General features: G+C 42.9%; 1 protein-coding gene across 1 annotated transcript; it reads right to left on the bottom strand.

Annotated features, from left to right (window-relative positions):
- Positions 1-28,948: 28,948 nt before the first annotated feature.
- LOC134409362 (androgen receptor-like) lies at positions 28,949-131,664 on the bottom strand. The gene is made up of 5 exons (XM_063142075.1): positions 130,490-131,664; positions 88,880-89,031; positions 84,498-84,614; positions 71,370-71,657; positions 28,949-29,097 (listed from the first exon to the last, which is right to left on the bottom strand). Exons 1-5 carry the CDS (start codon positions 131,662-131,664, stop codon positions 28,949-28,951), a joined length of 1,881 nt encoding a protein of 626 aa, XP_062998145.1.
- Positions 131,665-132,944: the final 1,280 nt, after the last annotated feature.

Here is a 132,944-nt window from a genome sequence, read left to right as displayed (position 1 = left end):
GGGATGCTGTTAGGAACAGCAAATGCTTTTTCCGCAGGGTGAGTTATTGTGTTGTCTGCACGCAGCGGTTTTTCCACAGGGTGGGTTATCGTGTGTCTTTAACAACAGCAAGTTTAATAGATCACAGAAGTTCAATAACATTTTGCAATAACTAATAGTGTTGCAGAAAATGACACTTCCCAAATAGACAATAACTGATAACGTTGCAGGAAATGATACTTCCTAAATTGGATAATCATCTATAACTGAGATCTATAGGAATACCTGATGAAGACATCATCTGGATGAAACGGAGATACGCCAAGGTTCTGTAAACATGACTGTTGATAAAGAGATTAACTGTCAAAGTGGTTGTTAAATAGACCAGCATAACTGATACAGTGGTTTTGAAACTCTGACGGATTGTGTACATACATAAAGCAATTGGCGCAATTGTACTTGTATTTCAATTATAAATTTGGCAACTTAGGGGTCCAGTACTATTTTGCAGGTTACACTAGGAGTGTTTATACAGATGTCATTATTAAGGGCCTTATCCTTTCTGTTTTGTTGGGCTAATATACTTAACACCAATTTCAAGTAATTTCCTGGGGCGATGAAACTCCGGGTATATTCAGATTTATTTCCTGGTTGCTTTGCCTTAAGCTAATCGTCAGGGAATTAATTCAGTGTTGTCTGAAGGATTCACATTTTGGATCCTTTTCCTCCTTACGTGACTAGAGATAGGAACACATTGCTGAGGTTTTGATGAGGTTTTTATTGTGGTTTTTAAACATTTAAAGTCTTTAGCGTTTCTTTTATCATGTATTTGATGGTTTTAATTTTTGAGACGATTGGGAGGTATACAAATATAAGACAGAAAGAAAGAAGATACCTTGAGAAATGCACTCAGTTCAGCCCAAGATGCACAACCCTTTGGCTCATCTTGATATCCAGCTTCATCACACCAAGGTTATACTGTGCAATCACTGCGAATTGCGTGCAAAGGACTCTGAAGTTTTCCAGTTTATAATCTCCTTTGGCTGTGAAGTACTCCCATGCATCCTGCTTTAATTGTGCTATAAAGCCAAAAGAATCGTCCTATTTTGCTACCTGTTTAGGAGCGAATTATTTGTTGTTTTCCGAGCGGCCACTGGGGGCGCAGGAGCAGGATTTGATACCCTTAAGCTTCAAATTAAACAAATGCTTAGATCTACGTAAGTTTTAAAGATAAATACATCAAAATTGGCACAGTAATAGATATTAAGGAGAGCTTTAAGCATACCAAATTTGAAACAGATTGGGTCATCCGTTGATTTTTTTTAATGATTTTTTAACATTTCCCTCCTTAAACCCATTTCCTGGTATGCAAAGGATCTAGCCGCCTGGTAGCAACAACAACGGCGACAGCTCAGTGTACAATTGTGGTGTTCTAATCATTCAAGGGAAACAGGTATGTGGGATGAAGCTCATATTCTTAGTAGGAACATACAACAGAAACTGAATTGTTGATGTGCATTTTAAAGAGAAGTTGGAAACCTGCTAGAAAAGATGGCATTTTATGCAATTTTACAAATATTCAGAAGGCAGAATTAGGTACATTTCTGAATTGCTTAAGGGAAAATTCAAAGTGGCCTAAAATAACACTGTAAAAAGTGATAGTGAGGGTGCATGCATGCATGTTCTCCTGGAGCTTCTGAAACCACAAGAGTCTCTGCTTACTTGCAGGAAATTAAAAATGTACCAGTTACAAAGTAAAACTATTTATAAAACCTACTTAAGGAATTGTGGTGTTCTAATCATAGAATAGTAGAGTTGGAAGGGGTCTATAAGGGCATCTAGTCCAACCCCCTGCTCAATGCAGGAATCCGCCTTAAAGCATCTCTGGCAGATGGCTGTCCAGCATCTTGAAGGAGTCCCTGAAGTCCCTAAGTCATACTCCCAGGTTGTAGTACTAGGTCTCTTACTGTGTTAACACTGCTGGGACCATTCAAAAAGCGAATTCTTGCTTTCCCCCACCTTTTCTTCTTTTATGGAAAGGCAGAAGGTGGCACTGTTGAGCTTTCTGAATGTCCAATAGCATTATTTGCTCTGCTAGGAGTAATTCTTTGTTTCGGTTTTGTTTTTTCCTTCCTGTTCAGGAGTCGCAACTGAAGGTGTGTATTGAACTGTTGGCAGCAACATCCAGGTTCAGAAGCTATTCAAGGCCTTCTTTGTTAAGAAACATTCATTGATAGTTGGTTTTGCTTCCTAAGGGAAAGCGTACCAAGGAGAAGTGGACTTAATAGTGAGGTAACCCCTTCAAGGCAGCTTTACAAATTAAAACATGTACAGTTAAAACAGATACAGATAATACAAAAATTAAAAAGTTATTAAACATACAATATTCAAACATTTAAAAACATTTTAAATACTTTAAAAAAAAAAAAAAAAACCACAACCCAATTAATCTGCTTGGGACTTCATGTCCTCCATGACAACTGTGAGGCTGTCTCAGTTTTCATCGGCCCAATACATAGGGCAGGGTATACCCTTGACATGGTCTTTGCCTCAGGGTATGAGGGGGGTGGTCTGGATATTGGGGGGATGGAAATTACCCCGCTGTCATGGTCAGACCACTTCCTGGTGAAATTTGGTCTCACGGTGCCAGACCTTCTCTGCAGAGGTGGGGGACCCATTATTATTATTATTATTATTATTATTATTATTATTATTATTATTATTATTATTATTATTTCCTGCCTTTTCCCCAATACTGGGACTCAAGAGAGGCTTTACAAATTAAAACATGCACAGTTAAAACAGATAAGAGATATATAAAAATTAAAAAATAATTAAACACACTACAATATTAAAACATTTAAAATGCGAATAATTTAAATAAATCCAATATATAAACAGCGCATAAACAGAGGTCCAGACTACAGAAAAGTTTTAGCCTGCCTGCAGAAATATACCAGGGAGGGAGCCAATCTAGTTTCCATGGGAAGGGAGTTCCAGAGCCCTGGGGCAGCCACTGAGAAGACCCTCTCCTGCATTCCTACCAGGTGTGCCTGTGATGGTGGTGAGAACAAGAGGAGGGCCTCTCCTGAAGGTCTCAGAGTATGGGCAGGCTCAAAAGGGAGAATATGGCGGTGGGAGCATGGCGGACCCCCAGCCCTGCCATGTGGGTAGGGTGATAGGGCCAGTGGCGGGGATGAGATAAAAGCGGAGCTGTCAAGCGTGTCCTCCCCCTGGCCCCTGCCCCTGCCCCTGCCCCTCCCCCTCCCCCTCCCATCACTGGAATCATGTGAAGTGAGAGGAGTGAATATGGCTGAAGGAAACAGAAATACCAGATTAGTCAAGATTCTGGCTGGGTAGAATTCAGAGGCCATGAATGAAACATGGGGAGATTTGAGATACAGTGATTGAAGGCAGATGGGGCTGGCTATGTGGCTACCCTGCAGTCAGAAGAACACTTTCAGGTGTTAGATTTTTACTTGTAGAAATAAATTGATAAGCTCATAGGTTCTGAAGAAGAGCAAAGGAAACTTTGAAGCTGAAGTTGAAACATTTCACTTGCAAGCCATTTTGCTGAGCCCCCGAATTACAGTCTGTATAATTTAAACTGTTACCTAATAACATAACTGGGAAATTATATAAGGAAATTTGGAGTATGCATTTTCAGTCTGAGTATGTGCAAAGGGATAATTTTAATTTTACAAGCTTGGGAACAGAGAAGGGAAATATGAGTATATAGCCAGAAAGAAAGGGAGTTTGGTAAAGATTACATTGTTGGGAAAGGGTCCAACAATGGGCCCAATGTTGGAAAGAGTCCAACATTTAATTTTAACGCAAATTTTCATTGATTCAAATCTAAGTAAAGAGTGTCACACTGCAGCAGAAACAGTGATTTATTTCCTGAATTTTTTTATAGTGCAGTTATTAATGCACATGTGCGCACATACGCACATTCAAGGCTATGGATTATAGATAAGGCAAGCTATAAATTTTGTCTGTGGAGCTCCGCAGATTCATAGAACAAAAGGAACGAGGCAGCAGAGAAGGATGCGAGCGGGGAACTGAACAGCTCTCCTCTCTCTCACGCGTTTGTTTTCATTTTAAAAGCTGTATCTGCTCATTCCCCATATAGGAAGAAAAGCAGCCTCTTTTTCACTATTTGCAGTAGAGCCAGAAATGGATAACATGGATCCAAGCCAGACAGTTTACAGAATTCAGACCAGCCTCTAACTTAAGGGCAGCTCCAGAGACACACTTGGGAATGCCAAATAACATCCTAAGGAAAGATGACTGAATGCCTTCATAGGAGTATTTGGAACACAGGAACCAGATCGGTGCCCATAGAGAATCTGTGGGATGATTTTGGCCTTGAAGTCCTGGACAGCTGCTGGGAGGAATTTCCCACCCCTTGTAAAAAAGAAGCGAGTAATTGCACCCGCATGTTGTTCAGGTTTAATCTTAGAATGCTTCCTCTGCTCTCTCCAAGAAAAGGTTTCATTAAACCATATGCCCAGGTATTTATAGGAGCTCACTTGCTCAATCCTGGAGTTCCCCATGAGGCAGGAAGATCTGATCTTACGTTTGGAAAAAACCAATACCTTAGATTTTGTGTAACTGATTGAAAGGTTTTCTGTACAATAGCCACACAGCAATCTCTTGAGGCCCACCCTAGTCTGGAAAATCAGAACAGCATCATCTGCATACAAAAGAAGACTTTGGTATTCTTCATCTTGGGTGGATGGGATGGTAATGGCTGCAATGCATGGGGTAGGTCTGCCAGATACAAGTTAAAAAGAACAGGAGTGAGCACACAGCCTTGTCTTACCCCACAGGATGCAGCGATCTCCTGTGTGAAATGACCTTGTGGGCTGCAATGGACCTGAGCAGTGTTGTTGTTGTAGTAAAGGGATTGGATCAAAAACAGGACTCTTTTGTCAACAGAAAGCTGTTCCAGTTTGTTACAGAGATGTGGGCAGGATATAGAATCAAATGCAGACTTTAAATCAACAAAGGCTGCAAAAGGTTTGCCACCTTTAGGGTCAGAGTATCTATAAGTCAGATGAGCCAGGACCAAACAGTAGTCGAGGGTTGAATGACCAGGTTTAAAGCCAATCTGCTCTTTGCTCAGTAGGTCATGCTCATTGATCCATGCCTTTAGTCTGAGACCTAAATAACTAGCATAGACCTTCCCCACTATCGATAGCAGACAAATAGGGTGAAAGTTAAATGGGGCAACTTTAGGGCCTTTTTATGGATTGGAATTCTGAAGGATTTCAGCCAAGCTGCTGGGATAATGCCTGATTGGTTTATTAGGGAAAATAGGGAGGCCAGCAGTGGGGCCCACCAGCTGATGTTACTTTGAGTCAGCTCTGAAGGGATACCATCAGGGCCAGGAGACTTGTTGGGCTTTAGCTGGTGAAGTAAGTCCTCCACGGTAGCAGAGTCAACCAGGGGCCATTCAGGAGCAGCAGGAGATAGGCAGGGAGTGGGTATTTGAGTTACTACTATCACTGAAAACAATATAAAAATGATTTCCCCAGATATTAGCTGAAATATGGCTCCCTGGACTGCCACATCTATTGCTTAAAGCACCTGATACTAGCTGCCAGAAAGTTTTGCAGCTACGAGTTATGGATGCAGCTATCAACATTTGCCAGGATTCATGGGCTGCTTCATTCTTTTCGCGCTGTAACAATTTCTTATTTTCTCTCCTAAGCACAAAGTATGAATGTGGGAGTTGGCAATCATTGTTTGTGGGATATGAAGAATAAGCTGTTTGAATACAGCTCTGGAGATTTATGCACTCCTGATCGAATCATTTATTTCTACTGGTTCTTGGGCATGTCATTGTGCTGACAGAGTTTTGTAGGGAGGAGCACAAGATCTGTATAACTTCTTCAAAAGCTGAGATGCCCTGTCTAGGAGGAGTGGTCGTGGAGGCTGAATCTATAACATTCAGTAGATGGGGGTGGGGTGGGGGGATGGATTAACCTGCTGAAAACCTGGCCAGTTTTATAAGACCATTTGATCCTGTTAGAATTTACTGTAAGAGAGCCAGGAGAAGGACAGGGGTGAGTGTACAGTTTTGAAGAGCTTAGGTTGTCAAGAGAAAGCTCCAGTGGGAGGTGGTCACTGTCAGAGTGTACTGCAACTCTTAAGTTACACCCCCAAGATTTAAGCTGAGGCTGGACTAAAATATAGTCCACTATGCTTGCTCCCCTAGAAGAGATATATGTAAATTCACCCCAGGCATCGTCAGCTCTAGTGCCATTCAGAATACAAAAGTCATTTCTGGAAACAAACTGGAGCAGACAGACCCAAGCAGAATTAAATTTATTTATTTATTTATTTATTTATTTATTTATTACATTTATATACCGCCCCATAGCCAAAGCTCTCTGGGCGGTTTACAAAAGTTAAAAAACAGTGGACATTAATTGACAAAAGTGTCTTTGGAGTTGCCTTGGCCAGCTCTGAATTTGTCGTTGCCCAATGTGTATAGATCACCTCACCTGGAGATATTCGGGAGATGGGTTCCAGTTCTTGCGTTGAAGTCACCCGCAATTATAGGATAGGTTGAGTAAAATTTAGCTGACTGCTTTAGAAAATATCCTTCAGCTTTAAGCCAGCTAGCCTGAACAGTCTCTTTGCAAGTCATTGGTGGGAAATAGACATTGAATAAAAGCAAAGTCAGCCCAGCATCCCCTAACTCCAAGGCCAGAGCCAGTACGGACGAGCAGTGATTGGGGAGTTCTCTTGTCTTGGTGTCAAGGGAGGAAGACACCAGGATACTTAAACCTTGTCTGGCAGCGCCCTTGCCTTTACTTGGCAATGCAGAGAGACAATAGGACACAAACCCATTTACATGGATATGGTCATCACACCAGGTCTCCTGGAGCATGACCACATCAAAGCTGTTGAGGTAAGTTAGGAGGTCAGGGTCTCTGCATTTAGATTTCCAGCCAGCAATGTTCCAGGAGAGGATTTTTAGTGGGCTGTTGGCATGCCCCAGGCAGAGTCAATCTAGTTCAACTATAGTGTCCGTGCTTCCCTTCTGATCTCCCAGAACATAGTAGTTGGATGAAAAAACATAGGAATTGAGGAGTGGTGGAATTTGCCTGGAAGAATTCTTGGTCTTAGGTGAACCAGTCTCATGATCGTCCAGGGATTGCATGACAATACAGTCCGGTGTGTTATAGCTGAAGCATTTCTGCTTTACAGGAGAGAATCCTGCTGCAGTAGGAGTGTTTCCAGATGGAACAGACAGGAGCCCACATGTTTCATGGTTAAGGGAGACAGTGTGTTGGCCCAGATTTGGTGGATGTTTGACTGTAATCTTGGGATTTAGGGCTGGAGGGCCCTTGAGGTTGAGGTTTCTCTGATTATTGTCCAAGGAGCTTTCTACACAAGTTGTGCACCCCATCTTAGCCCAGATATTTCGCTCCTCTTTTGATGTATCAGAGATGGGATGACAGTTGTTATGTGAATTGAGCTCAGAACCCTGTTGGTGGCTGTTCAATAATAGTGCTGTCAGAACTAAGAGTCTGGATAGAATCACGTTCTGGTCTTTTGCAGGGAGGGCTCCAAAAGTCTCAATCAGTGATATCTCCTCTGAGAGAAGGGCATTAGGAGGGGCATTAATGTTGATTGTTAGAGGATTCTCAGCAGCTGGAGATTTATGGGGCATTCCTTGATTTAGACTAGCTTTGAATGACTGAGATGGGGGATTTGAGAGAAGAATCTGAGGGCATGCTGAGATCAATTAGGTCTCCAACAGGAGGTTCTCTGCTAGGTGCATTGACAAGGCTTGTTCCTCTTCTCAGACCTCATACGTGGAAAGCTGGGACGGTGTTAACAAAGTGTCTCTATTTACAATTACATCCTTGTTGAGTAGTACCTCTCTGGCACTTAGGATTTTTGAAGCTATGTCCCAGGAATCAAAGGTTACAATAGCACGAGCATTAGTATAGTTACAGAAAAATATTCGATCGTTTGGATGGAGCCAGAGTCAATCTGAATCTCTGAGTGATCAGAGGTGAACTGCATGAAATGTTTTATGCGTTCCGTCTGTGTCAACAAACGCTTAGGCTTAGGATAGTTGGAAAAGGCCAGGTTCTGCTTCATTAGTTGTAGCTGCCAGGAACTGTTTGCCAGAGGAGAAATTACCTTGTGATCTTGCACAGGGGGCATCATGGACGTAGAGTTCCCCTTGGCCGAGAGCTGTGGTAGTGACTGAGGATCCTGAAGATAGACAGGTGTTTTTGGTGTTAGAGTGGGCACACCCAGCATTAGGCTCAGTTGGTTCCGTTTTTTCTCCAATCCTTGCATGGCGGACTGTGCTCACTGAATGATTGAAACTTGAATAGCTGGACTTCATGAGCAAACTGCCATCTTGGCCCTGTGGGGAAGAAGAAGGACTGAGGGGACAGGAGCAGGCAGAAGTAACATCGGGGCCTGCTCCTGCTGGACTCTTCCCCCCCCCCCACAGGGCAAACTGCCATCTTGGCCCTGTGGGGAAGAAGAAGGACCGAGGGGACAGGAGCAGGCAGAAGTAACATCGGGGCCTGCTCCTGCTGGACTCTTCCCCCCCACACACAGGGCAAACTGCCATCTTGGCCCTGTGGGGAAGAAGAAGGACCGAGGGGACAGGAGCAGGCAGAAGTAACATCGGGGCCTGCTCCTGCTGGACTCTTCCCCCCCCCCACAGGGCAAACTGCCGTCTTGGCCCTGTGGGGAAGAAGAAAGACCGAGGGGACAGGAGCAGGCAGAAGTAACATCGGGGCCTGCTTCTGCTGGACTGACTCACTCACTCTCTCTCTCTCTCTCTCTCTCTCTCTCTTTCTTTCTCTCTCCTCCCTCCCTCCCTCCTTGACTCCTTTTCCTTGTGTGTCATGTCTTTATTAGATTGTAAGCCTGAGGGCAGGGACTGTCTTTTTTGCCAAGTGTAAGCCGCTCCGAGAGCCTTTTTTGGCTGAGGAGCGGGGTATAAGTATGATAAATAAATAAATGAATAAATAAAATAATCGCACCCTCCAAGTTCTTAGCTAGGGAATGAAATTGCATTTTAAGTGGTTTCTCAGTGTTTGCTGAGGATTTTTTTGCTTTCTTATTCCTTTTTGCATTGAGTTGTAGCCTTGGCGAATTTGTATCTATGTGTCTTGTTGCTCAGCAGTGTGATTTTGTCCTTTTTGTCCTAATCCCTCCTGCACAGGTTTTTTTCCAACCTTCCTGTTTGAGGACACGTGGGTAGGGGATTTGTCTGTGCAGTCATCATTTAACTTAAGACTTGTTGCCAGATGCCCACATGTGTTTCTCGTTGTGCGAGGATACTCCCCCGCCTCTTAAATTAACTAGCACAAAGTTCAGTAAGGTGGACAAACGTTCCTAAAATGTCTTTATCTGAGATAAGTCATCTGACCAGCAGGTAAAAAGGCTCCTAAGCAGATCTTGCTGGTAGGAAAACAGCTGTTTTTCAAAACGAGAATCCTCAGACATATTGATGGCATTTGAAGGGCAGATGGCAGCTTGCTCTGCTGAAGCATCACCATTCCTGTTTGCAGAGTTACTTGGGAGAGTCAGAATGTTAGTATTTTTAGGACTGAGGCCTTAGCTAGACCAGCCTTTATCCCGGGGCGAACCCCGGGATCGTCCCTGTGCGTCCAGTTGATGCACAGGGGATCCCGGGATCAGGGAGGGATCATATCTCCCTGGCCCCAGGATACAGCCCTACACTTTGGGCCTGCTTTTTCCATCCCAGGACCGCGGAAAGTGTGGCCCATTGCCATGGCTTGAGCCGACTCTGCTCAAGGAGCGCTACGCCCATCGGGAGTAGGGTGGGGGAGCGGGGAAATGACATTATTTTTTTAAAAAAACCTACGTCTGCGCACAAGCGTTCGTGGGCTCCTCTTCCTGAGGTTGTCGCACCTTGCGTGTAACAGGGGCAACATGTCGTGTTAATTCCAATGCGAGGTCTCCCCCCCTCTGCCCCGGACTTTAAGGTAGGTCTAGCTAAGGCCTCAGTCCGTTGCTCTCTGGGCAGTGAGGTGAAATTCCTGGGCCGAAAAGGGCGTCCTCTGCGGAGGCCAGTTCTACAGCTAGACTGTCTCTATCACCCGCCTGAATTCCCGGGTCCATAGTCATCAGTAGGCATTTTGGATCCAGAGACCAGTCTAGAACACCTTCAAACCCTTCAATAGCTGGGCTTGACTTATAGTCTGGCTCTGCTTGTTCCTCAGCAGATGAGCAGAAAAAATCAGTAATTTTAAATTGTTTGTGGGCCTTAGCAAAGGACATAACATCTTCAGTCACGGGCTTCAAGCCCAGCTGTTTGTATCCTCTGGTGAAAACCAGAACGCAAGCGAGAAAAGGTGATGATAAAAAGTCACTGTAACAGAACAGTTATATTTAAAAATATCATTTGAGGTTTTGTTGAGCAGGACAGTCAACTAGGATTTAAGAATAATAATAAAATAAAACGAGTAAGAATACTAAAATACTTTTAATCAAAAATGTCCAGGGGAGTCTTCCTGTAACGTCACCATGGGCCAAGGAAAGTAGGTGGCAAAAAACTGCTCCCAAGTGTATGGGCTCGGATACCACGTTCGGACTTAGCCACCTGGAGTTGCAACTGTTTCAGATTTGCTGCTTGCATTTGTTTTCCAAACTGTTCTGCTGGCTCTTGCCAAGTCAGGACAACAATGCAGACAACATTGATAAGCTGATAACACAGCAGCAAACAAAGCTTCAGAAGAGGTTGTTTGTGCAGACTTTATACTGTTAGTTTTACCCTACCCTGTGCCTGCTTACCCTACCCTGTACCTGTTTGCATTCTCTTCCCCTCCTTATGGTTTTACTAGGATTTTATTAGATTGTAAGCCTATGCGGCAGAGTCTTGCTATTTACTGTTTTACTCTGTACAGCACCATGTACATTGATGGTGCTATATAAATAAATAAATAAATAAATAAATAATAATAATAATAATAATAATAATAATAATAATAATAATAATTGTCCTTTAAAGTCTTGCTGGACCAGTTTAGGTTCAGTTTTACATCAGCATGGAGTTGTTGTGCAGTTAAATAGCTGTTTGATTCTTAACTTCTCTGCTTTCTTTGTGCTTCTGCAGTAAAAGAGAAATAAAATAAACAACTTATTAGAGTAGCGAGGCAGAACTGAGGCTATGGCCTTAGCTAGACCTAAGGTTTATCCCAGGTTCATCCCTGCCTGCTCCCGGGAAATCCTGTGTGTCATTTACATGAACAGGGATGAGCCCAGGACGAGCCCAGGATAAACCTTAGGTCTAGCTAAGGCCTAAGACTTACTGTTTGGTGTTCAGTATTTACAGCAGCTTCAGATAGTGAAGTATTCAGAAGCTGAAAGTTAAGCATTGTTACAGAGCTTGAACAAGCTGCAGCTCGTGATGCTGGAAACGGATGGATTACCAATCTTGGCGGAATTGAGGCATAGAATGAGACTATGGCCATAATAAATTTTGAATTGAATTGAATACTATGCATGTTTAGCCAGAAAAAAAGTCCTACAATGCTGGGAGTTGTAGGATTGTGCCCTTAAAGAGCTTAAAATGATTTATTTGGTGTCACATGTAATTTGGCTCCTTGTGAAATAGATCATTTAAAAATAAAAGTGTGCTGCTATTGTTGTTGTACGTGTAACACAAGAGTTCAAGACCCCAATTCTGTTAAAGGGGAACTTGGAGTGCAAAATGACTGGGGAGCAATAATACAGGTCACCTCTTCTGCTCAGGAGCGGCGTTTTCTGCAACCACAGTGCGTGTGGGCATCTGTTTTAAAAAGAAACATTGGCCATTGCAGAGGAAAACACACCCTGTTTCCACACAGGTGTATGGAAGAAATTAAACTGGATTAGCTCATTATCTTCTGAGATCGCCATTTGTTTATTTGTCTCTCTGTTTGAAGTTCTTTCCTGCTGTTCCTCCGTCAAAAAGTCTCCCAGAGTGGCTCACCTGTCATCCATTAAGCAAGACAGCTCCTGCCCAGAGGCACACAAGGCACACAATGAAAAAGAAATGGGGGGGAGGGAGGGAGGGAGGCTGTGGGGGTGATTAATCCTTTTCGTAGAGCTGGTAGAACTGCCCTCAGCAAAGCCTGCCGCCATGGCTGGTGCTGGTGACAGCTGAGCCATCGTGAAGAACACAGAATGGCCCTAGGAAGCCCAGCATCTGGTGCTGGCCATTCTACTGAGAGTCCTTCTTGGAGTGTCTGTTTTCCATCTCACGGCCCTCTAGGCCAGTGTGATCCTCAAGTGCAGCAGGCAGAAGACACTGTCCAGTTCAGCGGTGCAACCAGGGCTGGAGCTTCGGGCCAGGATCCAGGCACCCCCAGCCCAGCTCCCCACCACCACCACGATGACCTCCCTTGGAGTGGCAGCTGATTTATTTTATTTATTTATTTAAAACATTTCTTAGCCTCCTTTCACAGCAGAAGCCAACTCCATTGTGTTCCTGCAGTGGTGATGGTGCTGTGGTTTAAGTGAGCTTAACGTGCAAAACTGCACCTAGTCAAGAGTATTTTGCTTTCCAGGCAGCTGGATTGCTTCAAAGCAAAGTGCGGGCATTGATGGGGGTTGCAGTTATTATTATTATTATTATTATTTATTTATTTATTTATATAGCACCATCAATGTACATGGTGCTGTACAGAGTAAAACAGTAAATAGCAAGACCCTGCCCCATAGGCTTAGTTGCTTCCATCTTCTTTTCCTGTGAATGCTTCTGGGCTACACATGGAGCGAGAGACTTAGGCAATGAAGATGGCAGGTAACTGCAGATGAAAGACGGAGCTTGGCCCTTTTTTTGTGGTTCTCAAGGCAATTTCTTACAGTCGCTGACCCCTTGACTAGGCGGTGAGGTTCCTGGTTCAAGCTGTGGAGGCCCTGAGAAGTTCCTCTTTCTGCTCTCACCCTCACTCTCACGCACGTTTTCTCTCTTTTTCTCCTCTTCCTTGTAGTGTGTGTGAACACAGCCGGGAGAACCTGATGTCTCCGTCCAACATGGGGGTGATCTTCATCCTCATGCGAGCTCAGGACGCGGTTGCAACCATGATGAACATTAAGTTCCAGAACATCGTGGTAGAAATCCTCACTGAACTCTTTGACAAGGTACGGCAGCTCCAGAGAGACAATGGGGCACCTTTTCTCAATCTCCTCTGCAGCAGAGTTTGCCAGGGTGAGCCAGAACATAAATAAGATTAGGGGAAGGCCAATAAATCCTGGCTAGATGAGCTGCTGTGGAATGGGTTCTGGAGCCAGAGGCAAGACAAGCTGCAGCCAGGCAGGGAAGAGGCCAGCAAACAGACAAATCTGGAAAGGGATCCAGGTGAAGCAGCGGCCATGAGGCAGGAGTGCAGTGTGGGAGAGCCCACAACCTCCCTAAGTCACTGGTTCCATTGTCGTACTACTCTAATAGTCAGGAAGTTTTTCCTGATGTCCAGCCAGAATCTGACTTCCTGTAACTTGAGCCCGTTATTCCGTGTCCTGCACTCTGGGATGATTCCTCTGTGTGACAACCTTTTAAATATTTGAAGAGTGCTATCATGTCTCCCCTCAATCTTCTCTTCTCCAGGCTAAACATGCTCAGTTCTTTCAGTCTCTCTTCAAGAGAGCTTTGTTTCCAGACCCCTGATCATCCTGGTTGCCCTCCACTGAACACGGTCCAGCTTGTCTGCGTCCTTCTTGAATTGTGGCACCCAGAACTGGACGCAATACTCTAGATGAGGCCTAACCAGGGCCAAATAGAGAGGAACCAGTACCTCATTTATGCCAAAATACAACATTTACTCTATCTAGGAGATTACTTTGTATGTTTTTTGCATGGTATTTTTTTAATATTAGAAAATATGTGATGATGTGCTTATCTGATGGAGTGTTGTTCCATATACAGTCGTGTGAAAAAGGAAGTACACCCTCTTGGAATTGTATGATTTTACATATCAGGACATAATAACAATCATCTGTTCTTTAGCAGGTCTAAAAATTAGGTAAATACAACCTCAGATGAACAACAACACATGACATATTACACCGTGTCATGATTTATTTAACAGAAATAAAGCCAAAATGGAGAAGCCATGTGTGAAAAAGTAAGTACACCTTATGATTCAAGAGCTTGTAGAACCACCTTTAGCAGCAATAACTTGAAGTAATCATTTTCTGTATGACTTTATCAGTCTCTCACATCGTTGTGGAGGAATTTTGGCCCACTCTTCTTTACAACTTCAGTTCATTGAGGTTTGAGGGCATTTGTTTATGCACAGCTCTCTTAAGGTCTCACCACAGCATTTCAATCGGGTTGAGGTCTGGACTTTGACTGGGCCATTGCAACACCTTGATTCCTTTCTTTTTCAGCCATTCTGTTGTAGATTTGCTGGTGTGCTTGGGATCATTGTCCTGTTGCATGACCCAATTTCGTCCAAGCTTTAGCTGTCGGACAGATGGCCTCACATTTGACTCTAGAATACTTTGGTATACAGAGGAGTTCACGGTCGACTCAATGACTGCAAGGTTCCCAGGTCCTGTGGCTGTAAAACAAGCCCAAATCATCATCCCTCCACCACCGTGCTTGACAGTTGGTGTGGGGTGTTTGTGCTGATATGCTGTGTTTGGTTTTCGCCAAACGTGGCGCTGTGCATTATGGCCAAACATCTCCACTTCGGTCTCATCTGTCCAAAGGACATCGTTCCAGAAGTCTTGTGGTTTGTTCAGGTGCAACTTTGCAAACCTAAGCCGTGCTGCCACATTCTTTTTAGAGAGAAGAGGCTTTCTCCTGGCAACCCTTCCAAACAAACCATACTTGTTCAGTCTTTTTCTAATTGTACTGTTATGAACTTTAACATTTAACATGCTCACTGAGGCCTGTAGAGTCTGAGATGTAACCCTTGGGTTTTTTTGCAATTTCTCTGAGCATTGCACGGTCTGACCTTGGGGTGATTTTGCTGGGACGTCCTCTCCTGGGAAGATTGGCAACAGTCTTGAATGTTTTCCACTTTTGAATCATCTTGCTCACTGTAGAATGATGGACTTTAAATAGTTTTGAAATGGCCTTATAACCCCTCCCAGACTGATGGGCAGCAGCAATTGCTTCTCTAAGATAATTGCTGATGTCTTTCCTCCTTTGCATTTTGTTAACACACACCTGAATGTTCCAGACCAGCAAACTAAAAAAACTTTGGCTTTTATAGAGGTGGTCATACTTGCTGATGATCAATTAATCACGGGCATTTGATTAGCAGCACCTGTCTGCTACTTAGCATCTTAATTCCTATGGAAGCAGTAAGGGTGTACTTACTTTTTCACACATGGCTTCTCCACTTTGGCTTTATTTCTGTTAAATAAATCATGACACGGTGTAATATGTCATGTGTTGTTGTTCATCTGAGGTTGTATTTACCTAATTTTTAGACCTGCTAAGGAACAGATGATATTATGTCGATATGTAAAATCATACAGTCCCAAGAGGGTGTACTTTCTTTTTCACATGACTGTATGTTCTCTATAATATTTGTAGTTCTTCTCCCTAAATAATACTATAAAGGGCCCTTGAACTTTCCAGAAGTGCAGGCATGGAGGGATTAATTTTTGTATGATGGAAAGGAAATGTTCCTGCTTGTTTATAGAGAGTAAAGTTTCGTGATTTGAGAAGTGAGCAAATTGCAAAGGTCAGGTAGTTAAATTCGTACATTACATGAGATCTCCCAGATGGGTACACAGAATAATTTGCTCCTGTGATATTCTGGATGGCATTTCCTGGAGATGGGGTGAATCCAGGTGCTGTGGTTGCTTGCCAGTCCCTGACTCCCAGGATCTAGCCAACACAACAGTAAATGAAGCCAATCAAGTATCAAGCAAATGAAACAATATATGATACGTTGAGCCTTATTTATAATGCTTGATGTCAGAGCAATATTTACTTATTTTCGCTAACGTTCTGTATTGACATAGAAAAGAAGTCTTTAACTCAAAGGGTTGGATGCAGACTTAGTTATACGTTGAATAGGCCCATTGAAATCAATGGGATTTCAGTTAGTTCACCACAAAGTGATTGCTAGAAAGCCATTTATTTTTAAGACATTTTATTTATTTATTTTCATTTATATACCGCCCCATAGCTGAAGCTCTCTGGGCAGTTTACAAAAGATAAAAACAGTAAACATTAAAAAGTATACAAAATTTAAAAATCATCAGAAACATAAAAACAACAGTATAAAAACAACAGTATCCATTTAAAAACAAACTTAACGTTGTTAAATGCTGTTAAATGCCTGGGAGAAAAGTCTTGACCTGGCGCCTGAAAGATAAGTGTTTAGAGGTTGGATTAACATATTTCAGTGCAGATTTAACTTTAACCAGACAGTTTTAAAATATTTTTTGAATTTTTTTTTTAAAAAACTAAAGATACGGTTTAAAGGACTCCCAACTTCGATCTGTTTTTTTTTTTTTAAGGCACTGGTTTTTATCCACCCCAAGAATTGCCCTGTTAATATTTCCTCTTCTTCCTCCTCTTCCTCCCAGTGTGTGGCCCTGCCGCCTGCTTTTCTTGACAGGACACCATATCTGTCTCGGGGATGGGTGGGCAGTTTCAGCTATTCCTCTGAAAGCTGCTCAGCAACAGGAGATGAGACCAGAAGCCTAACTTGTCCCATCTGGTTCAGAGCAAGTGAGGTAACCCCTTGCTCAGAAATGGGCAATTTCTTTAGCTCTGTGAGCAAGCAGGGCTGGGCAGAGGGGGGCCAGTGGGGCCAGTTGGCATGGGCTTATGATTTTGAGGGGGCCTACTCTGAGTTCACCTGGGCAAAGTTGCTTGATTTTCTTGTTGTTGATTACCTGCTGCTGCCAGGTAAGGCCCCCCCTCCCCTGTCACCACTTACCTGCCTCCGTCGTGGTATGGCAGCGGCTTCAACTGAGGCCCAGGCCTCAAACAGGAAGACCAGGCCGCAGGTGGTCTGAGGCCTGGGCCTCAGTTGAAGCCGCCGCCGGACTGCGAAAGAGGCAGGTAAGCCCCCCTCCTCTCCTGCCCCCTTACCTGGCTCTGCTACCGTCACTGCATGGACTGCGGCGGTGCCAGGTAAGCCCCCCTCCCACCACACTTACCTTTTTTTCGGAGCTCCGGATCGAGGTGAAGGATCCGCTTGGTCTCGATCCGCTCGGTCTCGATCCGCAGCTACCCTGACCCGATCCATCTCCGCCTTTGTTGGAGGCGAATCAGGCCGCTCCGCTATCAGTTCTAAGAACTGAAGCAAAGCGGAGCCCAGCCCTAGTTAAATATAGGATTTTTAAAAAATGTACTTGTGGCATTACCCCACAATTGTGTATTTTGGATATATCTAGTTGAGTATGTCTGGTGAGTATGGAATGTTAGAACTGAGTGGGTGTGGTTTGTGATGTAATAGGTATAGTGGGGGAAGGAGTATATAAAGAGTGACTGAGGGGAGGAGAGTGATGTAACTGTATGTTATTGTTGGGAGTAGAGATAGGAATCGTTTGTGGAGTGAGAGATTAATTGCTAGGGATTTAGGATTGGTGTGGAGAGAGAGAGAGAGAGAGAGAGAGAGAGAGAGAGAGGTGGTTGGTGTGTGTGAGGAGTTTGGACTGGGCAGGATTGGGAGCATTATATTTTCATTTAAAGCTTTTAACGTGACAATAAACTTATTATTTTGTTAGCTACCAATTACCACTTGTCAGCTTGGCATTATTTACCTGCCCCACAGTTATCAAACACTCACACCAGAATATACCCACTGTACATTTAAAAACAGATCCTCTATTAAACCTGTTTCCCTCATAGCTAGGGGGAAGGATTTATTTAACCCTCTCTCAGGTTTTCAGGTGGTGGTGCTTGGCCTGAGAAGGGTTTATGCAGCGGGCCTAGTATAGGTGTAACGTCGCAGTACTGTGGGTATATTCTAGTGTGGGTGTTTGATAACTGTGAGGCAGGTAAATAATGCCAAGCTGACACGCAATTGGTAGCTAACAAAATAATAATAAGTTTATTGTAATATTAAAGGCTTCAAATGAAAATATAATGCTTCCAATTCTGCCTAATCTGAACTCCCCACTCACCAATCACCTCTCTCTCTCTCTCTCTCTCTCTCTCCCCACACCAATCCTAAATCCCTAGCAATTAATCTCCTCTCACTCCCCAAACAATTCCCACACAACAACTCAACACACACCGCCACTACCCCCAACAAAACCAACCACCACGAAGAAGATCCTCTTATCCCAGGAGCTTTTGTTGAGGGACTTTGTCATAATCTTTTGGAAGTTCAAATGTACAATGATGGGACTCCAAAAGAATTCCATAAGATTGGTGATGCAAGTCATCTCTCTGCAGAAGCTCCGTTGATTCTTTCTCAACCAAGCTTGTATTTAGTACTAAATCTGAGGGCTCTTAAATTCTATTTCCATGATCCTAGATGTGTTCTTATCAGAATTACATATTATACTATCCTCACCTTTTCAGTAGAAGTTGCTTTTTGCTAGCCAATCATGACAAGTGCTCCTTATTTGTTCAACAGGTGCATGCTCTAGAGAAGGTTATAGATACCTTCTTTTTGTACACACTGAGTTGGATTCAGACTTAAGTTATGCTTTTGTCTCATTGATTTCAATGGGGGGCAATGCATGATTAACATACTCAAGATCCAACGCATTAGGTGGGTGGGGTGTACTACTACAGATAGTCAAAATCAAGTGAAATCCTAAATTAGCAGGGAGTGTATGCTGCTTTAATATAGTCTTGCTACACAGCACAAAGTTTGGTAGATTTAGTGTAGTAGCTTTTAATAATTTATTTTTTAAATAATACATTTTGACCCATAGACCTTCCTCTCCAATTTGTTTTGATATAATTGGCATGATGTGTATTTTGTAACAATTGCTGATAATTGTTCATCCTTCTTAAACAATCTTTTTTAAAAAAAAAATTAACAGTGTTCCCATTATTATCTCTCTTCTTTGCTCGTGGTGTTTTTTTCTAGATGAACATGATGGGCTTTGCCAAGCCATGCTCTCTTTTACTGATTCAGAAATTTCCTGACTATTGAACATCTTGTATGACTGCTTTGTGGGTGTTGGTGTGGATGTATTTTGGTAGGCCTAGTTTCTGAAGTTTTTCTGTAAAAAATAAAATTAAAAAATTATGTGACTGTTGACTAATGAATAATTGTAACTTTTTCCTGCTGCCACAGTTCTTTAATTTCCATATCCAGTGGTGTATATTTCCCTCTCTTTTCCTCTTCCTTTTCTGCAACGTTTTTGTTATTAGGAATTGCTATGTCAATGAAGTAGTTGTGTTTTCTTTTTTGTTTAGTAACTGTTATGTCTGCTTGATTGCAAAGTATCATCTTGTCCCAGAATTAGAGTGACCATATGGAAAAGAGGACAGGGCTCCTGTATCTTTAACAGTTGCACAGAAAAGGGAATTTCTGTGGTTATCATTTGTATGCATGTAGCACCTGGTGAAATTCCCTCTTCATCACAACAGCTCAAGCTGCAGGAGCTATTCTAGTATGACCAGATACAAAAGAGGGCAAGGCTCCTCCAGCTTTAACTGTTGTGATGAAGAGGGAATTTCACCAGGTGTGGCTATGTGCTGTGAAATCAGACATGTGACCAAGGTCATGTTCAGGTGGGCATGCCCTGCTAGGGGCTGGACAAGTTGGTAGGTATGCCCCTTTGAGGGCCGGACATGTTGGTGGGCACGCCCCCTTGGGGGCTGGACATGTTGGTGGGCACGCCTCCTTGGGGGCTGGACATGTTGGTGGGCACGCCTCCTTGGGGGCTGGACATGTTGGTGGGCACGCCCCCCTTGGGGGCTGGACATGTTGGTGGGCACGCCCCCTTGGGGGCTGGACATGTTGGTGGGCACGCCTCCTTGGGGTGGCCATTTTGTCCTCCTTTTTAGTTTCCAAAATATGGTCAGCCTAATCTCCTGCTCCTTCTTGCCTTCTTTCCATCACAAAATAGACCCCTTTAAATTTGATTTGTTTTTTTGAAACTGAATGTGCTGCGATCTCCTGCTCTATGCAGGAAAAGCAGCACGATAACAAGGGCCACTGAATGGGCCATGTGGTCTTTGTTTACTTCCTCTTTCTTTCTTTCTTCCCCTGTGTAAAGAAAGAGGAAGTATCGGTGGACAGAAAAAGACAGTAAGGAAAGCCCACATTTCTAATGAAATTCTTGAGTATACATTAGCTCTGGTAGGTCAATTTGCTTTCTTATTATTGTAAAAACAATAATCAGAATTCCTTCTCCTTTTTCTTTGACTGAGGTACCTATAATTGTTTTTCTATGCACATTTCGAGTGTACTGGCCACTGATGAAGACCGAGTGTTGAAATGCGTTAGGCCCAAGTTGCTTCTGATCATCATCTCGAGGAAATGAGTGTGTGGGCTATTTTATCTGTGCCCACCCTATTTTGCTGTAAGCATCTTCTGTTATCAATTAAGTCTTCTGTAGCAATATGATCCAATCTGTAACTGAAAATATATTGAGTAACACTTGCCCAACCAACAAGAAGTATTGACACATTAGTCAGAGTGTGAGCCTCCTAGCGAAGACAGGAAGGGTGTTACAAGGAACAGATGTTCCTGGATTGCAATACCCATTGTAAGAAATGAAGGGGTTAATTGAACTCTAAGCTGCCCTTTGTGTTTTCTGCAGACCCTGCAAGAGGAAGTAGCTGACTCACACATTCCAGAGAGATGTGGAATGGCAAGGAAGGGGGATGGGACTAGAAGGTATCCTGTTTAGAAATGTATCCCACTCCTCTCACACAGGTTGTGTAAATGTATCCCACTCCTCTCACACAGGTTGTGTAAAATGTATTCCACTCCCCTTTTTCCTTGTGTATCCCACCCCCTTCATCCCACCCCCTTCATTCCACTCCCCTTTTTCCATTGTCAGCTGACCCTATGTGAATAAAAGTGGTGTGCAAGCTCCGATCAGGGTCCGACCCTGTTCGAGTCGCACCTCAGTATACTGATACGTGGTGTCCTCTGCAGTGTTTTTCTATGCTCGTCTTTCGTACCTAAGGTCAGGGACAAGAACCTGCCATATTTCTAACAATTTCTGGTGCCGTGGACTCGGATCCGTCCCTGAGTGGGCTGCGGTAGTCCAAAGCTGCGAAGGCACGGTGGAAGAGAAGTCGCGACCGGCTGAGTTCAGCTGTCTCTCCAACGTGGGACCGCGCTTTGGAGCTCCGTAGAACCCGCTGGTCGGAGACGGGCTAGGTTCGAGCCACTGCAGACGCGCCTAAAGGGTCGGCCGAGGGAACGGAAGGAGTGCACCGAGACCCGGTGAGTGTGATCTGTGAAACGCCAGACACATAGAGGGAGGGCAGGGTCTGCTTGTGTGGAGTTGATTGAAGGACACTAAGGAGACCTTCCGAGCAGGGTCCGACGGTCCGAGCGAGTGTGGAGCTCTTAGCCGCGGTTCTCTGATTGCAAGCTGAAAGGCGGATCAGGGCCGGCGAGGAGCAAAGCGATTGGCAAGAGTGTTTGGGAGCAGACCCTAGGACCCCGTCACAATGGGTGGTGCACAGTCCCGTTCAGGAGGGGCAATGCCCCTAGGATGTTGTTTAAAGAATTTTAAGGCTTTTTGTGGTGATTATGGTGTTAAGATGAAGAGGGATAGGTTGCAGCACTTATGTGAAAAAGAATGGCCTGTTCTCTGTCCTTCTTGGCCAAAAGGGGGTTCTTTCTCCCCGGCACTTGTTAGCGCTGTTCATGTTATAGTGACAGACGCAGGGAGACTAGATCAATTTCCCTATATCGATTCCTTGGCAGACTGTGGTCACCTCTAAGCCACCACCCAAATGGGTGTTTGCCTGCAACCCTGTCATGGTGATCCGTAGAATAAAACCTCAAGAAGAATCATTGAAACATTTGTGTTTCAGCAAGGGGAAGATGATGATCTTGTGCCTCCTCCATATACCATGCCCACGGCCCCACAGCAACCGCGTCAGGAGAGTGAATCTGAATTGGAGACTGAGTCTGAAACGGGTGCATCTGGCACATCCAGCGCCGTCCCGTCTCCAGATCAACCTCCCGCTAGTGGAACAAAGAGAAAGAAAGGCAGGAAAAAGAAACAGATGAAGAAACAGATGTTTCCTCTTCGTCAATTGCCCCCTAGAGAAGACGGCACAGCAATCTTTATGTATGTCGCCTTCACCACCAGTGACTTGTATAATTGGAAACATCAGAACCCGCCCGTTAGCCAAAATCCAGCACCCTGGATATCGCTGTTTGAATCTCTCGCTAGTACCCACTGCCCCACATGGCATGACTCCCAAATGCTCCTTAATTCTTGCCTGCCGGAGATTAAGTCCACGATATTGGCAAGAGCAAGAGTGCAGTTTCTGTCCGGGAAGCCTGGGGCCACTGAAAATGAAATTACAGCTGCCCTCCCTACACAAGACCCTGGTTGGGACGTGAATAGTGATGCAGGAAGAGAAAGGCACCAGAGATATTTTTCTCTGCTACTAGAAGGAATGCGAAAGTCAGCCAGGAAAGCCCCAAATCTCAGTAAGGCCCTTGATATCAGGCAGGAGAGAATGAGACTCCAGCTGCCTTTTTGGAAAGGCTGAAGACAGGGTTCGAAGAAGAATATGGACCTTGATATGAGCCTACCAGAGAATTTGCATTTAATGACTATGCAATTTATCGGGCAGGCTGCCCCAGATATTCGGAGAAAGCTCCAAAAGACTCCGGGAGCTCTGAGATTGCCCCTGCTGGCCTTACTAGAGATAGCAAGGGGGGTGTTTGAGAGAAGAGATGAAGAAGAAGAAAGGGTGAAAGAAAAGAGAACTGTGAAGATGATAGCAGCATTTTAGAAGGAAGGAGAGGGGCAGAAGAAGGGACCAGGTGAATTGTGAAGCCAGACCTTGAGATGTTTGTAGATGGATCCAGCTTTGTTAAAGATGGACAGAGATATACCGGATGTGCTGTAATCATGATTAAACCCGTTCGAAAGTACCTGGAGAAATTGCCCAGTAAATATTCAGCTCAAGCAGCTGAGTTAGTGGCATTAATGAGAGCCCTTGAACTTGGAAAGGGGCAAGAAGTGAACATTTATACAGACAGTTTGTATGCATTTGGGGTTTGCCACACCCATGCTAGACTTTGATCCACTCGGGGGTTTGTGTCTTCAAATGGACAGCCTGTACAACACCAGAGTTTGCTAGAACAACTGCTTTTGGCTGTCAAGCTTCCAGAAAAAGTCTCCATAGTGCATGTGCGGGCACACGAGAAGAGCACTGATCCATACCTTCGAAAAGGAAACCAGCTAGCAGATGAGGCAGCGCAAAAGGCCGCTAGAAAAACAGCTGACCGTGACGGACCTCCCAGATAGAAGAATTTGTATCCCAGAGGCCTTAGTACACCCCCTTGCTGTAATGATTCATGCCCAGTTGGGGCACCCGGGAATGACAGCCCTGATTGAATATGTTAAAGGGCAAATGTTTTGCCCAGGGATCACCATGGCAGCGAAGCGGGTCACCCAGAGTTGTCAAGTATGTCAGAAGGCTGGACCTTCTGCAAAAGAAGTGCCACCAAGTGGTCAGCCGCTTGCATATTACCCTTTCCAACGAGTGCAAATTGATTTTGCTGAGCTCCCGCCCTCCAAGGGATATAAATATCTTATGGTTATTGTTTGCCAGCTTACGGGGTGGGTAGAAGCGTTTCCTTGTAAAAACTGTACAGCTCGCATTGTAGTTGTTAAACTACAATGAGATTGTCCCCAGGTATAGAGTACCTGAATGTTTAGAGAGTGACTTAAGGTCTCATTTTACTTCAAAAGTAACACAGGCTTTTGCACAAGCTTTGCAAATTGAGTGGAAGCTGCATGCACCCTGGAGGCCTCAGGCCTCAGGGCAGGTTGAGAGAATGAATAGGACTCTGAAGAGCACGTTGCAAAAATTACAAATAGAACTTCAGATGTCTTGGGTAGAGGCGTTACCAATAGCCCTGACAAAAGCTCGAATCATGCCCAGAAAGGGGGTGGGGGTGTCTCCCTTTGAGATGCTTTTTGGATTTCCTCCCCGGATCACCAAACCCAGCATGTCATCAGTTACATGGGAAGTGGGAGATCAGCAGTTGAGAGAACACTTAACTGGCTTGCAGTCCTGTCTTTCACAGCTTCGAGAATATGCAGTGACGACCCAGACACTTCCCTTGGACGCCCCCTTGCATCAATACAAGCCAGGAGACCGAGTGTGGCTGAAGAAGTGGAATAAAGTGACTTTGGGGGAGTCTTGGGAAGGGCCATATGTGGTTGGACTGGTGACGCATGCCTGTGTAAAATTGCTGGGATCAGCTAAATGGACACATTGTTGTAGATTAAAACCATACATCCCTGAGGACACCAACGTAGGTCCCCCTGCCGCAGTACCGGGAGCCGACAGGGGTCCCACACAAGAAGCCAGCAAAGAAAAGACATATACTTCAAAGCACCTTGGGAGGGCTAAGCTTAAAATCTACACTCACGGACAATAGTACACAAGAGAATATTTGCACTCATACTTTTTATACTATTGGTGCTTCTCACAGCTATATTTGGGGAGTTCGCAATTGTAGAATCATGAGAGTGTGGGCAAAAATTATGTTGTTCCTTACCATTCTTTCCCAGGTATATGCTCTTGAGTATGAAGAAAAACATCTATGAGAGAAAAATGCATATTTTCAGGATATTAAGCAGTTGTCAAAAACCCTAAATGTATCTGATTGTTGGATGTGTCTGCGTGTTCCACCGGGAGGGGGGGGAGTAAAAGATTGGTAGTGCATGCTATCCCCTTTAATTATTCATCATAGGTCACAGTCAAAAGAAGGCTTCGTAATCGAAGGGAAGTTAACTCTCCCTTAATATTTAATTGAGGGACGGAGGTTGCTAGAAGAATAATTCCAGGAGTGGGAGTTGCCTTTAATTATAGAGACTTACACCTATTATCCAATTGGACGGAGAGTTTGTTCAATGATACAATTTCTAGTATTAAAATGTTGGCCAAGGAACAAAGTGAAATTAGGAATGTGGCCTTACAAAATCGCCAAGCCCTCGATTTTATTTTAGCCGCGAAAGGAGGTGTGTGTGTTTTGATCAAGTCCCATTGTTGTATGTATATTTCTGATTATGCACCAAGTATTGACCGCACTATCCATCATATGGAGACGCTGATTCAAGAAAGCCCTTGGAAGAATGAGGGAAGTGATTCTATCTTTTCTTGGCTATGGTCATGGTTGCCTGATATTAGATGGCTTCGCAGTCTGGTTCCCATAGTGCTCATGGTGTTATTATTGTTTCTTTTATTGCCATGCTGTATTCCCTGCCTTACTGTTTTGATTCGTAATGTGTCTGAGTCAGTCACTCAAAAGCAAATAAGAGTTACCTACATGGCCCTAAGCCAGCAAGATCGAGACTTGAGAGAAGAATACACTACAATACCCCGTGAGAGTAAAAGAAATAAGTGAGACTTCACATCATTTTAAAGAGGAAGTGAGTCTCAAAGGGGGGATTGTAAGAAATGAAGGGGTTAATTGAACTCTAAGCTGCCCTTTGTGTTTTCTGCAGACCCTGCAAGAGGAAGTAGCTGACTCACACATTCCAGAGAGATGTGGAATGGCAGGGAAGGGGGATGGGACTAGAAGGTATCCTGTTTAGAAATGTATCCCACTCCTCTCACACAGGTTTTGTAAATGTATCCCACTCCTCTCACACAGGTTGTGTAAATGTATTCCACTCCCCTTTTTCCTTGTGTATCCCACCCCCTTCATCCCACCCCCTTCATTCCACTCCCCTTTTTCCATCGTCAGCTGACCCTATGTGAATAAAAGTGGTGTGCAAGCTCCGATCAGGGTCCGACCCTGTTCGAGTCGCACCTCAGTATACTGATACGTGGTGTCCTCTGCAGTGTTTTTCTACGCTCGTCTTTCGTACCTAAGGTCAGGGACAAGAACCTGCCATATTTCTAACACCCATCAACGTCTTGTTTTTCCTATCCTTAGAACTCTGCACATGCATACCAATCCTTGCCTATCATTAGTTAGAAAAGCTTACCTATTACTGTATTATGATTGGTTTATTATATGAGGAAGTTCTGCCGATGTTTCTGAGAATGTTACCTTATAAGTACGTTAGCTTTGCCTGAAAGTAGTGGGAAGTCCTTCAGATCCTATAGAGGTCGCCACCTCGCAGTGCTGCAGGACTGCTCATAATAAACTTTCTAAAATGAGAGTTTTGGGCCGCCACTCAGTGAATCCCAATTAGAGGAAACCTGCCTTTTCAGAGTTCCTCCACACTTCAAGCACTTTTTTTTAAAGTAACATCCTTTGAATCTGTATTTTAAGTGCTTAGTGTTTATTGTTCTATATGTATATTAAAATTTGTGTAATTTCTGCATCCTTAACTTAGGGTGACCCTATGAAAAGGAGGACAGGGCTCCTGTACCTTTAACAGTTGTATTGAAAAGGAAATTTCAGCAGGTGTCATTTGTATATATGGAGAACCTGGTGAAATTCCCTCTTCATCACAACAGTTAAAGGCGCAGGCGCTACACTAGGGTGACTAGATTTAAAAGAGGGCATTTTATTATTATTTAGTATTTTATTGCTTTTAGCATCCAAGGAAGCTGTTCAAGTTCTTAGGTTGGTAGTGGGCTAGAAGAAGCTGCATTGCCCTTGAAGACTCAGGAGGGAAGATTCAATCTGAACCTGAGTGCCCATGTTTTGGCGATGCTTTACGCCTCCTACTGTGTTATACAAACCAATTTTGGCAGCAAACTGCTGACTGCATTTCTGCTGCTTCCTGTGCTGCCAAATTCTGGCAGTAGCTGAGGTGAGGTGCCTGGGCAGGTCCATAGATGGAAATTGGCTCTGGAATCCCTGGCAGTTGAACATGGCTGATCTAAAGCCAAGGAAGCTGTTCAAGTTCTTATGTTAGTAGTGGGCTAGAAGAGGCTGCATTGCCTTTGACGACTCAGGAGGAAAGATTCAACCTGAACCTGGGTGCCCATGTTTTCATGGTGGCCAGGAGTTAAGGACAGAGCACCAATTGTGCCTATCCTTGGAAATGTTGGATCTAGCCATGGAGACACCTGCCTTAATTACATCTACGGTTTGGACTACTGTAACACACTCTACTTGGGGCTGCCTGGGAAGAGTGTTCAGAAATTGCAGTTAGTTCAGAATGCTGAAGCCAGTTATACGGAACACGTGACTCCCATGTTCAAAGGATTTGACTCGCTGCTGGTCTGTATCTGGGAACAATTCAAAGTGCTCCTTGTGACGTGCAAAGTAGGGTGACCCTATGAAAAGGAGGACAGGGCTCCTGTATCTTTAACAGTTGCATAGAAAAAGGAAATTTCAGCAGGTGTCATTCGTATATATGGAGAACATTCCCTCTTCATCACAACAGTTAAAGTGCAGGAGCTATACTAGAATGACCAGATTTAAAAGAGCACAGGGCACCTGCAGCTTTAACTGTTGTGACGAAGAGGAAATTTCTCCAGGTTCCCCATATATACAAATGACACCTGCTGAAATTCCCTTTTCAATACAACTGTTAAAGATACAGGAGCCCTGTCCTCCTTTTCATATGGTCACCCTAGCGCAAAGCCCGACATGACTTGGGAGGAGGCTATCTGAAAGACCGTTTTCTCCCACAAGAGCCTGCCTGGCTCTTATGGGAGAGTCCTCAGGAGATGCCCTTCTTCTGTTCCACCGACATCTGATGTGCATTTGGTGGGAACTTGAGAGGAGGCCCTCTTGGTAGCTGCTCCCAGGTTTTGGAACACCTTGCCGAGGAGATCCAGCTAGCCCCTCGATGGTGACCTTCTGCTGGCAAGCAAATACATTTCTACTGAGAGGACTTCGGTCCATAAGCTGACTTGAATATATGCGTCGGTTGGATTTTAGTGGTTTTTAAAAAGCTGCTTGGTTTTTATGTTTTTTACTTTGTATTTTACTGTTTTACTGTATCTCTAGTTAAAGGATTTCCAAAAGCAGAGCTGGGAAATTTCTGCCTGAGAGTCACTACTGGTCAGAATTGCCAGTGCTGGGCTAGATAGATCAATAGTCCAACTTGGTACAAAAAAGTTTCACATAGACATGTTACTCACTCAAGGGCTGTAACATCTAGTGGTATGTGCAATCAGGAGAGCTTTCATCATATTGCATCACACTTCCCCTTCTCTCCCTTTAAAGCTCTGGGTCATGAAGCTATAAATCAAGAAGTGGCAGGATGTACATCAAATGTTTATTTATTTATTTTAAACATTTATATCCTGCCCTATATCAATAAGATCTCAGGGCGGCATACAGATAAAAGTAAACAACATAAAAACAGTAAATATACACAGCTAAAAACAAATTAAAGCATAAACAATTTAAAACAATATATAATTTAAAAGCAGTAAAACTATTAAAACAGTTATAACAATGTGCCTAATGTTCATAGTCACATGTGTGAACTAGCCATTAGCCATGGTGGTGAAAGAACTGCATAGAATCACACAGTTGTAGAGCTGCAAGGCTCCTAAGATGTCATCTAGTCCAATGCCTACCACACAATGCAAGACCTACAATATGGAATGTAATTACAGATGACTGTCCAGCCTCTGCTAACAGCCAATCAACACTCAAGGAAGTCTATTCCACTGTTTAAAAGGTTTTACCATTAGGAAGTTTCTCCTCATATTTAGCTGAAACCTGCTTCCCTGAAATTTCCACCCATTGGTTTTAGTCCTATTCTGCCCAGTTGCACATTATGCTGAGAAACAGGATCAGGCCTCCCATCTAAATGAAAAGACTGAGAACACAATCTTTCATTCAGTGTTCAGCTAAAGCAAATACCTACACATTATCCAACCCATCTTTTTCAGCCTCAGTCCCATCACATGCCATCTAATGTGAAAGAAGCAGGGAGCTGTAACGAAAACCAGAACTTACTCAATGAAGAACAAGTCTGGAGCAAAGTAAAGCATCCAGGAGTTCACACTGGTGATTGATCTCCATCTCATTGTGAAAATCATGAGGCCCTTCCAGGAGTACTGAATTATTGCCACTTGGTCATCCACATGCAGGTTACAGAAACCTAGAGGGAAACAGGCACACACAGAAAAGTTGAAACCAGGTTAGATGCAAAGCATTTCACTGTTTCTCTCAAACTAAAGTATCTGCGTGTTTTTGGCCTGGGATCCAGGCATCTCCAGCTGGGAGCAACCTGCAAATCAGACTGACCTCTTGAATCTCAGCAACCCCTTTGTAAATTCTTTATACCCTGTATCACTTTTAATCTGGGCACTGAGATTGAGTGACACACAGAAGGACACACACACACAGAGATGGGGAGATGTGGAGGAAGAGGAAGAGAGAGAAGTGAAGATAATTCTTTGCTTCCACCAGAGAGGAAAACAGGTTGAACACAGTATGAAACACAGTTTTGTTAACTAGATCTATTATTATTACTACTACATATGCTAATTTTCTATTTCTATTGCAGCACCCAGCAAGAACCACAATTCACATAATCTGCTATTTTGAGCATCCTCTTGTGAATTTTACTCAGTATGAGGAGCTGATGGTCCTAAGTCCAGAATCGCCAAGTAGGACACTGGCTGAACAGGGAGCAACAAGCTTGCTTTGCTCAGGGGGAATGAGAGGCAGAGGCTTATGTCATTTGATGTTACCCAGCTTGAAGTACGTCACAAGCAAGACACACACCTTCGGATTGCCTCCGAAACCCAAATTCACTGCCTATAAAACTGTTTTTGTAATCTCACAAGTTACTCCCCTAGATGCTGTTGTCTCCTTCATTGAAGATTTTGTCGTTCTCTTAACTGTTAAATGAGCTTTTATCCAACATTTTAAAAATGTTAAAAAGTATTTAGTTCATAATTACAGCTGCTCAGTTTACGCTTCTGTTTCTTGTCACAGAAGCTGTCAATTTTACAAAGTGAGATCAAATCATGCGTTCTGTTGCTCTAAGTGTCTTTTGCAATTGTCTTCTTAGCATTTCAGCTGTGCCGTACATGCTAAGTAAAGCTGAAATGAATGACCACTGAAAACAGAAATTTGCCGATTACCAAATGCCAAGTCTCTGCTCACAAACTATCATGGTTCACTTTTGGAGAATCATTTTCTATCCTCAGTCCCTGAAAATACTCAGCAACTCAGTATTGGTTAGTAGGGAAACATAAGCAGGTCAGTTTAAGCTGGGGCTGCATGAAGAGTGTTTATATTGGAAAAGGACCCAAATGCGATTTGGTACAAGGAAATACATGTACAAAATGTACATTTTATTCATTTTCCCCACCAGTATCCCAAGTTATAATTAAATCTTTTATCTTCTCCCTAACCTTGTTGTTACCTTTCTTCAGTAGCTTTTAAATAATGCTCATGAACAATTATTTAGTTTCCGACAAGTATTCAACTAGCGTCACCTCTGTGATTAATATTTTCATCACAATCTCGAAGTCTTGTACATTTCAGCCTTGAAGCTCACATGCTCTATTTTTAATGAATAAATATCCTGGACTGAGGGTTTTACTATCATTGTTTCCCCCCACCCCTCGCAAGTCAGGATAATGCTTTAGCCCATCATAGACTTTGGACAGGTTGATCCCATGTCTCAATGAAAATGTCAACCCAATGCATGATGGCTATGGAAAAGACACATGCTGATTTGGGGATCAGGATCGGAAAACGCTGCTAACTTCATAATGCCCTTCAACACATTCATGGTGTGACCACACTCCACCTCCAAAAATGACATTGTAGAGCTGGAAAAGATGAAGAAGAGGGAAACCTAGATGATCCAGGAACTGGAGCAACTCTCCTATGAGATTACAGCATTTGGGGGTTTTCCATTTAGAAAAAGGGTGAGTAATGGGGGCCATGATAGGGGGCTATACAATTACGCATGGCATAGGGAAATGGGAAAGAGAGTCGTTTTTCTTACTCTCTCATGATATTAGAACTTGGGGTCATCCAATGAAGATGAATTCAGACAGACAGAAAGATGCACTTCTTTACACAGCACATAGTTATGGAATTAGCTTCCACAAGTTGAAGTGATAGTCACCAACTTGGTTAGCTTTAACATAGGGTTAGACATATTAGTGGAGGATAAGGTAAAGCTATCAATGGCTACTAGTCATTAGTTCAATTTTATCGTATATAACCATAGGTTTTTACAATCTCAGTACAACAGCAACAAAAGGAAAACAATCACAGAGGAAAAAAAGTTGAACAGGCCACTCAAATCAATTCATCATGTGCACAATCTACAGCAACAGTTTTCGGCAGCCTTGCTCTAATCTTTTAAGCAGCCACTGCAAATAAAGCTACTTGATTAGTTACATAAGGGTCTGTATCTTCAAGTAGTTTACACAACTGCTCAGCCAAAGTTCTGTCAGACATTCTTCGAAGCAAGGGTACAAGAAATCTTTTCCTAGGGCTGTCATAAAGTTCACAGAAAAAGATATAGTGAATGATAACCTCTATTTGCATAAACATAGGCACTGGAATAAAGGAACATTCTATACTTCCCATCCAGGTATGCTGATGGCATACTCTGGAAACGGAATTCAGTGAAAACTTTCCTTAGTTCTGAATGAGTCAATGAATTAAGATAGTTAGAGAGATATTGCTCACCCTTGTACAAATTGCATCATCTGCTAAATCCTGTAAGCTGGGTGGTACCAGCATCATTGATTGCATCCTATGTAGATAGGTCATCTCGAATTTTAACCTTTGACTCACTTGGCTGAAAGGGAGCCAATAAAAGTTCAAGATGAGACAGTATTTTTCAAAACAAAAAGAGGTCCAACCACCCCTGTTCATTTATTCTAGATAGCATTGTTTAGCCAATTGATGTTCAGGCATGTTTGGAGTGCACACTCCCATTTCCTTATTAATTCCTCCATAGAGTGGCTTTTATTGGCTCTGGGGTGCTATGACTAATGTTTTGCATTGTCAGTGGGTCACTTTGTGTTTGGTTGGAGAATGGCCTCTCCCCTTCTGAGAGCCTGAGAAGAGGCCTCAACATTGGGCCCATGACTATTCCACACGTGGCTTGCAGTTCAGCCCTCTCCTGTTTCCCAGGGTAGCCTGGGAAAAACAACAGCTTTGCACTGAGCTGGACATGGCAACTTATTGTATGCTGTTTCTTATGCTACTCTGTTGTCTCAAAAATAATTTATTGTCCTATCATTTTAAAGTTCGCATGTATTTTTCACTATCAACCAATAAACTTTATTGCATATTAGCCGCATGGGCCATTCGCAAACAGATGAGACAATAACATACCCGCCGCGAGCTGGCCACTAGCCTGCAAAAGTGCTACAAAAAAGAGAGTTAATAGGGTATCAGTCATCCGGGTTATAATTGCAATGTTAACCAACATATAATATTGGGTTATTAGAGTTTAATTGTTTGAGTCAATCAATAGTTTCCAGACCTCCATCGCCAACTTGGCAGTCCTAAATGATATATAATAGTCTGTACCAGCCAAAAGTGTTTGAACTACACCTTTAGATGACATATAGTTAAACCTGGGAATTAAAGGCTAGCCTAGCAGCTTCTGCAGACAACTGCACTAACGTTGTAAGTAAATACTGTTGTTTATTGTAACATAGATGATTCGTTCCTGATTGTTATACTTTGCATAGATACCGTATTTCTTCGATTCTAAGACGCACTTTTCCCCCTAAATTAACAGCTCTAAAAATGGACTGCGTCTTAGAATCGATGGCGTCTTAGAATCGAAGAAATACGGTATTGTCCTTTGTTTTAGTACGTCCCGTCACCGATTTGGATGGCTCCAAAGCGGGTTTGATAAATCCTCTGAGGAGAAGGCTATCCCAAGCTATTTAGTCCTGGTGGTTAAGTTCCATTGCAGGGGCGTTGCTTTTCCTTCCTGGAAACCTGCTGCTGCTTTAACCTCTGAGCTCCAACAAGGGTTAGCGACTGAATCCGCCCCCCCCATATGAAGGTTTGGGGTGTGTGTGTGGCGGCACTTAGGAGGATCTTTTGCCTGAGGCGGCGCAGAAGTCACTCCGAGTCAATAAAGGAAGCGGAGCCATTCGCGTCTTCCCCGCCTCTTCTCCCTCCCTTCTTAGGCGCGAAACCAAACTCTGGCGTTTCCCGCCCTGGATGCAGCGGAGAGCGGCTAGAGGCCTTTTGGGGTTCATCTCCCTCTCTGTGCTCAGGACCCCCGAACCTTTCAGGCTGCCCCTCGGCCAGCCCCCTCCTGCCCGCAGCCCCTGCACCTCCTTCCTGCCGCGACCCTGGGCTCAGCGGGGAGGAAGCAGGAGGGTGGCAGAAGGGCTCTTGCTTCGTCCTGCGTTTGTGCAGGGAGGGCGGTGGGGTTTTGCTTTGCAGCAGAAACAAAACTCTGAGGTGGAGGGCAGACACAGACAGGAAATTCAGGCAGCTTTTGACAGGAAGCAAACTACCGTATTTCTTTGATTCTAAGATGCCCTTTTCCCCCCAAATTAACATCTCTAAAAATAGGGTGCGCCTTAGAATCGAAGAAATACGGTACTCCAATTGGCTGAATGATGATGTATTACATCTTTTTTGTTTGCAATTTGAACATCTCGTTACACACATTGTTTTAAAGTTTTTCTATCTAGATATTATATATTTTTACGGCCCGGTTGCTTGGAAAATGCCTCCAACTGTAAATATTATGATACAAAAGAATTCTTTGGTTTTTTAGATAAAGCCCTGAGGAAGGACGCAACCACGTTCGAAACGTGTAGGCACCTGGCACTTTAATAAACCTTTTACTAATAATATTATTGTAGAAGATTCCTTGGTTCTGCCCTTGCCTTTGGCTTATTTTTTACTCCCCTATGGGGTTTTCCTTCTTTTCGAACAAATTTAAAGGTAACCATAGCAACCTGACTAGACAAAGACAAAGCTACACCCATCTTTGACCCCACTATGACTGTGACATCCAAGCAAGGAAGGATGCAAGTGATTGTATTTACTTCCCCCCACCCTTCAAATTATTTTCACAGGTTGGGTTGATGAATGGTCTGCTAATTGTCCTTAGAGTAGCCTCTCCTAATTGCCACTTATTCTGTTCCTGCAAGCAGGAAGGGGCCTTTAATTATCAATTTCCTGCATGCTAATCAACCTTTTCAGGTAAAAGAAGATAACCTTGTTTACTCTAGCAGAGACTGAAAGTTGCCCCACTTCAGCATGAAGGAGAGCAGCTGGGGTGCTAGGAGGGAGAGCTAAGATGCTTCTTAGAAATATGTTCTGGATAACTTCCAGATAATCTATTTTACCCAGCCCCCAAATTTATGCACTATACAAAATTTGTGCTAAAATCTTCTGCTTGAGTATTTTCAATACTGGGTCCACCAACTGGTTTTCCTTGGTTTTAAGGAACGTGCAACAGGCTTTTGCTAACCCAGAGGCAGCTGAGATAATAGTCTGATTATGTGCCTTCCAGGATAGATCCTCTGAAAAATGTACACCCAAATACTTGTATGATGAACATTGTGTAATACAATGGTTATCCAGGGACCATTTATGTCTCTGGGGTCTTTTGGCAAATACTGTAAGTATGGTTTTATCATAATTAATTTTAAGAAATTCAGTTTTACCGTAAGTTCCCAACTTTTTCAATAGTCTATGCATCCCTAACTGTGTAAGGGACAACAAGACCATGTCATCTGCATAAAAGAGGATAGAGATTTTATGTAGTCCTACAGATAGAGGGAAGAAGGAAGGAGAGATTCATCCACACTATTGTTAATGCAGAAACTGAATAGGAAAGGTGCTAATAAGCACCCCTGTCTAACCCCTCTAAATGTTGTGATCTTTTCAGACAAGATGCCCAAAGAGTCTGTGCATACCTGCATACTGGTATGGGTATTAGAATGAGGAGTCTCCTGTCAATGTTTGTGGCCTGCAATTTATCCCAAAGTCTGGTCCTGATTACTAGATCAAATGCTGAAGAAAGATCGACAAAAGCAGGAAGCAAAGCTTTTGTGGGTCCATGGACTGACTTCTGGACTAGATGCTGCAGAATAAAGCACTGGTCTAATGTGCTGAGTCCCTTCCTAAAGCCAGCTTGTTCAGGATGGATTACCTGATTTATTTCTGCCCAATCTAATAATCTATTTAGTAAGAATCTGGAATAAAGTTTAGAAATAATATCTAATCAACTGTTAGGTCTGTAGTTGCTAGGGTTTGTTTTATCACCTTTTTGAAAACAGGGAACACAACCCTACTTGTCCATCCAGGGGCATCCAACCTGAAGGATTTATGAAGGAGAACAGCCATGCTAGAATAGGTGGCCACCAGCCTGAATTTGCTTTAAATAAGTCTGTCGGTATCATATCCTCACCTGGAGCTTTGCCATTAGATAGCTGAGAGATCAATGTTTTAATTTCTCCAGTAGTTACAGGGGTCCATTTCTGGAGTGTCTTTCAGAGGCTGTAGATTCTCCTCTACACAGGGCCTCTCTTCTTCCAACTCACCAAAATTGGTTTGAAAATGATTAACCCACGCCAGGGCAGGGGAGGGATTTGGGCTTCAGAGAAGATTTGTACTTCTTTGAAACCTGAAGAAACCATCTCCCAAAACATGTTTCCCCCCCCCCCCCCCGGAGACAAGCCAATCCCAGTTTCTGCCATAGGCACATAGAATATTCCAACTTCTTAGTTTTTAGAAGATTTTTGTATTGACACCGTTTCTCCACAATAGCTAAAACTGCCTGTTTAGTTTTGGAATTTCGTGCGTTCCTTTCAAGCCTAACTCGTTCTTTCCTCACTTTCCTAAACTCGTGGTGAAACTAAGAGACTTCCGAGATGTAGCTGTTCCTAGGTTTAAAGGTTTTGACCGAATGAGGCTTCAAGAAGGCTACTAGTCATGACAGCTATATGCTACCTCCGGTATCAGAAGCAGTATGCCTATGTACACCAGTAGCTGGGGAACATGAGTGGGAGCGTACTGTTGCACACGTCTTACTTATGGGTTTCCTGTTGACGGTTGGCAGTAACAGAATGCTAGACCAGATGGGCCTTTGATCGAATCCAGCCTGGCTCTTCTTACCTTATTTATATATTATCAACAGTATCCCCTAAAATACTCATTGCTGGGGAAGAGGAAGAGGAGGCTGCTATTGCACTCCTGCCTTGCAGGTGGGATTCCCATTTGTATCTGACTGGCCACTGTGAGAATTGAATGCTGGACTAGATAGACCTTTGCTCTGATGCAACACATTTGTTATGTTTTCAATAGGTACTGTGTAACTGATTTCATTTTATAAATCATGAAAAATATGTGGGTGCTGTCAAAGGATGCTCACAGTATTCAATGGTCCCCAAGATATTAAAATGTTCATGTTAAATGTTCAGGCAGGGACAGAAAATTCACAAGTTTGAAACCATAAGTTCGGAAGTGCTCCAAAGGCCTGACGTGTTACTTACAAAGGCAAATGGTTCTTTTGCGTGAGATGGAATGTACCCCACATCAAAACTTTGTGCCTGGAGAAACCTTAACATGTAAATGAAAAGAGCATGAGCTTAGCCTTCTTCCAGATATCCTATTTTTGTAGGTGCACCATGCTTGTCATGCTGGGGACACTTGCAAACCCTTCTACATTCTGAAGTCCAACATTCCTAGGAAGGCTGTACCTTGTGAAACCAATGGGATTACTGTATTTCTTCGATTGTAAGACGCCATCAATTGTAAGATGCACACTAATTTCAGTACCACCAACAGGAAAAAAAACTCTAAGACACACCCGTGATTCTAAGACGCACCCCATTTTTAGAGATGTTTATATGGGGGAAAAAGGTGCATCTTAGAATTGAAGAAATAGGGTTGAAATAGGGATGAAAGTAACCTACACATGGCAGACATTCTATATGTGTGTATAAACACCCCAGATAAATAAGAACACATTAAGGAAAGGACACTTGCTTGGAAACTGGCCATTAAGAACCAGCCTTGATCTCTTAGGATCATGCAAGGTCTTTAGTCAGCAATCTGCCAGTGGGGGGGAAAGCAAAGTGCCTTCCTTTGTACTGCTGTTACATGACTGTATTATGTAAAAGAAACATCTCAGGGGAAAAACTTTTCTGCAACTGAGTATCACTGTGCAATCTCATCCAACATCGATATTAATTACTCCCTGGCTTGCCGCCCCCCACCCCCGAGTGTTTTAAGAGTGCATAAGAGTCGAGTGGTTGTGCGGGATGAGAGGAGGTGGAGGTGGCTAGTGGTGGAGGTTTTTAAAATAAGAGTCACCGGGCATGACCAAGGAATAAGCTGCAATAAGTAATATCCCCGGCAACAAGTGCGCAGGTTAGCTGGACCGTCAGAAGACTTTGGCAGAGAGGGAGGGAGGGAGATTGTTTGAGGCTGGAGGCTTTGGTTTAGCTGCAATGACTTAGAGAGAGAGACAACAGAGGATGCACAGACACAGTGACACCTGTTGTACCTTAGCATCATGGAGCTGGCATGCAACGCAGAGCATTAGGAAGAGGGTCTCGGAGTCGCGCGTTTGTGCAGGATGTGCAAAGTGCTGCCAATGCACAAGCCTTAAGAAGCTAATGTATGTAAGTGAGAAGTGTGAATGGGTGAAGTAGTGTCAGAAGTTTAGCATTCAAGGCCTGAGCACACAAATAGGCACCCCTGTAGCTTTGCTTCCTGACTTAAAATGAATGGGGAAGCAGGGCTCAGGGTTGTGGCGCTCCACACATGCATTCCCTTTCCACACGTGCATTCCACTTCCTGTGCCCGGAATGGACTGCTGACAGAAAACAGGAGGTCAGAACGAATGCTATGAATGGCTATTTCATGAGTGAGCAGGATGCTATATTCATATGAGCGCCTAGTCACAGATCAATCAACACCCCCTTCCCCCCAACACAGATGACCATATTTGTTTGAAAATTTCTCACATCTTTTTTTCTGCACTAAACCAGCGCAGAAGCATTTCTATGGAGGAAAAATGTTTCATCAGAACCTCCCTAACTGGAAGTGTTGCCAAATGACTAAGACACTTCTTTGTATTTCCCAAAGCACTTCAGGACATTCCGGCACTTGCTGTACCAGTGCAGATGCTTTGGAGGAGGAAGAAGAGAAACTCTTGACCACTGTCAGCAGCGGAAGGGGTGCTGGGGTGGGGCGGCAGAGCAGGGACAAAGTCCTGGGCTGCTGCTCCTGGCCTAAGGAGCTCTCAGGTTTGAACATGCCGAGGGGTCCCACTGCCTATGGGGTGACCATCTTTTGTTTGGAACAGAACTTCTAGCAGTGGTAGAAATTTGAAGCAGGATATAGCAGGCTGCCTTTCCTAACAGTGAGGAAGACTAATCCAACTAGTGAAGGGCCCTATAAAATGCACAGCAGGAAGAAAGAAGAGGGAGGACCAAGCCAAAATCTCTTAAACCTTAAAAGTTACCCAGATTGTTAGATGTGCAAAACAAAAAGGTGCACTTTTCTTTGTGAGATGTTGTTAGTTCAATGCATTATTATCCTCCCCAGAGCATTTTGAAGGATGAAACAAAGCTGTGCAGACCCAAATGAAAGGGCAATAAGTAACAGCCGTTCCTCCTTGCTCTCCCCCACACAACAAAAAAGCCTCCAAAAGTGAATTGGGGTGATTTGGACCTCCCTAAAACAGAGCGAAAGCACATCAGGGGAGGTCCGAATCACTCCGAATCAAATCGGATTGGTCCGAATTGATTCAGACCGATTTGGAGATTCGGACCCTTTCCTAAGCACATAGAGAAATGAAAATTGGCACCATGATAGGGCATCAGTAGGGTTTAATTAGTAGGATTTCATCAGTAGATTGAAGCATATTGGTTCATTCCCTGATTTTTAGATTTTTAAAAAAACATTGAGGTTTTAAAATTAAGTTCTTCAAAATACCCTCTCATTTTTAAAGATTAAGAGATGAAACTCAGCACCTTCATAGGTCCTAAGTAGGGCTTTACGAATTCCAAGGTTGAAGCATATAGGTTTATCCCGATTTTTTAGGAATTTCAAAATTTGAGTTTTTAAAATTACATTTTTCAAAATATGCTCTCATTTTTAAAGATAAAGAGAGGAGACTCAGCACCATGTTAGCTCCTAAGTAGGGCTTTAGGCATATCAGTTCACCCCCTGATTTTTAGGATTTTTTAAAATATTTCCCCCTCAATATTACTCTCTCCATTTACCAAAATGCATACACTTAGCACCATGGTAGCTTCTATATAGGGCTTTAAGTGTGCCAAGTTTGGAGCACATTGGTTCTACCCCTGATTATTAGGATTTTTAAAAAAGTTTAAGGTTTTAAAATTATTATTTTAAAAAATACATTGTTATTTTTAAAGGTAAAGATATATAATTTGGCAACATGGTAGCACATATGTAGGGTTTTAGGCATGCCAAGTTTGAAGCACATCGGTTCATCCCCTGATTTTTAGGATTTTTAAAAAGATTTCCCCCTCAATATTACTCTCCCCATATTGCTCCCAGCCTGGTAGTGTGTATTGCAGTCAATACACAATTGGTTCTTATCTTAATGGGAAACACATGAGTTGACTTCAAAAGACTCAAGTAGGAGAGATTAGCACTTCAAAACACGCAAGGAACAGTGTGTGCTGATCGTTGACTAGATAAGACACCTTCTGACATTGCTCATTGTGAGTGGCTGCTGTTTCCTTGAAAAATCACATTTTAAAAAATTTATTACAACCAAACTGCTGGATGGATTTTTCTGAAAATTTACACACCTCAAAATCATGACTCCATTTGTAAGCTCAACAAATTTCATGTTTATATCTTGAAAAATAAAAAAATATATATAGCCATTTATTTCTCCCAATGCATGGCTATAGGGAAAATGTGTGCGCCGAATCACGATTTGGACCTCCGAATCTCGCTTTGGATCTGGGTTCAAGATGGGTGGGTGGGGGTCCAGATCGGTCCAAAGTGGATCGGACCCGATTCTGAAGGTCCGAATCAGGCTCCAAAGCGGATCGGGGGGCCATGCACAGTCCTATTCAAAATGCATCCCTTTTTGAAACTGTCATAAGACCCTTTCTTTCCTGCTGGTTCCTGGGCTGACACACTGTTGTCTTTAAGGCAGAAAGAGTCTCTTCAGCTGCATTCTGAAGGAAGTTGCTACTTCTGGAGTTTGATCAAATTCCTGATTGAACATTGCTTCCAGGAGTCTGAATGATCCAGCTTCACCTACTGTTTTGTCACCAGGATATGGAGCCCCATGAGGGGTGGCAAAGGTTTTTTTTAAAATCCACTTGCAGCCTTGTTTTCTCAGCTCCCCCTTGGGCCTTCTAGGCCCACCAACCACATTAAACTTGCATTGCGTCAATAGTTCAATCTCTCTTTCTCGAGCATCCCTCTCTGCGTAACACTGACCATTTGCTTCAATTCTGTCTTTGTGACAGCATCATGATCACACAGGGCTTTCAAACAGAATGGCTTTTTGATGGAGGGGTCCGGACTTCTTCCACCACCACTCCCTACAGCACTGTCTCTGTGTTGGAGAAGGCACAAAGGGTGGCTCAGTGAGAACGGCTCATGTTTGGGAGGGAATAGGAAGACATGGTAGCTCCACAGCCACACAGGGCTTTCATGCATACTCACACCACTTTCACAAGGAATGGCTTATTGAGGGGTCTGGTAAATGGCTCATATTTGGAGGGAGTAGGGAAATGGATAGACGCACTCCGCCTCACATACCAAGAAGGACACGGGGTTATTCGTAGAGAGACCAGCCCTTGCCTTCAAGACACCACCGGTCATCAGGCTGCCCATCGCAGTGGGTTCAGTGTGGCTGCTGGCCCCAGAATTGATCCTAGCACTCAGCCATGGTATTCAGGCCAACCTCACTTTCATACAAAGACTCAACTTTACCCAAAAAACATCCCAGGAAATAACACAAAGTCCCCTTATCTTAATCTAATAGGAATTAGGTCAATCTAACAGAGTTGTAGTAAAAAAAATAAAAGAAAAAGGCTGTGCACCATTTCGGATCCGAACCCCGAATCCAAAACAGAGAGGGGTATTTCAGACAATTCTGAAGCAGATCTGAAACAGTTTGGCAGAGGTCCAAAATGATCCAAAGCAGTTTGGATCAATCCGAAAGGCTTCGGAAGTATTCAGAGCTTCGGACACCATTTTAGCTCAAACTGTGTTTTGTTTTGCCATAGGATTACATTGGCCTAAAGAAATGCCTATAACTTTTCTGTTTTTAATGATAGAAAAATGAAATTTAGTGAGCTTACATATACCTTGGAGATGCTTATGCGTGTCCAGTTTTAGATAGATCTGTGAATTGGTTTTCTTGCAATGAATTTTTAAAAATGTGAGTTCCAGTCATCTCAAAGTGCTATAACTTCCTCAATTTTCAAGAAACACATATGTAACTTTGTATTATGATAGAACCTAAGCAGGGCTTGATGCATGGCAATTTTGAAGCACATATGTCTATCCGCTGAGTTTTAGGATTATTTTTAATATTTTACCATCAAACCATCCCCCCATTTACAAAAATGCATTTATCTCTGTCATTTTAAAAGGTAAAGACACGTAACTTGGGAACATGATAGCTTCTAAATATATCCTTAGGCATAGCAATTTTGAAGCACATAGTTTCATCTGCTGATTTTTAGGATTTTTTTTAAAGTTTGAAGTTTTAAAATCATTTTTTTAAAAAAAATACACTGTCATTTTTCAAGATACAGACCTGCAACTTTGCAATGTGATAGAACTTAAGTAGGGCTTGATGCATGGCAACTTTGAAGCACATAGGTTCATCCACTGATTTGTAGTGATTTTTTTAAAGGTTTTACAATTTCCCCTTTACAAAAATGCATTCATCTCTGTCATTTTTAAAGGTAAAGTCACGTAACTAGGCACCATAGCCTCTAAATAGGATCTTAAGCACCTCAAGTTTGAAGCATATTGGTTCATCCCCTGATTTTTAGTGAATTTCTACAACTCAAACCTCATTGAGGACTAGTATCTTGAGAGGCAGTTTCCCAAAAAAGAAATGAAATTACAGTTACAGACCTGAAAATTAGCACCATAGTAGGTCTTCAGAAGGGCTTGATGCATGGCAATTTTGAAGCACATCGGTCCATCCGCTGATTTTTAGTGATTTTTAAAGGTTTTAGCCAAGTTCAGAAAGCTCAGTGTGTATTGGCAGCCATGATTGACAAGTTCTTACATAAATTGGAAACTTCCTCTCAGCAGGAGTGTTAACCACTTCAAAGAAACATAGGCAATGCTAAGAACAGCCTGTACTTCCTCCTGGTAACTTTTAAAAAATTCCTAAAAATCAGGGGATGAATCCATCTGCTTCAGAATTGCCATGCCTAAGGATATATTTAGACGCTATCATGTTGCCTAATAATAATAATAATTTTATTTCTTACCCGCCTCTCCCTTTGGATCGAGGTGGGAAACAACATTAGAAAAGGAATCAATACATCTTTAAAATTCTTGATTTAACATTGATCTGGATAGGCCTGCCGGAAAAAGCTAGACTTTAAAGCTGCCTTAAAATCACACGGGGAGTTAATTTTACGAATCTCCTCCGGCAGGCCATTCCACAATCTGGGGTCGACAGAAGAAAAGGTCCTCTGGGAAACTGATGTCAGCCTAGTTTTAGCTGACTGAAGTAAGTTCACCCTAGAGGACCTGAGTGTGCGGGGCAGACTGTATGGGAGAAGGCGATCCCGCAGGTAACCTGGACCCAAACCATTTAGGGCTACAAAGATAATGATCAACACTTTGTACTTTGCCCGGAAACTAATTGGCAGCCAGTGGAGTGACTTTAATGTTGGGGTAATATGCTCACCCCTAAATGTACCGATGACCAACCTGGCTGCCATATTTTGAACTAGTTGAAGTTTCCGAACTAGGTACAATGGTAGCCCTATGTAGAGTGCATTGCAGAAGTCAAGCCTTGAGGTTATCAGCGCGTGCAATACTGTCTTTAGGTCTTCTGACTCTAAGAAGGGGCGCAGTTGGCGTATCAGCTGAAGCTGATAGCAGGCACTCCTAGCCGTCACATCTATCTGGGCTGTCATTTGGAGTGACGGATCCAGGAGCACCCCCAAACTGCAAATACAGTCTTTCAGGGGGAGTGTAGCCCCATCCAGAACTGGTTGACACACCTCCAAACCTAGCTCAGAGCCCTTGACAGCAAGCACCTCTGTTTTGTCTAGATTCAGCTTCAGTTTGTTTTTCCTCATCCAGCCCATTACCGCCTCCAAGCATTCATTTAGAGGAGATACACTGTCCTTAGCTGGTGCTGTTATTGAAGGCATAGAGAAATATATTTGGGTGTCATCAGCATACTGATAGCACCCCGCCCCATGCCTCCGGATGATCTCTCCCAGCGGTTTCATGTAGATGTTAAACAGCATTGGGGATAGGATGGCACCTTGTGGTACGCCATACAACAGCTCCTTTTTTGAGGAGCAACTATCCCCAAGCATCACCATCTGGAATCTACCTGAGAGGTAGGACCGGAACCACCGGAGCACAGTGCCCCCGATTCCCAAACCCCTCAGGCGTTCCAGAAGGATACCATGGTCGATGGTAACAGGGACACACTCCCCCTGTCAATACTCATGCGGAGATCGTCCACTAAGGCGACCATAGCTGTCTCAACTCCGTGTCCCGCCCTAAAGCCAGTTTGAAATGGGTCTAGAAAATCTGTATCATCCAAGACTGCTTGGAGTTGGAAGGCAACTGCCCTCTCAATCACCTTGCCCCAAAATGGAAGATTTGATACCGGTCTGTAATTATTAAGGTCCAGGGAGGGCTTTTTTAGAAGCGGTCGTACCACTGCTAACTTGTGGAAAACTCCCCTCCCTGAGAGATGCATTAATAATATGTTGTAGTTGTAGTCTAACTGCATCTCCTCCCTGGGCGACCAGCCAAGAAGGACAGGGATCAAGAGGACAAGTTGTGTTCCTTACTCGTCCAAGCAGCTTGTCCACATCATATGTACTCATCAACTGAAACTGATCCAGTGTAATCCTACTCATGGAATTGCTGGACACTTCAGCTTCAGCTTCTGTTATAATGATGGCATCTAAATCGGCTCTTATCCGAGAGTTTTTATCTTATTTAATAAGCTTTAGAAACAGTTAAACTGTAGTGTATTTTGCATAGTGTACACATGTATTTTCTTTCTAATCATTGCAGTCTAAACTAGCTCTTGATGTGTTTTTAGAGGCAGACAAAATCTTTGTTGTTCTGGCAGACCTTTGGTAAATAATCTGGACCTCTGTCTATATCTTGGACTTTTAAATAGTTATATATTTTAAAAGTTCTAAATGGTTTAATATTGAAATGTATTTAATTATGTTTTTAATTTTTGTATATTTCTATTTATAGGTTTAGCTGTAAATTCAGAAGTGGTCTGATTACTGCCTCTTTTGAAGAGGCCGGCACCACTCCCTCTCTCAGGGAGGCATTCACAACCTCCTGGACCCAGCCAGCGATCCCCTTCTGATTTGATGTAATGAGCCATGAGGGTCAAGGGTCAAGCACACAGGTGGTAGCCCAAACTTGGCCAAGCATCTTGTCCACATCCTCGGGCTTCAGTAACTGAAACTCATCCAATAAACACAGTGGACTTTACAAGCGGCTTTTCAGAGCCCATTCAAGGCCACAGTTTGCCGGCAGAGTGAATGAGAAAACTGAGCAGATGTCCACTAGGAGGAGTAAAATAACTGCTTTGAGATCTCGTGGTGTGCACCTGCTGATAAGAGAACGGCCTCACTCGAAGTTGGGTGTGGAAAGTCATAATACTGAGCAAACGTGGCACTTGGGAGGAGGTGTTCGGGCAGATATGATGAAATATGTCCAAAGAGGAATGTGAGTTCAAAGAAAATGTGCTAGACAGAAATATGCCAATCAAGTTAATATGCCCATGTGGCAGCCATGTTTTCATGAACCCCATGGGTATAACACGTGAGATATTGGGGAGGGGGAGACGTCTAACTTCTAATTTATTTATTTATTTATTACATTTTTATACCGCCCAATATCCGAAGCTCTCTGGGTGGTGAATGGGTGGTCTAATTTATTCATGCCATTTGTGATTGGAAGATGGTGGTCTCATCACTCATCGGGACCCCCACCTTTGGCCAGAACAAGTGTATAAAAGCAAAGGTAGCAAAGCCTGCAGGAAGATTTTGATTTTTCCTTCTCTTTGACTTCACCTCTGACTTTTGGATTAACGGACCCAAGATTTGGGTAACTATGAGTCTCTTTATGCTTTTAGACTTTGGGGCTTAGAGTATTTTTCTGAAGTTGGAACTTAAGAGTATTTCTAGACTTTAGGACTTGGAGTTATTTCTGAACTTAAGACTTGAAGCTTCATCCTACCCATTTCCCTCGAATTATCCCATAGGTGCATGAAAGCTGTCGTTATTTTTATTAGCCCCGTCACAGCACCTCCGCCCTGCTCCTCTGCGTGCCCTGGGAGCAGCCGTTTCCTCGGGTGGCAGGGGAGGGGGGAGGGAGAGGAAGGAAACTTCACAGGGGCGAGACGATCTCTTTACGGGGAGGGTGGGGGTGTGTGACAAGGGACAGACGCTCCCTTGGGGGCCCTCCGCTTTTTCTGTGTGTGTTTTTACTCAAGAGTAAGCGCACACACACAGACACCACACACACTAGCAAAAGCAACTTCAAAAGAGCTTACTATTTCTGTCATTGGCAGGGATAGGATTGAGCTGTTAGTATCTTTACTCGAAAGTAAGCGCCTTCCTGAATGCCAGAATGCTTTGGCTGGGTGATTCTGCTCTCGTCATCCTCCTGCACCCCCAGTGGCCACTCGGAAAACAACAAAAGATTCACTAGAAACTCAAGCTGTTCTATTATTAGCTAAGTGTGTAATAGCCGCTTTGGCAACTGCAATTCTTGTATTTGCATTTCATTCTCTTTTCTAGTAACCACAGAGAGAGAGGCTGTATATTTAAATAACTACCATGCCACTTGTTTAATTTTGCAATTTTTACAATAAATAGATTCTTATTTACAATCATGTCTATGGTGATGCTTGTCAGCTGGGTGATGCTTGTCTGGAATACCCACCGGGGTGTTCCGGACCCAACTGGTGTAGGTTCTGAAGTTAAAAAGGCCCGAATTTACAAGCCTCACTCGGGGCCCATGCCCTCTGGACCTATGGATAGTAACACCCTTGTTGTAGACTGCCTGTCATGCCAACTCTGTCATGCAATCACCATAATCTATTTCTGCTGCGATATCTAAAATTGCTGGTCTCTGGATAAAAGAAGAGTGGGTAACAAGATCAACTGTGGTTAGTCTCTAATAAAAAAGTGGAGCAACCCTTCCCCAACCTGGTGCCCTCCAGATGTTTTGAAGCACCTCCCATCAGCCCCTGCCTGTATGACTAATGGTCAAGAATTCTGAAAGTTTGTAGTCTAAAATAGGGCTGTGTTCCGCTCTGTTTCGGGTCGTAGAAGCGGTAGCAGAGTCGAAGCAAGTCGGGTGAAGCATCACAAAGCGGGCTGCCCATTTGCGAGGCAATCCGCTTACTCATGAGGCTCCGCCCGCCATTTTGGAACTTTCCCCCCATAGGATTGCATTGGGCGAAAAAAGCCGTATAACTTTTTTGTTTTTGAAGCTACATCCCTGAAACTCACTGTGCTTAGAGAGTGATGATTGGTGGTCATTTGTGTCAATTTTCATAATTTTTCATCCTGCGGTTTGCTTGCTATTAATTTTTATAGAATGGGTAAAACGGGAGGGAGGAAGCTCTTTTTTTCACCCTTGATTGACAGATTCAACTCCCAATCATGATAAGTGATCACCTGATGTTAAGCATCCTCCAATCCCAATGTTGGAGGGGGGGGGATAAGCAAAACGGGATACTTCGTAACTTCTTTCTTTGTCTTTTGTAGGACTTTTTGTCACTTTTTGAGTGCATTGGTGAAGCAGTAGCCCCAGCAAACTCGCACACACAACCTTAAATCATATACAAAGAAAAATAACAGATAGGCAACACAGCACTGCAAGGTACCTACCATAACCTTGGTGAACAACTAAATAGATGTGGTGCAAGTGGATGATGTGCTGTATGGCATGTGGACGTCCCAGTGCCCACTGCCCTTGAGGGTCATCAGAACCCTCCAAAGGGTAATAATGGAAAGAGAAGCCAATGAGTTGCACGAGTTGAGGTGTGACGTGGCTTCTCAAAGGCTCTGTTTGACAGGACCGGCCAAATGACTGGTGGCACAGTCCCCGCTGGGCACGTCCACTTTCCCCTTACTGGTAATAAAGACAGGCAGAGTTTTTCTTCTAATTCTTCTTCTTCTTGTGATTATTAGTTTTTTTATTGTTATATTACAGTTATTGGCTGGGGCATACCCTGGAGTGTGTGAACTGTGATGGAGGTGTGTGTGTGGGGGGGTGCATCTGGAAAAACCAACACGTAATAGCACTTTGAATTGAGTGCATGGCCTGAAAGAAATTAAGTTTTTACAAGTATTGTGACCCAAGCGTGGCGAAGCAAGGTCTGTACGCTCACCCCATTTATCTTGAAGTTCCCTATGTTCATTTTTGACGTGGTTACCTGAGAGGAAGATTCTGATTTAGGTTTAACTTTAAATATTCCCCCAAAATCAGGGCATGCTTGGATTTCCAAGAATCTAGGTGGAAGCTGTGATGGTGGCCAGTTAGAGGTCTGTATCTGGAAAAATGACGGAGATAACTGCATTTCTGAAAATGGGGGGGGGGGGGGGAATTTGAAAATATTCCCCCAAAATCAGGGCATGCTCAGATTTTTTTCAAAATGGGCATGTATCTGGATACATTTATAAGCTGACATGGTGGCCATTTTGATGTTTCTAACTTTAAAAGTGACAGAGATGTATGCGCTTTTGTTAATTGGGGTTAGGGTTGAGGGTTAAAACTTTCAAAATCCCCCCAAAATCAGGGCATGCTTGGATTTCCTCCAAAATGGGCATGAATAAGGATCTAGGTGGAAGCTGTGATGGTGGCCAGTTAGAGGTCTGTATCTGGAAAAATGACGGAGATAATTGCATTTCCGAAAATGGGGGGAATTTAAAAGTATTCCCCAAAAATCAGGGCATGCTTGGATTTCCTTCAAAATGGGCATGAATCTGGATGCATTTAGAAGCTCTCATGGTGCTCATTTTGATGTTTCTAACTTTAAAACTAAACAAGTTATAGGCATTTGACATTTTCAATGCAAGTCTGGGGGTGGGGGGAAACACGGAGCTCCAATCCGGATTCGGAGCCCTGCCGCGGAGTGGAGCGGACCATGGGCGGATCAGCCAAAAGTGGAGCAGACTGATCTGAAAGTTGCAGATTGGGGGGGTCCATACACAGCCCTAGTCTAAAATGTCTGGAGGGTGCCAGGTTAGGGAAGGCTGACCTGGAGTCTAGGGATTGACTTGGCATGAAAGCAACCCAACTGAACTTGAAAGGCTCTCAGGAAGGGGGTTGAGAATTGAATGAGCTGCTTGAGGCAAAATGGATTTCAAGAGTTGATTTTATGTTATCTGATTCATTGGAAGTTATGCTGCTCACGGGACAAAGAAGCCAACTTAAGATGTCCCGGGTGCAGAGGGCCTTTGGGAGACAATGACTCGATGTGGCTGCCTTTGGCAAGTCGGACTTGGATTCAGCTGGCCTTTCTGAAATGTGTACATTTTAATACAGGAGTGAACGTCTGATTACTGCCATGTGAGCAGCATAACTTCCAATGAATCAGACAACATAAAATCAACTCTTGAAATCCATTTTGCCTCAAGCAGCTCATTCAATTCTCAACCCCCTTCCTGAGGGCCTTTCAAGTTCAGTTGGGTTGCTTTCATGCCAAGTCAGTCCCTAGACTCCAGGTCAGCCTTCCCTAGTGCAATGCTCTGCATACTGTGAAGCAGTTTTATGATGAGGTTGCCAAATAAATCCATTTGGATAGATGGATGGATGCAGAAGAAAATCAGTGACGTCAGTGCTATCAATGAGGCAGCTATTTGAGAACTATTGTGATAGAATTTCAGTTTAACCTTCTTTTAAAATAAACACACACACACACCATTCTGGTCTCTGTCCAATAATATCAGATTAAGGGGATGTGAGTTTCTTTATTCCTTCGTTTCTCCAAGTATTTTACAATAAAAGCTCCAAAAGCAGATTACAAATGCTATTGAAAACAAAATGCCACAACGAAAGAACTAAAATAAAAAGTACATAAAAGAAAGAGTTACGAAAGACAATCATCCCCCTTAGGTGTTTAAAACAGGATAGTCTTAGACCAGTTTTTAGCCCCAACCCAGTGCCCTCCATATATACTGGACTATAACCCCCAGCCAACATAGCCATAAGTCATCCTGGCCAGGGCAACTGGAGTTCTAGTCCAACACATCTGGAGGGAACCAGGTTGGAGAAGTCTTATAATAAAGAAGACAATAGGTCAGGGGTGTGGATTCCACAACTGGAGTGCTACTATGGAGACTTTGCATATTCCCACCTTTTCTGCCTTAGTCAACCAAGTGATTAGCACAGCAATCACTGAGAAGGAGATTGTCTCTTATTTACAGAAATCTAATAAAAATAGGGCTGTGGGCCTGGATGGTCTTAGTGGGGAGTTCTATCTTGCCTATAAGGATGTACTGATAGCGGAACTAGCTAGTTTATATAATCATTGTTTGGATTCAGGTGAACTTCCTAACAGCTGGTCAGAAGCTAAGACTGTCCTTATATTAAAGGAAGGTTAGTTGAATCATACAGGCCAACTTCGCTTTTAAATACCGATTATAAGATCTTGACAGGGATTTTAGTGAGAAGGCTAAATGAGGTTATCTGTAAATATATCGTCTGATCAATCTGGCTTTATTAAGGGTAGGCAGCTTGGCCTTAATATCAGGAAAGCTATTAATATCATAGTAAGGCAGGGTCTTGCTATTTACTGTTTTACTCTGTACAGCACCATGTACATTGATGGTGCTATATAAATAAATAAATAAATAAATAAATAATAATAATAATCAGTAAGATTCCGACTATATTGCTTTTTCTGGATGCCACTAAAGCCTTTGATAGAGTAGAGTGGACATATTTGTTTGAGGTGTTGAAAGCCTTTAACATTGCACTTAGGTTTATCAACTATATAAGGGCAATATATTCTAACCCGGTTGCAAAAATCTTAGTGAACAGACAACTCACAAAGGAGCTGAAACTTAAAAGAGGTACTAGATAGGATTGTCCCGTCACCTTTACCTTTTGCTTTGGCCATAGAACCCTGGCCTGTGCTATTAGAGAAGACCCCAGAATCAGAGGAATTGAGGTATTGCGGTTTCAGATTAAGATCACGCTATATGCCGATGATGTTATGCTCTTTATAGTGGATCATTGAGCAAGTCTCCCCCCCTATTTTTGGGACAATTGAGTGCTTTGGTAAAATCTCCAGCTATGCGGTTAATAAACACAAGACAGAAATCTTGGCTATTAATTTGGATGTCAATGAACAACAATATATTGAGCAAAATTATGGCTTGAGGGTCATGTACCAGCCAGTAAAATAACTTGGGGTGAAATTGGTTGAAGATGCGAAGAGAGTAGCTAAGATAAATTATGATAATCTGGTCCAAATGGTTAAAAATGAGCTTCATAGATGGAAGAGACTAAGGGTATGGCTAGACCAGGCCTATATCCCAGGATTGTCCCGGGATCATCCCTGTGCATCCAAATGACACACAGGGGATCCCAGGGGCAGGCAGGGATGACCCCTCCATTTGCCTGGGATAATCCTTAGGTCTAGCTAAGGCCTAAAGCTATATTTGCTTGCAAGGATAAATGCAATTCGAATGTTAATAGATCCAAGACTTCTGTATTTGTTTGTCGTACTACCCCTATGTATTGATTTCAGGGAACTGAAAAGCTGGTAGAAAATTTTAGACAACTTTATTTGGCAAGACAAGCATCCTAGAATAGACACTAATACAATGCAGTGCCCAAAGCAAAGGGCAGGACTGGCTGTCTCAAATTTGGGGCTTTATTATGATGCCACTCAACTTGTATGGTTGCATTTATGACTGTTTCCAGGGGAGAACAGGGTGTTATATGATTTAGAACAACAATTTGTGGATCTCCCATTGAACTCTACATTGTGGTATCCTAAAAGAAAAAGAGGTGCATCTATTCTAAGAACTCTACTTCAACAGCAGCTGCTGAGCACCTGGGATAAATATAAAAATATTTTGATTCCTGGAGTTTCACCATGGACTTCGATCATAAAGCACCCAAATTTGCATAGTAATGCTCAATTAGAGGATTTTCAGAATTGGGAGGCTAAAAAAATCTCAAGATTAGGCGATCTTATTATGCAAGGAAGATTTTTGACTAGGCAGGAAATTTCAATTAAAACGTCAGGATGGACTCTACCTTGGTTCCAGTATTTTCAAATAAGGATTTTTTTGATTAATTTACTGGGTCCAAGGTTGACTCTTAGGGAACTAACAAACTGGGAGAAGACAGTCAAAGGTGGGAGAAGATTGTCATCACTGAATTATAAAATATTATTGGGTTTGAAAATTAAGGAACCTATCTCGAGGAAAAGGTGGGAGAGAGATCTAGGAAGAGCTAATTCAGAGAGAATGTGGCTAAAAATTTGGAGATTGATTGATAAGAGCTCTTATTCATTCTCAGTTCGGGAATCCCAGTATAAGTTAATGTTAAGATGGTACCTAACACCAGAACGTTTACATAAAATACAGTCTGTTAATTATTTTAAGTGTTGGAAGTGCCATGTAGTTGATGCTAATCTTAAACATATGTGATGGGATTGCTCTATTGCCTCGCTATATTGGTCTCAGATAACTCAAACCATTGCAGATATAATTGGTCACCCATTAAGACCAACTTTGATGTTGATAATTTTTCAGATTATTCCTGATGAAATCCCTGGTAGTTTAAAGTCCTTGGTTACAATAATGATAATTGCAGCTAAGATTATTTGGGCCAGAAAGTGGAAGGTGGCACAATCTCCAGTGGAAAATGAATGGCGTCTCTATTAGAGGCTTCCACTTTTGTCTTGTTTTCCTTGTGCTTGTTATTATTATATTTGCAAATTATTTTTTTTTAAAAAAAAATCATAATATGGGAATCAATAAAAGCATATTATTATTATTATTATTATTATTATTATTATTATTATTATTATTACTATTATTATTATTTGTATCCCGCCTTTTGCCCAATACTGGGCCTATATGTATATGCAAGGTTACTGAGTTAATAAGGTATCATGTCTTAAAAAGAAAAGAAATAAAGAACAGTGTATTAAAGAAGTTATTTTAAAGATAGAAAAAGTATCTAAAGAAACAAAATCTAAAGAAACATACAATACAGTATTAGAAGTATTGATTCAGTTTTAGATTTAGAAGGATTGATTGAGTTATGCATAAATTGATTCACATTGACCATCAAGCGTTTATTAAAACTATGAGCATGAGTTAAAATATTCTCAGCAGCTTTTGATACCATCGACCATGGTATCCTTCTGGAGCGTCTGGCTGAGTTGGGAGTGGGAGGCACTGTATTACAGTGGTTCCACTCCTATTTGGCTGGTCGGCTCCTGAAGGTGGTATTGGGGGAACATTGCTTGGCTCCGTGGATTCTCCAGTATGGGGTTCTGCAGGGGTCAGTTTTGTCCCCAATGCTGTTTAACATTTACATGAAACAGTTGGGTGAGGTCCTTCAGAGTTTTGGAGTGCATTGTCATCAGTACGCTGATGACACACAGCTCTATCCTTTTCATGTGGATGTGCTGAACCAGTGCCTGGCTGCGACAATGGACTGGATGAGGCTAATAAACTGAAACTCAATCCAGACAAGACTGAGATGCTCTTAGTGGGTGGTTAATCTGACCGGACAGTGGGTGTTCAACTTGTTCTGGATGGGGTTGCGCTCCCCCTGAAGGAGCAGGTTCGTAGCTTGGGGGTTCTCCTAGAACTGTCTCTGTCACTTGAGGCCCAGGTGGCCTCAGTGGCACAGAGTGCCTTCTACCAGCTTCGGCTGGTGGCCCAGCTACGCTCTCCTACCAGAGAGCTTCGGCTATTGGGCGGTATAAAAATGTAATAAATAAATAAATAAATAAATAAATACCTGGACAGGGATAACCTAGCTTCAATTGTCTATGCTCTGGTAACGTCACAATTAGGTTACTGCAATGCACTCTAAGTGGGGCTGCGTTTGAAGATGGTTCGGAAGCTGCAGCTTGTGCAAAATGCAGCGGCCAGATTGATAACTGGAACCAGAAGGTTCGAGCATATAAGACCGACTTTGGCCCACTTGCATTGGCAGCCTGTATGTATCCAAGCCCAATTCAAGGTGCTGGTTTTAACCTATAAAGCCTTACAAGGCTTGGGACCACAATACTTGACGGAACGCCTCTCCCACCATGAACCTACCTGTACACTACACTCAACATCTAAGGTCCTCCTCCGGGTGCCTACCCTGAGGAAAGCTCGGAGGACAGCAACAAGGGAGAGGGCCTTTTCAGTGGTGGCCCCTCAGTTATGGAATGAACTCCCTGAAGAGGCTCGCTTGGCGCCAACGTTGTTACCTTTTGGCGCCAGGTCAAGACTTTTCTCTTCTCCCAGGCATTTAACAGCATATGCTGAGTTTTTTAACTGACCCCAGAATAGTTGTTTTTAAATGGATATTGTCTGTTTTTGTTTGTATTTTATGCCTTCTATGGTTTTAAACTTTGTATATTTCTTTTTAATGTTCACTGTTTTTAACTTTTGTAGAAATTAAGATCTGTGCATATGCCCTGATCAATGTTGAACTGGAAATTTCTTTAATATAATTTTTAAATGCTGTTTCACTACAAATGAATGTTTAGAAATGTTAATTTATTATGTACTGGAAACTAAAGTAAATGATTTATTAGATAGATGGGAACACCTTAAACTATCTTCTTAAGGAACAATAGCAGCAACATACTTCCTAAAATAAACTTCCTATTACAAAATATTACTATAGCTATAACAGAATCAAGAACAAACCCATGGCAATGTAAGATATCCTTGGATAGCACCTTTAGAGTTCTGAATGGATCTGACTGAAACTTTGAGTGGATTCACTACTGCATTGACATCAGAGCCACTCGCCTCCCCTGGGAACAAATCTCCTTTTTGCCAAATATTGGAAAAGAAAAGAAATTCATAGACTAAAAAAGTGGTATATTAAAATATGGGATTTAGCAACGTTAAACAAAATAGCATGGGTTCTATGAGTTAAGCAGGGAAAATACAGGGTAAAAAATTTGAATGGGAATGGAAGCCGTTTTGGAGACATTAGAAAGATAAGCAAGGTAGAATACACGGTAATCTATTTCTTTTATTGCAAGTTTAATGGTTATGTCTATATGTTTTATTGTTATAAGGTATTTGATGTGTCTCACTGCTTTTAATATTTGTAATAGATTTTAGTGTGTACAATGTCAAAAAATAGTAAAATCTTAGTGTTCTTTGTAAACTAGTCTGTTTTAAAAAATAAATCTATTGATAATAATAATAATAATAATAATTTTAATAAGAGTTTAAACCCCCCCCCCCAGGTTGTACTGTTCCTGTAGGCTGTAATCTTGTACATGGTTGGAGTGTTTCTATCCCAAGGAATTCAATGGGATTCAAGTGGCCCAGCTGAGAGGTCTTTTTAAATTAATGCAACTCACTGCTTATCACTGTGGAATATCAAGCCACTTGCTTCATATGGAGATTTGTTATTTGCTATATGTTAAACTTCCTGCATGATGCAATACTGCTGCAGACCAGTTTATGTTTTGATAAAATTCCTCTTTAATATCATATGGCTCTTATATGAATGACTATATTATTTTTGGTATGTTATATGTATGTGTGTATTCGACGTAAACTATAGCTATTTTGTACTTGTATACGTTCACAAGAAATTATTCAACCATCAACAGACCTCCTTTGCGATGAGTTTGTCTAGGAGGTCTGTTGATGGCTGAATGGAATCAGATTTCAGAGGTGGCCTTCCTCTGAATGCCATTTGCTGGGTAACAGTGGTGAGAGAGGGGCCATTGCCTTCCAGCCCTGCTTGTCGGTCTCTCAGAAGCTGGCCACTGCTGGAAGCAGGATGCTGGGTTGGATGGACTCTCAGTATGACCAAGAGGCAGCTTCTTAGGTTCTTAATGTCGTGGCAAATATCCAGAGGAAGAGAGTTCCGCAGCTGTGAGGCAGCCACCAAGAACTCCTTTCTGTGTGCCCTTGCAGTCTGGACGTGAAGTATAGGTGGTATTCTGGGCCAATCATGATGGGGTACAACAGGCGGTGGTTTCTCACAAATGTGGAGCCCAAGCTGCTAAGAGGCTGGGTGGGTGAAACCTGCAACTAAGAAAACAAGACAAAACAACTCAGAAAACAAGACGAACCTCATGAGAAAGAGGTTAAATTTCTTGATGTCCTAAATGACTGTGCCCTAGAACAGTTGGTCATGGAACCGACCAGAGTGGAGGCAACTCTGGACTTAATCTTAAGTGGTAAATATTGTTGAACCAATCGGCAACAGTGACCACAGTGCTATGAGATTCAATATATATTTAAGTGGAAAACTACACATTTGACTTCAAAAGAGGAAACTTCTCTAAAATGAGGGAACTGGCAAAAAGAGAGTTGAAAGGGGGAAATCAAGAGGGTTAAATCCATTCAAAACGCAGGAAGCTTATTCAAAAACACAATAATAGAAGCTCGACTAAAATGTATTCCACAGGTTAAGAAAGGCAGCACCAAGTCCAAGAGGTCACCAGTATCGTTAATAAGCAGTGTTAAGGAAGCTATTGTAGAAAAGAGGGCTTCCTTCAGAAAATGGAAGTCCTGCCCAAGTGAGGAAAATAAAATAAAAGCTTGCATAAAGGAGATGCAAGCAAACAATAAGAGATGCAAAAAAAGCATTTTGAAGAGCACATCGCTAATAATACCAAGGGCAACTGTAAAGAATTCTTTAAATATATCAGAAGCAGGAAATCAGCTAGGGAAGCAATTGGACCATTGGATGACAATGGAGTTAAGGGAGTAATAAAGGAGGTTAGGGAGATTGCAGAGAAGCTAAATAAATTCTTTGCGTTGGTGTTCACTGCAGAAGATACAGGACAGATGCCTGCACCTGAACTTATGTTTTCAGGAAGAGAGTCTGAGGAACTAAGGCAAATAGCGGTGACGAAAGATGAAGTTCTCAATCTTATCAACAAACTGAAAATAAATAAATCACCCGGCCTGGATGGTATCCATCCTAGAGTTCTCAAAGACCTCAAATATGAAATAGCAGACCTTCTAGAAAAATATGCAACGTGTCTCTAACTTCAGCCTTTGTACCAGAGGACTGGAAGACGGCCAGTGTAACACCAATTTTTAAAAAGGGATCCAGGAAATTACAGGCCGGTTAGCTTTACAGAAAACAGAGAGTAGGAATAAATGATCAATTCTCCTGATGGAGGGAAATAAATAGTGGGGTCCCACAGGGATCGGTATTGGGGCCAATTCTTTTCAACTTGTTCATAAATGATTTGGAATTAGGAGTGGGCAGTGAAGTGGCCACGTTTGCCAATGACACTAAATTATTTAAAGTTGTTAAAACACGAAGGGATAGTGAAGAGCTCCAAAGGGATCTCTCTAAGCTGGGAGAGTGGGCATCCGAATGGCAAATGCAGTTAAATGTAAGCAAGTGTAAGATGATGCGTGCTGGGGCAAAAAAAAACCCCAACTTCAAGTATGGGATCTGAGCTGGCAGTGACCGAACAAGAAAGAGATATAGTGGTTCAGCTGCTTAATGAGGATGGCAAATTAATAACAAATGACAAAGAAAAGGCCAAAGTGCTCAATTCTTACTTTGGTTCAGTCTTCTCCCAAAAGCAGTCCATGATCCCCCTGGCAAGAGTGAAGTACAAGTTGAAGGGGCAGGATTGCAGTTTGAGATTGATGAACAAATGGTCAAGGAACACTTAATTTCTTTGAACAAATCTCCAGGGCCCGATGAACTGCATCCTACAGTAATAAAGGAGCTGGCAGAAGAATTCTCAGAACCACTGTCCATTATCTTTGCAAAATCATGGAAGATGCGTGAAGTGCTGGACAACTGGAGGAGGGGTAATGTTGTCCCTATCTTCAAAAAGGGCAAAAAGGAGGAACCTGAAAACTATAAACCAGTTAGTCTGATATCATTTCTTTGAAAAATTTTGGGGCAGTTTATAAAGAAGTCAATCTGTAAGCACCTTGAAAACAATGCAGTGACTAGAAGCCAACATGGATTTGTCAAGAACAAATCCTGTCAGACTAATTTGATCTCATTTTTTGATCAGGTAACCTCTCTTGTGGACTGTGGGAATGCTGTGGACATAATATATCTTGACTTCAGATGAAACAGGGAGAAAGGGGTATTTATACTTCAGCAAAGCATTTGGCAAATTACCACATGGGATTCTGATCAGCAAACTAGTTAAAAGTGGGCTAGATGGAACAACTAGTAGGTGGATCTACATTGGGTACAGAATCAGGCTCAAAGAGTGCTAATCAATGGTACCTTCTCAAACTGGGGGTGGTAACAAGCAGGGCATTGCAAGGCTCAGTCTTGGGCCCAGTGCTCTTCAACATTTTATTAAAAAATTGGATGAAGAGGTGCAGGGGACACTTATCAAATTTGCAGATGACACAAAATTGGGTGGGATAGCTAATACCCCGGAAGCTGGAAGACAGAAGCAAACTTCAAAGTGCTCTTGATAGGCTGGAGCACTGGGCTGAAAACAACAGAATTTAATTTTATAGAGATAAATGCCAAGTTCTACAACTAGGAAAAAGAAACCAAATGCACAGTTACAAGATGGGGATACTTGACTCAGCAATACTACAAATGAGAAGGATCTTGGAATTGTTGTAGATCACAAGCTGAATATGAGCCAACAGTGTGATGTGGCTGCAAAAAAATCAAATGCTATTTTGGGATGCATTAATAGAAGTATAGCTTCCAAATCGCGTGAAGTACTGGTTCCCTCTATTCAGCACTGGTTAGGCCTCATCTTGAGTATCTTGAGTACCGGGTCTATTTTATTTAAGCAGCTGAGCCGCTCGGCCGAGAGGTATCCAATCTCTCCTTATCTCGCCCAGGCTCCTTTCAGGCTGAGATCAGAGGGGAGGGGGATGCGGAGAGAAGAAGAAGAAGAAGGGGGTTGGGGGCTGCAGCAGCAGCAGCAGCAGCAGGGAGCGCCTGGCTCCATTCTTTTCCAAGCGCAGCAAGCAGGATCTACACAAAGAGTTTCAGGGTGCTTTGGAGGCGCACGCAAGTGCCTTCAGGATGCCTTCACGACTCTGTGTAGATCCGCTCCAGGATGATCAGGGGTCTGGAAACAAAGCCCTATGAAGAGAGACTGAAAGAACTGGGCATGTTTAGCCTGGAGAAGATAAGATTGAGGGGACACATGAGAGCACTCTTCAAATACTTAAAAGGTTGCCACACAGAGGAGGGCCAGGATTTCTTCTCGATCCTCCCAGAGTGCAGGACACGGAATAATGGGCTCAAGTTAAAGGAAGCCAGATTCCAGCTGGACATCAGGAAAAACTTCCTGACTGTTAGAGAAGTACGACAATGGAATCAGTTACCTAGGGAGGTTGTGGGCTCTCCCACACTAGAGACCTTCAAGAGGAAGCTGGACAAGCATCTGTCAGGGATGCTTTAGGGTGGATTCCTGCATTGAGCAGGGGGTTGGACTCAATGGCCTTGTAGGCCCCTTCCAACTCTGCTATTCTATGATTCTATGATACTACAACAAAGTCCCCATCCCAGAGGCAATGCACTCCAATCCTAGACAATGCAAAGTATAAATTGAATACCCCAGAACTGAACTACATGCACCCAACAAACAAGTCTCCAAGTTGCCCATCTACTGCCCCTAACCCTAACCCTGAAACTGAAAATACCTTGCCTCCCTAGTTCTGGTTGTTCCCCATTTTCTTCCTCCTGTGTGCAATTGCAGGAATAAGACTGCATATATCTGATTGTATGCCAAAGTACCAGGGAAGTTTTGTTGGGGTTGCAATGGTTCCGCCTTTTGGGTAAGGAGAAGTAAATGTGATATTACTCATGTTGTAAATGGTGCCCGAACATCTAATGGGACATGGTTACCTAACTTGAGACCTTCTTTTCCAGGATATTTATGCAGTGGATGATGAGATCTCGGAGCAATTATGGGTTCACTGTCTTAGCAGGTCATTATTTTGTCTGTGGGAATAAAGCATACAAACACCTCCCCTTGGGATGGGGCGGCAACGGCATGTGTTATGTGACTATGTTATTACCTGCTATTAGAGTGCTTGACCATCTTCCTGAAGGTAAAATCTGGAATGCTAGAGATGCCAGAGAAGAAACAAAATCACGAAGTCCACTCGCTGATGGTCAAGTGCTTGGTGGCATATTATTTCCTACGTATGGTGGTGGTGGTTGATATTATTATTATTATTTACATTTATATACCACCCCATAGTTGAAGCTCTCTGGGTGGTATTAAATCCAAGCAGTTTGGGATGATACAGATTTTCTAGACCCATTTCAAACTGGCTTCAGAGCAGGATACGGAGTTGAGACCGCTATGGTCGCCTTAGTGGATGATCTACGCCTGAGTATTGACAGAGGCTTTTGATACCATTGACCATGGTATCCTTCTGGAACGCCTGAGAGGATTGGGAATCAGGGGCACTGTGCTTCAGGGGTTCCAGTCCTGGTGATGCTTGAAGATAGCTGCTTCTCAGAGAAGGAGCTATTGCATGGCATACCACACGACACCATCCTATCCCCAATTATGTTTAACATCTACTCCCCTGTTAAAACAGCTCCACTGATTTCCAATCTGTTTCCGGGCACAATTCAAAGTGCTGGTTATCACCTATAAAGCCCTCTACGGCTCAGGTCCAGGTTATCTGAAAGACCATATCCCCCCCTATGAGCTTGTCCGTGCTCTGAGATCTTCTGGGGAGGCCTTTCTCTCAGTCCCACCAACATCCCAGGCATGCCTGATGGGTATGTGGGAGAGGGCCTTCTCGGTGGCTGCTCTAAGACTCTGGAACTCCCTTCCCAGGGAAGCTAGGCTGGCTCACTCTGTGCTATACTTTCGGAGGCAGGCAAAACCTTTTTTGTTTCAGCAGGCTTTTGGAACTATTCTGGATCTGTGTTAATATATTGGATTCTGTTTTTACTGTTTTTAAAAATTGTAATATGTTTTTAATTTTATTTTAGGTTTAATCCTATTTTAACTTTTGTAAATTTATATTTATATGTTTTAATTATACATGTTTTAATTTTGTAAACTGCCTTGAGTCCCATTAATGGGGAAAAGACAGGATATCATCATCATCATCATCATCTACCTGAAACTGCTGGAAGAGATCATCCAGAGGCATGGAGCAGGGTGAAATTGATAGAGGCAGGGAGAGGTTTCATCTTGTGAAAGAATGTAATGTGTCAAGGGTTAAAGATGGCTTCTCTGCCAAAGGGTGGCTACATTGGCTACTAACACGCCAGGATAGTGAGCCTTTCACCCCTTTGAGGGACAAGACTATCAGTATGCTGATGACACCCAAATATATTTCTCTATGCCTTCCACAACAGCATCAACTAAGGATAGTCTGTCTCCTCGGAATAAATGCTTGGAGGTGGTAATGGGCTGGATGTAGAAAAACAAACTGAAGCTGAATCCAGACAAGATGGAGGTGCTTACTGTCAAACCCCCCAACTTGAGTTTGGAGGTGTGTCAACCAGTTCTGGATGGGGTTACACTCCCCCTGAAAGACTGTGCTCGCAGATTGGGGGTGCTCCTGGATCCGTCGCTCCAAATGACAGCCCAGATAGATGCGACGGCCAGCAGAGCTTACTATCAGCTTTGGCTGATATGCCAGCTACGCTGTTCCTAGAGTAGGAAGACCAAAAGATGGTAGTGCAAGCGCTGGTATCTTCAAGGCTTGACTTCTGCAATGCGCTGTACATAAGGCTACCTTTGTGCCTAGTCCGGAAACTTCAACTAGTGCAAAATATGACAGCCAGGTTGGTTACACCAGCTTTAAAATTCACTCCACTGGCTGCCAATAAGTTTCTTTTTAAATAAATAAATAAATTATTTAATACATCCAAACAATACATCAATACGATATAAAACAATACTACATAATACACAATAATATAAAGTAAACATTTGATAAACATATATTCTAACTTAATTCTCTTAACATAATCATACTTAACATAAAAGTGCTCCCCCCAACTACGGGATCTTATTCATGTTTCCAAAATCTCATTGCTTCCTCTGGAGGTGTTTTCCCTCTCCTCTTTAATAATACAAATTCTAGAAACTGTTTCCAAATTCCCTCAAAGTCATTCATTTTTATCATTCCTCTTCTAACTTTTATATTACATGTTAATTTATCATTAATAGCGATATCCCATATTTCTTTATACCAATCTTCTATATGATAATCCCCTTGAACCTTCCAGTTCCTAGATATCATTAATCTTGCTGCTGTTAACAAATTCGTTATCAATTCTTTTGTCTCTTTATTACAATTCAATTCTCCATATAATGATAACAATGCCACTATAGGCGTCTCTTCAATCTCCATTCCTAAAATTTCTTTTGTCTCATTAAACACCATTTCCCATAATTTTTGTACAAATTCGCATTCCCACCAGATATGTAAATACTTTCCTTTCTCAACAACCTCTCCAGCATGTTGCTGAATTAATCTTATTTATTTTATTTAATCTTACCAGGGTTAGGTACCACCTCCAAACAATCTTATAGTTTTCTTTTATCCTTACAGACATATTTCTCAACACTCATTTCCATATCCCTCCCTTCCCAACTCTGTTGCCCTATTTGTTCCTTCAAGTCAGTTTCCCATACCATCTTGCCTACACTTTCCGTCTCCCCCTTTTCCACTAATATTCTATATATTTCACTCGTTAACCCTTTTATTAATTTATTTTCTCTTTTCTCATTTTCTTTTTTTAAGATCAGCTCCTCAAATTTCGCTCTACACTCTCCATTATCCTTTAACCATTTCTTCGTCCATTGTTCTAATTGAAGATAATTTAACCACGTTATATTTCCCTCTTTTAGTCTCTCCTTTATTTCTTCCCTAGTTCTCATCTTTTCTAGCCAATCTTTTAACTTCATTACCTTTCTCACCATTAAACTTTTCCCCAACTTGTCTTTTAAATTTCCCAGAAAGTTCCTCATCATTATCACTGGTGATATTGGGGAAATACTCGGGAGTAAATCCTTTTTATATGATCGCCATATTTCCCAGTGATTTTTTAAAAGGTGGTTCTCTATTTCTTCCCCCCATTTCTTTGCATAATCTCTGAAAAATATATTTTCTAATTTCCATTCTGTATCCTCTCCCTTTCTATCCTCCAACCAACTTAAATCTCCTAATCCTATCATGCTTTCTACTACATGTCTCAACCTATTAGCTACGTGATATAATTTTATGTTTGGGAGCCCTAGCCCTCCTTTTTTTTGTATTACATACCAACTTTTTTTTGTTTAATCTTGCCTTTCTATCACCATTACAAAAGTTATTTACTATACTTTGCCAACTTTTTAATTCTTTTTCTGATATTCTTATTGGCTTCATTCTAAATAAAAAAATTACTTTTGGTAAAATCCTCATTTTTATAAGGGCTATTCTTCCAAACCAAGATAAATTTATCCTTTTATATTTTTCTAGTTTACTCATAACTTCTTTTTTCAAACTATTTAAATTTTCCTTTTCTAAATCTTCTAAAGTCCTAGTAAGCTTAATTCCCAAATATTTTATTATTTCTTTAACTTTCATATTCTTCTCTTTACTCTCCCAATCTCTCTCCTCTTTTTTGCTATAATTAAACAACATCATCTCTGACTTTGTCCAATTTATTTTTAATCCCGTCACTTCCTCAAACTCCCTCAGATGATGTTTTATTCTATCCATTTTCTTTAATGGATTTTTAATTGTTAATACCGTATCATCTGCAAACATATTTATTTTTATTTCCTCTTTCCATCCTACTCCCTCAATAGCATCGTCTTCTCTTATCACGTTCACCAATAGTTCTATTGCCAATACAAATAAGACCGGTGAAAGCGGGCAACCTTGTCTTGTTCCTCGGGCAAGTTGTATTTTTTCTGTAACTCCATCATTTACAACTACTGAAGCTAAATTTCGTGAATATAATTGTTCTACTAGACCTTCCCTAAATCCCATCTTTTCTATTATCATCTTTAATGCTGGCCAACTCACACAATCAAACGCTTTGAATATATCTAAAGCTATTATTCCTGCTTTCATCTTTCTCTTTTTTATCTCCTGTATTATATTTAGAACTCTTCCCACCAAATTATGCATTTGTCTTCCTGCTACAACCACATTACAAAGCCACACCGATCCTTCCCAATATAATTACCTATAAATGTGTTCATTCGCTTCGCCATTATAGCAGATAAAATTTTTGCATCTTGATTTATTAATGAGATAGGTCTGTAGGAATCTGGGACTGTCAAGTCCTTATCCGGCTTTGGAATTAATATAATTACTGACTGTTCCCACGATGACTAGTTGACTCATCTTAAGCATTCCCTGTTCCAGTGATGTTATTCTGCGTTGTCTTCCTTCACGCATAAATCTCAGGAACACCGGATATCCCCATGAATAAGCAATCCCCACCCCCTTAAGCTTTGCTATTATTGGTCTGACACTTCTCCATTCAATGGTTTGTGGGCACAGATCGTTGTAGATTTGAACTGGAGTTTCTTGATACTTCAGTGTTGTTATTTGCCTGATTTTCTTCATAAACTGCTCCTTTTTATAATAGTTAGCAAATCTAACCAGGATATCTCTAGGCATTCACTGGCTCTCCCTCCAGCCACTCGATGTATTCTCTCAACGTCTTCAGGTGCCACATCCATATCTGCAGCCAGCTCCTTAAACCATCCCAAAATGCTGATTCTCAAATTCTCACCCTGCATTTCAGGAAAATTTCTTAAGCACAGATTTGGGCGTCTGGATTGTTCTTCCAAGCGAATCAGCCTCAATTCATGCTGATCAAAACTTATGTTAAGTTGGCTCAGCTGCTGTTGATTCGCATCCAACTGCTACGATAATTGTTGGACTTCTGACTTTGTTTGCTCCACATCCTTCTTAAGCTCCAACATTTATTTGTTTACTTCTTCCAGCACAGTTTTGATAACCTTATCCTTATTTTCTTCCATTTTCCGAAGTAGAACTTCATTATTTTTCTGTATCATGTCTGTCAACTTAGACAGGATATCATCCTGTGCTGTTTTTGGCCCTGTGCCATCTGTCTTGCCTGAATGATTACTTCCAGACTTCTCCACCATTTTCTCCTCTTCGTCAGCCTGTAACTTTGTTGCCAGATCGTCCTGTATAGTTTCTTCTTCTTTTACTAATCTGGCTGCTGATTTGACAGAGGGGTGTGCTTTGGTTCTGGTCCAAATTGGTTTTCCCTTATTTTTATTTTATTTGGCATTTAAGATTCGGTGTTTCAGTTTAATCGCTCTTTTCTTCGCTGCCCTCTACTCCCCCTCCTCCACCTCAAATAATTTATTTCCAGAGCGAGTTAATTAATATTCTCTCCGTGCTTCACTTTCAGATAAGGATATAGTTCTCTTTCACTTAAAACTGCCTGCGTTTCATCAAAGTTATTTTTAGTTATTTTAGTACCTTCCCGGCAAAACCGAAAGTAAGCTATACGCTTTTTTCTGGCTGCTCTGAGAGGTGCTTTTTACATTTTCCAGCTGTACACTTTGTTGTGCCAATCATATGGAGATAAATGTGTTTCTAGGCTTCAGACATCCGGAGCTGAGAAGAATGTTACTGCACCATTCGACTGCTAGGCTCCGCCCCCCGCCAATAAGTTTCTGGGTAAGGTATAAAGTGTTGGTTATTACCTTTAAAGCCCTAGATGATTTGGATCCAAGTTACATGCAGGATTGCCTTCTCCTATACAATCCGCCCCGCACACTCAGGTCCTCTGGCAAGAATCTACTTCAGTCTGCCAAAACTAGGCTGACAACTATTACCCAGAGGACCTTTTCTTCTGCTGCTTCCAGACTGTGGAATGGCCTGCCAGGAGAAAATCGTCAACTTAACAGTCTTGCGGAATTTAAGAAAGCCATAAAGACTGATCTCTTCCAGCAGGCCTACCCAGTTGAATTTTAAGATGCCTTTTAATAATGTGCTGCCTTTTAATACTGTATTAGTTTTATATGTTTTTAATCAAATTTATGGTGTTTTGTATTTGTGTTGTAACCCTGCCTCTATCCAAAGGGAGAGGCAGGTAATAAATAAATAAATATATCATCATCATCTAGGGCAGAATTGAAGCAAATGGTCAGTGATATGCAGAGAGGGATGCTTTAGGAAGAGAAAGAAAGAGAGATTGAACTATTGATGGCAATGCAAGTTTAATGTGGTTGATGGGCCTAGAAGACCCAAAGGGGGTGATAGAGGCAGGGTTAAAGATGGCTTCTCTGCCAATGGGTGGCTACAGGTGGCTACATGCCAGATTTGCATTCCTTAGTGGTGGACATCATGTGCTAGCAGACAAAGGGAAAAACTTTCAACCAATGGAGCATCGAATGTAACCTATGATTCATTGAGATTATGCACCTTAACTTGCAAATTGAATGTAACTTAACTTGCACCCCCATACTGCAGTATCAGAAGTAAATGGATTAAGCACATTCTCCAGCCTCATGTGTCTGATTGGCTACTAACATGCCGGGGTAGCGAGCCTTTAACCCTTGATTGAGGGGCAACGGGGGAGATGAGAAAACAAGGCCACAAGCCTTGATATACCTGCTCTGTAGGTATGCTTCTGTATGTAGTTTGGTTCTTACAAGTGAACTGCATGATGGGATTGGAATAATGTATGTGTCTGAATGTGCTGTAATGCTAAAAGTGTTATATCAGCAAGGAAAAGTTTAATTGGACTTTCTAACTGTCAAGACCTCTTGCTATACTAGAAGACAAATAAGCTAGCTTGATATGGAGGACTGACCATCCAGGTCAATCTGACATTGCCAGAAGCGTTACGAGCCATCTGTTGATAAGGTATAATGAAAAAGTTTTCTTTGATCTGTCTTTAGAACTTTGCTATCTGCTAATTGGTTAAGATGCCACTATGTATAAATACGCCTGCTTTTCACACTGTCAGTTGAGAAGTTCTTTGCCTGTAGGACTTTCTCCATACAGCTGTATTATGCTCAATAAAACAGAGCTGCCTTACAACCAAAGTGGATTTTTTAAATCTTTGATACCTTTCTCCTAATTTCATTTATTATATTTCTACTAGTGTAATTTTTAATTTAATTTTTGGTTAGTAGTTTATCTATTACGTATTCATTGGTTCTTATTTATACTGCTGTGCTTTGTATGTCTTGGTTGATTGGAATACACTCTGCTATAAAGCGCAATATAAATTATATTATTATTATTATTATTATTATTATTATTATTATTATTATTATTCCTAGGGATGTGTTTGATATCGTTCTACTCATTAGTGAACCATATCCCCCATAAACATTCACTTGTGGGATGGGACAAGGACAGAGGAGGGCTTGGAGGGTTTCTATGGCAACCACAGGGCCTCTTCGTTCACCTCTTGGAGGTCACATTTGCCCTTATGCAAGTAAGGCAAGAGCCCCTGCTCACAGTGGTGGCAGGTCATTTATATGATGCAGCCACCATCGTGGAGCCATCCTAAGGCATTTTCTCAAAGCTCTCACCATGAGAGAGCTTACCATGACTTTTTTCTCTTGGAGTGAGGTGACGATGGCATCTGCTATCTGTCGCCTTGCTCCAGAGCTGCTTCGGAGGTGTGTCTGGGCAGATAGTGAACCCTGATTGGTTACCATCTGCCCAGAGAGGGGGAAGGAGGTGGGCCAGTGAGCCAAATGGTTGCTGGCCTGCTTCTGTGCTTCTCCGGCTTGAGTAAAAGCCCCAAAAAGGTTCTAAAAAATGGGGATGTGAGTTACCATTCAAACAATGGCAGAAAGATATATCTAGATTTACAAGGCAAACAAAAAACCCAATAGTGAAATATAAAATAGTACAGGATGCAAAGGAAAGTGGAGGTCTGGGTTTACCAGACTTTAAGCTATATTTTTCTGCCTGTTGTATGGTATGGATGAAAGAATGGGTGCTGCTGAAAAATAGATTATTGAAATTAGAGGGACATGAATTGAGATTCGGGTGGCATGGTTATTTGTGGTATGACAAAACCAAGGTTAATGTAGAATTTAATAATCATTTTGTACGATGTGCCATTTTGAGGATATGGAACAAATATAAACCCAGGTTCTCTCAGAAGATACCATTTTGGTTATCACCGCAGGAAGCTTATCATAAAAGTGACGAAAATGTATAACTGGTTGACATATCGTGATATATTAGAATTGTTTCAAGGTGAATATAAATTAAAATCAAGAGAAGGATTGATAAAAGAAGGTTGCATATGTCAATGGTTTTCATATTTCATTGACATATGTCAATGGTTTTCATATTTACAAATGACGGAAAGGTTTAAATTAGATGAAAAAGCTTGTGGTTTTGAACAAACGAAATCTGACTTTGAAAGGGTATTATGTACAAATGATGAACATGTTATTGCGAAAATATATAAACTTTTGTTGAAGTTTGAGACAGAGGAAGAACAAGTAAAGGACTGTATGATAAAATGGGGCCAAAATTTTGGATATAATATACCAATGGCACAATGGGAAAATATGTGGTCAAGAGGCTTAAAATTTACTTTAAGTGCTAGCTTGAAAGAGAACATTTATAAGATAATGTATAGATAGTATATGTCTCCTTCTAAGTTGGCTAAAATGTATAAAGGTGTATCGGCAGTTTGTTGGAAATGTGAAAGAACAAGAGAGAACATTTTATCATATATGTTGGACTTGTAAAAAAGCTAGAACTTTTTGGATACAAATTCATTATTTAATACAGAAAATATTAAAAACTAATATGTAATTGAAACCAGAATATTTCCTTTTGGGTTTAATAGACGATCCGATGAAAAGGAATTATGGGGCTTTATTTTTACATATGATAATGGCAGCGAGACTACTATACACACAAAAATGGAAAGGTGCAATAGTAGCTACGATGGATGAATGGCTAGTAAAGATGTTGGAGTGGGCAGAGATGGCAAAACTTAAATCAATAATTAGAGAAAAGTCAACATCTAGATTCAGAACTGAATGGAAACCTTTTATAGACTTTATGCGGGATCAAGAAAATAATGATTTCTTTATCTGTGGATTCATTATTATTATTATTTATTTATATAGCACCATCTATGTACATGGTGCTGTACAGAGTAAAACAGTAAATAGCAAGACCCTGCCGCATAGGCTTACATTCTATTAAAATCATAGTAAAGGGGAAGGGAATGCAAACGGGCACTGGGTAGGGTAAACAGGCACAGGGTAGGGTAACAGACACAGGGTAGGGTAGATTCAATGAATAAGGTAGATTCAATGAATAAGAAGAAAACTTTAAGATAAAAGAGGGGAATTTTGACTTTTGTAATTATAGAACAAGAGAAAATATTGTTACATATATTTCCTGTGGAGAAAATCAGAAGCCCAGCTTAATTTTGTATGTTTTTTGTTTTATCTGTCTTACTTTGTGTATTTCATGTTTGTTAGTTTGTTATGTTTTGAAACAATAATACAAATATTATTTTAAAAAATGGGGATGCAAGGAGATGCGGTCGCCCCATGCACGGGCGCGGCGCCTCCTCCAAAGTAAAGGAAAACAAATAAACAAACAAAAAATGGGGATGCGAGAAGGCGCTCCTCCTTACATGCAAACCCGCGATCACTCCTTTGCATGTGGATGATGCGAAGGAGCACAAATGCAGGATTTGGGGGCTCGAGGCACAAAAGAACAGTCGTCAAGATGCAGCCTTGGTGCTAAATTCAGTTTTGCCTCAATGCAATGTGTGAAATGGCCCTTAAACGTTTCCAGCAATCTATCCCTGAAAGTCCAGGAAACAGACACCTAAGTCCTCTGATTGGCACTTGCCATCCTGGTGTGATCCACATTCTTACGAACTGGTGCAAGGATATGAGAATTAAAGATGGGATCCAACAGTTTGCTGCAGTGTAAACAACATACTTTCTACTTAAGTTGGAGCAAAGAACAACAGATAGTTGGGAAGGCTTTGGAATCTAACTTGCAGCTGGAAAAGAGAGTACTTTCCCCACAAGTCACCCAGAAACCAGATCACAGTGTGATATAAGGATACTGTGCGAGAGCGGAAGTACAGCCAGAACAGCCTGCAGACCAAATAGCTCCAAATGGCTCAACCCATAAAGTACAGAGGAAGACAAAAATCTTTTCTCCCAATACAGCCTGAGAGAGAATTTGTTCTTGACCCCACTTGTGATGCTAATTTCTGCTCATTGACAGTAGGAAGAACCTCACTAGTAGGTTTCTATGGCCCTTTTGTTATGAGTAAAGAAATCTAATCACAAAATTGCAGGTTTGTAGGTAACATTCACAAACAAAACCAAAGGAAAACAAAAATCCCTTCACACATCACAAACGACTTTTGCAGCAGCATTTTCCTATACAATTGATTTTTACAGGAAGATGTCACTACCAGTGGTTGCTCAGTTCTGTCTTCATGTGTCTCATACGGTGAAACATGTGGAATTATTCAACTGAAAACAAATGCTATGATCAAAACAACCCTTGACTGGGCCACATGGTCTTTGTTTACTTCCTCTTTCCACTCTGGAAAGAAAGAGGAAGCAATGAAGGATGAAAGCAGGGGTGGAGAAGTGACAGTAACGAATTGTGATTTGCCCATGTGTAATGGACGCTCTTTATAACTAGAGAAGAATGGGAGGGATTGTTCTTTTTGTGAATGTAACATTTCTATATAGAGGACAATGGAGAAGATAGCTTTGACAAAAGAAATGAACCAGAATCATCAACACTGTATAAGCAGGACTGTATGTATTCCACACCAAGTCATTTTAAAAGTAGCCGTCTCTTTCTGCCAACCATCTAACGGTATTTCGGGAGGCTGCACATTTTCAGGTAAATTGATCCGAGAATTCTGAACACTTCTTCTGCCCTTTCTCCAAGAAGCTCAGAGTGCAAGGACCCAGATAATATCATCTTTACCATAACTCCGTGAGATAGAATCAGAACACAGGAAAAAGTAATCCAAATGAGTTTCATGGCTGAGAGAGGCTTTTAACCTGCTACATCACTCTGTCTTTCTAGTCTTTTGCTGCTCAGCAGTGCTTCTGTTTATAACTTACAAGTGAATACCAGAGACAAAAAGGCTGCCGTAACATATCAAGGGGTTTACACTACAGACATGGATATGCAAAAAACGTTATTATGCACATAATAAGGGTCAAGCAGGATGTCATGGATAGAATGCTCAGCTCTAGGGGACTGCTAGTTCCAAATCCCCAAGTCAGCCATGATGTTTGCTGGGGCTAAAGGTAACTCTGGACAAATCACCATTATGCAACCAAATGCTGCTCAGCAGGTTTGTTGGGATATGAACAAGGGGAAAAATGATGTATGTCATCAGGAACTTTTGGCAGAAGAGTTGGATACAAACATCATTGGTGGGGCTGCACCTTTTCGATTTTGATTGATCCCCTTAAGAAAAAAGTAATTTGGAATTGGTCCTATTAGAGCTGGCCGTTCATGAAAAGGTTGAACTGCATTTGATGAATTTCTGGTTCTGGAGGGTCCTTAGATATTTTTGAAATACTGGATTCTTTCATTCTAATTGCTCTACGTAATGAAAGAAGACATCATTTTATCTGCAAAGAATGGAGCAAAAATAATGAAAGGAATGAATTGAGCAAGTTACTTTTTTACATAATAAATTGTAGCCAATTTGTCATTGTTTTGGGAATGGAAGGAGCAGGTGAGTCACAGAAAAAAATCAGTCCCATTTAGAAGTATCAAATAAGATCTTGGCAGGAAAGACTTTGCAGCAAAGAAGCCAGGGAACCCTGAAGACAGACACGCCAGTTGCTAGAAGCAGAGATTAAGCAGAAGGAGCTGAGGTTAGAGTGCATGGAGCAATGGACATCTTAGCATGCTTGTGGAAATCTAACTTGAATTTCCAAGTACAACTTCGGCAGAAAAAATATTTATGGCATAATATGGAGAGAGACAGGTGTTGCACTGTTGCCTGTTATCTTCAGGTAATGACTGGGAGGTGGGGGAGAACAACACAAAACCTGTTCCTTACCTAGTAAGGCTTTTGCCCATTTCACCACATGCAGCAGCTGCCTCTCTCCAAGCCCATTCAAGCTGGTCAGGAGGGCAGCAAAGGAGTCAGGCTGGTTGTTGTCATGACTTGCACAATCCATACCAGGCTCAGTTGCTTCCAGGACATTGAGGAAGATCGGCTGGCATTCCAGGCTGGCCACATGGCTCACGGACTCCTTTAGGCCTTGCTCCTCCGTGGGGTTTGACGGGCCAGCTGTCTCCCCTTCCTCTTGCAACTTCAGGTTACCCAGTTTCTTCAACTTGCGACCTGAAGAGAAGAAGAAGATTACTCAGAACATTACTCAGAACACCATCCATATGACTGGCAGACATGTGGTCGCTGGAGCAAACACTTTTCGAAAGCCCATGCAGGATGGTCAGCAGATCTTGTGAACCTGTAGCTATGCACTGAATCTAGCCCTTGGCTAGCTGCCACAATGGCTTGAATAGCAACACAGGCAAGGATCATAGAATCATCGAATAGTAGAGTTGGAAGGCCATCAACTTCAACCCCGTGCTCAGTGCAGGAATTCACGTTAGAGCATACTTACTTGTGAACATCTAGGTGGTGGGCTGCTGTTGCAAGGAGAACACAGGATTATGTGGACCTTTAGTCTGATCCTGTGAGGCTCTTTCTATGTTCTTATGAAAATCACCTAAAACTGGATAGAGAAGGAAGTCTTGCCTGTTATTAGCTATGGAGCCAATAAGCACGAGAAGGATGTGACTTATTTATTTATTTATTGCATTTCTATACCACCCAACAGCCGAAGCTCTCTGGCCGGGTTACAAAATTAAGACAGTTCAAGTATAAAACAACAATATAAAACCATAACATAAAATACAATATAAAAGCACAACCAAGATAAAACAGCAGCAGTGCAAAAATACAAATTGCTACAGACCTGCTGCAAGCAAATAGTAACTGCAGAGATGATCACATGTTAGACTCCAATTAAATGTGGGGCTCGCTGTGCCATGAGCTGCAAAACTCAATGTCTGGGATACATGCTGTATGATCTATCCATGTGAATAAGGAAGCTTATGACACTTTTAATGCACGTTAATTTTAAAGTTAGAAGGGCGCCAGCCTGTAGATTTACAGCTGGACACCTGCAGATGGGAGCAGACACAGAGAAAGACCTTGGTGCCAGAGACAGTGCCCTTATCAGTCCCAAGGCCATAAGCCACCAAGGCTGGCAAGAAGGAGGACATTGCAGCTGGGGAGGTGTGAAACCAGGGCTCCAGGCTGTGCCAAAGGGGAGAAGGGAGTCTGGGACAGGGTGGGGAGTTGGAGGGTATAAAGTTAAGGGGCTTCCCCCCTGGTCTTTGTCTTGCCCCTCTTCATGGTGCATGTGGAGGTGTTTGTGGTGGTGGCAACAGCAAGGCCCTACTTTGGAGTAAGTAGCTAGGTTTTATTATTTTTAAGGTTACTGGGGTTTTACGCTATCCATGCCTTTGACTTGTTATTCGCCCTATCGCCCATCCCTTTACTTATGAATAAAGTCCTTCTGCCTCGTTTATTATTGATTGATTGATTGATTTAGAACATTTTTATCCCACCCTATATCATTAAGATCTTAGGGCGTCGTACAGATAAAAGCATATATAAAATAGTAAATATACACAGCTAAAAACAAATTATGCACGCAACTATGTTCTTTCCACTTGGCTCAGTGCTAAATCCAGAGATACTGGGCCAGAATTCTGGTGTCCTTCCCTAGACGCCTCCGGCGCCAGAGAACCTTTGGGAGACGAAGGGGCAAGCTGCCAGATCCCTTCAGGCTACCTTTACAGGTTTAACTGGATGTTTATGTACTGGAAATCTGCAAAGATGGCTTAGAATCCTTCAAGCAACTTTCTTGCCTGAGTTCTGCTAAAAACAAACAGGAACTAGACAAAAAGTCCTGTGGAGCTACGGAGCTTCACTCCAAGGGGGATTTAAGCAGACCCTGTTCCCAACACACTGCAACCTTCATGTACAGAACTTGCATCATATTACACAGACCATGAACAAAACACAAGGAAATCTGTGATTACAGCGTTCTAATTCTCTGAAATGGACTGTTGATTGCATATATTTATTTATTTTGGAATGTATTAGAATGTAAGCCTATGCGGCAGGGTCTTGCTATTTACTGTTTTACTCTGTACAGCACCATGTACATTGATGGTGCTATATAAATAATAATAATAATAATAATAATAATAATAATAATAATAATAATAACAATATTTTCACTTCTTGGTGTGTTGTACAAGAGGCTGCCCTTAAAGACAATTTGGACACTTCAACTAGTGCATAACACAGAAATTTTTATGAAATAATGGGCATAAAGCCCGCAGTGCCAGATTTTGTTATTCTACATAATAAAAACTTTTAGCTCTCCCCAACATCATTCCCAACGATCTGAACAGCCAGCTCAGAAAAAATGAAAATGAAAATCAGGATGGGGTGGAGAAGAATCCTGATTGCTCGACTTCAGCGAGAGAAAAATAAAATGAAAACTGTTGTCCTTGGGCCACCTACTTCTCTCTTTTTATTTAAAACAGCCCTTCCCCAACCTGTTGCCCTCCAAACATCTGGAGGGCAACAGGTTATGATATACAAGATGATATGCAGAGTTGACTGTGTGGTTGTGGAAAACTGATAACGAACAGTTTAGGGCCACCTACTTCACATCTTTTAGAGCATCTCCTCATGTTGAGAGTTGCAACCCAACACATCTGATGGGCACCAGGCTGGGGATCTCCTTAACATACCTGACAAATTTAAGTTGTAACAACTATAGTGACCATGTGGAAAAGAGGACAGGGCTTCTGTTTCTTTAACAGTTGTATATAAAAGGGAATTTCAGCAGGTGTCATTTTTATGCATGTAGCTCCTGGTGAAATTCCCTCTTCATCACAACAGTTAAAGCTGCAGGAGCCCTGCCCTCTTTTGTATCTGGTCACTCTAGGACTCTTCTGATCTCAAAAGGGAGGCAAGAACCAGGCTGAGTCGTCTTCTCAGATCCTTCTGAAGGGATCTCAGGCAGCAATTTAGCAGACGTTTTTACAAGTTGCAAAACTTTATTCAAGAGACCAACCAATCATGGTTGTAACAAATTCATTGCAAATGCAGAAGAGTCCCCATTTCTTCAATTTTGATTACACACCCCACATTTTTCAGGCTGTGAAGTATAGCAGCTTAGTCCCAACAGAGCTATGTTGACCTTTTCAGAGGGCCAAAACCCCTGCATTCATTTAGCCACAATTAAAGGGGCCCAATCACTGAGAAGGTTTAGATGGGGTTGTGATCTGATCCAGCATGTCAATTCTGATATTCAGTTCTTAAAGGGTGTGTGTGAGGGGGATGAACATGTGAGGAAAAGGCAGCTGATTACTGTAATTAAAAGGACGAAATTTAGCTCTTAAAGAGGTGCAGCTATTCTGTGTGGAGCAAACTGGAGAAACGCGCAAGTGCTTATACCAACATAGCCTGGTGCCAACATATTGGGAGGCCAACCATGCCAACCTCCCCATTTTGTTCTTTACTTAATAGGAATCAAGTTATTTCCTCACCACAATGTTGTAAGTCTTTGAGAGTCAACATTTATGCAATAGAACAGTAGGAGTATCATTTCTTTGTGGGTGGAATTAACTCACGCTGACTGTGTTCCAGAAAACGAAGTCCATTGGAATCCAACCTATTTACAATGCAACCATATGCACATCTACTCCGATAACTGCATTTAGGACTTCACATTTCATATCTCAAAAAAAAAGCCAAGGTGCACAGATTGTTGGGAGCAAGGTAAGAGAGACACTAAAATTGGCAGTGAAAGAGAGAGGGAAGAAAATAAGAAAAGGGGTGGCAAAGAAAACAAAACCAGAGGAAAGCCTTACATGGCTCTATGCTGGCCCTCAAACATTGAAGGCAATAGGCGCCGCAGAAAAAGGAGAGCCATTTAAAGGGTCAGAGTCTGTCTCCAAAACCACCTTGAGGACTGGAACGCAGTGAAGGGCCTTCATTATGGGCACAGCTGCACAAAGGTTTTGTCCTGGGGTTGCTTCGCAGTAGCGGCATGTCATCTACATGACTTAGCCACCATTGCGAAGCCATCCAGGGGCAAACCCTGGAAACTCTGCTCCAAAATAGTTGGGCACTTACCCCCCTACTTTTTTGGCAGCAGAGCCCAAGGCGCCCCATGTCTCTAGAAAAGTACAAAAAATAAAAATGGAGGGGGGAGGAGAGGAATGGGGCCATTTCTCCTCCCCCCTTTTTAATTTCCCCCCCTAAACTATCTGCAGAGCTTTGCAGATACACATAATAAAAATAAAAATGGGGGAAGAAACAAGGCAGCCAGAGGGAGGAGAAGTGGTTCTCCCAGTCGCGTCCTCCTCTGCTGCCTCATTCCTCCCCCCACCCCGGTTTTTATTTTTATTATATGTATCTGCGGAGCTCCACAGATAGAGATTAGAAAATGTAAAAAAGTGGGGAGGAACAGCCCTGTTCCTTTCCTCCCAACCCTGTTTGTTTGCTTGTTTTTCTTTCTTTTCCAGAGGCGCGGGCCGGAAAAACCGCACTTGCCTTCCTTCCTGGGCAGATGCTGTGAAGAAAGGCAAGTGCAGGTGCAAGGTGTCTCATGGCACCAAAGCACCTCCATAAAGACGGCGGCCATGTTCAGTTCAGCTACTGGAACATAAAAGGAAGGGGCGTGTTGCTTTTTCTTCCTTCCACAATGGAAGCCAGCGAAAGGAAATGTTTCAAGGGCAAGATCTTTGCAGCAAGTTGAAGGTAATCACTGAATAATTTCTTAACATGAAAGGAACCATGAAAAAGAGTAGGGCTGAACTACATATTAGCTTACCACACTTGTGTTTGCTGAGGTACCACACATGTGGAAACAGAGGGGGCATTAGCAGGGAAAGATCCCCTGCAAATGAACCTGCTGCCTGGTTTTGGCTAAGACAGGCTTACTTCTGGTTTTGAAACCTGGTGGCAGGAAAACCAAAATAATTTAATCATGGCTTGGGCACATTTGGAGGGAAGTAGCAGCTAATGGGGAAAGGATTGAGCACCTCACCCCACCCAGAAGTTCTCCACTGCATACTGCCTCATGAGGGTTCCCAACCCTTCCTCCTTGGGGACGTCTACGCTTTACCCCAGGGTAGCTTTGGAGTGGAGGCAGGTGATCTACATACATAACATCTATGGTCATAGCAGCCAATCTGAGATAAAATAGGTGAGCACTCTTCAAATACTTAAAAGGTTGTCACACAGAGGAGGGCCAGGATCTCTTCTCCATCATCCCAGAGTGCAGGACACAGAATAACGGGCTGAAGTTACAGGAAGCCAGATTCTGGCTGGACATCAGGAAAAACTTCCTGACTGTTAGAGCAGTACAGCAATAGAACCAATGACCTAGGGAAGTGGTGGGTTCTCCCACACTAGAGGCCTTCAAGAGGCAGCTGGACAGCCATCTGTCAGGGATGCTTTAAAGTGGATCCCTGTATTGAGCAGAGGGTTGGACTCAATGGCTTTATAGGCCCCTTCCAACTCTACTTTTCTATGATTCTCTGATTCTAACACATAGACTTCATATTCCTCAGAATTCTGGCATTCATAAGGGACAGTGAAAGAAGTTGCCTCTTGAGGGCCAAACATCTGTCAATATTCTTGGGGTTATTATGTCTTACAAGTTAAATAATTAACCCTGTTTAAACCTTTTATGTGTTTCTTTCTGAACAGAGGGAGAGAGTTTGGGCAGGCTTGAGTAGGGACACTCTTGGCTTCCTTCCTGAGGAATCAGAGCCTTCTAAAGATCAGTTTTGAGAGGAGTCTGGTCTCCTTAGGGCAGGCAGGAAGAAAAGGGATGTGGTGCTCCCTGATTCACTCACATACCTCAACGTTGTGCTCTTTTGGAAATGTAGACCTCTAGGGCAGATGGCAAGGAGAAACAACTGCCACTCTAGGGCTGTACTGAATAGACAAGGTCAATTTCTCAGACATTTCACTCACCTTGAAAATGGTGGTTTTGTTTTGCTTCAGCTGTATTTTGCAGGAGAGGCAAAGTTCTTTCAGGGTTGGGGAGAGAACCAGCCACCACTTTATTTCCCTCCCACCCCCAAAAGCCTTGTTCTGAAGTGTTTTGCATTTTTGGGAAATTAAAAGTGGCTGCTGCCATAAAAAGTGGCTGTCCCCTTGATCACTCATTATATTGGACAGCACTGTGTGCCCTCATCTTGACGACATCGGGAATGAAGCGTGGGGCGGTGTGAGACGCCACGTCACTGCACTGACACTCCTTCTGGCCATCTACATCAGAAGGAGTGCAGTAGCGGGCTAAGTGGGCATTGCAGCCAGCGTTGCCACTGTGCCCGCCCACCCGAGCACATGCGCAGCAGGTCTGGGGCACCTGGGAGCATCCACACACCCTCTTCTAAGGTTAGGGTGTGTGTGTGTGTTTAAAAAAATAGGACTGAAGTAACAAGGGGGAGAGGAATGGGGTGCTCCCTCCCTGGCAGAATATCCAACCCCCCTTTAATATTTCTTTTCTTAACAAGGGTCTGCAGAGGCATGGAGCCTCGCTCCAAGCTAAAAAAGTCAGGGTAAGTGGCTGACATTTTTAGGGTGGAGCTTTGGGCTTTGCCCCTGGCTCACTTCGGAGTGGCGGCTGTGCCATGTCGATCTCCTGCCGCCATTCTGAAGCTACAGCAGGGAAAAACATCCGTCTAGACAAGTCTATATGCATACTTATTTTTAAACCCTATTTATCAAGAAAAACGTCTTTTACATTTGAATTTCTTTGTTTTGTAAAAGAAGATCATCTCGCCAAAAAATAAAATAAAAAATAAAGCAAAGATGCCTCATTTGAAAGCAAATCCAAAGGCTTGAAAGGTGTCTCCTGTACTGTATTTTTTGTTTTTTTGTTAAGTAGGGGCAGGGGAATCAAAGGCAAAAAGTGCAATGCCATGCATGTCCAATCAGAAGTAAGCCCCACTGAGTTCAGTGGGACTTACCCCATAAGTAAACATGCTGAAGAATCAATAAATTGTTACGAAAAGCAAAACGGGGAGAAGCCATTCCATGAAACCAGTTTTCTTTGAATTATTGGGTCAATGTAACCCATCATGGGTCTAATCTGTACAATGTGTTCCCTTGTTTCCACGCCAATCCCCACATGCTCTTGTTTTTCTCACCCTTCCCATCTAGTTTTTCTCAGGTGTAGTCATGCTGCTTCTAGCGTAATTTGTGGAACAGAGCGGTTGGTATCTTTCTTGGCAAGGGGCACAGAGGTGAGGATTACTGCTGCTCCTCCATTTATTATGCTGAATTGCTTAAGTAATAAATTATAAAGGGCACCGTTAAGGTCCTCTTCCTGACTGCAAAATAAAATAAAATAAAACCATACCATGAAGTGGTATCTCTATAATGATTTTAAATAAAGACCATATTAGACTTCTGATCACTTGGCAGGACTAAGTGGGTTCCAGTCAATTTCCAAATGGCCTATTTATTTTGGGCTTGCACCATCCACTCCTGCACCAAACAAAAATGACTCCACACAGTTGGACCTGATAAAGCAGAAATCCAACATTTTTCATGTATCTTTCATGTATCTCTACCTATAAAGTGGAAAGTATGGGTGTGTCATGTATGTCCGGAAACGTTTAACCACTTCCAGATGAGTTAGAAACTTGAAATTTGACATGGTGATAAGTCCAGCTGTACAATGTACCAGAAAAATTGAAAACATGAATTTCGGGGTTTAAAGTATTTTTAAGGAATTTAATAAAAACCTAGGTACACGCCTACAACTCCCAGCATGCCTTGGCCAGAGCAGCTGGGATTGTGAAGAGCTCCAAAGGGATCTCTGTGCTGGGAGAGCAGGCATCCAAATGACAGATGTGGTTCAATGTAAGCAAGTGTAAGGTGACGCATGTTAGGGCAAAGAAACCCAACTTCAAGTATAACAGGATGCGATCTGAGCTAGCAGTGACCGAACAAGAGATCTTCAAAATGAAGACCAAACATGAACACTCACACTCACAGAGAAAAAAAGAAAAATGGGTACAAAAAGCACTCCATGCACTACAACGTAATACAGAACCCACAAATAAACAAAGAACAATCGTACAAATGGCCCAGGAAGGGGGAGCTATTTCCTGAAACAGAAGGATTGAGGCTGAGCCCTGAGAGTGTTTGTCTGCTCCACCCATCCCCACAGGTAGTAAAGCCTCCAGTGTACGGGGGGGGGGGGATCCGCATGTTGCTCCCAGAGCGCTTCTATGCGATCCCAGTGCACCCCGAAAACGATAGTCTGACTTCCCTGTAAAAGAAACGAGGAAGAGCCGTCCATGCCGCCGCCGCCGCCGCTGCGGAGAGCTCTCCCCCGGCGAGGAGAGCTCAGCAAAAGAAGGAGGGGTGGAGAGCTTCTTCCGTTCTTCACCCCTTCTTCTTTTGCCGAGCTCTCCTCACCAGCGGAGAGCTCTCCTCCTCATCGTCGGCAGCATAGACGGCTCTTCCTCGTTTCTTTTACAGGGAAGTCAGACTATCATTTTCGGGGTGCACTGGGATCGCATAGAAGCGCTCTGGGAGCGACGTGCGGATCCCCCTCTGGAGGCGCAGGCCTGTGGCGCAAACCGAAGGGCGAGAGCAAAAGGACTCTTCGCCTGAGGCTCTCAGCAGTGGGCAGGAAGCCATTAAAGAGGAACAGCCACCTTAGAAGAAAAACTGAACCAGAGGAGACTCTGAACTGACAAGCAGCTACTGATACAAAGTGCCACAGTTGCACAGAGGATAAGAGGAATACTCACCTTAATCCCATCAATGTTTGGGACCTGCTGTAGTTGAAAGGCTTAACTTTGGGCTGAATACGGGGGGTGAGGGTGGGGCTACAAGGGCCATTTTCAAACGGTCTCATGAGCCCTGAGACTGCTTTACCATTCAATGGTTTTAGCTGATTTCTAAGTGTTTTCATTTTAAAGTTTGTTTCTAGCTTTTAAAGGTTTTAACTGGATTTTAACTGTCTATATTCCCTCAAATTACTCAGATACTGAGCTGAGCTGATGAAATATTCTGTGGGTATGGTGTTTACAAGGCAGAGGGATGTAAGACTTTGGGAATTTTCTCCCCCTTAGTCCTTCACTTACCCCAAAGGAAAAGGCAAACAAAAATATCACGCTTTTCCCCCTCAAAAAAAGAGCGGAAAAAGAAGGGGGAAAGTAGCAGCTAGCACCTTTACCAACGTTTTAGACTGGACACTAGATTATTCATGGAACAAATTTGAAACATCAATTGAAACAGGGAAAACAAATCTAGCAACTGAAATTGCCCAAGCTGAAAGCTTAGCAGGTCTAACCCCTGCAAATCAGTGGATCTGATTTGCCTCATCTGAAACTGAAAAGTTCTTTTGCTGAAATTCCAAAGAAATAGCTCCTGGGAGGACCCAAAATATACAGACTAACCCAAGGGATCAAGAGGGTGATGAGTCCCCAGAGGACACAAATTCTGTCTATTCCCCTGTTGTAAGTAAATGGGATAAGACTTTTTGTCAAGGACTACTTGGGGAGCCAGTGTGGTGTAGTGGCTAAAGTGTTGGACTGGGAGTCAGGAGATCCGAGTTCTAGTCCCCACTCGACCATGGAAACCCACTGGGTGACTTTGGGCCAGTCACGGACTCTCAGCCCAACCTACCTCACAGGGTTGTTGTTGTGAGGGTAAAATGGAGAGGACAATGAGGATTATGTATGCTGCCTTGGGTTCCTTGGAGGAAAAAGGAGGGATATAAATGCAATAAATAAATTGTTTTAATAACCAAGGAATTGGAGCTAATTAAGCAATTGCTGTCAGAATGCCATAGGCTGCTAACCACTATAGCTGAAATAAATATGCAAGGGAGTCATGGGGCCTGCCAGCTCTACTATGAGCAAGGACAACCAAGAAGAGTCATATGGAAACACTGGCCAGAAAAACACCATGCCCCATGAAAAACCTATTAAAGAAAAGAAAAGCAAACAGAGGAAGGCCCCACAAAAAAAGAGTAAAAATATCAAAACGGGTAGGAAAAGTCAAAAAGCGACCCAGCAACGTAAGAAAATGAATTTTAGCAAACTCCTCAAATTGCTGGATTCATCAAAACCTTCCCAGCAGAAATGCAAGACATGCGAGCTGCAGCAGCATAATTTTGTGAAGCCTGCAGCCCAAAGTGATCCTGAGCCACTTGTGCCTACAAGTGGATCAAATGAACCAGTGGCTACTGCAGATGTAATACAAGACCCACGGCAACATGTCCTCAGCAGGAGCCCTTGCCCAGTGACCAAGTTCAAGAAACAAATTGCCATCTAAGATGGATTAAAATCAATATGTAATAAATGGGAACTAGTTCTAAAGCACCAAAAGCTAGCTTTTTCAAACTTCCCTCAAGCTAAAGGCATGCTCTCCCAAGTACAACGTAAAATCTACTTTCTATAGCTAGCAGAGAAAGTAATCCCAGGGACTCTTAACATGGATGATTTAACAAACATACAGTATATTTTCTATGATTATCAGCATGCACGTGCAGTGGTGACATTTGCATCTCGGCAGTCTGCAAAAGTAGACTATAGCAACGAGGCTTTATTTATGGATGTGGGCCTGATGGTGACTAGATTTTTTGAGAATACTGCTAGTGCTGCCCTATCCTATAAGGATACAAGAGCTGAACAAGAAGACATTAGTACTGGCAATCGTATTAGCCTGGAGGACCCACAGACTCATGCCTATAATAATAAATCAATCCAACGTAGTCCAAAGCAAGAACCTCCCTGTTCAGTAAACCTCCTTGCTTCAGAAGACAAGAAACTTCTAAACTCTTTCTCAGCCTTACCTTACCAGGCACAGGATGAAATAATTGACAGAATATCATCCTTGCGAGATACTTTAATCCATTTGTAAGCTCCTGAGAAAACTAAAATGATTCAGGAAAAGGATACAGAAGTAATACATCGCCAAATGAGAGCAGAGCAAGAGATAAGAGAGGAAAACAATTCTCCCTCGCATCCAAACAAATGTCCAAGAGAAAGATATCCTCACATCAAAGGAGATGATCCCAGTGTACCCCCTAGGGACTCAATGACCAACATAGAATGGCTCCAAAGAAGACAGCTCAGCCAGGAAGAATTGGGCCAATATGAACCTCCTTTGAGACACACACAAAAAGGAACAGCTAAAAAGGAATTCTTGAAATGCCAGAAAGGAAATGGATCCATCTATGTGGGTAAAAGAGGGACATTGGATCAGATAGGGTGACCAGATGAAGGTCTCCGGGGCAACCGGGACTGGGCACCAATTCACTGGGGAAAGGGGCTGGAAGATGTGTTCCGGACTTCCAGGAACGTGTCTTCCAGCCCACCCCCGGCGCCGGGAATGCATCCTCAAGTCCCTGCCCACCCCAGGGCTAATTTTTGTCTTCTCCTGCGCTGGCATGACCTGGCATAAACTGTTATTTATTTACTTAGTAGTATATGATTTAAGGTTGTGTTTGTACGTTTGGTGGGGCTACGGTTTCAAAAAACACTGGAAAAAGTCCGTTCAGTCAAAGAAAGAAAAGTTATCCAGTAATCCAAATTACTAAGTATCCCATTTTGCTTCTTCCCCCCACCTCCAACATTGCGATTGGAAGATGCTTCATCAGGTGATCACAATTGGGAGTTGAATCTGCCTCTCATCGCTTCAAAAAACCCTTACCCCCTCCCGCTTTTAGCCATTTTAAACAAATTAATAGCAAGCAAACCACATGATGAAAGGGTCTGAAAATTGCCACAAATGACCCCCAACCACCACTCTCTAAGCATAGTGAGTTTCAGGGATGTGGGTTTCAAAACAAAAAAGTTATACAGTAATCTTTTCCACAATGCAATCCTATGGGGAAAAATATCCAAAATGGTGGGCGGAGCGCTTCGCAAAAAGTGGTTCGATTTGCTTGTGGTTGCTTCTCTTTGCTATGTTTCGCTAGCCCCCGACTCTCTTCTCCACCAATAACAGAGGTGAAGCCCCCCACTTCACTATCGCTTCCAAGAACCGAAGAGAAGTGGAGTACAGCCCTACTGAAAAGGATGCAACTTCCAATCAAAGATGTTGCTACATACCATTGGGCTTATTTGCTGACCTGCACCAAATTTTGGTCTTTCCCACTTAGATTTGAGTTTCCACCCTGGTCAGTTTTGGAATCATCCTGTCTGGAGCCTCTTTCTAAATGTATGGCATTAGCTTCAAAGGGGTGTGGCCTCATTGCTTTCAGCGACTGAGTGGGTGGGGAATGTTTGGCCACAGCATGAAGAACTTGCTCAGGAGGGCTTTAAACGGAATCTTACAGGGCGGGAGACATAAACTTCGAGGCAACAATAGATGAAGGCCCATGCACCATAACACAGAGAATAGCTCTAATAGTGCCCCAAAATAGTGACCACAACAATGTAGAGCCCCAACAGCATTGTGCAGAAAGTCAACTCTGCACACCGCTGATTATTTGCATTGGTTATTTCTGGGAAATGACCAACCGTTGTGTGAAAAAGGCTCAACAGATGACACAATAGTCACCTGTGGACTATTTAATCTACCATTGACCATTGTGTCGGCTGAACCCAGTCATGAAAGGACGAGCCCTGAAAGTTCTTTTCTCTTGTTTTCTCCCACACAACACCTTCCTGCTGTTGGTTTATCAAACACAGACACTTGCTTTGATCACAGGCTTCTATTCATCCATCATACGGGTTAAACTATTTGAAGCAGTTTAGTTCTTTGAGAAGATTTGTTAACCATTAAAGGCAGCCAAAAAATAATTTTACGTGACTGAATTAATAAATAAATAGATCCTGCCTCACTAAATGGGATGAGATTTTGTGAACTTCGCTAGAAGTCCCTTTGGTCCTTTGAGATAAGGATGTGAGATTGTCCAATACTATCAAAGTAGGTCACAACTTTAATACACTCTTTAAAAGCTACTCTGATAAAATAAACATGGTCACCACAACTGGGACCCTAACATATCTCTATCTCTAGTTTCATTAAATATATGATACATCAATAGCAAAGCAAATATGCTGTAAAGCATCAACGATTCCTAATCCGAGCCAACCTTACCTCCGAAAGTCATGCCTGCTTCATAGCATTTTCTCAGGCGACAGGAAGCACAGTTTTTCCTTCGAAGCTTATCAATGGTGCAGTCATTCTGGCCGGCACAGAGGTAATTCTGTTTACCTAAAGTGATTAGAGACAAAATACGAATGGAAAACTGCAATTGCTTTATTGTCGGAAAGCATCATTAGACCAGAGATACAATTTGCACACACACACACACACACACATACTTCTGCTAGTCATTAGCAGGGGCAAAGAAGTATACCCATACCACACTGGCCATCCCTCCACATTCTGCAAGTTCACCAGGCACTGCCTGCACATGCCAAGAACATAATCTCACTTTGGGGTCACAACAGTGTTAAAAAAAATGAAAGCTAAGGTTTTTGGGTGTTGAATTTTGTACCCAATAAATGTATGTGTGTGTGTGTGTGAAAGAGAGACTGAACAGTGGAATCTACAGCCCAGCAAAAGCATTGGCTTTTCCCACACTCAGCTCAATAGACAACCTAAAATCCATGATACAAGAAATCAACACGTATCATACAATCCATGATACACTTTATTTTTGTGAGGAATCCTTCAGTGTAAAGAGAGTTGCCTCCTCTCCTGGGAATGGCAAGTACACATTTGCTTATTATTACCTATAATGTATAGTATTTACAATGGTGAAGCAGCTAACAGCAATTGGCTGAGATGATGAGGTGTCACGGAACATTCATAAATATTCGGGTAGCTTAGGAAACAACTCCTTTAAAATCAGAATGTACGCGATACAGCATTGGTAAGGGAAAGTAAAATGTGTATGTGATTAAAAACCTCACACAGACCCTAGTGAATGGAGTTGTGTAGGGACAGGTTGAGTGGGCAGAGGTCTTAGGAGATATGGAATTTGAAAGCAGGAAGACAGCTGGTAGAGTGCATGAAAGAGAGGGATAAAATATTCAGCATGCTGAAGAACTGGAAATGGAGGGTAACACAGCTAGAAAAGACAATTAAGCAAGTAAAGCTCCACCCAATATTCAGCTCCAGATGACCCCCAAACTCAAAACCAGAAACCATGCTGTGAATAGGAAGAACAGGTTGCTTACCTGTAACTGTGGTTCTTCGAGTGGTCATCTGTGCAGTCACACATATGAGTATATGTATGTATATATATATATTGTGTAATGCACAGAGACCACGATGAAGAAGAACAGGTTGCTTACCTGTAACTTTGGTTCTTCGAGTGGTCATCTGTGCAGTCACACAATATATATATATTATACTCATATGTGTGATGCACAGAGACCACGATGAAGAACCACAAAATCTAGGTTGGAATCCAGTTGAGATGCATTCTGTAAGCATATATAATCAGTTCTACCCCTCTCTGAGACATTGGTAACTTGCCAAGGGAAGCCAGTCCTTGGAAGAAAAATGCAACTCCCAAGGGACATGGGGGCCTTTTCTTCTACACCCTGTCTTTAGTTGTGCCGGTTGTATTTTTCCCACTCCCTCAGCTTTCCTAATCCTACGGAGCCACTGTCCAGATGTGTGGGAAACAAAATCACAAAGTGGTATTCAGACACTCTGGGACTGTTTCAGGAAGCTGAATAAGGTATGGTCTATGAAGAGCCCTGTTGAGTAGAGCCAAAGGCCTATATCTAGTCCAGCATTCTTCTCACACAGTGGCCAACCAGCTGTTGACCAGGGACCAACAAAGCAGAACACGGTGCAATAGCACCCTCCCACCCATGTTCCCCAGTAACTGGTGCACACAGGCTTACTGCCTCAGACACTGGAGGTAGCACACAACCATCAGGGCTAGTAGCCGTTGATAGCCTTCTTCGTCAGGAATTGATACTGGCAGTTTTATTCTCAGTTCCTTTTCTTACAATGCATAACATGGAGTTTGCCTTCTTTACAGCTGCTGCACACTGGGTGGACATTTTCATTGAGCTGTCCACCACAACCCCAAGATCTCTTTCTTGTTCGGTCACTGCCAGCTCAGATCCCACCAGCTCAGAACCTGAAGTTGCATTTCTTTGCCCCAATATGCATCACCTTACACTTGCTTACATTGAACTGCATCTGCCATTCGGATGACCACTCTCCCAGCTTAGAGAGATCCCTTTGGAGCTCCTCACAATCCCTTTGAGTTTTAACAACTTTAAATAATTTGGTGTTATCAGCAAATTTGGCCACTTCACTGCTCAATCCTAATTCCAGATCATTTATGGACAAGTTGAAAAGAATTGGTCCTAATTCCAATCCCAGTGGGATCCCACTATTTATTTCTCTCTATCAGGAGAATTGACCACTTATTCCTCCTATCTGCTTTCTGTAAAGCTAACTGAGCTGTAATTTCCCAGATCCCCTCTGGATCCCTTTTTAAAAATTGGTGTTACATTGGCCATCTTCCAGTCCTCTAGTACAGAGGCTGAGCTTAGGGACATGTTGCATATTTTTGTTAGAAGGTCCACAATTTCATATTTGAGAACTCTAGGATGTATACCATCCAGGCCGGGTGATTTATTTGCTTTCAATTTGTCAATAAAGCTGAGGATTCCATCTTTTGTCACCACTATTTGCCTTAGTTCCTCAGACTCTCTTCCTGAAAACATAAGTTCAGGTATAGGCATCTGTCCTGTATCTTCTGCAGTGAACACCAATGCAAAGAATTCATTCAACTTCTCTGCAATCTCCCTAACCTCCTTTATTACTCCCTTAACTCTGTTGTCATCCAACTGTCCAATTTCTTCTGTAATTTCTTTCTGTAATTTCTAAATGAGAAATGAATATCACACCATGCCAGGGATTCAAAGAAACAACTGATCCCAGGCCTGAGAAGAGCCGCCTGTGGAGAAAAGCCATCTTTGGGGCTTGGGAGAAGGATGGGAGGACGTTGTGTGCTGGTTTTCAGGTGGTGATCAGATCTTGCGATAAGTGCCATTAGCATGTTTGACGGGCGGGATGGGGAGAGAGAAGAGAAAGTTCCAGCCCTTCCCCTCACCCTAGCCCACTCTCCTAATTCTCCTTTAACCATTTCATTTCTCCCGTGGGACTCCCAAAGTGGGGCAGTAAGATTTGGAGGTAGAAATCTGTCAGAGAAGAAAGTTGCTCCGTTTCTCCACCCTCCAGTACCATCCCCCCCCCCCAGACATTGCAGTAGGGGCAGGGGGGAGGGAAATCGAGGACAATTAATTTCAGGCAGATGATATTTCGAAGCATTCTGTTTGAGTTGGTGGGAAAGTTCTGTTTGTGGTGGTAGACCTGTGATGACAGCCAGTGACATCGGAAGGCCATCTCTTGATATAACCCTGAAGCCCAGGATATATGCTGGGCCACAGATTCCTACTCTCTCAGAGAAAGAGAAAGAATTCAGGGCAGTTGACCACTTTCAAACATTACAGTGGCTTGGATATTGATGGTTTTTATGGTGGTGTTTTGTGATCAGTTAATTACAAGTGGCCATTGCTAAGGGTGAATGCAGCAAACCATTAACCAAGTGGTAATTTACCATCATGTGCAAGTAGGCACATGGTAAACTGACCATCATTATTATTCTGCCAAGTTATGACTTCTCTGCATCTCTGGATTTTGGATTAAGTGGTAACTGAGTGGTAACTGTAAGATTACCCTCAACACTTGACAGCACAGTACAGTGAACTGGTTACATGCACGCTATGGTCTTTTACCACGTGTGTGGAATGATATTCACCCTACATGGTTAAATGTTACATGTACAAAGATCTCAAGGGGCTGAGACAGGCCTCTCCCACTTCTTCCTGGTATTTGTGAAAAATGAAGCAATACAGAAAGGCAGTTTACAGATCTCTTTCCATTGATCCAAATCATATTAAAGCAATAAATGGAGCACAGAACATGAGGAGGAGGCCAGAGCTGTAGGAGAGGAAGGTGACAGTGCCATCGGTTGTGCATTGATTTCATTGCTCACCTGAAGAAGTGACACAATCTCTTGGAGAATCTGTTTATTCTATTTATTTAAAATTATTTTATGGCAGCCTTTCAGGGTAGAACCCTCTCATAAGATAAGAAGGGAAGTTGGAGAGAAGAGCATGCAGAAAAGAAGCTGTTAGATGAAGCTGTGTGTGAACACAGGAGCACCGCAATGGTTCAATCCCCACTGCTTCCTGGATATTTCTCAATCAGAAAGAATATGTCTTTTGCTTTGAAGACATGATGGAAACTCACTTCCCTGAGCAGATAAAAGAGAGTTAACAATAACACTGCAATCTACGAAAGTTCTTTTGTATTGCAAAAGACAGAGGTTCTTATGACATGTTGTGAGGGATGGCCTTTTCAGTGAAATGGACTCGCAATGGCATCCAGAATCAACTTCTGATTTCCATTCTCCCTCATTCTCAAAACAAGAGAATTACCTTCAGCAGCTCTTTTGAAAAAGACTTTGCAGCTCCCACAGGTCACAACCCCATAGTGGCATCCAGAAGCTTCATCCGCACAGATCAAGCATGTCTTCTGTGGCTGGATGTAATAGTCAATGGGCAGGATGTGGTCCCTGGCAGAATCCACCCTGTGAAGGCAAAAGAGAAAGAAGGACACGCATCAGCAGATGCAGGTCATCCATAACAACCTCTGGACAGAGAGTAGCATGCTGTCAGACGCCAAGATTTACAGTAACATAACGTTCACAGACTTAGCAGTGATCACAGTGGGTGGATGGAGCTGCTGGACCAGGCCTGCCCAGCCCGTGCACCCCACAAGATGAACGCAGCCCAGCAGCCATGTATGGTAGCCCTCAAAGGAGCCAGGACATGATCAAATCTCATGTCTGTGTTGTCCACTAATTAAATCCATTTACCTGTTTATTTTACAATAGTTTATATGCTGTTTGGAATCATAACAGTTCTCAAAGCAGTTCACAGTATTAAAATCAGACTTATAGGCAGATCAGGGCCGGATCTACACTACTGTTTTAAAGCGCTTTAAAGCACTTTATAACAGCTTTGACAACTGTATATGGAGTGTGTCCTGGGCCCCAACAGTTGTCAAAACTGTTATAAAGCACTTTAAAGCAACTCCGCAAGTAGGATTACACTGGATCAGTTTCAGTTGGTGAGTACCGAGGATGTGGACAAGCTGCTTGGACGAGTAAGGAAGACAACTTGCCCTCTCGATCCCTGTCCCTCATAGCTGGTCGTCCAGGGAGGAAATGCAGTTAGACAACAACTAAAGCATATTATTAATGCATCACTCAGAGAGGGGAGTTCTCCATCATGCCTAAAAGAGGCAGTAGTATGGCTACTTTTAAAAAAGCCCTCCCTGGACCTTAATAATTACAGACCAGTATCAAATCTTCCATTTTGGGGCAAAGCTTCTGAGCAAATATGAGTTCTCTGTCTATGATGACAAATTAATCTCCATTAAAACAGTATTTGAAATACAATCTATCATTGGCACTGGCCATTTCCCTCATAAAAAAATACAGTTTTCAAATTTCCACTTTTTTTGTATAGCTCTTACATAAACTCAATTATATAACCCCCATCAGGCAACATTGATCATTTTGGTGTCAGAAGGATGATATTTTCCATTAAGCCTTTTGCACAGTGCTCCAGACACCATGCCCTACTGTAACTCAGCCTAAATACCTACCCCCAACACAACTGCATATTCTTCCCCTGTTCACCTTGCAGCCCCCTACCCCCACCCACGCCAGTCCCCTTCCTCTCTTATTTTCCCAATGCTGGATTTCAGATTGTAAGCTCCCTGAGCAGAACCTACCCACAAACCAAGACAGCAAGAAGAGGTAATAGTAATTAAACAGGATGTAATCCCCTGCTCAAAAGTTTAAAATTCTTTAGATGAAGACATTAGTGAGAGCGGATTGGAATTGATGGAGCAAAGAAAACCACAGAAATTACTATCTCCATACATTAGAAACATCACTCCCCCTTTAGTATTGAAAAAAAAACCTCAATTGGCTTTCATAAACTATCCAGAGCCATATGGCTTTGTGACACAGCTCCAACGGAAACTTTATCACATTCAACAGGCAAAAGACTTCTTAAAAGAAGAGGACATTCAGAGAACATTTTCTACAATTATTTGACAGCTAGAGCCCTTTAGAGATGAGGAGCTTATTCTGGCATCAGAGGATAGAAGTCACAAGAGTCTTTGGTTATTTAACACCTTACCCCCGATTTGAAGACCCACTAAATCAAGTGGTGATTGTACTGTTGTTGTTGTTTATTTTATGCAAAGGCCGTCGGCCAAAAGCAATAAACTTGACTGACTTCCTGAAAATGACTGAAAGACTTTAGTTGAAATATCATGCAGGTAATTCTCCTATCCAAATCTATGTTCTCATCTAGCACAGTATTGGTTCTTGCAATCAATATGTATATGAATTGGCTAACAAAATATATAAATCTTAAGATGCATTTAAATGCGTACTAAGTCAAGACTTCGGTTACAATTCCCATTTTTTTTAGGAGGCAATGACAACTCCGTGTCATTGCAATACGGTATTTTCCGTTCAAATTTGTTGACACCAGACAAATACCATTTGCAAATAGTTTAAGTATTGCAAATTGTGCCTTATTAGACAAATGGGGCAGCATGCCAAAGCATGGTCCACAAGATAAGGGGGAGGCTGGCAAGACTTCCTACGTTCATCACTGCGTTGCATTTAGGTGAAAGCCAGGAGAAAATGGCACACAGATTGAGCATTTGAATTGAGAACAGTCAAATATGAACTACACACACACACACATAGGTGCACACTGTTTGTTAGTTTGTGTGTCAGCTATACATTTAGCTGCTGAAACATTGTGGAGCCTCCTGTCATCTTCAAGTGTAATATTCTCCCTGCTTCCCAACAAGGATTATAAAGATACAAAGAGGCAAAATAGCAATGTCAGACTCATCCAGCCTGTTTCATTGCTCGCAGATCTTCTGTAAACCAAGGGGAGTTACGGGCTCCAGAACACCGGTCTGGGCACTCGGGACCAATTGTATCAATGGACTTTCCCACCTCACCATTCCATAGTGAGACCAAGGCCTTGACCTAATCGCCAGCCCTATCAGCCGGGAAATGCCCCAGAGATCTGACGAAGCTTCTCTTACTGGCTCTCCAAGCCACGGCCTCTTCCCCTTCCTCCCCAGTCCTGTCACTAATAAGTACTCCAACAGCCACTGGGACTCCAGTCCAGCCCACTATCATCATCCATCAACAGCAGGAGCACATCTCCTTACAGGCAGAAACAGAGGAAGGTTGGAGCTGCGTTTCCTGTGGCAACTGGATGAAACAAGTACGTGGGGAAGGAGGGACCCCAGAACAGCGAGCCAGAAGGCAGGCTGGCCTGATCAACACATGTGTGTATTTGTGATCTAAATCATGCTACGGTATGCAGGCTCAGAGGGAATACGACCTTCAGCCTGCTGTTTGGCATGGTGGCTGGTGCTTCCACAGTTGCTGCCAGGTTGGTCCAGGCAAGTCTGAAGATTTCTATCCCTATCATTCAACTTCCTGTTGGGTTTATACACCATGCAAGAAACAGACCATCCCCACCATAAGGAGCTAAGCATCACTTGTGTGGTTTGCAAGCATATTAGTCACACGCCTAGAAGCATTTGCTACATTACCAATCCAAGTATCTGAAAGGACCCCCACCCCACCCCCACTCTGCCTTGGCTCTCTGACCCATTTACAGGTATAAGGCCAGGTATCTGTGTGACTTGTAAATACACCACAAAGCTGAAGCACACAGAAGGGAGACTGTATGGAGACCCAGATCAGCATGGGAGGAACGAATGGCAGAAGTTGTGGCGACCATAACAGAAAAGGTATGTTTAAAGACGGTCTTAGAATTTGCTCAGTCACATGTGACAATGAGCTCATATCGCTGAACTGTTTTGCTACACATTTCACCACACATCTGTGCCTGACATGTAGGGGGAAATCTGTCCTTCTTAGAAGGTTGGTACAGATGACCAAGAGACTCATTTCCTCTGTGAACAGAAATTCGAAGAGTGCTCCATGCGTTCACATGGCCAGTGGGGGAACACAACACACCAAGCTTAGCAAAACCACATTCCCTCATACTGTAATTCCCGGATGCTCTATCTGAGCCCTAAGCATGAGGGACTCTTATGCTGAGGGAGACAAAGAGCCCTTCAAACTGTAGCAGGCACAGAAATGACCTTTCAAATGGTATCACCCTTGCCAGGCCTTGCCTTACTTGGTGGCACCTGAATTAGCAATCATTAACTCATCTATGGCATGTGAAAGACAAGCCTTTGCCTCCATCACCTGCCAATACACATATCCAGAGTGCTTTTTTTCTCAAGCACTGCCCCCACCCCACACCCCAAGAGTTCACTGAATGCTTGGGAGCTGCCAAAATTGAGTACGGGAAACAGCACACTAGAACAGACACTTTTTAAAACTTTTGTAATGCGCCCAGAGAGCTTCGGCTATGGGGTGGTATATAAATTAAATAAATAAATAAATAAATAAATGCCTTTCGTGAATTCAGAACGAGTAGCAAGCTGTCATATGTCCCCTTCAACACGTGTTGGCAAATTGACACGGGACACCCCATCAGTGAGATTTTTTTCATTCAAGCAAATCTCACGGTGAAAAGCTTAATGATTTCACACTTCAAACATACTTAAAAGCTGATAGATGGTCAGGAAGCTTTAGGCTCTAAGATAGCATACAGTCAAAACGCTATTTACTACAATAAGAACTTGGTTTCTCAGTTGTCACCTCAATGGTTTTAAAAATGGGTTCTAAACCTGACCAAGGGAGGGGAAATGATATGATCTTTCAGGCAATCACAATGGGGAATTCTTGAAATATTTAACAAACCATAGCATGGGAGCTAGTTTAAAAGCAGCCACATGTTGGGAAGTCAGGGAACATCACTAGAGCTTAAACAAGGTAAAAATCTATTCTTGTTCACATACTTTGCCCTTTTTTACACCATACAGGTGTAGAGGGAGGGAGGGGGTGATCCCGGACTTACTTACTTCACATTGTTCCAGTTTGTATTTTGATTCCATGTTGTTTTCTATGAAAAATATATGTTTATCCCCATTAGGTATTTTGATTTGTAGATGATCCCTAAGATTCTCCAATGAGGGGGCGGAGCTTGACGGCCATGGTGCTGGTAAGGTTTTTTTAATTCTCTAACCGGCTTCGCCGGGAAAATCAATTATCTCTTTTTAAAAGGGCATAAATCTCAAAGCAACACAATGGAAAAGGACTATGAATATTAAGTGTTGAAGTTGCTGATATGGTGTAAAGTTTAAAGGACGTCTAAAGTGAGATTTTTTAAAGCGACGGGAGGAACGTCTCTGTTTATGCTCAGCTATCTCGTCTCTGTGGAAAACGAAACTAACTGCCTCACGGCAGTTAATGGTCTGTTTTTGTTAGAGACGTGGATCTGATTTATGGCGAATCTCACTTTTTACTGGAAAGCGAAGAGCTGTGAAACACTGGCTATTTAGAGTGGAAGTAACTCAGAAACAGTTTGACTGAAGGACGGTGTGCTAATTGAATCGAGGGGGGGGAGGTGCTTTAGCAGCGTTTGGAGGGGAGACGGATGTCTGCTGATTCGGGACTTTGTTTATGTTTGTTTCGGTCTCCCCCAGTGAATGCTGATTTGATGTGTGGAGGAATTCCCCCTGCCCCAAAGAAGAAAGAGTGATTAAGTATTGGAGCACAGAGAGATAAAAACAGACTGCTAAGAAGGGGAGATTTATGCCCCATGTCTGATATCAAAAGAAGGATTAAAAAAGAAATAGCAAAAGTTAAGTGGTCAAAAAAAAAACGACCCAGTAATCATAATCTCCCCCATTTGGAAGAATCAGTTTCAGAAGAAGAACAGGAAAGCACAGACCCAGCTATAGAAGAAAACATGGCCGAAGGTGGAAAAGCAGCTGGCAGTCAGCCAGCCACTTTAGCTGAAATTAAAGCTGTTATTGCAGAAAACAACACAATCATTTTTTAAAAAATGGATCAGCAAACGGAAAGCTTTAAAGAACAGATGCGTGTGTTAGCTGATAAGATTTCGCAGCACGATAAAGCTATAAAGGATTTGGAGGCGGGAGCAGACCTGATCCAGAAGAAACAAGAGGCTTTTGAAAATTTGACTAATGTGCGGTTCCAAGACCACAAATTAAGGCTGATAGCGGCAGAAGATCAAAATCGCCGTTCAACGCTTCGAATAAAACATTTAATTCAAACGCAAGGAGAAAATTTGAGAGAAATCATCCTGAATTGGTTTAAAGAGTTGATGCCTGATTTGCAAATGGAAGAAAGTGAAATTGATCGAGTTCATAGAGTGGGGGGGGGGCAAAATTACAAAGGGGCTACTAGAGATATTTTGGTGAAATTCGGTAATTATTATAAAAAAGAGCAAATCATGAAGAAACTGAGATCTATGGCCCAGCTACAGTATAAAGGCAAATCAGTGCAAATATATAATGATCTTTGTCAACACACATTGAATTGGAGGCGCAGCGTCAAGCCAATAACTGAAATATTAGTGAAGAAAAAAATTACATATTCGTGGGGTTATCCTGTTTTTTAAGATTTACATATGGAGGGGAGGAGCACAAAGTAACCTCTCTGGATCAGGGTAAGGAGTTGTTGAAGAGTTTGGGTCTGTATGAGGATGCAAGTGTGGTTGGAACAGGTGGGGGGAGAAATGAGGCTGGGACATCTGGGGTGTAATAGAAATGTTAACTGTATTATGAGATAATTGTAGATAGAAATATTAAGCATAGAAACCTTGCCGGCCAGGCGCAGCACTGCCTCCCCCCCTCCCCCTAGAGTAGATGGCTGGAGTATTAGGCTTACGGGGATTTGGGGGGGGGAAGAGGTGGGGAGAGGGGAGGGGGGAAGGGGGGATGGTAGGGGGTAGAGTAAGGGGTTTGAGGGTTATATTATGGTGTTTGTGTTTTTATGTATGTGAATTTGAGTTTCAGAGCACAAGGGATCGAAAGAGAATCCAAAAGGGTGAATATGGATAAAAGAATAAAAGTATCAACACTCAATGTTAAAGGTTTGGGGGCAGTCGTGAAAAGGAGAATAGAACAAATGTTTAATAAGGAAGGATCTGACATAATAATGATGCAAGAAACACATCAGGGCTTCGATAATGTAAATATGATAAAATTAAAGTGGCTAGTTTATTATGAAAAGTCATTGGGGACCTCAAAAAAAAATGGAGTGGCCACTTTGATTTAAAAAAAAAGTGGATTTATTTTAGAAGCCATAAAAAAGGATGATAGTGGTAGATATCTTATGATAAAAGGTAAAATTGAAGGAAAGGTATATACATTAATTAATGTTTATGCCCCAAATGAGAGACATAGAGAGTTCTTTATAAAATTATTTAAAGAAATCGAAGAATTTAAGGAGGGGTATGTTATCTTAGCTGGGGATTTTAATATGGTGATGGATAACAGATGGGACAGGTCGAACCCCACTAATGTTGAAAAGAGGAATAATATCACTATATTGAATAAGTTAGTAAAAGAAAATGATTATGTGGATTCTTGGCGTTTACTTAATGGGGTTAAGCCTGGGTTTTCTTATTACTCCCCAGTTCATCATACATACTCCAGGATAGATCATATATTTGTCTCAAAAGATTTTGCAACTAAGATTTGTAAAATGGATATGGGGGTAATAAAGGTAACTGATCACGCATTGCTAAGTTTAGAATTTGCAATAAAGAAGAATTACAAGGAGGCGTATAGATGGAAATTGAATACAAAAATATTGAAATATAATAAAGTGGTAGAAAAAATTCAGAAGGAATTGTCAGAGTCATCGGAAATTAATGAAAAGGGAGGAACAGTTGGGTCAGTCGTTTGGGACACCATTGAAGGCTGTAGTAAGAGGAATTTGTATTAGAGAAATGTGCAGTTTAAAAAGACAACAATATGCAGAGCAGGAGAAGCTAGAGACAGAAATTAGAAGTTTGGAGGAAGAATATTGGCAGGGTAAAAATAAATATAAATTAATAGAAATACAAGCTAAGAAGAAACAATTAGAAAATTTAAATTTAGAGGAGGTTCAAAAAAATTTAATATATATGAAAAGGGAGTATTTTGAAAATAGCAATAGGAATTCCAGATTGCTTGCCAGGCTCACAGAAAAGGAAAAAGGGAGAAATGGGATAGAAGCATTGAAGGATAATCAAGGGAATTATTGTTATACAATGAAGGACAAAATAAAAAAAATTCAGAAATTTTATCAGGAATTATATAAGGGTAAAGAAATTCAAAAAGAGAAGCTGGAGGAATATATTGGAAGGTATATAAAGAAGGGAATAAAAACAGTACATAAAGAGCAAATGGAGAAGGTAATAACTCAAAGAGAAGTTGAAGATGTAATTGATAATTTGAAAGTGGGTAAATCACCGGGAGCAGATGGTTTAGGATCAGAATATTATAAAGTTTTTAAAGAGTTTTTAGTTCCGAAATTAGTGAAACTTTATAATGCTATATTATTAGGAGAGAAGACACCAGAATCATGGGAACATTCATTGATAATATTAATTCCAAAACCAGATAAAGATTTGACTATTCCCGATTCATATAGACCTATCTCATTAATAAATCAAGATGCTAAAAAAATTTCATCTATTTTAGCTAAACGGTTAAATAAATTTATAGCAGAATATATAGGAGAAGATCAATGTGGATTTGTGACAGGAAGGCAGATGCATAGTTTAGTGGGAAGAGTTTTAAACGCAATACATGCAATAAAGAAATCAAATATTAAGGCAGGAATTTTGGCATTGGATAGTTTTAAGGCCTTTGATTGTGTGAGCTGGCAGGCACTAAAGGTTATTGTAGATAAAATGGGATTTGGAAATAAATTTAAAACTATAATAGAACAGTTATATTCCCAAAATACAGCTGTAGTGGTGGTAAACGATGGACTCACTGAAAAGATACGACTAGCCAGAGGTACAAGACAAGGATGTCCGCTCTCGCCGGTCCTGTTTGTAATGGTTATGGAAGTATTGGCGAATGCATTAAGGGATGATGGAGGGATAGAAGGAATTGGAGAGGTAAGGGAAATAAAACTGAATATGTTTGCGGATGATACCTTACTGACTATTAAGAACCCAATAAGAAAAATAGCTAGAATTAAATCTCAATTGAGAGAATTTGAAGAAGCTACAGGGTTAAGAATAAATTGGTCCAAATCAGAGATGATTTTGTTTAATTATACTAAGAAGGAAGAAAAGGAATGGGAACATAAGGGAATAGAAATGAGAGTTAAGGAGGAGATTAAATATTTGGGAATTAAAATTACAAAAAACTTAAGATAATTTAGAAAAGGAGAATTTAATGAGATTAAAGAAAGAGGTAATAGAAAAATTGGAAAAATATAAAAGATTAAATCTATCTTGGTTTGGAAGAATAGCACTAATAAAAATGAAGATTTTAGCTAAAATTAATTTTGTGTTTAGGATGTTACCAATAAAAATTTCAGAAATTGAGATAAAAAGTTGGCAAAATATTATTAATAAATATTGTAACGGAGGAAAGAAAGCGAGGGTAAATAAGAATAAATGGCATTTAAGCCAAAAAAAGGGAGGATTGGGTCTCCCAAATATAAAATTATACTATGTAGCAAATAGATTAAGACATATTGTAGAAGCAATTATAGGAGTAGGAGATCTATATTGGATGGAGGATAAAACTACAAGTAATGTGGAGATGAGCTTGGAAAATGTCTTTTTCAAGGAAGGAGGGAGAAAATGGATTGAAAGTATAGATAATCCACTCCTGAGGTCTCAATGGGAAATTTGGAGTAAATTTAAAGGGAAGCTGCTTCCGAGCAACTCTCCCTTATCACCGGTAATAATGTTAAAGAATTTCCCAGAGGAACTGAAAGGTAGATTAAGTAAAATATTAAAAGAGAAAAACAAATTGAAATTAAAGGATTGGTTAAGAGATATAAATACAAGAGAAGATATGGAAGATTTGTTAAAGGAGAAAAAATTATCTTGGTTAGAGTATGGGCAATTAGACCAATGGAATAAAAAGTGGATTAAAGATAATAGAGTTTGTAGAGAAATGACGAAGTTTGAAGAGTTAATAGTAAATAAGGAAAAAGGTAAAGGAGGGAATTATAGTTTTAAAAGGGTTAATGAGCGAAATATATAAAATATTGTTAGAAAAAGGGCTAATGGATAGCTCAGGAAAAATGGTATGGGAGACAGATTTGAAGGTACAAATAGGGCGACAGAGCTGGGAGGGACTGTGGAAACAAAGAGTGTTGAGAAGTATGTCAGTGAGAATAAAAGAGAATTATTTTAAAATTTTGTGGAGGTGGTACCTAACCCCGATTAGATTGAATAAGATAAATGATCAGCATTCGGCAAATTGTTGGAGAGGTTGTGGGGAAAAAGGAACGTATTTACATATGTGGTGGGAATGCAAATATGTACAAAGATTATGGAAGATGGTGTTTTTTGAAATTGAAGAAATAGTGGGAATGAAAATAGAACAAACACCAAATATTGCATTACTGTCACTATTTGAAGATATAAAATGTGGAAAAGAAACTAAAGAGTTGATATCGAGTTTGCTGACTGCAGCACGATTGATGGTAGCTAGGAACTGGAAGATTCAAGGGGAATACCTTATTGAAGAATGGTATAAAGAAGTATGGGATATAGCTATTAATTATAAACTGACTTGTAATATTAAGTGGAGAAAAGGTATAACTAAAATAAATGAGTTTGAAGGAATCTGGAAACAGTTCCTAATATTTGTGTTTACTAAGGGAAGTGGGAAACCGCCAGCAGAAGAAATGATAAGATTTTGGAATCAGGAATAGGTCCTGAGGTGGAGGGTGCACTTTTATGTTAAGAATGATTATGTTATGGTATGATATTTTATAGTTAATATTTACTCAATACATATGTATTCAACATTTATTCAACATGTATGTAGTAGTTGTTTGATGTTTTCTTTATTGTAATGTTGTATGTCTAATTAATGTGGAAAACTAATAAAAAAATAAAATAAAAAAAAAAGATTCTCCAATGATTTCCTATGGCCATTTGGAATGAACCAATGCATTTCAATTTCTTTCACTGTTATGCTACATTTTTCATCCTGCATGCTTTGTTCTGACCATCAATAAACAATCTTTATATTACTTTTTGACAGAATTTGTAAATGTCTAGCAGAGGGTTGTGAGTGTGCAGGTGAGTAATGAAGAAAGGACACTGATAGCTTATGAATGGGGAACGTGTGAAGGGGAGAGTTCAGAGAAGAAAGGCAGTTCAGCAAACCACTGGGGATCATTGCTCCTTGCCAGCTGGGAGTCCTCAGCAGCTGGGATAGTGTTGTTTCAAACTGCAAGATTGTCAAGGGTCGGTCACGAGCACCCATAGAGACCAGTCTGAAGTACAGAGAACCAGGTGCTGTGTGTGTGTGTGTGTGTGTGTGTCTTTGTTTCAAGAACAACCTGCTCAAGCAGGTTGTTTCTGCTCTCCTATGTATACATCAAACATCAACTTCCCAGCTGCCCCAATTACTTAATTCTGTTTCACCACCACCACCAGCCTGGTGAGCTTCCTGCAAATCTCCCAAGACCAAGACCAGCATCCTGACACAACACTTTGAGATTGACATTTGGCAGCTTTCAGTCCTTAAGACCAAATTCTAGGAGAATAGGCATGTAGCTGCCAAGAGATTTTCAATTTGTGTTTTATAAGTTGTTTACACAACTTCAGGGCAAAACGCACTTTGAACAAACTGTGTTCTCAATTATGGTGAGCGTAGTACTTTTACCTGAGCAACAGCATAAGATTACACCACAGCATTTCACCACTCAGTTGCACAATACTAAAGGCTCCATCACACCTACATATTTGTCCTGGTCTTACCTCAAATTACCCCACTTCATTTCCATAGCATATGAAAGCTTGCAAACTTACACCTGTATGCTTGTACGTCCGTAGTGCGTTGATGTTAGCCCAACAGGGTTCACTATCACCTCCTTGTTTTTGCCATCACCTCCACCCATTGATCTCCTTTGTACCTTCTCCTACAGTTCATTGGTCGGTGGTAGTTGGACACTGTGCCCTCCCCTCCCTACGTTGTTATTCCCTGTTGCCTAGGCTATGGCTGTTCCCCTCACCCTGCCTGGAGGCTTTGGAGCATGAACATAGTAACATCAGATGAAGGCTTCTTATCTTTGAGTAAACCCCATTGAACAGAGAGACTTACTTCTGAGTAAACAGAAATGAGACCTCAGCAGTAAGCATGGGCTTGCAGAGCACTTCTTTCCAGTTTGCTGTTTTAAGACTTTAAAAAGAAAGCTTCTGAGTGGCCACATTATTAAAAGAAGGGCTGTGCATAGACCCCCCCAATTCGCTTCGGATCCCAATTCGGACCTTCCAAATCGAGCTGATTCGCAATGGATTGATTCAGACCCAGTCCACCTCACCTCTGAATCTGAATTGAGATTTCGATATCCAAATCATTCAGGTTTTTTTTTTTTCATTTTCCCCATAGACTTGCATAAGAAAAAATAAACGCCTGTAACGTTTTTATTTTTCAACATAGAAATATGAAAGTTGATGATCTTACAGATGCCCTGAAGGTGCTCATGTGTGCCAAATTTCAGACACATCTGTGCAGTGGTTTTCCTGTCATCCACTCCTAAAAAAGTGATTTTTCAGGCAAACCAGCCAAAGCAAAGTACTATAACTTTCTCATTTTTCATGAGACAAGCATGAACCTTGGTAACCTTACAGATGCCTTGGAGATGCTCATGTGTACCAAATTTCAGACACATCTGTGCAGTGGTTTTCCTGCTCAAAATGTGATTTTTCAGGCTAACCAGTCAAAGCAAAGTGCCATAACTTTCTCATTTTTATGAGACAAACATAAAAGTTGGTGACCTTACAGATGCTCTGGAACTGCTAATGTGTACCAAATTTCAGACACATATGTGTAGTGAAATTTCTGTAATCTAGTGCTAAAAATGCATTTTTTCAAGGAAACAAAGCAGCCACTCAAAGCAAAGAGCAATTTGAGAAGGTGTGCAATCACGTTCACACTATCTCTTCCCTAATCTCTCTGTGTTTTTGAAGTTAAAATCTCCCCTACTTGAGTTTTCTTTTGTGTGTTCTGAAGCTAACACATCCCTGAGGCCCTTCCATTCAGACAAGAAACAGGGAAATAGGCTGCCTGCAATACACACATTCCGTGGCTGGGAGCAATATTTATTTATTTATTTATTACATATATATCCCACCTTTTTTCCTCCAAGGAACCCAAGGTGGCAACCCTGTGAGGTAGGTTGGGCTGAGAGTATGTGACTCGCCCAAAATCACCCAGTGGGTTTCCATGGATGAGTGGGGACTTTAAACCAGATCTCTCGACTCCCAGTAAAACACCTTAGCCACTACACCTCAGAAATAGAGTCAAACCAGCCCTGCAAGGTGGGACCAGGCAGGTAATAGTGGAGAAGTGTGTAGGTGCTGAGGCAGGCCGGTAGAGAGGCAGATTTTACCCGGAATTTACCCAGTTGCAGACACAAAAACAATCTATGGTCAAAGTCTCTACATTTCCAAGCTTGCCATGTGATCCAAGGAAGAAAAAATCCCAAAGTGTTCAACAAAAATGAACATTTTAAAAATGTGCATAAAAGAAATATGATTTACTCAAAGGAAGAGAAATGCATAGATTCTAAAAATGCAGGTTCTCCTAAGAGAGGGGCAAACACAGTTTTTGTGTTTCAGTACATAGGCATGTGAAGCACATTTCATTAGGGTGTGATTCAGTTACATATTTATATTTAAAGGCAATCATTTATTGAATGCTCAGTCATAAAGGATATAATTTTTATTCATTTATTTATTAAGCACTGTAAACACTGATGCTCTACTCTGCGTTCAGCTTCCTGGCTGTGGGAGGACCATTGCAGGGGTGGGGAATGAGGAGATGGTGACACTGGCTGGAGGAGGGGCTTATGAAACCAAATGCACAGTTACAAGATGGGGGACACTTGGCTCAGCAATACTAAAAAAGAGAAGGATCTTGGAATTGTTGTAGATCGCAAGCTGAATATGAGCCAACAGTGCGATATGGCTGTAAGAAAGGCAAAAGCTATTCTGTCAGTGTGCAGGGCAAAGCAGTACATTCATAAGGACTACCAGCTAGCCCAGCTAGCTAGCCCCTGTGTGAACAGATTGCTTTACCCTTGGTGTAAACCTGAAAGCCCACGGCCAAGGCAAACACATTTGGCATCATGAACAGGATCAACCAAGCGATCCAAATATGTTCAGGTTCAGAGGGCAGGATGAGTAACCGCCCCAGGGGTGGCCACACAGTGAGATGTGGAGCCTGGCTGCTCAACACCTGGGGGGAATCCGCACGCCGTACCGATATTGCTTCTAAGCGACCCCAGATTGCAACTTGCCTTTGGAAGAGCCGACGAAGAGACGTCCTTCCCGCCGCCACCACCGTCACCCGCAGACCTCCTCGCCGGCTGGGACGGAGAGCTCGGGGGGAGAAGGCGGGGTGGAGAGCTTCTTCCGCTCTCAACCCCGCCTTCTTCAGCCGAGCTCTCCGGAGGTCTGTGGGTGGCGGCGGCGGCGGCAAAGACATCTCTTCATCAGCTCTTCCAAAGGCAAGTTACACGATCGCTTTCACGACGCACTGGGGTCGCTTAGAAGCGATCTCGGTACGACGTGCGAATTCCCCCCAGGCTATTCTCTGTGGGCCTGTAGCCTGGCCAGAGGTAGAACAGGAGTGCACACCTGCTAGCTTACTGACTGCAATAGAATCGCTGCAGCTTAGCAAACTGTCAGCGAGAGAGATGCAGGGTGCTGGACCTTTAGCCTGGCTGTTGCTGACAGTACTGAAGACCATAAGGCAGAAAGAACTAGAGTGCAAAGTGAAAATAGAGACGCTACAAGACAAATTAAGCAAAGAACAAGATTTTAGAATCCTAACCAGAGAAACTCTGCAGGACAGCCTTGCTACTAACGAAGCATGGCAGTGCAAAGCAGAAGAATTAGCAGTCAGACTGATTCGCAAGACCCAGTAAAAGTGTCCTAGGTGCTCAAAAGTGCGTAGCCTGATTACATCTCCTGGCTGGGTCTCAGACAAATGGGATCCGTGGGGTGATTTGTCAGGAGAAGATTTTGCCATATGTGAGAGTGAAGAAGAAGCTGAAGCTGTGGCACAGGTTAGACCACTTCTAGAGAAAAGAGCTCACCAGAAGACTGTCCCCGGGCAAAATGCACCTGTGATAGACACGTTGCAAACTATGAAAGACTATACGACCCAAGAGTTAATTGCTTTACAGCAGCAGTACCAACAGAAACGAGGTGAAACAACTCTGGCTTGGTTAACTGAAGTTTGGGATACAGGCGGAGATTCTGTGCAGCTAACTGGAAATGAAATGGTGAAACTCAGTGGAGTCACCACACAGCCAGCACTGAGGCAGATTCTTCGCATGGCTCCCACAGTTCCAGAAATACATAGCCTCATGGACTGGGTCATCTTAGCCATGCACCAAGCGTGGCCAGATTCAACTGAAGTAGATGCTGCAACTCAAACATGACACACCCTGGGTGAAGCCCAAGTCCAGCTGAGAAAGTTAAGAACATTAGCTGATTGCTATAGAAATGCTTTCATGGGGCCAGACCAAGAGCGTTTTGCTGCAGGCATGTGATTGAAACTGCTCTGAAATGCCCCTCCCCTGTACAAGGGAATGCTTCTGAGGATGCTAGGAGCTGCCGTTGGAAAGACCATCTGGGACATAGGAGTCATGCTCAACCAACTGGAACAGATAGATGACGGTGACTCCAGAGATGGCGAGAAGACCTGTCGAGCCATTAGAAGAGACGACAAGCATGAAAAGTGGGAAAAATTGCCCAGAAGCAAGAAGTTCATCCTGGACCCATGTGAGCCTACCCACTCTGCCCCTCCCTTAGAAGAGGAAGAGTCAGATCAAGACAAAGAGGAAGGGGAAACAAAGACAAAAGAGAAGGCAGGACAGACCACCCACTTTCTTATTAGTAGCTATGCAATCCATCACTTGCTTAATTTGGCAGCAATGCCAAGTTTAGTTGTGCTATAATTGTTCCTGTGCCCAGGGGCGCGGGGTCCAGATTTAGCCAAAGAGTCTTTTGTGCAGAAGCTTTTGCAGTCTAGTCCACTTGTATTAGGATATGTGTAATCAATAAACAAAAAACCTACGGTTTACAAAACAACGTTAAAGGCTCTACAGTTTTCAAACAAACTCCAAAAAGCAGGGAAATTGGGAGTTAAGGCTCACAAGCCTTTAACACCACATCCTCCCTAAGGAGGCAGAAAGTGCCAGTGAAATTCTCATTCTCCCAAAGCAGATATAAACCATGAGGACAGGACGGAGAATAGGATATGCAGAGGTGACTGTGGGGTTGTGGAAAACTGATGACGAACAATTACACTATAGTGTAATTATTTAAATTTTTTAAATAGTGTAAATTGGGAAATTATTTAAAAAATAATTATCTAGCATTTTTCATATAATTTATTATAATTTTCATAAAAATTATAATAAATTTTTCATATAAGTATCTAGCATTTTTCATATAACTGCTTGATAACCCACATATCACATACCTTCCAGATGAAAGGCATCACCAAATGTTGCTTCCTTGCTCGTATTTTCTTGCTATGTCAATAACTGGAGATCATTGTTAACAACACATTTAGGTATTTATTGCAGAGCTTTGGCTATGGGGCGGTATATCAATGTAATAAATAAATACACCCAGGCTATGGGGCAGTATATCAATGTAATTACCCAACCCTGGTAAATTCCTTCCCTCTCCGGCCCTCACAACCCCACCCTTGCATCCTGCCCCCGCTCTTTTCCTTACGCCCCCCCTCCCCGCTTTCCCTCAGCCTACACTACCTCACAGGGTTGTTGTGAGGATAAAATGAAGAAGAGGAGGAAGAAGATCATGTCAGCCACCATAAAATAACATTCTAACATAAGAAATGTAGGAGCAGTTGAAAACATAGGATGATGGGGTGAAGGGTGGGGTGAGAAAATAAATGTGCTTCACAACTGAAGTTTTACACAAGTCCGTCTCAAATGAGAGGGACATAAGACCATGATGTCAACGCTTTAAAATTTACCCAGCTGCACTGCCCCATGCATGCCATGCATCCATTCTCTCTCTCTCTCTCTCTCTGACACACACACACTCACACACACACTCACACATAAACACAGGATCACTCCATCTACCCATTCTCTCTCTCTCTCTGTCTCTGACACACACACACATTCAGGATCACTCCATCCACACACCCCTCTCTCATTTTATTCTTTATTTTATCCTCACAACAACCCTGTGAGGTAGTGTAGGCTGAGGGAAAGCTGGGAAGGGGGTGCGTAAGGAAAGAGTGGGGAATGCTCTTTTCACTGATCGCCTGTAATGATTTTTCATACTTGAAATCTATGTAAAGGGAAGTGTAGACTGGAGCCGGGCATGTCAAGATAGCCCCGCCTTGGGGGCTGGGCATATTGGGATGGGCACGCCTCCTTGAGGGCGGCCATATTGTCCTCCTTTTTGCCTTCCAAAAAATGGTCACCTTATTAAGCAATTTTTCATACCTTTTCTCCCCTTCCTGTTGTAGATTTAAATTTTTTTCTGGAAAACACCTTAAACTCTGTGCTAAATAATTCCTGAATCTTCTCTGTAGTTATCATAATGTTAGAAGACCTCCTCCTTCGTCCTCCTCTGCTGACCTTTATTCCTTCTGCCTGTCATCTTAATATAGGATGTTATTTTAGATCTACCTGGAAAGTCCACCCACTTAAATACAAATTATGTTTTACTTCGCATCTCAGTTTCTTCTCTTCCTCCAAGTATAGGCTGCCAGCAAGTCTAGCATGGTAATGCGTTTCTCTGCGCCCCGCCCTCTCCTGGGATGGGTAAGCTCTCTGTGGGGCTGGAGGCTGCAACGACCACTGTTGCTTTTCAGGAGAGGTAGGATGGCAACAAGCACACACTGCTTTCTCCTTCTCTCAGCTCTCACCTCCGCCGAGGTATTTCTTGTTAGTTAGGTATGTCTTTGCAGCCCACCCACCCATCATCCTGTGACATAATCAACCAAGCACCACTTCTCTAAACATTTCCCTTCTTTTCAATGGTACTAGCTCAAAAGCAGAGCTTGCATACACCACAGACACTGAACAGCAGAGAAAACCATCTGGCCTGATGCAAAGTGGCTGACAAACCCGACCTGGGGTGCTGGACAGGCTCATGCTTGAACATATGGAGAGTCTAAGAGGCAGAGCTCCTCCATATTCAGATGTTCATCCCTCAACAGCAAGCCATTTCACCACCCCATCACTCAGTCCTGCCAAATGTAACATGGCAATCTTACCGGCACTTGCTACATGACATATCAGAGCAGGTTTTGAATCTGTTTCCCAGATGTGCTGGGAGTTGTTTTTTCCTGAAGATACCAGGAACTCTCAGTTAGCTTTCCCCTTGTACTTCCTGAATAGCCATATAGCAACCCTGTTTTGAAGTTCACGGGAATTTGAGAAGCAAGTTCTGTCAATACAGCAAGATGGGAGAGGGTGCCTTTCTACATCACAAATTACACTGGATGTGTGCAAGCCCACAATGTTTAAGAATAGATTAAGAAACACAAGTAGAATCCCAGGGTTCAAGCAGATTAACTTTCCTCCCTTCATAATAACATAAGGAGTGCCATGCTGGATGAGACCAAGGGTCAATCTAGTCCAGCACTCTGTTCACACAGTGGATAAACAGGGATAAACAAGCACGACATGGTGCAACAGCACCCTCCCACCCATGTTCCTCAGCAACTGGTGCACACAGGCTTGCTGCCTCGAATACTGGAGATAGCACAAAACCATCAGGGCTAGTAGCCAGTGATAGCCTTTGCCTCCAGGAATTTATCCAACCCCCTTTTAAAGCCATCCATCTGCTCACCATGGAGACAGGAGGTATTGGAGGACTCTAGCCTGCCAAATTCTGAGCAGGATGAATCATCCTCTCTTTTCTCCTCCATGGAAGATGACAGCATAGGTGGAAGGAAAGCAGACCATCCGCAGACAACATGCTCCTGGTGCCCCGCCACTGGTGGCATGGTGGGTAGCTATGTGGTCTTCTCAATGGAGGCAACAACACTATGGAACTCCTTCACAGGAAGGTGCACCCCACTGCTTCCCTTATAGGAAGAAATCCACTGTAAACACCTGCCAAGAAAGCATGGTTTGAAGGGCCTTTGAAATGTTCCATTCATGGCATGCTCTAACTGCTGGTTCTTCTATAATGCTCTGATGCTTGGCTCTGCTGTTCCTCATTCCTAAGGGCTTTTTACGGCGGCAGCTTTGCTTCATTTGCTTTCTTTGTTCTATACTGTGGATTTTAATTGTTATTAAAAACAATTTTGAGATTCACAGCATCAAGACATAAAGCTTTGGGGAGAGTTCAAAGCATGCCACAGAGGCAAGTTAACCTAACAATCCTCTAAGTCAGTATTATTATACCCATGTTACAGATTTGGGATGGGAGTTTATGAGAGTTGGGCCTTGGGCACTCTACATACTACATTCACAATTCTTCTGCATGTTGTTTCCAGAGACTACTGATTGGAATCATCTATTTTATTTTACTAATTATTTTATTTATTATTACATTTATATCCTATCTTCTATCCTCCAAAGCAGCTTACAAGTTCCCCCTCCTATCCATGTTATCCTCCCAACAACCTTGTGAGGTAGGTTAGGCTGAGAGTCAGTGACTAGTCCAAAGTCACTCAGTGAGCTTCAAGGCTGAATGAGGAGTAGAACCCAGGTCTCCCAGTCCAACCACTACACCACAGTGTAGTGTAGTGCAGTGTAGTGTAGTGTAGTGCATGAACAAAACCATTGCTGTGTCCATGCAAGAGGAACAACTTCAGGGCCTCCCATGGCTGAAAACCTCCCACCACTGGAAAAGGACATGAAAGGCAAATGAACTGATCCTTCACTGGATTACTCATCGCTCCATTTTGGGATGTTACTAACCCAGTAAGGGGAGGACTCCTACGGCTGCAATCCACTTGGAAGTGCTCCTGCAAGAGTTCATTGGGAGGAATGGGAGACCACTGCCAGCCATCCTGCACCTCTACCTCTAATTTCAATGTCGCTTGCACAGGGGAGCATCACACCGAAAAGCCCCCCTTAGAAATGATGAGGGTTTGCATCAGGCACATTTGAAGACAAGGCTGTCTAGCACACACTGAAACTGCGGGCAGGGGTGGAGTGGGGACACCTACCAAGAACTGCTCTTCATTTTGCCACGACAACCCCAAGAGATCCCTGTGGCGTTACACCCCACAAGTCAGTTCCCAAATGTATGTCTGCAGTTTGTAAATCTGTGGTGCGTTTAGAATGTTGGCCTGAGTGGGCGGAGTTAGAATGTCTTGGGAGGGGGTGGAGTGATATATAAGGGAAGGACTGAGGGGATTGAGGGGGACTTTTTAGGTACTCTTAGAGTCTTTAGTAGGGGTGTGCATGGACCCCCCACTCCGCTTCACTTTCAGATCCGCCATTTTTCGGATCGGGCCACTCCGCCCCGCCCCCACTCCGCTCCGCTCGGAGCTCCGGATCGGAGCTCCGTTCCCCCCCCATAGGGGGGGTTACCGGGCCCTGCCGCCATCGCCGCCCATGCGGCGACGGCGGCAGAGCCCGGTAAGGGGGAGGGGGCCTTACCTGCCTCCGTCCGTGGTCCATCGCCGTCTTCAATTGAGCCCGCAGTTCCACCAGGAAGTCTGGGCCGCAAGCGGCCCAGACTTCCTGCTGGAACCACGGGCTCAATTGAAGACGCTGACGGACCGCGGACGGAGGCAGGTAAGGGAGAGGAGGGGGGGGTTTACCAGGCCCTGCTGCTGTCGCCGCATGGGCGACAGCGACAGCAGCAGGGCCCGGTAAATCCCACTTACCTTTCCGGCAGAGCTCCGGATCGAGGCGAAGGATCCGCCTTCACCTCGATCCTCTTCGCCACGCTCCGCCGGCCCCCCAATCCTCTTCGCCTCCGCCTTAAGGGCAGGCAAAGCCCCCCGCTCCGCTTCTAATTCGCCGGTCCGATTAGAAGCGGAGCACATCCCTAGTCTTTAGTGCTCTCTGTGTTTAGCGTACTTAAGTTCTGGGAAATTTGAGGTTCAGGGTAGAGAGTGGTGACTTTGGAGTGTGGTGTGCATGTAGTGGATGTATATTAATCAATACAGATAATAAAGAAAGCTCAAGAGTGATTGTGTGAAAGAAAAGCATGTGAATGAGTGAAAGGATTGGATGAAAGGTTTCAAAAAGGTTTTTAAATGTTTTATTTGAAACAAAACTTGTGAACTTTTAAAAATAAATTTTAATTATTTTGTTTTTAACTACCACAAAAATCCCACGTGTCCGTTTGGCATTTATCATCTGAAGTTTACGCATTTAGCACCCACTCTGACAATAATTCACCTCAGCACATATAACTCACAGTGTTTTATTTTTATATTGAAATCCTTCTCCATTTAAACCCCTTTCTCCACATAGTTTGGAGGAAGGTGGTTTTTATTCCTTGCCTCAGGCGTATCAAGCGGTGGTGCTTGGCTTGAGCAGAGTAGCCTCGGCCAGGCCTGGTGTTCAGAGCCTGTGTCGTGGCAATCCCTGCTACTCCAGTGCCCCATACTCATGTAGTAACAAGAGCTAATAGAAGGCAATTAAATTTCATGGCAAGCTAGTAACTACTCTTGCCAAAATAAACTGCACACTTGACTTCTAAGCCTGATGCAATTAAATGTCTTTGAATAATTGTGGCAAAAAGGAAGAGAACAAAATAAAACAGTAACTCTCCTTCCCTACTGAGACTGGCATTAAATTATTTATCCACATGTCATGGGAGGGAAAGGCTTTATGGGATATTAAATGTTTTTAAAGTAAGTCCAAAGCACATACGCGAAGATACGTCTACCACAATGCTGAGCCCCACATGTGCTCCAATGTCCCTATGGAGCTCCCGCATAAGCAGGGTGACCTATTCGTTCTGACAGTGGGAGGGGGTAGAAATGAGAGCACCAAGGACTGTGGATGGTGTGAAGCTTCCAGTTAAAGACTACCACACACCTAAACCTATGTTTGCTGACATGCATTTACATTCATTGCAGCCACCTCAAGCTCAATTTCAATAAAAGGAGGTATCTGCTCAGATAAAACTCCTGACGAGTTTCAAGGGAAGCCAAAAAGTTTGAATAATAATGAGGGTGGACCACAATAACAACAACAATAATAATGCATTATAATAAAGGGTTGAGCATGGCGATGATAATGATGCCTGAGCACACAAGTGCTGTGGTTGCAGCCCGAAGAACTGTAATAATGATCAGATGGCTACTAATATCTCCTCCTTGGGCAAGGCACTTGAGCAGGTGGTGACTGCATCATTCCAGAAGCTCTTGAATGAGACCAATTATCAGAAACCACTTCAGTGTAATTCCAGGCCTGTTTTTGGTACAGAGTCTGCCTTGGTCATCCTAATGGATGCAAAAACTGGAGAGGAGAGAAGCATCCAAGAAAGGTGCAAAAAAGGAGAGAAACGAGTTCTCAACATGCTGAACTTTTTATTTACATGGACACTGCAGTGTCCATGTAGTTATAGGCGGTGAGTAGATTCAGCATCCCACCATTATAAAGCTGTAATTGGGGATGGGTCATTCTAATGTTCATAAAATGGAAAATGTTCACCAATCTTGCTAAAATTTACATGTGCCAGAAAGGTTGGTTTTACATACCCGGAAAATTTAAACAAGGTTAGTGAAAGATTGAAGGAAGGATGGCAGTTTAAAGTACAAAAGGGGGAAAAAAACTTCTCTGAGTCAAAATGACACTGATAACATGGGGTATGTGTGCTTATGAAATTCGGGAAATTGAGACCCTTACCCATCAATCCAGTGGTGGGGTCTTCTTCCTCCATTCTTCTAGTTGGTGGAACGGCTTTTCTTTTTTAAAAAAAATCCCTTCGGTTGATTTTTAATGAATATTTCTTTACCCCATTAGAGTGAATACAGAAGCCAGCTACGCCCATAGTGCGACACATGCTTAGTAGCGTCGCTCTCCCCCTCCCTCCTGCCTCAGCTAGATGTATGCTGAAACTAAAAATAGCTGCCTGGCTCCTCTTGCAGTCATTTCCTTAGTGGAATCATCATTCCTTCTGATGGTTGGGTTTTGGTTTAACCACTTAGCAGCCTGGTTTCAGACCCTGCCAAAAGGAAGCTATGGAATTGAATGGGATTGAAACTTTAGTTCATAAGCAGCCCCAGCTTCCTGAGAAACAGACTCAGACTGGTTCTTGCCTCTCTTCTGAGAGAAGAAGAGTTCTCTTTTCTTTCTTTTTTCTCTTTTCCTTTGGCTTTTTGAGAGTATTTTGGGCTCTCTTTCCCCAACGCCAGTTTGCTTTTTTGCTCACTGGTGAAGCAGGGTGTAGAACTCAGCAGACATCTCTTTCAGCCTTCCTCTGGACCCATGGTCACCTGGTCTTCAGATCTCTCCTTGGAATATACCTTTTAACCCCCCCCCCTGCCCCCCCATACACACACAGTGCTCCTTTCCTTTTTTTTCTAAGAGTTTGCTCCATAGTGCTATAAAGTTGAAAGCTTCAAACACTTGATTTAATTAGATTGGGCCGCTGTAAGTTTTTAAGTACGATTTTGAAACCTTTCAAAGTGCTTCTGGCCTATAACATTGGTTTCGGCCTAGTCACACAGTTTTTCTAATAAGCTTTAGTGTACACACATATTTTCTTTGTAATCATTGCAGTCTAGACAAAATGTTGATGTGTTTTTGGAGGCAGGCAAAACCTTTGTTGTTCCGGCAGGCCTTTGGCAAATAATCTGGACCTCTGTCTAAACCTTCGACTTCTAAATAGTTATATATTTTAAAAGTTTTAAATGATTTAATATTGAAATGTATTTAATTATGTTTTTAACTTTTGTATATTTCTATTTATAGGTTTAGCTGTAAATGTTGTACAGCCCCTATGATATGCAGAGGGGACATACTGACTTGCAATGATGGAGTTGTAGTTCAACACCTTTGGAGAGCACCAGGTTGGGGAAGGGCTACTCTAAACAAAAAAAGAAGTAGGTGGCCCTAAGTTGTTCATCATCCGTTTTCCACAACCCCACAGTCACCTCTGCATATCCTATTCTCCATCCTGTCCTCATGGTTTATCTACTTTGGGAGAATGAGAATTTCACTGGCACTTTTTGCCTCCTTAGGGAGGATGTGGCGTTAAGGCTTGTGAGTTTTAACTCCCAATTTCCCTGCTTTTTGGTGCTTGGTTGAAAACTGTAGAGCCTTGTTGTTTTGTAAACCATAGGTTTTTTGTTTAATGAAATATATTATATTTGGTTGAGAAGCCTGATGTGTTTTGGCCGGTATTTTTTCTAGGCCTTCCTCAGGGGTGTGTAAGCAATTAAAATGCAAAATGTAAATACATATTGTAAATACATATTGTAAAACATGGAAGGAACAACATATAGTAAAAATATATTCTTATTGTAAAATTGACATATGGCCACAGGGGCCTCTGTCCATATGATATATTTATGAAATATTTTTTAATTTAATATATGAGGACAAAGTACTCTATATGCTATTATTTCAATATATACATATGCATTTTATCATTTATTGTTGTTCCTTGCCTCGATCAAAATGGAGAGGCAGGCAAGAAATAAAATTATTATTATTATTATTATTATTATTATACACAACATATTTTAGCAAAAGAATATCTGGCATATCTTAATTGAAGGAAGGCTGCAGAGTTCTTCTTTACAACAAAATGTCTTTTACTGGTTTATCAGTGGCAACTGAAGGGATTGGTCTTCACAGCCAAAAATATATATTAGTACTTTTTTTTTTCTTTTAACAGATGTTATCTTAGTGGGAAAATGCCAACGTCATATGAAAAAGAACTTTTCTCATCTGAAGAAAATGTTTATTCACATGTTTATTCATATGTTTATTCACAATAAACACATCTTGGTATGGCTCAGATACACTGATGATGTTTTTTTTTTCTATTTGGTGGGGCAACAGGGAAGAATTACAACAATTCATAATGCACATAAATTCCAGACATGAAGATATCCAATTTGACATCCAACATAATATTCTAGAAATTCATTTTTTGGATCTCAAGAGAAAAAAAGAGGGCAAACACCTTACCACCTCTAATTATAGAAAACCTACAGATTCCCTAGATATCTCCGATATGACAGCTCCCACCACCATTATCTAAGAAATAACCTTCCATATGGCCAGTTTTTAAGACTAAAACGTAACTGCTCTAAGCCATCAGATTTTAAACAAGAATCACATACACCTGGCACTGCAATTAAGAGAAAGAGGATACCCCAATGCTGTAATCACTGAGAGCTTAAAGAAGGCTGAGACTAAAACACAGGCAGAACTTTTGACAAAAAAAAGTACACCACACCTTCCACATGAATTAACTCCAATTTAACATATGATAAAGTAACTAATCACCTACAAAGAAGTATCAGGAGACATTGGCACATATATATATATATATACACATACATACACACACACACACACACACACACACACACACACATTTTTATACTGCCCAATAGCCGAAGCTCACTGGGCGGTTGTGCAATATATTTCTGGGTGCCAGAATCAACCAATGGTCTTCTTTAAAAGAACCAGGAACCTAAGTAATTTATTAATCAGAAGTGAATTTAAAGAAAATTATAGAAGCTAACCCAACACTTTGCTTGACTCCCATATGCCAATAGGCCATGACCCCTGTGGACATTGCTGTTGTTGTAGATATACCACCAAAACCACAGAATTTGTAAACCCCTCTGATCAATGAAAATACTCTCTAAAACACTTCACCACCTGCAACACTGCTTTTGTCATCTATGCCATCCAGTTGCAAATGCCCAAAAATCTATGTAGGCAAAATCATCAGACCCATAAAAAGATGTATAGCTTAGCAGCATAAAAATCACAGGCCAAGGTGTTCCATTAACCCATCATTTTGCAGAACAACATTCCTACACAGGCTTAAAATTTGGGGCTCTGGATAAGCTAAACACAAATAATAAGAAACAATTACTAAGAAGGGAAATTGAATGGATTATCAAGTTGAAGACCTTGAAACCTACTGGTTTAAATGAAGATATGGAATTTCTCCCATTACTGTGATTCAACAAATTACTGTAGTTAATTACAGCAGCTCTGCCCTTACATGACCTTGGCATTTCCCCACTAAGATAAGATCTGTTAAAAGAAAAACAATGTGGGAATTGGTGTTTTTATTGTTGCTGTCCTTTTGATGTATTTTATCATTGTATTTTAAACATTTTCTCTATTATAGTTTACGTTACATTGTATTATTTTTAGTAAACCACTACTGAAGCTTTGCTCAAGGGCAGTGTATTAATCTCCTGACTTAATAAACTTTATATAGCAGCGGTTCTCAACCTATGGGTCGGGACCCCTTTGGGGGTCGAATGACCCTTTCACAGGGGTCGCCTAAGACCATCGGAAAACACATATTTCCGATGGTCTTAGGAAACTGTATTGACTGAACTATGTCATGTATCATCTTTTGTATTATTAAAGCTATTGTTATGTATTATTTTCATTAGCAAACCATCCCATGACAATGGATCGTGTAGAGAAGAACGAAAATAATTTTATGGTTGGGGGTCACCACAACATGAGGAACTGTATTAAAGGGTCGCGGCATTAGGAAGGTTGAGAACCACTGTTATATAGCATTTTGAAGTGCTTAAAAGGACTTCATATAAGCTTCCATGCTGTGATCCTTACAAGAACCCTCATAGATAGCTATGAGGACCAAGGTTGCCTTAGGCTAAACACAATTTCTTAACCCCAGTTCCTAACCTGCAATTAGCATTCCCTCTATTCCAAATATCCCAGCATGAGCACAGCTGCTTATGTAAGCAAAACGCAACACCAACTTATTGTGGTTTTAATTTTTGTGAACCACCCAGAGAGCTTCAGCTATTAGGCGGTATAAAAATGTAATAAATAAATAAATAAACACCCACACGCACATGGCTTGGGGAAAACGCAGGAATTGCAGAAGTACAACAAATATTCAGAAACACCCCACAGGGGGAAGGAACCCCCAAAATACAGCCCAATGAGGAAGGAGATTGCTCACTAGCTGCAGAATGCTGACTGTTGGGGTGTGTGTGTGTGGAAAATGGGGTGGGGGGATGTAATGGGGCAGATGGAATCCTACACTGCAGCACTCCATACTGCAAGATTTTGTTGCAAGCACTATCTGTTTGAGGATAAGAACACAAGAAGAGCCCTGCTGGATCAGACCAAGGGTCCATCTAGTCCAGCACTCTGCTCATACAGTGGCCAACCAGCTGTCAACCAGAAACTCACAAGCAAGATACAGGTACAACAGCACCCTCCCATCCATGTTCCCCCGCAACTGCTGTATCTAGGCTTACTACAAGTAGTCCCAGAGCCAGGCAGGATTTATTTACCCCAGCAAGTACAAAAGCTTAGTGAATATTTTTTTGTTTATATATGACATAAGTGTCTCAGAAAAGTGAGTCTTACAAAATTCCAGTGGTGGGTGGCTGCGTGATAACATCATCAATATGGCTGCTGTGCTATTATGTAGTTGCCACATTGAAATATGCATAACTTCTCACCCATTTATGCTACGGAGATGATTTTTTTACTGAAATGTTTCAAATTAGGGCTGTGCTCCGCCTCAGATCGTGGTGATTCGGACCCCCAAATTACAGATCTGAAGCAATTCGGGGGATATCTGAATCGCTCCAAACCAAATAGGATTTTTCCAAATCAATTCAGACTTATTCAGAGATTCGGACACCATTTTAGGCCAAACCGTGTTTTTCCCCACTGACTTTCATTGGGGGGTGGGGGAATGCCTACATATATATTTATTTTTTAACACAGAAACTTAAAACTTGGAGAACTCAGAGATAGTCTCACGTAAGTCATATGTGTTCCTTCTCTGGGAGAAGGAATTTTCGGGGGTGATTGACATCTTCAACTCCCAATCATCCTGAAGCCTCCAGCACTGTATCCCCCAATCCTGCTCAAGTTTCCATCAGCCACCAATCACAATGGTGGAAGACGGCTTTAGGAGGGAGAGATTAGAAGAGATCTTTCCTCATTGTTTCTTTGTGGGGTTGGCGTTTGTGGGAGAAAGACTGTTCTTTGGAGCTGTGTGGTGGAAGATAGTTTTGGAGGAGTTTTTGATGTGGGGTTTCTTTGGTCTTCTTCTCATTCACTTTTCCCTGTTCCGTCTCTCTCTCTTACCTTTCTTTTCTTCTGCTCTTTATTATTATTATCATTATTTATTTATTTATATAGCACCTGTGTACTTGGTGTACATGGTGCTCTACAGAGTAAAACAATAAAATAGCAAAAGCCTGCCGCAAAGGCTTACATTCTAATAGAATCATAATAAAACAATAAGAAGGGGAAGAGAATGCACCAAACAGGCACAGGGTAGAATAAAACTAACAGTATAAAAGTAAGATCAAAATCAAGTTCTAAAAGCTTTAGAAAAAAGAAAAGTTTTTAGCTGAGCTTTAAAAATAATATAATATTTAGTTTGTTCCTTTTGAGTGTTTGTTTTCTCTCCCCCCCCCCCCTTGTTCCAGCCAGGCGTCCTCCTTTCCTTTGTAAAACCCCGTGTTTGTCTGCGTGTTGATCTTTCCATTATAAAAAACCAAAAAAAAATATGTTTTACAAAATTGTATCTGCTGTGTGTGTGTGTGTGTGTGTGTGTGTGTGTGTGTTGGTGGGCTGCCTGTGTTACTGAAGCATGCTGTGTACACAAGCACACACAATTGTGAGGGCAAAGCAGAACACAATAACATAACATAAGGCTGCATTATAAAGTCTTTTATAACTGCCAGTATTAAATCATAATATGATGAGATGGAACTACTACTACTACTACTAATAATAATAATAATAATAGTAATAATAACAGAAAGAGCCTGCAGGAAGTGCCTCCCGGTGAGGCGGGGATTGTCTGTCTTGGCTCATGGGAGTGAAGAAAGGCTTTCAATGTAGGACCTCCCTTACTTAGTTTGGAGAGCAGAAGTAGAGCAGGGCGACATTAAGAAACGCATACAGAGAGAGAAGCCAGGAAAGCAACATCATTTGGGCTCCATTGCGATCTTAAAGTCACTTTCTGAAATGATTCCGTTTCCAGGAGCAAGATGCACTTGGAAGAGTTTGAAGAGGGAAATCGGACAGATGTGAGAGAGCGCTATACGAAAGGCTGCAGCTCTTCCTCTCTGTCGCCTTCATTTCATTCAATAGCAACTCCTCCCATCTGTATCCTTGCCACAAGTGGATGCTGTCTTGATAGTGGCCTTGATGACACCATACTAGAGCTGTCATATGGGGAAAAGCTAGACTTGCCCGCTGGACTCTCCCTCAAAGCTGAGGAAGAGCTCTTTTGAGAAGCTCTTGAGACCTCCCCAAATGCTGTAATATATGGACTACATTCGCAGAAAGTGGAAAGTGTTTGTGTGTTGGCATCTCTTCAGGGTATTTTTAAAGCAAATTTTAAAACTGCACAAATGCCCTGTCAGACACAGACACACACACCCCGCCCAAGCCAAACACATTATTTCTCTGACCTTGTAAGCACAGCCAGTATTAAATCAGCAGTTGCATCATCATCCTGGAGGCTGGGTTGGGTGGCTCTCTGCCCAACTGCTGCCTGCAATGTCTTTGCCCAAAACCCTGGCCTGTGCTCCTGCTGGGAGTGCTGCTGCTGCTGGTGTGGGAAAGGGTGGCCTCCTCCTCTGCCTGCCCAAGCCTCACCCCATCAAGATTTCTAGCCACCCCGTCCTGGAATTTGGACCTCAAAGCCCATCTGTGAGGCAAGGGTCGCACATGGTGGCCAACATGCACACCCTGTCTTTGTGGATGGCCTCCATCCTGCGTGAGAAACCACCCCTAAGCCTTGTCACAACTTCCTGCACATCTGGCAGGAAGTGCCTGCATCTGCCTCAAGCAAGATGGATTGGTGCTGCCTTGTTAGATGTAGGCTGCTGGTGCTGAAGTGCCCTGGCAGTTTACCCCTGCTCAGACATGCCTTACAATGGCGACAGACAGCAAAGCCGGGATCTGCTCCCACCTCAAAGTGGCCCCACAAAATGCTAGTCTGTCACTTCTGTGGTGACAGTTGGCCTGCCTACACTCTCAGGTGTCGCCAAAGGAGCAGGGGTAAGAGTGGAAGAGGCGTTGGATAGTGGAGAGAGAGGCTCTGCCTGCTGCTGCTCCTCACCTACAACCTGGAGGATCTCCTCTGCCTGACCCTCAACCATGCTGAAGACCTCAAGTATGTCTGGCATAAGGTCCCTCAGTGGACTCCCCTCAACCACTAGAGAAGGAGATGGTGATACTCCTACTTCCAGGGCACTGATGATGATGCTTCCACCTGCCTCTGCCAACGGGTCACTTTGCCTCAAAAAGTGACCTAGGTCCAGTAGTGGCAGAATCAGGTACCTCTGCCCGCTGCTGCTGCCCCAGCCAAGAAGGGCACCTGATAAGTTTCACTGCGGGCGAGACAGCCTGCCTCCTAGTAGTGCTGGTCCCACCATCACCACCTCGCCCCCTGTCACGCACAGCCTGAATGCGTCTGCTGCCGCATTTCATTTTGAAAAAGACTTTATAATGCCGTCTTATCGTATGTTCTTGTGTGCTGCTTTGTCCTCACAATTGTGTGTGCTTGTGTACAGAGCATGCTTCAGTAACATAGGCAGCCCACCAACACACACACACACACACGCACACACACACACACACAGAGAGGAAAATGAAATACAGCAGCAGATGCATTCAGGCTGTGCGTTCAACCAAGCTCCAAAAAGCAGGGAAATTGGGAGTTAAGGCTCACAAGCCTTTAACACCACACCCTCCCTAAGGAGGCAGAAAGTGCAAGTGAAATTCTCATTCTCCCAAAGCAGATAAACCATGAGAACAGGATGGAGGGAATAGGATATGCAGAGGTGACTGTGGGGTTGTGGAAAACGGATGATGAACAATTTAGGGCCATTTCACCCCAGAACTAGCTATTCTGATTTCGTATATCCCAAAGCACAAAAGGGAGTTTTACACTATTTTGGAGAAAGTGACATACCACTTGCCTTGCACAGTGGCATCTATTGCCAAATTTATTCCAGGCTGATCATGTCCAAAGGAGCCAACTCACCTAAACCTATTCATGGCTCAACCCATTCAGGTGGGCCACACTGATGGACTGGGGTGGACCATCAACGAGGCATCTGGCTGTAAGGGTACACTGAGATGCCTCTCGTGTTAACAAGGCCACGTTTTCAAAGCTTGTCATTCAGTAATTAGATATTTTCCTTAAAAAGTAAAGATATGGGCAGGAAACCATTCCCAGCCAAGTTTAAAACTGCCCAGAGGAGGGAGATGACCCAGGAATCGAGAGTTGACCCCTCAGCAAGACTAGAGCTCAACCAAACTTTATCAGCATCCCTGATGTAGGACTATGGCTGCCAGTGAAACATTTCAAAAGGGGAGAAGCAGGTTGTTTTAAAATAAGGAGAAACCCTTTGAGAGGAAGGCTTTAATGGCAGACCTTCAACGGCAAACATGTTTCCCCTGCGATTGTCTGTGGGGCAAGTGGGACCTGAAACCCTGTAACATCCATCGCAAAGATATCAGTCGACATCCAGATTTCCCTAAATTCACAGCACTGAGAAATAAAGTCCCTTTTACAGGTGAAGTGACTCCAAGAAGAGGACTCCTAGGCCCCAAAGGCTGCTTCAAAGTGTCCAGGAATTCCCCAAGATGGCAAAATCCTGCAGCAGGGGGCAACATCGTCTGCTGATGCCCCTGGCTGCCAGCTATTTCAATGTGATGAACCTTGAAGCCTCCTGGCAGTGCCCTTCTTTCTCGTTCCCCTGCTCCCAGACTCTCATGCTGCTCCTCCACACCTTCAGCACTGTTAGCTCTCTCGGCTCTTTTGTCTCCCTGCTCCCACTCCTGCCACACTACCTCCACTTTCACTCTTCTTTCTACCTTCGCCTTCCTTTTGCTCCCTCCCCTTATCTCCTATCACCAGTACTCCTTCACCAGCTAAATAGGCAGATTTCACACCCTTCCACTCCATCAGGAACTACAGGGACTAAAACTAGGAATCGTAAAGTCCAGTGTGCAGGCAGCTGCACCATGTGGCAAGTTGTAGAACTGCTGCTTAGAGCATCTGCTGAGGCTGGAGCCATCCACTGATGCTGGACACAAAGTTCAATAAAAAGAAGAGGGCTAATGTTGTCCCTATCTTCAAAAAGGGCAAAAAGGAGGAAGCTGGGAACTAGTCTGACATCCAGCCCTGGGGAAAATTTGGAGTAGATTATAAAGAAGTCAAACTTTTCTCTTTTCTAAAGCTTTTAGAACTTGGTTTTGACCTTACTTTTATATTGTTCATTTTACTCTCCCCTGTGACTGTTTGGTGCATTCCCTTCCCTTTCTTATTGTTTTATGATTTTATTAGAATGTAAGCCTATGCGGCAGGGTCTTACTATTTTATTGTTTTACTATGTACAGCACCATGTACACTGATTGTGCTATATACATCATCATCATCATCATCATCATCATCATCATACACCTTCTCTGTAGTAAAAACAAAACAAAGCCATCTCAAGATGCTAATGAATTCTGATTTCCTTTTGCTACAAGTCCAAACCCAGTCGATCAGAATGCTGCACAGTCTGCTGTTCTCAGTCCCAAGAAAGACATAATCATGAAGCTTCTTCTAGTAGTTCATCTACCAAAAAAAGCCAACTTCCCAATCCACAAAGCAAACACACCAGAATTACCTTAAATGACAATCTCTCTAAATTTGCCTTGAGATCTAGCTTAGAGATGAGGATAACTTCCTTGAGTTTTTGATGAGCAGGCGAAAAAATTATAAAAATGTACTAAATCACTTTTCTTGCATGGAGAAATACAAGGAGCTCTTTTTAAAAGGGGGGGGGGAGCCATTAAACAAATCCATAATTTTTCTCTTTCCTTCCTCAAAACAAAGCATGGCTTTCACTATGATCAATGCTTGAAGTTAGCTTTTTTTTCCCTATCTCTTGCCTCTCTCTCCTCCAGGTAAGGGAAAGGTGGAGAGATACTTGAAATCAGTCCGAACTTTCGATCCTTGCCCCATATCTCAAGATCCAGGTTGTCTACCCTCTGATATGCTGGTGCTGTTTTTGAATGCCAGGTCAGTCCACAACAAAACAATCACTATCCATTGTTGCCTAAATGGCAGAAAGAGGTTCATTCCCCTGGAGGACTGTGCCAATTTTATCCTTCAGGGTGGAATCAGACTCGCAGACCTTCGGCGGATGCAACCCAACTTTTATTTCTCGAGAAAGACCAGAAAACCAGCAAGCTAAGGCCCTGCAGGGTCTGGCCCCGAACAATCTAAAAGTAATTCTTTATATTAGCATACAAACAATGGGGATGAGTCACAATCATGTGAGGTTACTTCAGAGTCACACATTGCTGTTGCTGGGCAGATGGATTAAAGGGCTGACCTGGCATTACTGAGACCTGGGTGGATGAGCTGGGCAGAGTGGATCTGTCTCAGCTCTGTCCACCTGGGTACTCGGTGCAGCACCAGCCTAGACTGGAGGGCTGGGGTGGGCGGAGGGGAGTTGCCATCATCCATAAGGTTTCCATCTTTCTCACAAGAAAACCCATCCATTCTAGCACCAGGTTTGAGGGTTTGTACCTTGTGCTGGGCCAAAGAGACAAAACAGGTATGCTGCTGGTGCACCGCCCACCCCGCTGCCCAGCAATCTCCCTGTCTGAGCTGGCTGAGGTGGTCTCGGAGGTGGTGTTGGAGAACCCTAGGACTGCAGTTTGGGGGGGACTTCAATATCCATGCTGAGACTATCCTGACAGGGCCTGCTTGGGACTTCATGGCTACCATGACAAACTTGGGGCTATCTCAGCACATCACTGGCCTGAAAACATGTGGGCAGGACATATCCTAGATCTGGTTTTTACTGTCGGTCAGATGGGGGATGATCTGGTTTTGGGGGGCTCTCAATAATCCCGTTGACATGTATAGATCTTTTCCTTGCAAAATTTGGCTTGCTAATAGCAGATCCTCCCTGTAGGGGTGGGGGACTGATTAAGATGGTCCACCCCTGGAGACATATGGAATCCGAAGGATTCCTGAATGCGCTGGGAGATTTCCCGGCTGATAGGGCTGGCGATTCGGACAAGGCCTTGGTCTCACTCTGGAATGGTGAGGTAGGAAAGGCCATTGATACAACCGCTCCCGAGTGCACACTCTGGTGCTGTGAAGCCCATAACTCCCCTTGGTTTACAGAAGATCTGTGGACAGGCTGGACGACAGCTAGAGTGCAGATGGTGCCGATCTCCAAGTGAAGATAATCGAAGATCAGCAAAAACTCTTTGGTGTGCCTATGATGCAGCAGTGAGGACGGCAAAAAAAAAAATCTTACTTTGCCTCCATTATCTTATCCTCAATATGTCGCCCAGCAGAACTATTCAGAGTGGTTAAGAGCCTCTTGGGACCAGGCTCAGGTTTAAAGAAACCAGGATTGGACCCCGCGGTCATCTGCTGTAACAAATTCACTAGGCACTTCGAGGAGAAAGTTGCTTGTATTCACTCCGAACTTGATGCCACAGTTATCGCAGAGCCTGGGGAGGGGTCCAGTGCCCCACCTGGTCATGCCTCCTGGGATCAGTTCCAAATGTTGCAGACTGATGATGTGGACAAAACGCTTGGATCAGTCCGTCCCACATCTTGTAAGCACTGGAACTTCCACTGGACCACACCCTAACGTAAGTCTATAGCCCTTTAAGGAAAAACAGGCAGGCGGTATTCTACCAAATTGCTCAGCAAGAAATAAACCTGCTCCTGGCTCCCAGTATTAAGGAGAGGATGACTGATCATTGCTAGAGCATCTGGCAACTAATCGTTATTGAAATTATCTAATAAATAACTTTGAACATATTAGGCTACTTGCATTTAGGTCTTTTGGTAGATCGTATCGACATAGCATGCCACATGCACCATCAAAGTTCTGACTACAGGCCTCTGCTGGAGTAGCCAAGCCTCACTGTGATTACGGTAGGGGAGACATTACACCATCTGGTAAAATGAAACTGTAATCCAGTTCCAGTGAAAGCAAAAAGAGCTTTGCTATGAATCACAATGTGAGGTACACGCTGCACCGAAAGCAACCCATTAGACCACAGCACACACAAGGCAGAACTGCTGTTCCATTTTGATACGAATGGACTACTGGAAACAACACGTAATAAATAAAGGGTATTCAACAATTTGGAGCACCGTACTCTAATACTGCAGCAGAAAGTAAGGACATAAAATGGAAACAGCTAACCCTGGTCCACTGACGTCAATGGGAGGTTTTCTATTAAATTCCACAGAGAACTAGATTAGGCCTGTCATGTATTTGTTATGATGATTGATTGATTGATTGATTGATTGGCTGTGCCTACTATCAGTTGCTGTTTTGATTGTTCGGGGCTGCCAGCAAGCAGTTTCCAGGCAAGCCCCTTTTACTGTTTTGTCAGCTGGGTTCCAGAAACTTCCTAATGAAGAAGTATAATCGAAGCTCCAAGCCTGACTCCTGGTCCTTATCTACAAATAAATAATGACACAACAGTGGCGATGAGGATAAAGCTTGAAAGCCCTCAGGCCTGGCTTCATCTCAAGAGAGAGCAGTGTTGCAAACAAACAACTAAACACTGAGCCGGCCTATCTCTCCTCTCTCATCTCACACTATTGCCCCGCTCGTGCTCTTCGCTCCTCTGATGCCATGTTTCTCGCCTGCCCAAGGGCCTCTACTTCCCTTGCTCGGCTTCGTCCATTTTCTTCTGCTGCCCCTTACGCCTGGAACGCTCTTCCAGAACATTTGAGAACTACAAGTTCAATCGCAGCTTTTAAAGCTCAACTAAAAACTTTTCTTTTTCCTAAAGCTTTTAAAACTTGATGTTGTGCGGACTTTATACTGTTAGTTTTACCCTACCCTGTGCCTGCTTACCCTACCCTGTGCCTGTTGGCATTCTCTTCCCCTCCTTATTGTTTTACTATGATTTTATTAGATTGTAAGCCTATGCGGCAGGGCCTTGCTATTTACTGTTTTACTCTGTACAGCACCATGTACATTGATGGTGCTATATAAATAAATAATAATAATAATAATAATAATAATAATGGTCGTAGTGAGCTAAAAAAGAAAAAAAATGGGGGGAAAGGGCACAGCAAGATGGCTACCTGTATTGGAAACATGGAGATGTTTGAAAGCACAACAGATGATTGGACAGCATATACAGAGAGACTGGAACAGTATTTTGAAGTAAACGAGTTAGCGGCTAAAACCCAAGTGCCAGTGTTACTGAGCGTCATGGGAGGCAAAGCATACACTGAGAAGTTTAACTGTTCCACAAAAACCCTCCCAATTCCGCTTTGCAGAATTAGTAAAAAATAATGCAGGACCATGTGGCACCGAAACCATAGCAGAGCGCTTCAGATTCCATAAACAAAACCAGCAGGACGGAGAGTCAATCACAGAATATGTAGCTGAACTTAAAAGGTTAGCTGAGCATTGCCAATTTGGCGAGGGGCTGAATGATGCCTTGAGAGACAGACTGGTCTGTGGAATTCTGAAGGAAGGCAATCAGAAAAGACTCTTTACAGAGGCAGATTTTACATATAAGAGAGCAATTGAAATTGCTATATCAATGGAAACTGCTGCTAAAGATGCAATAGAGTTTCAATCAGAAATGAAAGCAAATGTGAATAAGCTTGCAATAACATACAAACAGATGGTAGCAGGTACAGATGAACTGTGCTATCGTTGTGGCAGAGGTTCACACACACCAGCCCAATGCAGATTTAGGGATGGAACATGCAGAAAATGCAATAAGATAGGACATGTTCAAAGAACCTGTCATTCAGAGAAAAGTCAACCAATTGCTAATGACAGAGATAAAGATAACAACCAAACATCACGTAAAAAAATGTACAGAGGTGCATGCTATAGATGAAGAACCCGATAATGAAGGTGAAATAGGGCTAGATAGCCTGGAAATTTATAATGTAAAGGCTGGAGCAAGACAAGCAATATGGCTCACACCAAAAGTGAATGGCAAAGTAATATCAATGCAGCTGGACACTGATTCTGCTGTATCAGTTATACCACAGCATGAATTTGAGCAGCATTTTAAACATGCTAAATTAAGACCTGCAAAAATACAACTGATAACTTATACTGGAGAAAAGATTATTCCCATTGAAATGGAACCTGTGTGATATAATTACCAGGAAGTGGTATTGGACTTATATGTCATGAAAACAGGCGGACCAGCACTCTGGGGCTGTGATTGGCTGAGGAAGCTGCAGCTAGATTGGAGTGACATTAACAGGATGCATGCCACACTCCCCATATCGGAGTCAACTGAGGGTAGGCTGGAAAAGGTATTGGATGCTGCAGAGACTGTGTTCAAAGTTGGCACTGGCACACTAAGACACATCAAAGGCAAAACGGTGTTACAGGAGAATGCCACACCCAAGTTTCACAGGACCCACACAGTTCCATATGCCATACGCAAAAGGGTGGAATCTGAGCTGGATTGCATGGAAGCCAAAGGAATTCTTTCAAAAGTGGATTGGAGCTCATGGGCTACACCTGTGGTTCCCATAGCTAAAAAGACTGGAACTGACAAAATCTGTGGTTACCATTAATCCAGTATTGCAAGCGGAACAATATCCATTGCTCAGGATTGAGGACATTTTTGCTAATCTAGCTAGGGGACAATGTTTCAGTAAAATAGACCTAGCAAAGGCTTATTTACAAATAGAAATGGAGGAAGATTCTAAGGTCTATCTCACCATAAACACACATAAAGGGCTATATCGTTATAACAGACTTGTTTTGGGAGTAGCTTCAGCACCAGCGCTTTGGCCGAAAGCCATGGCCAAGTGCTACAAGAATGATGAGACACATCTACAAAACCTCAAAACAGGAGCAACTGATAGAAGGCATAGCCAATCGATCAATCATCATAACATACATTACAAGGCCCAAGATAAAACGAAAAAAGAAAGGATAGGATAGTCAATCACTTACAATGTACCTTAAACAACACTGGGTAGGCAATAGTTTGGTTCTCGACAATAGTTTATCAAATTTCTACGTATCTAGCTCTCAGCAATGTAGGACACTTTCTGTAGGAATTGTGATATTAATATAATGCATGCAGGTGTGACACTCCACAGGCAACTTAAATACTTTAGGTATCTAGAAACCTACTCCATAAAAGCCCAATCTAAGTCAAACTGACTTTCTGGAAAGTGACTGAAAGACTTTAGTTCAAACATCATGCAGGTAATTCTCCTATCCTAATCTATGTTCACTTTGTATCTCATCTAGCACAGTATTGGTTCTTGCAATCAATATGTATATGAATTGGCTAACAAAATATATAAATCTTAAGATGCATTTAAATGCATACTAAGCCGAAACCTCGGTTACAATTCCCATTTTTTTAGGAGGCGACGACAACTCGCGTTTAGCCCCTAAGGTATTTTCCGTTCAAATTTGTTGGCACCAGACGAATACCACTTAGTTTAAGTATTGCAAATTGTGCCCTATTAGACAAATAGGGGCAGCAGGCCGAAGCATGGGCCACAAGATAAGGGGGAGGCTGGCAAGACTTCCTACCTTCATCACTGCGTTGCATTTAGGTGAAAGCCAGGAGAAAACAGCACACAGCTCGAGCATTTGAATTGAGAACAGTCAAATATGAACTACACACACACACACACATAGGTGCACACTGTTTGTTAGTTTGTGTGTCAGCTATACATTTAGCTGCTGAAACATTGTGGAGCCTCCTGTCATCTTCAAGTGTAATATTCTCCCTGCTTCCCAACAAGGATTATAAAGATACAGAGAGGCAAAAAAGCAATGTCAGACTCAGCTGTAGGTGTCTGTACATCACTGGGATGTCTACCACTTCTAGTTTGCGTACACTTGCCTGAGTTTGGTACACGCAGAGTGTAACATGTTATTATAATAACGAAATATATTTGCAAGTTTTTGCAAGGATTGATAAAGGTTCTACGTTTTAATGTTATCACTGCAACATATCTGTGCAATTTTAGGTTTCTAGGGTTTGGGACATTCCCACTCTTCTTTTGTTATTGTCTTGGCTCAATTTGGCTATTATTATTATTATTATTATTATTATTATTATTATTATTATTATTTCTACAGCCTTTGAATCAGGTGGATTACCAATCTAATTACCAGTCTTTTAAGTCATTTTAGAATATGATCCTAAGCACATACATTCTCTAGAAATGTTCTGTTGTTCTGTGATTTCCTCCCATCTAATATATTTTAGAATCATAGAACCCAGTAACACTCCAATCCATGTGAATAAACTACTCCTAATACTTCACCTTTAGTGGCGTGCAAAAATCAAAATTTATAATTATATGTCTCAAAGACTGGACGCAATCCCAAACTCGCTTCATTATTTTTTTTAACAAGCCAGCTTAAATGAACAAATCCAAAATCGGGTAAGCCACCAATGATTTAGACATACCTTGCTTTTAACTGTTGCTCATCATACCTTGCAAATAAATAAATAAAATTAAAATGTTGATAAGAGAATTTACTGCTAGTATGGAAGGTTTATTGCCTGAATAAATTAAACCAGCTTTACTTCAGCAGAACAGGCATGGGATACTCAGGAAGTGATAAACTCTTGCGTTCCTTACAAAGGGTTTCTTGGAAGGGATTTATCCACCTGACCCCGGTTTGTTTTTGGTTTTTAATCTTTAGATGCGAAGGATTGCATCTCCCCTCCTTCTCCCCAGTTAGCTATAAATGCAATCTTTTGCATTTACAGCTAAAAAAAACACCCAAAACACAAAGTGCTGATATTAACATTCAAAGCCCTAAACGGTTTGGGGTCAGGTTATTTGAAGGAACGCCTCCTCCCATATATGCCTGCCCGGACCTTAAGGTCATCCACAGGGGCCCTTCTCCGTGAGCCCCTGCCAAAGGAAGTGAGGCAGGTGGCAACCAGGAGGAGGGCTTTCTCTGCTGTGGCACCCCATTGTGGAACGATCTCCCCAGAGAGGTTCGCTTGGCACCTACATTGTTTTCTTTCCATCGCCAGCTGAAGACCTTTTTATTTTCTCAGTATTTTAACACCTAATTTAACTTAAATTTAAACTTTGTGTTTTAATCTCATATTTTAACTTATATTAATTTTTGCTGTGTGGTTTTATTTTGGTTGTGCTTTTTATATTGTATTTTGTATTTGTGTTTTAAATTTGTTGGTTGTTTTTATGCTCTTCATGGTTTTAATTTTTGTGAACCGCCCAGAGAGCTTCGGCTATTGGGCAGTATAAAAATGTAATAAATAAATAAATAAAATTTTTCCCATTTTAAAAAAAACCCCATTTACCAGAGAGGAGGGGGCACAGATGCTCCGAGATGCCCCGGGTGGGCGGGCGCAGCAGTGGCTGTAAACTTGCAACTGCGCTCCTGCCCATACAGACGCTGGGAAGAAGTGTCAATGCAGCTGCGCCCCGGCTTGCTCTGATAGCCCTGTTATAGAGGAGGGCTGGGGGAAGGAGGGGAGATGTGATCCTATGCATCTAAAAACAAAACAAAACCGGGGACAGGGGAAGAGGAACGGGGCAGCCAGAGCGAGCTCAGGTAGCAGAGCCGGCTGCCCTGTTCCTCCACCCTCTCTGGTGCTCCCAGCAGCGGCAGCTGGGGAAAGAGGAATGGGGCAGCATGGGGGCAGCTGCCACTGCCGGAAGCACTGGGGAGTGGGGCGGAATAGGGCATTCTCTGAGCTCGCTCTGGCCCATCTGCCCCCTTCCCTTTTTAATTTCCCTTTCTTACAGAGGCGCAGAGCCTGTCTCCGAGCTAAAAAAGTTGGGGTAAGTCCCCCAACTCTTTTAGCGTAGAGCTTTGGGGCTTTGCCCCTGGATCTTTTTGGAGTGGCGCTGTGTCATGTAACTCACCTGCCGCCACTCCAACGCTACCCTGGGGGTAAAGCGCCTGTGTAGACGTTTCCCAGGACTGGCTTGCAGGTTGCAATGGGCTATGAATTCTCTCTATTCAGACTCCGTAAAAGATAAGTAACAACACCCAAGGGAGTTGGGGGAGGAAGGGATCTCAAGAGGTCATCCAATTCACCCTCCAACCGGTGACCCTAAGTAACGTCAGCCTGAAAAGGATTGATCCAGCTGCTTGTTACACCTCCCCAACACACACACCACCCGTGACATTAAGTGAGCTGTGAGTAAGAGCTTTACCACACCTGCGTTATACTGTGCAATCACTGTGAATTGCATGCAAAGGACTCGGAAGTTTTCCACCTTATAATCTGCTTTGATTGTGAAGTACTCCCATGCATCCTGCCTTAAGTGTGCAATAAAGCAAAATGATTCACTCTATTTAGCCCTTGCTTTCTGAGCGTATCTTCCGAGCCGCCGCTGGGGCGCAGGAGCAGGTTTTAAAAGAAATGCTTACCTCTGCTTATGCTTTAAAGGTTAAGACACCAAAATTGGCACATTCATAGATATTAGGGAGAGCTTTAAGCATTCCAAATTTGAATTGAATTGGGTCATCCGTTGCTTTTCTACATTTCCTCCCTTAAACTCACTTCCTGGTATGCAAAGGATGGCTGTAGCCCAGTAGCAAAAACAACAACGGGGAAAGTTTAGCGCTGCGGGGATAATCCAGGGAAGCAGGTAGTGGGATGAAGCTCTAAGATAAGAGCGTGGCAGCACTGGGGTTAGGGGGTGCGGAAGGTCCTGGCCCCTTACCTCATGTTTCCGTAGGCCCCCGCGCAGACCTCCATCCAAGGGCTGAGCTCCGCCCTGATGCAGCCGGGGCCAGGCGCGAAAGATCTCTTGTCCACCACGCCTCCCGGGTACCGCGCCTCGGACGACAGGTCGCTTCCTTCCGGGCCGGCCGGCCCTTGGCTTCTGCCGTAGCGGAAAGAGGTGCTCTCGGCGCCCGGCCCGTCAATCTGCCGTTTCTCGGCCAAGGAGGGATGCCAGCCCGGGCCGGGGGAGCCGCGGTAGCGGGATGCCAAGGCGGGCATTTCTGCGGCGCGTCGGCGCGGCGCGCCCCAACCGCCAACCGCCGCCTCCCACGCCGCCGTGCTCTCCCGCTTGATGCGGAGCGCCGGCTGGAAGTCGTAGCAGTCGCGGCTCCGGAAGGCGGCTGCCGACGGCTCGTCCGTCTCGGGCGAGTCCTTGTAGAGGCTCAGGTGGCCGGGCACGGTAATGGACAGCGCGCCCCCGCCGCTCTCCGGCTCGGCTTCGACAACCGTGCTGCCGCCCAGCGTAAGGGCCCGAGCGTGCGCGCCGGGCCGGGCGAACATGCAGTCGTCGCGGGTGGTGGCCCGCTCGCTGCGGCCAGGGGCGTCGAGCGCTTCCCACGCCAGGCCCAGGGAGGCAGACACGGCTCTGCACAGCTCCTGGCCGCTCTCGCCCAAGTTGCCCTCCCCGGCCGGCCGGGCTGCAGCAGGAGCCGCGCCGGGGCGCGCTCCGCTTGCCGGCGCCTGCCCAAGGCTGCTCTCGCCCAGGCTGTCTTTGAAGTCCCCGGGGCAGCTTTGGAAAGCGCGGTCCAGCAGCGGCAGGGAGGAGGACGCGGCCGCCGCGTGAGGCCCCCGCTCGTCGGGCTGCAGCCCTTTGCTGGCCTGGGACTGCTCGTCCAGGGACAGGTAGGAAGGCGGCCGCAAGCCGGACCCTCGCAGGCGGACGCCGGGCTGGCCCGGGGCGAAGGACGAGAAGCCTGCTCCGGCTGCCTGGGGGCTAGCCCCAGCCTCCCCTCGCGATCCGCCGGCCGCGGGGCTCTGGCCCGCCTCCCGGATGCTGTGGAAGAGGCTTTGGAACGCTCCTCGGAAAGGCTGGCCGGGCGGGCGGGCGGAGATCCGACCGAGCCCCACGCGCGCCTCCAGGTCCTCGCTGGAGCGGTCGCGGGATCGGGCCATCCTTTCCGAAGGCGCGTGCGGCGAAGGGCCGTCGGCGCGCCTGCAAGGCGCTGGCAAGCTGCAGCAGGTGGCCGGGGGCGGGCGAGGGGTGTGCGTGGAGGGCGGGCTACAGGCCGGCCTGATGGAAGCGTGTGATGCCGCGGCGAAGCCAGCTGTTCAGCGCCCGAGCGCTGAGATTCCCTGCATCCGGGGCGGAGAGGGGAGCAACCAGGGGTGCCACAGAAAGCAGCGCGGGGGAGCGAGGCGAGGCGCGGCTGTTCCGCTCACCGGACACCCGGCGCGAGCCCACACGGCGGCCTTTTCCGAGCCCTGCAGAGCCTGCAAATGCTTCGGCTTATGTACGCGTTCTCCGGCAGCCCGGCGTAGTTACACTGTAAACCCACGCCCAATTACACGTGCTGAAGGCAGATCTTGCAGAAGCGTGGACACGAGGGAGCGCGGGCTCTACAAACACGCGCACAGTGGCGTGTGCGCACGCAGGGACAACAGCCAGCAAAGCGAGATGCTTATCTCGCCATTACGCGACATCAGTGCCTTGCCTAGGACCGTAGCTATGCGCAGCGCATTTCGCTAGGGTAATAGCCGAGTTTCACATTTTAAACCCACTTAAGGTGAAATCCTATGCATCTTTGGAAAGAAAAAAGCCGTGCAGCTCTCTGCTCCAGCCAGCCACGCTGGCTAGGGGATTCTTGGAGTTGTAGGATTGTTTTCTGTCTAAATATGCCTTTAACTTATCATGTCACAGCAACTTTTGTGAACAGCCCAGAGAGCTCCGGCTATTGGGCGGTATAGAAATGTAATAAATAAATAAATAAATAAACATAACTAAATAAAATAGGATTTCCCTCTGCTGCCCTGACGCTGAACAGACTTACTTAGGGTACGCACCATTTTGTTATAGGAAAGGATAATATATGTATTAATTGAAATTTAAAGCAAGTACTTGTCACCATGCACAGCATTTTCCCATGGAAAACCTAGCTGGTTCACTCTTACCATTATTTGACTGGGACGGAAATGGAGTTACGCATGACTGAAGAGAGTCACTCTATGTATGTTTAGGGACACTAATCACTGGTGTACTTAATAGAGTGTTTAAATGTGGGGTGAAAAGCCCTGACTCTGCCCTTCTTTCGTAGCCTGGCCTTCCTTCCACTTCCTATAGGTATCCTTTTTGGTTTTCAGGCCATCTCTAAACTTTTTGTGGAGCCACATTGGTTTCTTCTGTTGTCTTCTATCTTTTTTCCTTGTTGGAATTGTTTGCAATTGTGCCTTTAAAA

Source organism: Elgaria multicarinata, chromosome 15, assembly GCF_023053635.1.
Source record: "Elgaria multicarinata webbii isolate HBS135686 ecotype San Diego chromosome 15, rElgMul1.1.pri, whole genome shotgun sequence".
Taxonomy (NCBI): Eukaryota; Metazoa; Chordata; class Lepidosauria; order Squamata; family Anguidae; genus Elgaria; species Elgaria multicarinata.
The sequence above is the reverse complement of the archived record's forward strand: the minus strand, read 5'-3'. Positions and strand labels throughout refer to the sequence as shown.

Bases quoted from the DNA above. Each gene is read 5' to 3' on its own strand.
- LOC134409362 (XM_063142075.1), bottom strand. From the start codon at position 131,664: ATGGCCCGATCCCGCGACCGCTCCAGCGAGGACCTGGAGGCGCGCGTG. The intron at 89,032-130,489 runs GTAAGGGGCCAG...TTGCCTTCACAG, and splicing joins GGGGCCTACGGAAACATGAG to GGTGGATTCTGCCAGGGACC. The intron at 71,658-84,497 runs GTAAGGTTGGCT...TCTTCTCTTCAG, and splicing joins AGCAGGCATGACTTTCGGAG to GTCGCAAGTTGAAGAAACTG.